The 123,062-nt window shown below is 40.7% G+C and overlaps 1 protein-coding gene across 2 annotated transcripts; it reads right to left on the bottom strand.

Moving 5' to 3' along the window:
* Positions 1-2,378: 2,378 nt before the first annotated feature.
* ZNF236 (zinc finger protein 236) lies at positions 2,379-107,205 on the bottom strand. 2 transcript variants are annotated; one of them, XM_049901894.1, is made up of 32 exons: positions 107,085-107,205; positions 87,622-87,764; positions 86,207-86,371; positions 77,923-78,101; positions 77,210-77,334; positions 75,493-75,665; positions 74,047-74,190; positions 71,426-71,629; positions 70,201-70,429; positions 64,825-65,097; positions 63,285-63,488; positions 57,826-57,967; positions 56,903-57,163; positions 53,126-53,379; positions 51,676-51,777; positions 51,076-51,227; positions 49,629-49,732; positions 47,028-47,179; positions 45,511-45,723; positions 41,643-41,925; positions 39,361-39,464; positions 36,844-37,209; positions 36,072-36,217; positions 35,739-35,979; positions 35,155-35,334; positions 32,163-32,318; positions 24,922-25,109; positions 23,731-23,862; positions 12,460-12,657; positions 10,398-10,527; positions 8,021-8,197; positions 2,379-6,767 (listed from the first exon to the last, which is right to left on the bottom strand). In XM_049901894.1, the coding sequence occupies exons 1-32, from the start codon at positions 107,140-107,142 to the stop codon at positions 6,643-6,645; spliced, it is 5,703 nt and encodes a 1,900-aa protein (XP_049757851.1). In that variant the 5' UTR covers positions 107,143-107,205; the 3' UTR covers positions 2,379-6,642. The 2 variants fall into 2 exon arrangements, with proteins under 2 accessions (XP_049757851.1, XP_049757852.1); XM_049901895.1 differs by lacking the exons at positions 2,379-6,767; positions 8,021-8,197; positions 10,398-10,527; positions 12,460-12,657; positions 23,731-23,862 and having other exon boundaries at positions 25,016-30,572.
* Positions 107,206-123,062: the final 15,857 nt, after the last annotated feature.

The following is a 123,062-nucleotide window of genomic DNA, read 5'->3' as shown; positions in this document are numbered from 1 at the left end:
ACACCCTCCCTGGTCCCACGCTGTGAACTACGGGGCCAGCATCTCCCCACCCAAAACGGCAGCTGCTGTAGAGCTGACTCTACGGCCGTGGCGGTCTGTGTGTGTCGGAGTAAAGCTGTGCTCCACAGGGCTTTCGGGGCCTGATTTCTTGGAAGTAGATCTCCAGGCCTCTCTTCTGAGGCACCTCTGGGTGGACTAGAACCTCTAACCTTTCCATTAGCAGCTGAGTGGGTTCACCGTTTGTGCCCCCCAGGTTTCATGAGAATCTATTGAACGGAAAAAAGGGTTTGTTTTTCTCCATCAGAACAGAAAAACACGACGACAATGCCTTGTACTATGTCATTTCAATCCGGATGGCCATTCCCATGCCACTCAACTTAGATGGGCTGGAACTTTTCTACAGATTGGCAACAGCTTCAAAGATAAAAGGGTACACTGAAAAGGCTAAAGACTTTGGATTACTAAGCTTGAGAGAGGTGACTGAAGGAGAACTTGGAAGACTGCAGGGTATTTCGGGCAGAGGCCAGCTGCTCTGTATCACCCAGAGCTCCTGAGACAGTGGCTGAGATAACCTCCAGGCCGGCTGTCTGTGCTAACTCAAGAATGTCTTCCCAGACAGCTCAGTTACCAGGGTTACCAACGACTGCTTTGTTCTGATTACTAAAATAGTAGCATAAAACCATCGCTCTTGGTTGGTCCAGAGTAATAAAATCAGGGAGAAGCATCTGTTTATTAGTGGAACAGAAAGGGGGATGTGGGGTAGTATGGTGGGTGTACCCACTATCATTTTTCAGCCTTTCTCAGGGATAAAGGGGATTTACTACTTTAAATGTACAAAACCAAACCCATTGCCATCGAGTCAATTCTGACTCATAGCGGACCCATAGGACAGAGTAGAACTGTCCCATAGGGTTTCCAAGGCTGTAATCTTTACGGAAGCAGGCCACCACACCTTTCTCCAGCTGGTGGGTTTGAACCACCGACTTTTTGGTTAGCGGCCAAATGCTTAACCACTGCGCCACAAAGGCTCCTTTTAAAGGTCCTAGGTAACAAAAAAAGTCCTCAATAACGGGACTTGAATAGTACCATGGATGATGTGAAATCAATCATTAGTGTTTGTAAAAACAATTCCATTCCCACTGCAAACTCAGTCACAGATACTTCAAGGCCTCCAGAGGAAACTGACAACATATCGTCAAGAACTAGGAAGGGGCTGAGATTTCACCCCAGTGCCAGCTCACATGTGGGCCTATTCCAGTCTTATGCATGCTGGCAGAAGACATGAGTCTCCTGGCTCAAAAACAAAGGGCTATTTATTACTCACCACAGTAGCAGTCACCAGAGTGTCAGCGTTTGCATGGGTTCATTGAGCCCCAGTTCCCAGAGGATGATGCCAAGAGGTCCAAGTGATGCCCGCACACACGGTGGGCTACAGGGGAACCCGATCTTTCATGTTTAAATAAGAACACTCTATATGTAACAAGAAAGAGCCAAGCATTCTGGAAGACACTAATTTGGTGAGGCATTTTAAATAGCTAAGGCAATCCACTGTAGTGGGAACAAATTTTCCATAATCTTATAGTTTTAAACAAGCAATCCTCTTCCCCCACCTACCATAATTTTAAAACTATTAAACAACATGCCTCTTACAAACAAGCAACAAGAATGACAAAACAGTTTCTTATTCCCTCTGAACCATGCCCTGGGGGAAAAATTATTTTGATCATTTAAGCCCCAAAAGGTACAGAGTCCCTACTCTGTGCTAGGAATAAGATTATCTGAGAAAAAAGAAATACTTTATTTGTTATTTCAACAGGATAATGACTCTACAAACTAAAAACTTCTACAAGTTTAGAAGTAAACTTTATCTTAAATAAAGATCAGATGAAATAAGCTAACTTCATGAAAGTTTAGACTTTCTTGGAAAGTCCAAAGCCCAACAAATTCCATAAATGGGTAAATTGATACTATAATTGAGTTTGTCTCCAAGTCACTGATTCTCTCAAATACCTTACAAAGAAGAGAGATAACGGAAAATATCCTCAAGGATAGTAAATAAGGCCTCCTCACAGTATTCAAAAGACCCATGGGTCTGAACTGCTTACAATTTCAGCATTGTTATATTGCATTAACCCATGCTGAAAACGTTACCTAAGGAAAACATCCATCGTTACACTGTAAAAACTCACCCAGAGCCCAAATAAGTAAATATACAGGAGTTTTAAAATAGTACAAAAACTATTTTTTATTATATTTAAAGCCAGCACAGTTGGCTTTTAGCATAACTGTCCATTTCTAATACAAAATTGGACTAAATAAATATCCAAAGTATAAATAGATCATGAAACAATTTTGAAGATAAAAAAGGATCTCTCCTGTAAACAAACAAAAAAAATTAACTTTAAAGGTTTTCTTTAGTGGCAAATCAATCATGAATCACTAGGTCATTTTAGAATTTGTCAAACAGAATACAAACCTTGATTTAATACAACAGTCTTCATGCTGAAGAGCATTACACATGAAAAAAAAAGATTAAACAGCAAATCCTTTCATTACTCCTGCCTATTGCTCCTGCCATTTATATGGACTAATCTTTAGTAAGTGCTTAGATATTTTATTAGTCATCCATATAAAAACTACCACCGTGCCTGCTCGTAGAGAGTAGATGAGTGTGGAAGAGAGAGCGAGCGGGCCCACTGTGTGTGTGTGCCTGGGGAGCAGACAAGAGAGGGCTGATTTCCACTGGATCCGCAATGACCAAAAAGGGCACATGGTTTATTAATCTTACTAAGCCAGAGAAAATGTCTTTTCTAGGGATGTGTAGGGCTTCTAATCTTGTAAAAGATTCTATTTACCTCTACTTTCTAAACAATGAAGAAGATACAACTGGATTTCAAAATAATTTTCATGAGTGTAAGGTAAAGATATAGAGGCCCCAAATAGGCATATAATATTCCATTGAATTGGGGTATGTATGCAGGCAGTTTAGAAATTCTACTCTAAAAATGCAAAGTACCTACATTACATGAATGTAGATCAAGTGGCAAAAGGAGGAGAACTCCAGACTAAAGCATCAGTCATATAATTTCACCTCGGCCTCATTTACTCTACAAGAGATTTTTGGAAAAGGTTAAATTAGCAACATTCAGTCCTTGGATTAACTTCTCTGGGGTGTTCGGGTGCACACTACTGACTTTGAAACAAGCTTCTGGAAAAAATTCTGCAAAAGGCAGGATGAGATACTGTTAAAGATAATAACCAGAAAAGCAGTTCTATGTCTCTTACTTTCTTTAAAAAGATGCCAGCGACACAAATCAGTGTGAGGATCACTTCATGTAATAACTGTGCATCTTAATGAGCTATAAATATTCTTTGAAAAAGAGGCAAAGTCAGAGGAAGAACAGAAACCCACTTCTACTGTTTGAAATATTATATCTGCACTAAGCCATGCATCTCTTGAACACAAATGTCACAGAAGAGTTTAGACAAAGACACAGAACACTAGCTCTAATTTTAAAAACTCAAATTCACATTTCCTTAAAAATGGCAATGGGGGAAGTACAAAACACCGTCCTTAAAGCCACATTCCCGAGTCAGATGCTGACACACTCTTCCTCATGATTGTCCTGTTTCACCCATAAGATGTGGCGAGGAGGAGAAGGCAGGCCCCTCGAGAGCCTCCCACTGTGATGGCAACGTCAGCTGGCCATGTGTGATGGGGTTTCTTTAACGACATCCTTGTCTAAAACACGCCAGATACTAAAAAGGGGCAGAAGTAGAACTTGTCTGGGAGAATGGGGAGGAGGCCCTTGAGTTTACATTTTTGAAAAAATGTTTTTATTTTAATCTACTGTCATTCTCTGAAAAAACCACCACTTTTGCATTATCTCAGTGATTGGATTCTATACCTACTAGATTCCTCCTGCTATCTCATCATATAAACTACATCCCAACTTTGGAAAAAGCATTCATTCTTCCAGTTTACTTAAATGCTTCACAGTTACTTTACCATGAACATGGGTTAAAGGTCCCTCCATGACCAGGGTGCTGCTCCACAGGGCCAACATAGAAAGAATTGGGGTCAGTTATGACACTCGTGCAGGATTACGCTGATGCTTACAGGCTGCCCCTCACTGACCCATGTGCCACATCCTGATTTTTAAAATCTGAAGCTTTTTCATGGGCCTCGCAAGGTTAAGTGTTCATTGTCTGGATTTTGCAGGGGTAACAGAAAATATCATTAGAGTTCTCTTCTTTTAAAAAGTATCCAAACTTGAAATTAATTCATGTGCCAAACTATATTATATTAAATTTTAAAAAGGAAAAGAAATTAATCATCTTTCCTAATTTTGTTTTCTATTTATAGCTATTCCAAAGCAGATATGCCATGATATTTCTAAAAATACAGTTATCTATCCTCAAAACCCTGGTTATGTGTGAGGCTAGAAACCTCTCTCTAAGAAGACCTTTTATTTATCAGTAAAATATAAAGATCAAACATCAAAGATTCAAGTGAAATTATGTCTTTACAAAACCTTGTATTTCAAGGGGTGCTTTGCAAAGAAGCAGCGTTTATAATTAGGAATACATCAAAATAATACATGAATGTCTTCTGTTTGCTTGCTAAATAAATTGAGAAAAGTCACAAAATGGATTATGACTTTTTTTTTCTTTTTCTTTAACCCAAAATAAAAATAGACTTTAAACTCATCTATTAGGACCTTACCTAAACAGGTAATTAACCAACCCAGTTCACTAAATAAGGCTTTCTATACAATTAGGAATTAAACAAGCCCCTTTTAGACACTGTCCTGAGCTGGCATTGAATGCTAAAAGCAAAATAAATAACCCAGCAAGAACAAAAATTAAAAATTCCATAAATTTCAACCTTGGGGATATTTGGTCATCAAAATAAATCAACATTACTAAAATATTTTAATACAAAATTATGAAAGAAAAAGTGCATTAAAAGTAGAACCTTTAAAACACCAGCATAATTACAATTATTCTGAATATACTGATGACAGCCAGGTGTACACATCGACATTTAAGAGACACCTCAGGATTTATAAGAAGTTCAGGATCACAAGAGTAAGTGAAATAAGGCTTTTTTTTCCCCCTTAAAAAAATATACAATACACAAAGCAGTTTGGAAAAGAAGTAATATTATTTAACAGTTTTCTGGCTTAAATATTTTCACATAACAAAATTTTTCATATCGCCATCAATATCACTTATATACAGATGCCAAAAGTGAACAACAATGAGGACAAAAAATCAAAAGATACTCTTTCAAGATAACAGTGAAATGTCCCTCTGTAAGAATTTGAAATGGTCTCCTCTCTCAGTATACAAAATCCATACAATATTTATAATAAAACTACTCTCTTCTGAAACCAAGGAGGCAATGACAGAAAATAAAGGCAATTATTTTTCAGGAAAAAAATAAAACCCGGCTTTATGTTACAATGAAAAGATACTTATTAATGAGTCCAATACTGACCTGGAAGCGCTCACAGGCAGGCGGACGCTGGAGCTCTGTCAGGGTGGGTGGAGACCTAGTGCTCCTATTTACAAAATATACTGCTCAGCCACACAGAGGCCCGTATATCTATGTACATCTGTATTTATATATAGAACATATAAATAATTGGAAAGGAAACACTAAAGTCAGGTAGGGGTCTTCCATCTTTGGAATGTTACAAGGATGACTTGCACTCACCCCGGGGGGTGGGGGTGGGGTTCAGTTTGGACGTGTTTGATGTGGCACCGTCAATGATACTAAAGAATTCCCTGAAATAAGATTATGCGTGTTTACGCGTGGAGAGAACAACCTGGGGCATCTGTGGATCCTTATGCTTGGACTGCATATACCTTCTACTTGCTGAGGAGGGCAGGCCCGGTCCTTCTGCTCTGAGGACGACCCTGTCTGTCTTTTCCCGCGGACGGCTTGTGCCTTCCGCAGCAGCCACCTGACTGCACACGGGCCACAGCACCTGCACCACCACCGCATGCCAGGGCAGTCGGCCTCTCTCTGCCCCAGGTACTGCTTCCTAGTGACCAATGGAGAGAGAGTTGGACCAGCCATCTCTCAAGGTATTAATTCTATTAACTTACTGTAGCCTAAAAAGGGTCCGTTTCTACCAATTTTCAAAATACACAGAGAAAAAAGCAGACAAAACTTCCTCGTGCATTATGACATTTTTTTCTGAACTTCACGCACTTCTTGTGTTTGCTTTTTAGGCTCTCCTTCTTATAACAGAAAGCCTGAGGTAAAGCCACACATACTTATTCCACGTTAACTCTTGTCTTTGCTAATACAAAGAAATCACACTACAATGATGGTCAGATCCAGTTAATTCCTTTGTGACCAGATGCACTGGCCGCGGCAGAAAGACAAGACTGCCTACTAGGGTACCTGAGTTCAGTGATTGGAGACAGACGAGGGCGACGCACTCACACGTTCCCAGTCTTTTCCTGTAAGTCTCTGAAAGACAATGATTCTTTAGATAAATTTATAGCTAAAAAACTATTGTGTTAACATTTTTAACACTTGAGGCTTCAAGACAGAAATTCCAAGTGCTTTGTTCTTCACAGAATTTGACCTCAGAAATGTTCGTTAAAGTGTACTTCCGGCTTCTGTCAGAACACGTTGGCTAGGGCCTGCCACTCGCCAGCCGACTCCTGTACCACCTCCTCCAGGTGCAGTGTCCGGCCCAGCTCTGTCCCATCCTGTTCTGGGTGGCTGGTGGCATCCTGCAGGGAGCCTGTGGGTGGGGGGAGGACAGGACAGGCCCCTCAGAGCTCAGCGAAGAAGTACACACACTCGAACATAGGCTTTCAGGGGAAGCAGAAGCCAGAGGTTCCTATGGTGATGTGCTTCCCATCCCAACGGAAGCAAGACTAACTCGGGTGACAGATGAAAGTATTCTGTCAGTAACGATTGCTACTGTTGGATACTGGTGATGAGTGGTTGACAATAATATTGATGACATGCACGGTTTTTCTACTAACACAGGAAAGACTATAGTGTGGACGTTAAACAAACCCCCCACAACACTAAGTGTGCAGTCCTGTGAGTCCCCAGACAGCCCCGGCTGACACAGTCTGGACACTAACGCCCATCAGGAGGGGCCCATGCCACCTCATGCAGCCAAATGGACCTGAAACATACCTCTCCAGGATGCAGTGGTCTCTGCTACAGACACACTGGGCTCGGTTCTGATTTCAGGATTACTTTCCGACCTGCTCTAGCTAACTAACGGTCGCCCCTTTGTGACGTAGATGCTGGTGGTTTACTGGAGTCAGTGTGGGAGACAGGCAAGTAAGAGGAGGTGAACAGCAGTACCACCATCATGGGCTGGTCCTAAGGGACAGTGGTCCATGCAGGCTGGGGGGGCGGGCAGTGACACCACAGGCCTGAGGTGGCACCTGGATGTGGACGCCTCCTGCACTGCTGTCCCTTGTCAGTGAGGAAGGTGATTCTCAGAAATACCTGTGCTCAGGCCCAGGGAACCCTTTTGTTCCCAATAAATGCCTGTGTCCTTGGAGAAATAGTCCAGAAATTCAATCTAATCTCTCTGTGCGTGTGTGTGTGTGCATGCGTGTGTGTGTACGTGTGTGCGTGTGCGTGTGTGGTGGGGGAGGGCTGCTTCTGGCCAGTCCATGGTCAACCTGAGAGGCTGCATATTCTAAGCATTAAAGTATACGGAAGTATGAAAAAGTATAAGGAAGCCTGGGCTTTAATCGTGACTTTAGCCCTTTCTAACTTGACCTAGTAAGCATCCAAACCATGGCTCCTCACCCATGGAGCTGAGCCCATCCCTCCAACATGCACATGCACACACACACATGCCCTGCCCCCTACCCACCTAGCTGTGCATATGCGTGCACACACACACACGCCCCACCCCCGCTCACCTAGCAGTGTACACAAACGCCCCCATGTGCCCTGCCTACCCACGAAGTTGTGTGCACCCACACACTCTCACACACATATGCACACAGCGCCCTGCCCTACCCGCATAGCTGTGTGCACGCCTCATATGCAGCTTCATGTTGCTCTTCTGCGTGAAGCCCATGGCGCAGCACGCACACTTGTAGGGCCGCTCGCCCGTGTGCTTCTTCATGTGCACCTGCAGCGCGCTCTTCTGGTTGAAGGCCTTCTCACAGAGTGTGCACCGGAATGGACGCTCCCCTGGGGAGATAGCGTCAGTGTCGGGATGGGCCCATCACACCCTGAAACAGCGCTGACGAGGGCGGTCACACAGTAGCTGCACACAGTCACCCCAGTCACTAGTTAACAGAATTCTAGCCAAAACCCCCAGAGTAAGATATGAAATGATGCCTTATCAAACCTACAAGAAATCACACATGTGTCCAGAAACAAGAGTGAAACAAACAGGGTATAAACAAAATGAGTCCAGTACCTTTTGGGCAGTAAAGCCAAAGGATACTAAGGACATGAGAATATTAACCCAACGTAATAAAAACGTCTGCCGAGCACAGCACTGTGTGGCCAGTTTATGATGCAAAGCATCAATTTGCAAGGTTCACGTTAAGTCCCGTTTTCAAAAAGAGTAAACTCACATTAACCTGAGCTAACCGGTGAATCCATCTGAATAAAAGAAGAGTGTGATTTACTCAATATTTTTTTGTATGTTCTCTAATTGCTTTCAAATAAACACAGAAACTGAAAAACACCCTTGCTGGGAGGATGTGGAGATGAACAGGCCAGAATGATTTAGAATTTCCACTCTGCACAGCATACATCAGAGCTCATATCCTTCCCTCGTGTGTCCCTGTGCCCTGCACTTGCGGCTGCCTCCTACCAGGCTCTCTGAGCTACAGGCCTCTGTTCTCACCCCTGTGCAGCACGTGCTCGCCTGTCTGCCCCTCCTCCTCTCCAGCAAACTAGACAAATGAGATCTCAAGACTGCACCACCCCCAAAAGTGCCTGTCTAGAACCCAGGATGGGATGTACATAGGATGAGGGCCCACCAGGGAGTGTGCTGGCTCATATGAGCTGTCAACAGGGCAATGACAGAGAAATGGGGCCTGCTCCCTGCACTCAAGGGCACAGAGGCTGCTGACGACATAGTGGGGTGCTACAGCAGGGTGTGCAGATGGAGGGGTTGGCAGAGAGAGAGAGACATGAAACTGCATCTCTTTGTTTTGTTTTGCTGCTCTAAGGTAAGAGCCTTGAGCAGACTGAGGTGTGATGATGGGGACAGCCAGTAGAGACGTCTGAGGACAGAGGAGGAGGTACAAGGGGAGCGGCCTGGATGTCTGGGGTGGGCTTCAGCTCTCCCTGGCAGGAGGGGTGAAGGAGGGCCTAGCTGTGAATGCCACAGGTCTGGCAGAGGCCTGATGCCTTCTATTTCTATAATGTATATGTATAATGTATGTATAATGTATTTCTATAATGTATATGTGTAATGCATAACATTAATGTATAATGTTACAATGTAATTAGTTGTTGTTGGGTGCTGTTGAGTGGATTCTGACTCATAGCGACCCCATGTGACAGAGTAGAACTGCCCCATGGGATTACCTAGGCAGCAATCTTCATGGGAGCAGATCACCAAGTTTTTCCTCCCACAGAACGGCTTGTAGGTTCAAACCTCTGATCTTTTGGTTAGCAGCCAAGTGCTTAACTGTTGCACCACCGGGGCTCCCAAATGTAATTAGCAAGATCTTTTGACCAAAACAAACAAACAAACCAAACCAAGCCCACTGCCATAGAGTCGATTTTGACTCATAGGAACCCTAACGGACAGAGAAGAACTGCCCCATAGGGTTTCCAAGGAACGCCTGGTGGATTTGAACTGCCGACCTTTTGGTTAGCAGCCATAGCTCTTAACCACTATGCCGCCAGATCTTTTTTTTTTCCATTTTTATTGAACTTTAGTTGAAGGTTTATAGAGCAACTAGTTCCTCATCGAACAGTTAGTATATACATTGTTCTATGACATTGGTTTAACAACCCCACTACCATATCAACACCATCCCTTCTCAGCCCTGGGTTCCCTATTACCAACTTTCCTGTTCCTTCCTCCCTTCCAGTCCCTGCCCCAGGGCTGGTGCACCCCTTTAGTTTTGTTTTGTTCCGTGGGCCTGTTCAATCTTTGGCTGAAGGGTGAACCTCACGGGTGACCTCGTTACTGAGCTGAAAGGGTGTCCAGTGACCATACACTCAGGGTCTACCAGATCTTCTGACAGTGAGTTAAAATAAGAAATTGATCAAAAATTAGGGAAAAAAGTGGAATATATGGGCCTTACTTTACAAAGAGAGCACTGTACCTTAAATAAATACTCATATACTGAGTCATATTGTCTCAACCACACATGGCCTGCTTCAAAGACCATGAAGATAAAAGCATCCCACTCGTGACTACCTGTGTGGATACGGCTGTGTCTTTCCAGTTGGCTTGGTTTGGCAAATGCCTTCTCACAAGTGTCGCACTTAAACACTCTCGGCTTCTGGGAACTGAGAGAAGGGCCGGCCTGGTGTGTTTGCATGTGCTCCTGTTGAAGACAACGCAACATGGGAATACACGCTGTGAGACATCACAGGATACTGATACAAGTGAAACAGCAGAGGAAAGAAACCACCCTAAAAAGTCAAGGTGGTGGGACAGACAAGCTCAGAAGGCCACTCTCTGGTTTGTGTTCTTGTCAGGTTGTCAGTATGATTAAAAGAAACCATGTATTATGCATGGGAATATACCCTTCACTTATTAACATGGTTAGGTTCCAAAGACCAGGTCATAACATAAAAATTGGCAGTATGCAAAAATGGAGGATGACCACATCAGATCACAAAATAGAAGATGACATTATGTAACTGCCAAATTACATCACTATATAACTACCAAATTACATCATTACAAAACTGCCAAACTACATCATTACATAACTGCCAAACCACTGAGCATCATGGCCCAGCCAAGTGGACATATAACCTTAACCATCACAGCCAGTGTTGCTCTCGCCCTGCACCTCGGCATTCATTACTGCCAGACACAGTTGTTAATGTAAAAAGTAGTCAGATAGTAGATCTTTTACTATTGTCATAAATGCAAAATGTCAGATAACGAGATAGTTGATAAGTGAGGAATAGGTGTAGCACGAGAAGAGCCCTATGTAAGCCTCCTTGTAGGCTCCTGAAAAGGGTAGTTCCCTTGTTTTACAGATGAAATAAACATCACTGCCCCGATCTGCGGAAGCTGAGGTTTGGCCAAGGTCATCCAGTAAAGACGAAGCCAGGATTCAAACCTAGATCTCTCTGATGAGGCCTCCCAACGTCACTCCCACCACTGCGCACCATGGCTACCTCTGATGTACTCTAATCCTTGAAAATACATTTATAAGATTCTTGAAAAGACAAACTTACAGAAATGAAGAACAGGTTAGTGGTTGCTGAGTGGTAGGAAACTGGGGTGGGGAGGTGTGTCTATATAAAAAGAGGCAACAAGAGGGCCCACTGCTGTGGTGATGGGCTGTTCCATACCTTGACCGCAGCAATGTCAACATCACTGTGATGCTGTTTTGCAAGATGTGAACTTGGAGAAAACTAGGCAAAGGGCACATGGGATCTCTCTGTACAATCTCCTTCAACAACATGTGAATCTACAATTAACTCAAAATAAAAAATTCTACTGGTCTGTATACTGGTCTATATTTTTCATTCTTTGTGCTATCTCGGTGGGTCTGGAATTAAGGTAATATTAGCTTTATAAACTGAATTAGGAAGTGTTCCCTCTTCTATCTTCAGAAAAAGAAGGTACAGAATTGGTGTTAATTCTTCTTTAAATGTTTGGTAGAATTCTCCAATGAAACCATGTGGCCTGGAGCTTTTTCCTTTGGGAGTTCACAAATTTCAAATTTGATGGCCTCAACAGTAATAGGACTATTCAAGTTTCCCCATTACTAACACACACTCTACGGTGTGGACATGCTATAGTTTACTCAACCACTCTCCCACATGTGGCACCGGGCTGTTTCCAGTGTTTTGTAATTACACGCAGCATCCAATGAATAATCTTGTGCACACCTGTTGTTTGTTACATGCGGGTCTTCAGGGTAGACCCCCAGATAAGTGCCTGTCTAGTTGTGTTGAGTGTTGCCCATTCCCCTATGAAAAGCTGTACCGTCAACTTTCTCACCAGCAATTTTGAGAATGCGTGTGTCCCAGCCTCGCCAATATCTAATGGCAGGTTTTTGCATTTTTTGCCAGTCAGATAGGCAACATATGGTCCCTCAGTGTGACTTCAATCTCCATTAACAATGCATTCTGACTTGCACATGAAAACGCAATCTCTTAATCAGTGCGTCACAATACACCTGCTAAAACCCGTACAGCTTGGTAAGGTCATTTCTATTCCCTGACCTTTCCTCAGGCAGTGGTGGAACTTATCATTCGGTCGGAGAAGGCCGCGCGGCCGGGAAGGCGGTTACCTTGAGGTGCGTGGCGCGTTTGAAGGCCTTGCTGCAGAGCCCGCAGGTGTGGATGCGCTCACGGCCGTGCACCTCCTTGCTGTGGTGCAGCAGCATGGCAGCTGACGAGAAGGCGCGGCTGCACTCCAGGCACTGGTGTGCCCGGCCCTCCTTCTCAGGCGGGCTCCCTTTGGTCAGGTTTGCAGAGACGTCAGTCACCTGGAGCAAAGAGGGAATCCCATGACTTCACACTCACCAGCGCAGCTGGGTGCCTTGGATGGTCACACCCCCTTTGCTAGACCAGCTGAGCTTGTGAACCAGGGGACAATCAAAGCCGGGAAGCATGCACATTCACCGGGTCCACGGTGCAGACGTTTTATAATCTTGTTCAAATTTCAGCCAGCGACACCTCCCGTGTTACACTAGATCCTGATGAGTGGGTCTGGGGCACAGACTCCAGCCCTCACACTGACAGCCTTGGCCACTGTGGCTAAGCGCATAACCACACGCACATCCTCACGTAAGCCAGTGACAGCACCCCACTGGGGCCAGAGCAGAGCGCGTGGAGATGTCCCGGGGCTGAGAGCAGGACCGGGCACACAGCGAGCATTCGACAGACACTAACTGCTATTATCACTAGTTTTAGCTCAGTCAAGGATAAACGATATCGTGAAAAATGCTACTGCTTTGGCCATAGATCTTTCTTAGCAAACTGCACTATAAATGATACAAATGGCTTTTCCCTGAACTGTAGGTTATAACCAACTAGTAGGTCTTCAAATCATTTTAATGGGATACCACCATCACTTTAAAAAGAATAAACAAACTCCCGTTGCCGTCGAGTCGATTCCAACTCACAGCGATCCTGTAAGACAGAGCAGAACTGCCCCACAGGGTTTCCAAGGAGCACCTGGTGGTCGAACTACTGACCTTTTGGTTAGCAGCTGTAGTTCTTAACCACTATGCCACCAGCGTTTCCATAAACAAACTAGGAGAGGTTTATTACACGGCTTTTATAAATAATACAGCTCAGTTTTGCAGATGAAAATTTATATGCAGATGACTTAATGAAAGAAATCAAATGATAATGAACAAAACTGATGGGATTTATCAACATTTAACTTTAAAAAGTATTTTGTCCACAAAGGATAAATAAGGACACTACATAATGATAAAAGGGACAATTGATCAGGAAGATATAACCATATTAAATATTTACGCACCCAATGACAGGGCTGCAAGATACATAAAACAAATTTTAACAGAACTGAAAAGTGAGATAGACACCTCCACAATTATAGTAGGAGACTTCAACACACCACTTTCAGAGAAGGACAGGACATCCAGCAAGAAGCTCAATAGAGACATGGAAGACCTAATTACAACAATCAACCAACTTGACCTCATTGACTTATACAGAACTCTCCACCCAACTGCTGCAAAGTATACTTTTTTTTTTCTAGCGCACATGGAACATTTTCTAGAATAGACCACATATTAGGTCATAAAACAAACCTCTGCAGAATCTAAAACATCGAAATATTACAAACCATCTTCTCAGACCACAAGGCCATAAAAGTAGAAATCAATAACAGAAAAATTAGGGAAAAAAATCAAATACTTGGAAAATGAACAATACCCTCCTGAAAAAAGACTGGGTTACAGAAGACATTAAGGAGGGAATAAGGAAACTCATAGAATGCAACGAGAATGAAAATACTTCCTATCAAAACCTCTGGGACACAGCAAAAGCGGTGCTCAGAGGCCAATTTATATCAATAAATGCAGACATACAAAAAGAAGAAAGAGCCAAAATCAGAGAACTGTCCCTACAACTTGAACAAATAGAAAGTGAGCAACAAAAGAATCCATCGGGCACCAGGAGAAAACAAATAATAAAAATTAGAGCTGAACTAAATGAATTAGAGAACAGAAAAACAATTGAAAGAATTAACAAAAAAAGCTGGTTCTTCGAAAAAATTAACAAAATTGATAAACCATTGGCCAGACTGACTAAAGAAATACAGGAAACAAATAACCCGAATAAGAAACGAGATGGGCCACATCACAACAGACCCAATTGAAATTAAAAGAATCGTAACAGATCATTACGAAAAATTGTACTCTAACAAATTTGCAAACCTAGAAGAAATGGATGAATTCTTGGAAAAACACTACCTACCCAAACTAACACAATCAGAAGTAGAACAACTAAATAGACCCATAACAAAAAAAGAGATTGAAACAGTAATCAAAAAACTTCCAACAAAAAAAAGCCCTGGCCCGGATGGCTTTACTGCAGAGTTCTACCAAACTTTCAGAGAAGAGTTAACACCACTACTACTAAAGGTATTTCAAAGCATAGAAAATGACGGAATACTACCTAACTCATTCTATGAAGCCACCATTTCCCTGATACCAAAACCAGGTAAAGACATCCCAAAAAAGGAAAATTACAGACCTATAGCCCTCGTGAACACAGATGCAAAAATCCTCAACAAAATTCTAGCCAATAGAATTCAACAACATATCAAAAAAATAATCCACCATGACCAAGTGGGATTTATACCAGGTACGCAAGGCTGATTTAATATTAGAAAAACCATTAATGTAATCCATCATATAAATAAAACAAAAGACAAAAACCACATGATCTTATCAATTGATGCAGAAAAGGCATCTGACAAAGTCCAACACCGATTTATGATAAAAACTCTCACCAAAATAGGAATTGAAGGAAAATTCCTCAACATAAAAAAGGGCATCTATACAAAGCCAAAAGCCAACATCACTCTAAATGGAGAGAGCCTGAAAGCAGACAAGGATGTCCTTTATCACCGCTCTTATTCAACATTGTGCTAGAGGTCCTAGCCAGAGCAATTAGGCTAGACAAAGAAATAAAGGGCATCTGGATTGGCAAGGAAGAAGTAAAATTATCTCTATTTGCAGATGACATGATCTTATACACAGAAAACCCTAAGGAATCCTCCAGAAAACTACTGAAACTAATAGAAGAGTTTGGCAGAGTCTCAGGTTATAAGATAAACATACAAAAATCACTTGGATTCCTCTACATCAATAAAAAGAACATCGAAGAGGAAATTACCAAATCAATACCATTCACAGTAGCCCCCAAGAAGATAAAATACTTAGGAATAAATCTTACCAAATATGTAAAAGAAAACTACAAAGTACTACTACAAGAAACTAAAAAGGACCTACTTAAGTGGAAAAACATACCTTGCTCATGGATAGGAAGACTTAACATAGTAAAAATGTCTATTCTACCAAAAGCCATCTATACATACAATGCACTTCTGATCCAAATTCCAATGTCATTTTTTAATGTGATGGAGAAACAAATCACCAACTTCATATGGAAGGGAAAGAAGCCTCGGATAAGTAAAGCATTACTGAAAAAGAAGAAGAAAGTGGGAGGCCTCACTCTACCTGATTTCAGAACCTATTATACAGCCACAGTAGTCAAAACAGCCTGGTACTAGTACAACAACAGGCACATAGACCAATGGAACAGAATTGAGAATCCAGATATAAATCCATCCACATATGAGCAGCTGATATTTGGCAAAGGCCCAGTGTCAGTTAATTGGGGAAAAGATAGTCTTTTTAACAAATGGTGCTGGCATAACTGGATATCCATTTGCAAAAAAATGAAACAGGACCCATACCTCACACCATGCACAAAAACTAACTCCAAGTGGATCAAAGACCTAAACATAAACACTAAAACGATAAAGATCATGGAAGAAAAAATAGGGACAACCTTAGGAGCCATAATACAAGGCATAAACAGAATACAAAACATTACCAAAAGTGACGAAGAGAAACCAGATAACTGGGAGCTCCTAAAAATCAAACACCTATGCTCATCTAAAGACTTCACCAAAAGAGTAAAAAGACCACCTACAGACTGGGAAAGAATTTTCAGCTATGACATCTCCGACCAGCACCTGATCTCTAAAATCTATATGATTCTGTCAAAACTCAACCACAAAAAGACAAACAACCCAATCAAGAAGTGGGCAAAGGATATGAACACACACTTCACTAAAGAAGATATTCAGGCAGCTAACAGATACATGAGAAAATGCTCTCGATCATTAGCCATTAGACAAATGCAAATTAAAACTACGATGAGATTCCATCTCACTCCAACAAGACTGGCATTAATCCAAAAAACACAAAATAATAAATGTTGGGGAGGCTGCAGAGAGATTGGAACTCTTATACACTGCTGGTGGGAATGTAAAATGGTACAACCACTTTGGAAATCTATCTGGCGTTATCTTAAAAAGTTAGAAATAGAACTACCATACAACCCTGAAATCCCACTCCTCGGAATATACCCTAGAGAAATAAAAGCCTTCACACAAACAGATATATGCACACCCATGTTTATCGCAGCTCTGTTTACAATAGCAAAAAGCTGGAAGCAACCAAGGTGTCCATCAACGGATGAATGGATAAATAAATTGTGGTATATTCACACAATGGAATACTACGCATCGGTAAAGAACAGTGACGAATCTGTGAAACATTTCATAACATGGAGGAACCTGGAAGGCATTATGCTGAGTGAAATCAGTCAGAGGCAAAAGGACAAATATTGTATAAGACCACTATTATAAGATCTTGAGAAATAGTATAAACTGAGAAGAACACATACTTTTGTGGTTACGAGGTGGGCGGGGGAGAGGGTTTTTTACTGATTAGTTAGTAGGTAAGAACTGCTTTAGGTGAGGGGAAGGACAATATGCAATACATGGAAGGTCAGCTCAACTGGACTGGACCAAAAGCAAAGAAGTTTCCGGGATAAACTGAATGCTTCAAAGGTCAGTGGAGCAAGGGCGGGGGTTTGGGGACCATGGTTTAAGGGGACTTCTAAGTCAATTGGCAAAATATTCTATTATGAAAACATTCTGCATCCCACTTTGAAATGTGGCGTCTGGGGTCTTAAATGCTAACAAGCGGCCATCTAAAATGCATCAGTTGGTCTCATCCCACCTGGATCCAAGGAGAATGAAGAACACCAAGGTCACACGATAACTATGAGCCCAAGAGACAGAAAGGGCCACATGAACCACTGACATCATCCTGAGACCAGAAGAACTAGTTGGTGCCCGGCCACAACCGATGACTGCCCTGACAGGGAGCACAACAGAGAACCCCTGAGGGAGCAGGAGATCAGTGGGATGCAGACCCCAAATTCTCACAAAAAGACCATACTTAATGGTCTGACTGAGACTAGAGGAATCCTGGCAGTCATGGTCCCCAAACCTTCTGTTGGCCCAGGACAGGAATCATTCCCGAAGACAACTCATCCGACATGAAAGGGACTGGACAGTGGGTAGGAGAGAGATGCTGATGAAGAGTGAGCTATCTGTATCAGGTGGACCCTTGAGACAGTGTTGGCATCTCCTGTCTGGAGGGGAGATGGGAGGATAGAGAGAGTTGGAAGCTGGCAAAATTGTCACGAAAGGAGAGACTGGAAGGGCTGACTCATTAGGGGGAGAGCAAGTGCGAGTATGGAATAAGGTGTATATAAACTTATATGTGACAATCTGACTTGATTTGTAAACGTTCACTTGAAGCTCAATTAAAGTTAAAAAAAAAAAGTATTTTGTACAGAAATAGATGAGCATTAAAGAAAAATACTTCTGAAAACTTCTACAAGCTGCTCTTATGTTATTCTGTGATGTTATCCGTGCTGTAATAAAAAAGGAACTATATGATTAAAAAAAAAAAAAAAAATTGGAAAAGGCCAGCATAGAGAAAGCAAATACATCACCTGCAATACAGGTATTATTTTGTGACACTGATTCAGGGGTGTGTCTACATGTGGGTATCTGTGTATGTAAAGAAAAGAAACAACACACACACGTTCAAGGTCACTGCATAAAACAGTATTTCTTTCGAGTCAAAAAAGCTTGAAAAACACTGGAAAAAATGATACTTGTCTATTTTGTAACTACAAATAAAGCAACCACATGATTAAACAAATGATCTACTTGATGGAGATCACTAATTAAAACCAGAATCTGTAGATAATGATGCCATCTGGTATTCTTCAGTAACACACTCAAATAGTTATCAGTAGTCACAGTAACTAAATATGCACACAAAATTGTTTCTAAATCAAACATTTCATTAATTAGAAGTGAGAATTCAATACCTGGTCCGCACCACTCAAAGAAAGATAAACCAAGCAAGCACAGTTTGCTTAAGCACTACTTTTTTTTTTTTTTTAGTAATTTTTATTGAGCTTTAAGTGAACATTTACAAATCAAGTCAGTCTGTCACATATAAGCTTATATACATCTTACTCCATACTCCCACTTACTCTCCCCCTAATGAGTCAGCCCTTCCAGTCTCTCCTTTCGTGACAATTTTGCCAGCTTCCAACTCTCTCTACCCTCCCATCCCCGCTCCGGACAGGAGATGCCAACACAGTCTCAAATGTCCACCTGATACAAGTAGCTCACTCTTCATCAGCATCTCTCTCCAACCCATTGTCCAGTCCCTTCCATGTCTGATGAGTTGTCTTCGGGAATGGTTCCTGTCCTGGGCCAACAGAAGGTTTGGGGACCATGACCGCCGGGATTCCTCTAGTCTCAGTCAGACCATTAAGTATGGTCTTTTTATGAGAATTTGGGGTCTGCATCCCACTGTTTTCCTGCTCCCTCAGGGGTTCTCTGTTGTGTTCCCTGTCAGGGCAGTCGTCGATTGTGGCCGGGCACCATCTAGTTCTTCTGGTCTCAGAATGATCTAAGTCTCTGGTTCATGCGGCCCTTAAGCACTACTTTTACACAAAGTTTTCCAGCATAATGGAGGCTCAGTAGACCACAGCTTCAGAAACAGGGCTGCTGATTTCATAACTGTTAACAACTTTTCTGGAGCAAAATCTCAGATGTTCTGCTCCATTTCCTAGCTATGTGCATACGAAAATCAGAAAATGGAGCAAAATAGATCTTTGTGGCCATTTGCCCAAATCATGCATGTCAAAAGGGGGATGGGAAACAGGATACAGGATGTGTATGTGAAGGTTTCAGTCTGGGATGTGCGCTCTGCCAGAGCGAGAGGTCTGGCTGCCCACCTCAGTTGCCTCAGTTATTTGTGTCTGAGTGTCCCTGCTCGCTGACCTCCGCAGCAGACGTGGCCCTCTAGTGTGGCAGGGGTAGGGCGTGGGGACCCTAAAGCTGTTGTGAATCGGCAGAGGGCAGGTGGGAAGGGGCCACCATTCCACCGTGCAGCCTTGAGTCACCCTCCAAGAGGCCTAAGGAGACACGGGATCATCTCATGCTCCACACCAGGGCTGGCAGTGGCAGAACTCCATATGCGGTTATTAACCTATCATGAGAAGACACTACAGAGAGATGCTACCCATATGTGCCTGTGGGTACATAAACACCATCTGACCCCAGACCACTTGGAGCCTAACTGTTTAGGAAAAGTGCTAGTCTCAACTAACAGGAAAACCAGGTGTAAAAACTGCAAAACTACATTCTCACATTCAGGCAGAAATGGGTTAACCAGACCTAGTTCTGTCTCTACTAGTGGTGCATCTGTGAGAAGGTTCTGCACTGTGACCTTCGAAACTCATTTGCTTTGTGAATAAAGTGCCAAAAGTCATGACCACTCCTCACCGGCTTGTGAGGCAGGTTACTCTAAGTAATACATGCATGTGCCCAGGAAAGAGTCTGGCCTCAGGTATGTGGCCACCGGCTGTCTGTTCTTGATCCACATAAAAAAATGTTAAGCATTCAGCGAAAGAAGAAAGGACTGGAATTGCTGAGATGGCTGCAGGGCAGAGGAAGCAAGTAAGATGCCTGCTGGGAGAAGCCTGGTCACCGCACATCTTGGAGCTGTGGGTGGGCTCTGGGTTCCCAGTCCTGCATCGTGAAGGCAGGGGAGTGAGGGGTATCAGCAGCCCTGTCCCAGGACATTTCTACATTGTGAGCGTGAACCCTGCCGGGCCCCCATGGACTGAGGTGTCAGCAGCCCCATCACAAGACATTTCTACACTGTGATTATGAATCCTGCTGTGCCTACATGGACTTTTCAGATGAACCATGAATAGAAATGTGAAAACAAAAAGAAAACCACTTTGCTCCGGTGAGAAGACTAGAGGACCAGTTAGCTCCCCACTGCAGGAACTGCCTGGCACCTGGTCACTGCTCTAGCCGGAGCTGACCACACAGCAGCAGCATGCCAAGTGTGCGGGCACTGCACACCACTGCCCTGACCTGCCGATAACCCTACCACCACCTGGGTGCAGGTGTCCAGATCTGCTCGAGGTAGCATGTTAATGCGCACTAGAGGGCCCCATCCCCCCCTCCCCCCGCCAGTGGGTGTAGATAAACCCACAGGAGACAAGACAGCGGCTCTGCTCCACACCATGTGCATAGGGACACAGGCAGCCCAGAGACTGTCTCAATACCTGGAAGCTTCAACATGTACTCTAACCAGGGTAAGAGAACATCAGGACTAAATCAGACAGTAACCACCAATGTTGGCAAGCCATGCTCTTTCTTGAGAGAACTGAAAACACCCCAGAGAGCTACCTGCTTAACAATCACGTGTGCAATCAGCATGTACTTCACTTTAGTATTTCATTAACATTTCAAATTTTGAAAATATCCGAGGTAGACCAAGTTTCAATATTTAGCTCATCTCGTGAATGAATACTACTCAAATGGAAGTTAAAACGGAACGTACAACTTTAATGGCAACAGTATGAACTAATTTTAATATAAAACTAGTCTAAAAACATTATTCCAGCTATATTAAAAAATGCTGGGGAAAAAATCAAAAGATCAAAAAATAGCGCAGTGGCAGTGGTTATGTATAGTCGTCACTTAAAGTATAGGAATTAGAGAAAGGATACCTTGGTAATGAGAGCTCCACCTCAAATGCAGAGGACTAATTAGGTTTCACTACAAAGGTGTCAAAACAAAGGAGATTAAAAGGAATAATGATCAGGAGTCCCAGCTTTTTAGATTTTGGCAAGCAATGTGCTGAAAGTCTATTAAGGGAAATCTGGCTGATGAGCTCTGGCTGCTCAGGCCAAATTGAGTGGGGTGGGGAACAGGTAGCAGCTCCCTGGTGCTGGGTAAACCTGTCATATCTAATTATTTTATGGAAGAAAGTCCTGAACACCCTGAAAACCAATAAATAATAATTTTGAACACTCATTTGCTCAAAATGGTTAAACAAAGTTTAATGCTTCTTATTTATTGTCTGTGCTTTACATCTGATTCTATAGTATTTGGAGCCCTGGGGCAGAGTTGTTAAGAGTTATGGCTGCTAACCAAAAGGTCGGCAGTTCAAATCCACCAGCCACTCCTCGGAAACCCTATGGGGCAGTTCTACCCTACCCTATAAGGGTCACTATGAGTCAGCATCAACTCACAACAATGGGCTTGGTTTTTGTTTTTTTTTTAATAGCATTTGGAACCCTGGTGGCACAGCTCTTGAGAGCTCAGCTGGTAACCAAAAGGTCGGCAGTTCAAATCCACCAGCTGCTCCTTGGAAACCCTATGGGGAATTTCTACTCTGTCCTATAGGGTAGCTATGATTCAGAGTTGACTTGATAACAATGGGTGTTAGCATACGGTATTTAGAACTGTCAGTTACTAAACATTCTGGGCCCCGGAAACATGAATTTTAAGAAAAAAGAAAAAGACTAGTCAAATGACAAATAGGTCACACACACACAAAGGTGCATACAACAAAGTAGGGTTATAGCTTCAAGGTCATCTGGCTTAATTGGCCTAATAATAACCTCCCAGTTCACTGAGTAGTGCCTAGGGTCTTAAAAACTTGCAAGTAGCCTTTCAAGGCATGGTAATTTGTCTCTATTTGCCTTCAGCAACAGAGGAAGAAGGAGAGTCAGGAATAGGAGGAAGATATGGAATGTGTGGCTAATCACCTCCATGAACAACTGCCTCCTTTGCTATGAGACCAGAAGAAGTAGATAGTACCCAGCTACCATTACTGAAAATTTTGATCAAAGATTTTGTAGAAGAAACCTGATCAAAAGGGAGAAAATGCAAAACATAATTTCAAATTCTCATAGACTCCAGACTTTCTGGAGCCATAGGGCTGCATGAACCCACGAAACTATTGCCTTGAGATAACTTTTAAACCTTAAAACCAAAAATATCCCTGAAGTCATCTTAAAAACCAAACAATAGTTTAGCGTAACTAGTAAAGAATGCCTGCCTTGAGCATTGTGTTCTTTTAAGAACTATCTACGTGGGATCAGATTGACAACAGCAACTCAAAAGATTAGGCAGGAAACTTAGGGGGCAGTGAGTTTATGTTAATGGGGGAGGAAAAATTCAGAAAAGAAGGGTGAGAATGGTTGCACAACTAGAAGAATGTAATCAATGTCCCTGAATTGTACATGCAGAAACGGTTGAAATGGTACGTGTTTTGCTGTGTATATTCTCAACAACAACAAAATACATTAACAACAACAAAAACCCTATAGGTTAAAAATAAAAGAATCAGCAATGTTGACAGAAGAAACCTAAGAAAAAACTACAAGTTAAAAATTATGCATGGAAATGGCCAAGTGACATCTGACCAGTAGGCAAATATAAAATGTTAATAAATATCAAATAGATTTCTACATTATTGAATGCTCCCTCGAATTCTGTGGTACTAAGATCCCACTTAACAAAAAGCAAAAAGTACAAGCACAGAATGAAGGAGGCCTGGGACCTGTCACTCAGCTCTCCTTCTCCAGACCTCACCAAGCTCAACCCTCCATCTCACGCAGGACTCTGCCCCGTGATGCTTCTGGGAGCATGCCCCCCAACACAGACCACAGTCCCCACCCTCCCTCCCTCCACACTTTCTTCACAAGCATGTGGTTCCCCAACAGGTATTACATATCTGTCCACCATCACAACCCACCCCAGCATCTGGACCAGTACTGGAATATGGCCATCACTTAAATATACACTGATGAATGATAAAGAGGCCAAAACAGATCAACATAATGAAAATGCTAGAGGTTTTAGGATGAAGGAAAAAATTCCTAGCTAAGAAATCAATAATGCATGATTTTCTCTGTTGGGATAAAAAGAGGTTATTAAGCAGTTAATAATCACGTAAATAAGAACAATATTTCAGGTTGTACAACTACAGAAAAATTACACATCATGAGAAAATGTTATCCCTCTTGTCACTTTAATACACAGGTCACCTCCTCTGGATCTCTATGTCCACGTGAAACGTGACAGCGTGAACACAGAGTGCACTCACCTGGTAAGCCAGTTCTTCACACCCAGCCGAGGGAGCGTGTGGCGTGTGGCTCACCAGGATTACCTGCGGGGAGCCTGCGCCGCCTGGGCCTGAGAGGGATGGGTCTGTAAGCAGCGCCGGGAACTGCTGGCCCTGGAAAGAGAAAAGTGGTGTCTTCGGAAGCTTTAACATTATCAGATTAGCTGAAAATTTAAAAGATCTATGCTACAGCCACTGTGGAAATAGCTTGGCAGTTCCTCAAAAAGTTAAACATAGAACTATCATCCAAAAAAAGCCAAACCCATTGCCACTGAGTCAATTCTGACTCATAGTGACCCTACAGGACAAAGGAGAACTGCCCCATAGAGTTTCCAAGGCTGTAATCTTTACAGAAGCAGATTACCACATCTTTCTCCCACAGAGTGGCTGGTGGGTTCCAACCGCCGACCTCTTGGTTAACAGCACAGCACTTAACCACTGTGCCAGTAGGGCTCCCTAGAACTACCATATGACACAGTAATTCCACCCTTCGACACCATTTATACATGACAACCTATGTCTACATAAAAACTGTACTCAAGTGTTCATAGCAGCTTTATTTCAAAAAGTGGAAACAACCCCAATGTTTCCCCACTGGTGAATGGATAAACAACATGCGGTATATCTACACAGTGGAATATTGTTCGTGCTACAACATGAACAAGCCGAAAACACTTTATCCTAATGCATAAATCACATCAGGTACGCATATTATTAAAAAAGAGTCCACCATTTCTTTATGAAATGCATGAGTGCAATCAGTTTGTTAAGTAACATGCCATGGCTGTGTTAGCCTAAAAAAGGCTCTCACAGTTACAACGGTAGGTCTTATAATGCAGCCAGGTTGCATTTTGGAGTTCTTAGTTAGGTAACAGTTACAATCACGCTCCTATCTTTAAGGAATGTTAATTAACTTCTTCCTCTTACCTGTGATTCTAACTCAAATAATAATACCATTCTGGCCATCAGTATCTCCAATGATTTCTTGTATTGTGTAACAGAATACCAGCTGAAATGGAAACCGGTCTTTGAAAAACAAAATGATACTGAGGGGCACCAGAAGGGGCTCTTTACCAACTGTGCAGCAGACTTCCATGGTGGCAGTTTATAGCTGACCACAGGCCCTGGAGGGAGATGAGTAAATGTGAAGGGACAGGTGGGACCTGCCCTTACCTGCGAGGTGATGTTCAGCGTCACCGTGTCAAGACCCCCAGAAAGCATGCCCTGAGTGTCAGCCAGCGTGAGTGTGACGCTGGCGTCGCCTCCCACCCCTGACGACGCCATGACCAGGTTCTGTGTGGATATGGTGGATGGAGACATGGGCGTGGTAGAAGGAAGACTCCCAGGAGTGGCGTTAAGTTCTACAAGAGAGGCAAGAAGAGCAGGTCAATGGGGATGCTAGATAAGTTGACTTGTCACGGCTTGGGAAGAATAGTTTTCATAAAGAAACTAATCTGTTAGTCATGATGAGCACAAACTCTGCCTAAGCTTTTGAAACCACGTCACAGAAGTTATCTAATTTCACTCTAATTTTGCCTCAAAGCTTTTTTTATTTTCCAGGCGTGGTTACAGATGAGCACTTAACTGTCTCTTAAGCGAGTACAGAGAAAGCCAGTGATGGCACAGCTCAGTCACAGTGGTAACACAGACAGGAACAAAAAGGTGAACTTCCAGGATTCATTGTCCTCACTGAGGGCAAAAGAGAAGAGCCTACAGAAGGATCCAACAGGATCCACGGAGCAAGGACTGGTTCTGAAGCTCACATTCCCTCTGCTTATGCTCTCAGTCACATCCCCCAAGATGTTCACTTGTCCTTAAGCATAGACACTTGGAACAAACCTCACTCAAAACCCTTTAACTATTTATTTGCCCTGCTCGACATCTTAGGTGTCTTTGCCAAGACAATGTAACTGTAACTCGCCACAAAGAACTGTGCCAGACATTTCCCCCGGTAACCAATAGTAAGAGAAAGGAAGATATCTGGGGCAAGAAAGCCCTCTTCTACAAATCAGACACTCAAGCACCCTACTGGCAAATGAGACAGACTTCGAATGGAATTATCAAAGCCCTTTGGCGGGCACCCCCACAAAAGATGTTTAAAGCTGTTTCTGGTGAACATATAAACGTACACACTTGCTCTCTCACTCTATCCTCATAGTCCATTTCTACATCCATCTACTCACGCAACCAATATTTCTTTATCATCCACTGTGCCAGTCACAGTGCCAGGTGCTAAGACACAACAACCACGTGTAAGCTCAGAAAGAGTCCTTGAGGGATTTGGGAACAAAATGAGGCAGCCCTTCAATGCTATGTGGGCCGGCAAAGCTGGGCAGCCTGGCCTGGTCTCAGAGCCAGCAGGGAGCCCAGGTTACTTGCTTGTAAATGGAGTTCTCCAGACAAATGCTTCGCATATGCACACGCTTGGAGTCTCGCTATGCACTGCACTGACCTGGAACTTTCCACAGCAGCAACCACTAGGACTCAGGAGTCTTGCACTGAAGCAGCCACCACGGCTGCAGGTAAGAAAGAAGAGACCTCGGATCTCGCCCACCATACCAGCACAGCGATGAATGCACTCCAGAGAGAAGCCAGGACTGTCCTCAATGACGATGTCTGTGGATTTGTGGAGGCCCGCTACTGTGAGGACTCCAGTTATCAGTACGTCAACAACCTCACATCCGTTATAAAGTGGCCTCCACACATCCTAACTTACGCCAACTAGGACCCATGTAGTATCTTACAGCGCATGGACGAAGACTCAACGACAAGGCCCTGCAGAGCTGGTGCTAAGAAGCCACGTGGGCTGCAATTTCACCACAAGCACGAAGGAGCAGGCGGGGACCCCAGGGCTGACTGCCGTCCGCACTGCTGTGGTCTGCTGCCAAAGCCCCAGAGGCTGGCTAGAACCACACCACAAATCACATACCCACGATTCTCATCCAAATGGCATTAAAAAAAAAAGCCAAAAATGAATGAGATTCATTACTCCTTAGACAGGAAAGAACACAAAGCCTACCCTAATTTCTGAAATAAAGAAGGCAGAGAGCTTCGCCCCCTCCCCAGATAAACGTCTCTGACTCTCTTGGTTCCTAGTGAATCAAAAGGTTCCAGAGCCACGCAGCACGAGGGGGCTAAGCAGAGCACAGGGGCCTGTGACCTCCTTCAATCCACGCGATGCCTGACAGCTCCAGGCAAGTTCAGGGTTCACGTTCCAAACCAGCGTGGGGGATGAACCTTTAATAGCGCCCTTAGTCCAGCGGGTTTTCCGGAAAGAGAATGATACCAGTTCAAGTGGAACTACCCTCAATATGATTAAAAAGAAAAAAATTGAACATTTCCTAAGTACTCAAATAAGTTTTTAAAAGCTATAATTACATTTGTTTAATATTTATAGCTCTTAATTACATAAAAGATGTGCTTAAAGCTCTGAAGGCCACAGTTTTCAATTCAAAATAAATAGCCTTAACTTGAAAATTAGAATCCAATATTTAAGTGAAGATTGTACCTGTCCAGTTTTATTTCCTATTTTTTTCTGAAACCACAGTTCCCCCAGGACACATTTGATTGAGTCTAAAGGTCTTCTTTAAAGGATTAATAAATGCTACATGTTCCTCAAACTCAACACTACCTTACATCATCATTGGGATGAGGTTTTGTAGCTTCTAAGAAAATCCAGTTATAATTCTGGAAGGTTTCATAAATAGAAAGAAGCAAGAGCCTTGCCACTGATTCCCAAGCATCAAGTCCCGGAAGAGCCTCGTTTAATCTCCAAACAATGTCACCTCAGTTTTAATTCTTACTGGGGTGACTTTGACTCCAAAATAGATACCGCCCGCGAAGATACAATACCCCAGCCACTACAATGGAGACGGGATCGGCTACTTAACAACTAGCACCTATGGACTGTGCAAAGCACTCAGAAAGATCAAGTGGAACAGTAGATAAGAATCTCTTCCTATATCGAGGAGCACCCAAAGGTACCAAAGGAACCTGGGAACGTGATACAACTCACTGCTCATATAAAATCACTCGTGTACTTAAGAATAGCTGCTGTAACAGTAATAATACACAAACGTTCTTTAATTAAGAATTCACCTTTTACTTTACAACAGCACTGGATCCCTTGAAAAATATTTTCTAAAAAAATAAGGTACCAAAATTTAATGTGTGAGATAAGCTAAATCATATTAAAAAATAATAATACTAAAAGCAATATCTCAGCTAGCTCTTTAAAAAAAAAAGTGTCTAAAAGAAAGAAAAAAATTAAGTCAGCAAAAAAGGTCTGTTTTTCGGGACTCCTCACTGGCGTGTCACGTAGCACCTTGAGCACACTGATGGGTAGGGACAATGCTGCCCTGAGAGAACCTCCCCCCACCCTCTCTATGAGACTCATCAATGTGTATCTGAGGAGGCAAGTTTACAAGGAAGACTACTCCGTGCCTAACCCACTATACTCTGGCCAGAGTACAGCAGTTTAAAGAAATACTCGCAGCCAAAACAGACCCTTGGAGCTCACATATTCTCATCTTGTCCATTTCTCCATTCTGACCAGAACACCCCTGATTTTGAATTAAGGAAGCCACTGTACCAGCAAACATCCAGGTCCAACAAGCAGCACAGGAAACTACTCCATAGAAGTCAGAACAGCTAGACCGCCATTGTCTTTCCATCAATTTGCCAAGGAGTAACTACAAGTTTCAAGCAGAGCTTCCATAAAGATACAGGATTCCATGGCAGCCAGTTTAGTCTTCAGCAAAGCAAGCAGGGGCCAGCTTTAATTCCTACAGTCTCCTGAAACGAGCAACTCAAGGCTTGAACTTTTTCTTCAGTTCTTTCAGCTTGAGAAACGCCGAGCATATTCTTCCCTTTTGGTTTTCCATCTCCAGCTCTTTGCACATGTCATTATAATACTTTACTTTGTCTTCTCAAGAGGCCCTTTGAAATCTTCTGTTCAGTTCTTTTACTTCATCAATTCTTCCTTTTGCTTTAGCTGCTCGAAGTTTGAGAGCAAGTTTCAGAGTCTCCTCCGACATCCATCTTGATCTTTTCTTTCTTTCCTGTCTTTTCAATGACCTCTTGCTTTCTTCATGTATGACGTCCTTGATGTCATTCCACAACTCGTCTGGTCTTCGGTCACTAGCATCCAATGCATCAAATCTATTCTTGAGGATTCTATGGGGAAAATATTAAACGACGCAGGAAGCATCAAAAGAAGATGGAAGGAATACACAGAGTCATTATACCAAAAAGAATTAGTCAATGTTCAACCATTTCAAGAGGTGGCATATGATCAGGAATCGATGATACTGAAGGAAGAAGTCCAAGCTGCTCTGAAGGCACTGGGGAAAAACAAGGCTCCAGGAATTGACGGAATATCAATTGAGGTGTTTCAACAAACAGATGCAGCACTGGAGGTGCTCACTCATCTATGCCAAGAAATATGGAAGACAGCTTCCTGGCCAACTGATTGGAAGAGATCCATATTTATGCCTATTCATGAAAGGTGATCCAACCGAATGTGGTAATTATAGAACAATATCATTAATATCACATGCAAGCAAAATTCTGCTGAAGATCATTCAAAAACAGCTGCAGCAGTATATCGACAGGGAACTGCCAGAAATTCAGGCTGGTTTCAGAAGAGGATGTGGAACCAGGGATATCATTGCTGATGTCAGATGGATCCTCGCTGAAAGCAGAGAATACCAGAGGGATGTTTAGCTGTGTCTGACTGACTATGCAAAGGCATTCGACTGTGTGGATCATAGCAAATTATGGATAATGTTGCGAAGAATGGGAATTCCAGAACAATTCATCGTGCTCATGAGGAACCTTTACATAGATCAAGAGGCAGCTGTTTGGACAGAACAAGGGGATACTCATTGGTTTAAAGTCAGGAACGGTGTGTATCAGGGTTGAATTCTTTCACCATACCTATTCAATCTGTATGCTGAGCAAACAATACGAGAAGCTGGACTATATGAAGAAGAATGGGGCATCAGGATTGGAGGAAGACTCATTAACAACCTGCGTTATGCAGATGACACAACCTTGCTTGCTGAAAGTGAAGAGGACTTGAAGCACTTACTAATGAAGATCAAAGAACACAGCCTTCAGTACTGATTGCGCCTCAACATAAAGAAAACAAAAATCCTCACAACTGGACCAATGAGCAACATCATGATAAACGGAGAAATGATTGAAGTTGTCAAGGATTTCATTTTACTTGGATCCACAATCAACAGCCATGGAAGCAGCAGTCAAGAAATCAAAAGACGCATTGCATTGGGTAAATCTGCTGCAAAGGACCTCTTTAAAGTGTTGAAGAGAAAAGATGTCACCCTGAAGGCTAAGGTGTGCCTGACCCAAGCCATGGTATTTTCAATCACATCATGTGCATGTGAAAGCTAGACAATGAATAAGGAAGACCAAAGAAGAGTTGACGCCTTTGGATTGTGGTCTTGGCGAAGAATATTGAATATACCATGGACTGTCAAAAGGAATGAACAAATCTGTCTTGGAAGAAGTGTGGCCAGAATGCTCCTTAGAGCCATGGATGGTGAGACTGCATCTTACATACTTTGGACATGTTGTCAGGAGGGATCAGTCCCTGGAGAAGGACGTCATGCTTGGCAGAGTACAAGGTCAGCAGAAAAGAAGAAGACCCTCAACAAGGTGGATTGACACAGTGGCTGCAACAATGAACTCAAGCGTAACAACGACTGTGAGGATGGCTCAGGACCAGGCAGCATTTCATTCTGTTGTACATAGGGTCGCTATGAGTCGGAACTGACTAGACGGCACCTAACAATGACAACGACCTGAAACGAGACCCACAACAGTATGACAGTCATTCCCTCTGCCCACACACAAGAAATATCCTCAGATCTCAACATGCACCAGGCAGAAGTGGGAATGATAATAAACACAAAGTTTAGGATTAGGAATCTAGAGATGGTGAGTAACAATGCAGTCTATGCTTTGTATAAACAGTGTGCTAAGTAACTTCAGTAGTACATGATCTGACTTGGATACTTACCCATTGTAGACTAAATAATAACCTGAAATTCTCAGCTTTTATCAGCTAAAATATAAAGCAAAATTCTGCTTCATTGAAAAACAAAACAAAAAAGTCTTCTCTTATTTCAAATTAGTAAGTAAAAGAACTAACTTCTATGACAGAGTATGTCATAGCCCCAAAGTTAAGCAAACAAACTGAGAGATGAGCAGGGTTAGAGTGAAGTGGCCATGGTGGGACAATGGAGGACAGAAGTGCTTCAGCAGACCTCATAGTTGGCACCAGGAGTTGAGAGGTGAGATCTGCCTGGCCCTACAGCTATGTGACCTGGACAAAGCTCTTGGCCTACTGGGCCTGATGCCATGCTGTTAGTCAATGAGAGGGAGACACAACGCTGTCCCTCCGCTTCCAAGTGGCCCACTATTCTCAGATCCTGGCCTTGTCTCACACGTGCTGCTTTGTGTGAAACATCAGAAGCATCCCTGGCCAGGCCGAGCTCCCTGGTATGGACACGCTGGGCACTGTGATCCCTCCTTTACGGGTAATCCCAGCTGCAGTTTCATGCCCATTTGTGGGAGTCTTGAATCAATGCCTGCACCCTGCTAGCTTCTAAGATCCAAAACATAGGGGACCACATCTACTTTGCTCAGTACTGTATTTCCAAGCTTACTACAATCCTACCACGTGGCAGATGCTACCGTGTTTTATTGAATGAAGAAATGACTGGATAAGAAAGCACTTCAATAAGCATTAAAAAAAAAGCCTTGCTTTTGAGAATACACTTGAACATTAAAAATTTTTTTCTCAAAAAATTATCTAAAAAGTTGGAAAATAAGGCTAAAAAGTGAATGAAATCTCTAGGAGACTGAGAAAGCCAGAAAGATATGTTATCTTAAACTTTTAACTGTTATGAATCTGTGACTTATTTTACTTGAGCTTGTTTGCTAATGAGCAGTTTACTTCTGATAAAAGCCTGTACTTCAAAGCCTGAGAAAGCTGCCTTCTTTCAATTTTGTTATCCTGCTGCCAGCTGGTGGCAGCAAATTCACCCTGCAGGACAAACAGGAAGGATCCTAGCACTGGGCCAGAGAGCAGCCGCTCTGTAAACAGGGGCACTGCATGCTAACTGCACACTGATGTGCATATTTCAGTAAAATTACTTATTTCTATCCCTGAAAAGGTAGAATTGTTAATCGGTTGATAACTCTGGAGAGAATTCTGTAGCCTAGAATTATACCTAAGCCACTAAGTGTTGTTAACATATACATAACTTATACCTGTATTTTACACATTTGTCACCGGAAGGGTTTACTCTTCCTTGTTTACGGTCTGCATCACCTTGTAACTGTGACATCTTATAACACCTTTCTTGGCTAGATCATTAGCTGCATACCTGAGGAGTTTAATGTTGCACTCTGTGAGAGAAGTTGATCATTGCTTATTGTTAAGGTGGCACCTGTGGACTGATTGTTGATTGCAGGTGCTGACAATCGTATGCTTCCATTTAGTTCACTACTCCCGTTAGAATTGTGTTGAATAAGATCTTGACCTGAATGGAAATTAATATTGTGTTATCTGAAGTAACATGCACATTTACATACTATAAAGTGTGTTAAAAACAGAACGTTCTCAAAACTTTCATTTTTAATAATATACATAAAAAATGAAAATAAGAGCATGAAAGACATTTTCCTAAGTGACAGTATCTCTTCATGCTTTTTTGTAAGCTGTTGGAGGGTGTCTCATATGCTCCTTAGAATACTACTTTAACTTAAGACTTACACATTCTTGTTGAGTCAAACTTTCACTGCAGTGAAAACATCCCCAAAGGTAGTGGACTGCCAGATGTGGCAAAACTGTGGCTCAGTGAGTTGAAGTGACATCATGACCAGTACCAGCACCTCCCTGACTGGTCCCACTTAGCAGCTTGCTGAAGTCACCCCACCATGAGTCTCTGCTGCACAACCCAGTGACGGCTGCTCGGACCCTACAGAGTGCTCCTGCCCCACAGAGCACTCACAGACATGCACTAACGTGCCCATGACATTCTCTCACCAGCTGCCCAGGTCAGTTTTACCAGCTTTCATATAATTCCAACAATAAACAAACAAATGGCTTCTGAAAATAAAAACACTGTTGATATTTCAATGAAAGCCAAAGTGAATGCTTTGGAAAGGCTTGATAAAGACAAGTTACTTTAAAAAAAAAAAAAAAACTGTGGTCAAATGCCAAATCTGGTGTAAGACAACTACAGAAAACTGGGGGAAAAGGATCAGAAAGGAAAAGAATTCTGCACTCTGCTTTGTAACTACCGAAATTCTCATGCTACATTAAAGAAATAGAAATCAGAAATGAAGTTATGCCTTCTGGGCATGATTTATGGGGGAAGAAAATGGCAGAACTCTATCAGCAGAGCAGACCCACGTTTGAGGGATGGGTGGATGACGTTCGGAGCGCAGGTATCCCTTTCTGATTCCTGCTTTACGTAGCTCAATATTATTTCATAACTGCACTGAAACATCAAGGGGGAGGATTTTTATTGTATATGCACAAGGTAATTTGGAGAGGCTGAGAACTATCTTTGCCTTCTGTACAACGTTTAATTTTTCTTCCTGCAAACCCTAAGATCCATTAATTGCTAAAAGTCTACAAAGCTGAAAAATACTTGCATTCTCTAGTATCTACCAGCACTTATAATTCTGTACATTAATGGACAAAAAGAACATCCTACAAAATAACTGGAAGTTTCTCTAGGATTGCCAGGTGCATAAATGAAGTGTTTCTCTACAGCTTTTTCTGAATGGGTAAGAAAATGCTAACTGATGAGTCACTACAGCTAATTCTCAGTATCCAGAGAAGCAAGAAAACAAGAAATGTAAAGCCCCAAATTTGGGCAAACCTTATTTCATGAACTAATTCAATGTTTCCTCCTTGAATAAGCCAAATTAAAAAAAAAAAAAAACACAGTGTGATATTCATCCACACTTCTGAATATTCTAATAAGCAATAAAGTAACCGACTGGCCAGTAATAGGAAAACAGGAGAATCGGAAACACCACCCACCAACTGAATAGCACATTTTCTGAACCAGCTGTCTCTGCAGGGGACCTAGCACAATGCCTCGTATATCGAGGGCACTAAAAAATAATTTCATCTGATCAACAAAATGACTGTATTAAAATAACTCTCTTATGTTTCCCATGTTAAATATCAGATACGTATAATTTAAGAAGGGAGGTTACTGAACTATATGAAAAATCCAGTTGTTGTCAAGTCAATTCCAAATCATAGTGACCCTATAGGACAGAGTAGAACTGCTCCATAGCACTTCCAAGGAGCAGCTGGTAGATTCGAACTGCCAATCTTTTAATTAGAAGCCAAGCTCTTAACCACTGCACCACCAGGGCTCCAACTAATGAAGTTCGATGTTAATTTCTGCTGAATTGCAGCATCTAAAATCATTGTGTGTCATTCAAAAGCAAAGCTCTATCTAAAAATATCTAAAAATATTTCCTCAAATTATATATTAAAAGGAAGAAAAGTTTTGGTTTATTCCTGAATAATTTTTCTTTCAATTCCAACAATAATTTTTGCAGAACACTCTTCTGGATTAGCCTTTTGGTTGAGTTTATCTCTCATTCAGCTGGTCAACACCCTGCCACGTGTTTTAAGGGGAACATGGCTGTGTCCCTCACACCAGAACTCCAGGGGGTGACTGTGATTCCAGCAAAATGTTTCCTTGTTTTTAACAACCTCAGGGGTTGCTATGAGGATTAATCGAACTCATGTTAAAAGAGTCAGCGTTTGTAAATGTTAATAGAATAATTCCTGGCACATGTAAGTGCTGCAATTTTTGTTGATAACTTAAAACATGATCCTTGGTTAACCTGGGGGGGGGTCTCAGCTCAGAGCTATGCAGGCAAAGCCTGGCTTTAAAATGTGCTCTGTGCAAACTCAGAACAGAGTGCCCTCTCTCAGGTCACTGGCCCAGAAGTTTGGGTCGACAACATCAAGTGAGCCATTCATCGACTTTCCCGTGCACTACCAGATCTCGGAAGTTTCTACAAAATCCAAGTTACATTCTGAGGGGATCAGGAGGGCACAGTGGGGTTCATGATGTCCTGGTGCCCACAGTTCAAGCCAGTCGTGTTCCTTTCGTTCAACAGAATACAAGCGGTATTGTGAAGCTATAGTTTTCTGCTCTTTGCTGAACAAAATATTGCCATAAAGGAAAAAGGACCTTGCTCAAACTGGAAATGACAACAATCATCCTGGAATTCTCACATGTGATCACAAATACTTCCTGTACACTGAGTGTTGTGGAAAAGGAGCGCAAATGAGATAAACTGCAGACAAAAGGCAGTTTGAGACGTGATGTGACTGACCTGATATCGTGAGGGTGATCTCCTGCGGGGACCCCGAGGACGATGTAGAGGAGGAACCGGCTGCCTGAGCCAGCACCTGGCTCAGGCTGGAGTTGTTAATGGTCAAGGTGATCTCGTGAGGACCATTGGATGTGGACACGAGCCCCTGAGAAGTCATCACCTGAGAGAGATCCTGGGCCCCTGGTCGTCAGCAGAAGCAAAACAAAGGCAGGCTTTAAAAAAGAATTATCTCCTTTTCATGTCAAAAATATTTGAGTTAAATGATTAGTCCAGAAAGTGGAAAGATAAATGCAGGTACATGGTGTAAAGAGAGAGAAGAGAAGAAAGAATAAACATCATCATCCTGACTCCTTAGTCAGGAAGCCAATATGAAGGGTGATTATGTGGAGGTGGGGATCTACGGGCAGTCAATGTGTAAACATCACTGATGATAAGAGCTTGTTTTACTCTTAGGGCACTGCATTGATCTGCTGAGCTTTCTAAAGAGCAGGAAATGACTTCATCATGTCCTGCAGTCAAACATGGGGCTGTAAGCACAAAACTGAAACACATGCTGTCAAGGCAAACAAGGGTGTGGACCTCACCACTGCTGCTGGTGGTCAGCACAGAGTCCTGCTCAGACAGGGGGCTGATGGTCAGATTTGCCGATGTCACCGAGGGCTGCAGGGACAGGCCCGAGATGGGCTGGATGACCACACTAGCTGGGACAGCACTCTCTGGGGTCTGGAGCGAGCCGCTCTGCGGGGTCAGGCCAGGCTCCCCTGTCAGCTGCTGGGTAAGCACATTACCCTGCTGCAGAGTCTGCTGCAGAAGACTCGGGTCGATCTGCAAAGCAGAATGGAGGTTCACAGTGAAACGTCATCTTTATCTGTAATGTGAACTCTATCGAGACATGGAACACCCAGCAGGTATCATACCTGTAAGGTAATGTTGTTAATGCTGGAGGCATCGATCCCAGAGATCTGGACATTTGGTCCAACCAAGTTAGCAGCCAGCTGTAACTGTATGCCCTCGAGGGTGGCCAGACCGCTGTCCGTCAAAGACACTGTCAAGTCCCCACCGGCTGGCCGGAGAAAGGGAAAAGGAATGATGGAAGTTCTCAAATCTAAAATAGCTCATTTTTACAAAGGGATGTTTAAATACGTTCTTGTCTACATTTTATCAATACGATCTAATGAATGAATACAAATACTCATTTTACACCATACACATGCATTACTTAATTTAACTGTGAAACAAACCCTGTGAAATAGACAATAATACTATTCATTTTAAACACATCAGGAAAGCAGGCTTGAAGAGATTAAGCTAAATAGTGGAACAAGTGGCAGAGTCATCCGTGCACCACGCCTCAGGTTGCTTCAATGAAATGAAAACTCTATGGATCACTATGGTCCAATCCACAACCAATCATGGGGACAACACAGGACCGGGCAGCGTTTCGCACCATTGTGGATGGGGTCAACGTGAGTTGGGGCCACCTCAACAGCAACTTAGCAGGTGTGATGGAAGAAGGATGGGAAATGGGAAACTACTTCTTAAAGAAGAAATTTCCATTTTTCCAACTGTCTTCTATGAGGGAAAACTTGTGTTGCTGACAGTCATTGCTGGAACGTTACTGGAATCAGACAAAAGGAAAACGCCACGTACAACGACTGACTATTCTTCAGGCACCAGCTCAGCACTCACCAGACATGGAAGCAGGAAGAATTGCCTGGCCTACCAGCCCTTGCTGAAGCAAATTCTGATCAAACTGCCCAGTGAGGACAGAGTTGTTCATGATGAACACATTGGGGTCCGAGGAGGAGGTGCTGAGCAGGCTCACGGGCTGCAGTCCCTCAGAGGAGCTCCTGGTTGCGGGCCGCCTGGCCTTCCTGGGGTCGGGCTTGTAATGGAACTGCATGTGTGTCTTCCTGCGCCCAGAGGTGCGGAAACGCAGCTCGCAGTGTGGACACTTGAAGGGCTTCGCACCTGTGTGCAGACGCATGTGAACCTTCAGGCTTCCCTTTGTGGAGAAGGCGTTGCTGCAGACGTGGCAGCTGAAGAGCTTCTGACCTGCGAAAAGGAGACAGTGGAGATCAGGGGAGCTGGACCTGCTGCTGTACTCCAACGCTCATGGCCACAGGGACCGCTGTCCAGGTGGACGTGCCGAGGCCACCAAGAACCCCTTCCACCTGTGAGAGCTGTGTGATCGACGACTGTGCTAGAAACGAGAAAGTAAGAAGAAGTGCCTGGTTTACAATTTGAGTTGCCACAAACCTCAGTGTTTACACACCTTTTTTTTTTATATATACAACACTCTATTGAACCCTGGCTGGAGTTCTGGATTTACACTGACCCTGAGCTAACAGGGAATTCAGCAGCAGCTCAGCTTCGCATTCCTTCACTGCTCTTTCTAAAGTTTTACAAAGGTCATGTTAACGTCTCAGCATTTTTATATTCCCTTCTACCAAAGGAAGGCACAAAAGTACAAGCCCAGCAGAAAGGACATTTAACGTGTAAAGCAAAACAGTGTCAGGGACCTGGGAGTATGGGTCTACTTCAGCACCAGCTCCACAGACACTTGGTTCTTGGGAGGATCACAGGTCTAGGAATGGCCACAGAGCTCTGACTTCTGTGTGCCTGATGTTGCCAACCCACATTCAGCCTTGAGGAATCTCCAGAAGTAGAAAAACGTCCTGGTTTCCTTTTCCCTCTATGGAACTTGGGTAACAACAGCTGATGTCTGTCAACACGTCCTCCCACTGCCAGGCAGGACTGGTGAAGCCACCATCCAGGCACTGCCTGGTGTCTTCAGGGGTCACTAGACCACCTCAGAGTGGAGAAAGGTGCTGAGAGGTCTTTCCACTGAGACTCTCTTTTCTACTACTTATCTGTGTGAGCCTACACCGGGCTCCAAACATAGCAGATGGCAAAGCCACCGTCCAGGTACGGCCTGGCATCTTTGGGGGTCCCTGATCACCTCAGAATGGCGAAAGGTGCTTTCTACTGGGACTTTCCTTCTACTCCTTATCTGTGTGAGCCTACACTGAGCTCCAAACTCAGCGGACAGGTCTTTCCACTAAGACCATCCTTTGTACTCCCCACCCATGTTAGTCTACACTGGGCTCCAACTCCAGCAGACAGTAAACTATCGTGTACAGAGTGTAGCATGTGCACACCTTCCTTGGGCACCCCTGAGACACAGACTAGACTTTGGGCCACAAAAGCAATTGAGGCCTGGCTCTTCCTGACCCTCCACTGTTCACGACTACACAAGGGAGACAACCACATGAGCCTCATGAGACAACCAAAAGTGTACATAAAAGAGAGCCACAGTAAACACATTAATGTGCCTGCTTACTTAGTTTAAAATATTAACCCATCAGAAAAGAGTAAGAGGGCTTGACACAAATGAGTGACATGCAATTTGTACTTTTTTTCAATTCTGTTCATAACCAAAAATTAAGAATATAAATTGATTTGATGGTCATAACAACAACATTGTCTGAGAGTTCACTATGTGCTAAACACTTTCTAAGTGATTTAAAGGTCGTAACGCATTTAAACTCCCAATGGGGGAGGTACTATTATTAGCCCAATTTTATACCTGAGGAAATGGAGGCTCAGAGAACTAACTTGTCCAAGGACGTACAGGTTAGAAGTGGAGTCACCAGAATTCAAACTCGGGCAGAGATTCTGGGCCTGCCCTCTTTGCCACTAGGGTACACTGTACAGGATTCGAGAAGCAAGGGCTTGGCATGTTCTACTTAGTGCAATTGACCTTGGGTTCCTCAAATTAGATGAAGGGTAGAAGGGCATGAAAGGTGTCTATTCACTCCTCCCTTTATGAGATAAAAATGAATCAGAAGAATTACTAATAACTATCAGCAGATTTGCTAAGCCCTCACACAAACCTCAGCAAACTGATTTTCTTTGGCCTAAATGAGGCTAAGAGGCTTTCTTAAGAAAAATATTTAAGCTTCAGTATGAAAATAAGACAATCTATAACTCAACCTTGAGACCTAATCACTTTTTCTTAGCATTATTTAGACCATTTTCTCTGTCAGGAGTCAAAAACCATTCCTTAATGTATCTCAATTTTGAAGTTTTCTATAATTTTGGAAGTGTTTTTGTCTGCAAAACATTCAGGAACAGAGAAATGTAAAATGCTGTAAGGTTTCTGAGCACTGACATCATTACTGAACAAAGGTGTTTGTGACTCACCTGTATGAGTCTTCACGTGGCAATCAAGCGTGGATTTCACAGTGAAGCTCTTCCCGCACTCATCACACTTGTATGGCTTTTCTCCAGTATGGATTCGGACATGCCTAACCAAAGAGTGTTGCAATTTAAGTATTCTTCTTTTTAAATATATGCACATTCATAAACAACCTCATGACTTTAAATTCCTAACTACCCATAAAAATAAAAAACGACGTGTTACTATGTACGGATTAAATTTGTCCAAAGCTTTTTAAGCTTCACTGCATGCAAAAACAACAACAAAAAAAACCACCATAAGCAAATCTAAAAGACAACAAAAGTATTCAAATGAACACACGACCAATTTCCTTTAAAAACCAAAGAGCTCTTGTAAATCATGGTAGAAAAATGGACAACACACAGAAGAAGAAATACAAAGAGCCAGAAGACATGAAGAGGTGTTCAACCATGCTTAGAATGAGGGAAAGCAGACAGGATAACAACGCATCGTTTTCCCCTGTTGGTTTGATGGCGACAGCCTGGTATTAGCTGGATTGTCTGGAAGAGGCATGTCGGAGACTTTGATTGGCATAGGTGGTATGACCCTGCTAGAGGCATCTGGCAGTCCCTACCAGTACGTGATCCAGATACATGACACGGCGTTCTCTTCCAGCAACGAAAACCTGAAAACTAGATGCCCATCGGCAGGGGCCTGGTACACTGATGTTGGTACGCGCAAGCAGAATACTGTGTTGTCGTGAAAAAGAATGAGATGGACTTACATACAGGTCCTGACAAGGAAATTTGCCTGAGACTCAACAATATGTAAAGTAAAACAAAAACACAAAACAAGACTGCAGAACTATGTTTAAAGAGTATGGTGCTGTTTACGTTACATTTAGGCTAATGCATGTGCAGACATTTCTGAAAACAATATGTAAGCAACTGTCCATAGTGGTTCTGTCTGGGGAACAGGGCTATCTCCACACCACACCCTCCTGTACTGTGTTTTGTTTTGATTTACCATGATATCTTCTGAGTAGATAGTAAGGGGGGCAGAACCTTGAACTTTTTTTAAAATGTAGGCTCAGACAAGAAAAAAACAAATTCGCTTTTCAGCTACCTGACTCATTTTTTAAGTACTGCTAGCGCCTCCCTCTTGTCATCCTCAAGGAGAGCCTCTCAGTACCCAGTGATGACAGCACAGTTTCCTGCCTCCTCTTTGCTTCCCTCACTGGCGCCAGCCACCACCACCCACAGGCCTCACAGACCCACAGTGGTAGCCCCCAACACCTCCACGCAGCACCCTGGCCCTGTGAGCTCCCACCAATGAACAAAACTCCCCTACCCACCAGGCCCTCTGCTTGCCCAGTGGGACTTCTCTCCATGAAACATCTCATGCTTCCTCACGCTGCCCTGGATCCTCTGCTGGCTCACCCTTCTTTATCTTAATCCCCAGCTTGGTTCACACCACCCACTTCCTGTATCCAAGCTCCTGAATGCAGCATATGGCTGGGCGAGTAGGACAGGCTGCTCGCCACTGTCACCCAGCCAGCTGCCAGGCTTCCTCTTGTCTACTCTCCCTGCCTGCCTCTAGCTCAGACTGGACGTTTTCCCCAGGCGCTGTTATCGGGCTGATTTACAACTGACCACACGCTGCCTTGTTCAGTCCAGTGCCCTGGCTCCTTACAAAGATTGGTGGACCTCTGAGGACTGTACCTGCTGCCATCAGCATACCTACATAGCCCAGCACCACGTCATGCTTGATAAACAAATAATTCCCAGATTTTCAGTTGTATTTTTTTTCTTTGTTTTTTAACTGCTACCACAATCATACAGAAATAAGCACAATCTACCGAGAAAACAAATTTTCCAACTAATATTCTGAATGAGCTTAACCAAAAGCATCTGCAGTTATACATGCTTAAAACCACTGTGGTTAGTTGCCTTCAGGTTGATTCAACTCGTGACACCCCACATGTGCCGAACAGAACTGCTCCATAGGTCTTCAAGGCTGTGACCTTTTGGAAGCAGATCGCCAGGCTTGTCTTGCACAGGGCCTCTAGATGGGCGCGAAACACAACCTTTTGGCTAGTAGTCTAGTGCTTCATCATTGGCCCCACCCAGGGACTCCTGCTTAAACCCTTGCTCCAAGAAAATGATTAGCCACTTAAGTGGCCTCCGCTTCAGAACAGTGCTGAGTGCACTTAGGTCCTCAGTGCAGTGAAAACCGTCAAAGAGCACACAGAACAGTTTCAAATGTCCCAAACCGACACCTGAGGGAGATCTCGCACGTGTCTCACCTGACCAGGTCACTGGGCTTCTTAAAGCTTTTGGGGCAGTAGGTGCAGCAGTTGGCGTATTTTGGCTCTGCTTCGAGCTCAGCCTGCTTGTCTTTCATCTCGCTAATGCGGTCCTTCTCCGCAGCAGACTGGACGAGAACCTTCTCAGAGACAGTGGCGCTTTCCCTCGGCCGAATTTTGGCTAATTGAGCCGTTTCTTCCTCTGTGAAAGTGATGACCTCAGGACGAGATTTTCTAGATGTGTTCCTCTCGGGACTTTCTTCCTCTTCCTCCATGTATACCTCTAGATAAAGCACATGACATCTGAATGAAAATCCTGATTCTAAATAAAACACAGGACATCTGAATGAGTACCCTGATTTCTGGCATACCTCCAAGTAAAACACACGACAGCTGAATGAAAAACCCTAATTTCTAGCATACCTCCAAAAAAACATATGACAGTATAATAAAAATTCTAATTTCTAACAAAACCAATAAAGCTAAACAAGTTGGTAAGGCTAAAATTAGTAACTGAACTGAGTTATGCTGAAGATGGTAGTGCTTTAGAGGAGAGCATGGAAAGTGAAGAAATGCCTTAGGGAGTGACTGCTGCCATCGAGACATGCTGGTGCCCAAGATCCACTGCTGGCCACGATGTAAGCCCAACAGTGAGGCTGGTCACGGTTAGTGTCTGCACAAGCTAGCTATGTTCCTAACTATGGGTTTCCATTTCTTCATGTGGGCAAAGGAAGAGTCATTATCAGGTAAAGAAAATCAGCAGCCCACAAGAGGGAGGCCAAATTGGCACACTAGTAAACAGCTCCTAATGTAAAAGGCTTACTCTAAAGAAGAAAAAAGAGCTTAAGAAATTAGATAAAAAAAATATATATATATATTTTTTTTTTTTTAAGATAGATGTTTATTTCCTCAGGGAAAAATAAGGATATGTTTACATTGATTAAAAACATGAATAAGCTGCCATTAAAATGAAACGGAGGGAAAAATTGGCTGGAAAGGGGAAGTCTCATTATTGAAGAGATAACAAAAAAAACAGAAACACTAAATAGCAGAATGGACAGAGGTTAAAATCAAGTTAGTGAATTAAAAAAATCAACCGGGTAATTTTTCTTAGAACATAAATAATAAAACAGTAGACAAGAGGGAAGGAAGGCAGAGAAAGACAGAAAGAGGGAGTGAGAGAGAAGGGGAAAGAGAAAGAAAAGGTACGACATGGAAGACAGAGCCAGGAGATTCAACATCCACTTACTAGAACTAAAGAAAAGGACAACATAACCAACTAAAATACCACGTTGTACCAATAAAATTTGGAAAGATTTGAGTGGGGGTAGATTATAGGTAGTGGCTACCACCAACACTGATGAAGAAATAACAAAATAATTGTACTAAAAGTTTTAAAGTAACCAAGAACACAATATAGCAAAATCACGAAAGGAAAAAAGGGCAGCAGAATTGACCACAAAAATAGAACATATATAAAGTAAGATGACATGCGTTAGACCAAATACGTTCACGGCCATAATGAATGTGAAGGAATTAAATCCCTATTAAAAGACTCTTGGTTTAGGCAAAACAAAACAATTTAACAATCAACTTTTCTTTTATGGACAAGAGAGCTCACATAAACTACCTCCCTCAATGATCCAAAAGCAGAAAACATAAAGACATATACAAATATTTGTGTAGTGGTGTGGCGAAGCCATAAGAGATCCAAATCACTCCTAAAGGTACTGATTTCATGGCATTAGATGCTTTTATTCTTTGATGAGAAGGAACGCGCGATTATCCTTTAAGATTATTTGTATTGGTGGATTAGTTAACACACTCTGAAATACAGTGCTCTAGAAATAACACTTTGATGACCTCTGTTCTTTAATTCCTTTGAAAGAAAAGCATTATAAAAGGAAAGTATATAATAGATCAGAAACTAATATCCAGAAGTCCCTACTGAGAAAATCAGACAAATGGCTGCTTGGCAGTGGTTAAATTGGAGTTTTTGTTATTTCAAGGTAGGTTAGGTACATTTTAAGGAATTATTCCTAAAATGTAAGAGACAGTTGCATTCAAGATAGGATAATATCAGGTAAAACAAGTCAGAGACACTGAATGGTCTCGCTGTGACCTTGAAGACAGACGAATACAAAGTAAATGGAGAAAGAAGTAACCGGGCAGAGAAGGCGGATAAACAGGTCACAGGTCTGCTCTATGAAACTAAGGTTCTGTGCATCAGCAACATGTGCCAAAATATAAACAATGACCTCCCGGCTACAGCAAAGGGTCTTTGAAGAAGACTAAAGGCAAAAGGGGAAGATTAGTCCAAAGGACTAATGGACCACAACTACCACCATTTCCACCAGACTGAGCCACAAACAACTAGATGGTGCCCGGTTACCACCACCAACTGCTCTGACAGGGATCACAGTAGAGGGTCCCAGACAGAGCAGGAGAAAAATGAATTTGTTAATAAATAAAAATGTGCATAAGAATATGCACATTCTTAACACTATAGTTTCACTTCTGGAATTTACTAAAAAGAAATCCTCCGATAAGTACAAAAAGCATTAAACAGAAAAATAATCTTAAAATTACTACTATACTTAGTCAGTATGCGACATGGGCAAATTAATTCTTAAAATTACTGCTATACTTAGTCGGTATGCGACATGGGCAAATTAATCCACCTGTCCAAATTTCGGTTGGTTCATGTACAAGATAAGGTCAATTCCTCAACCTTAAAGTGTTTTGTGATTAAATGAGCTAATATCAGCGATTATCATACATTTTGGCAAGCTATTAAGGACTCCATAAATGCTAGCTTTTACTGTCCCAGTGGAAGACTGGCTGTTATATAAATGTCTAGCATTAGGAAATTATGTAAGAAAATGATGGTATATCCAAACAGAAGCCCTGGTGGCACAGTGGTTGAGAGCTTGGCTGCTACCCAAAAGGTCACAGTTCGAATCCACCAGCCATTCCTTGGAAACTCTAGGGAGCAGTTCTACTCTGTCATACAGGGTGGCAATGAATCGGAATCAACTTGATGGCAATGGATTTGGTTTTTTTTGGTTTTCTAGCCATACAAGGAATGCCAGGCAGCCATGTGAACTGTTGTAGGTCTGTGTTTAATAACATTAAGTGTTTCTACAATAAATTCGAGTGGATGGAAAAATCAGGCAGACTACAAGAGTATATATAGGTAGTTCCCAACGGTAGTCTCTGACTTACAACGTATTTGAGTTACAACTACCCACACTTAAGACCTTTTTTTTTTTTTTTTGGTACATCTTATCATTAGCAATATGTACTACATACAATCTTTACCAGATAATTTGCTGATGTTATCATTCTCAGATGTTCACTTGCAAATGTTCAATGTTACAATTTACAAAGATACTGATAACAGAAAGCAATAATAATGAAAACTAAAAAAAAAAAAAAAAAAATGAGGTATTATTCCACTTACGTCAGAACCAACTTACAATGGAGTCATTGGAACAGAACCCTGTCATAAGTCAGGGATTGCCTGTATAACATCATTTCATGTTTTGTTAAAAAAATTTAACTCTCTACCTAAATATACACATATTTCCATGGAAAGAAAAGTACAGCATTATACTGGATGCTAACATTTTGGTGTATAATAATTAGTAAGACTAGAAGTTTTCCTCTTTGGTCTTCCCTGAATTTTTTTTCCAAGAGTGTGTATTGCTTTCATTAAACAAAAGATAAACTAGTTTTTAAAAATTCAGGGTGTTATGAGCTTACACTGCACAAAACCAGCTTAAAATTTTCCAAGTGACTTGTACATAAACTTAGGACTCAGTTAGCATCTGGTTAATATAACCGTGAAGCAACAAATGGAAAATACCTCCTCCTTCTGACTCTCCAGTGGTTGACACAGCAGAGGGGACCGTCTGGTGTTTCTTCATGTGTTTTTTACAGTGGACTGTGGTTCGGAAGCTCTCCTCACAAAACGGACATTTGTAAGGTTTCATGCTCATATGCGTGGCCATGTGCCTGGTGAGGCTGCCGTTGGTGGTAAAAGAGGCATTGCATATACTACAGCTGAATGCTTTCACCCCTAGGACACAGACACAAGGTCAAAGTAGCTGAGAAAAACCATGCTTCGGTGCCTTAAAATTGTAAGCACTCAAAAGCAAACAAAGATATGCTCAATAAAGCTCAAAACTAAAGACAGTTTGTTTACTATGGTTTTCTATTTTTAGGAGCTAATTGATTTTATGAATAGGGAAAATGACAGAGCATGTCTATTGAAATTTACAGCCTCCAAGAACACTTCCCAAAATAAAGGTCATATCCTCTCTGACTCTCAGTCTTTTACATGTGAACTGGCAACATTCCCTGGAATGGGAGAAATATTTACAAATCAGATATCTGATAAGGCATTCATATCTAGAATATATAACTAACTTTTACAACTCAATAATAAAAAGACAAATTACTCAATCTAAAAATGGGCAAAGGACTTGAACAAACATTCCTCCAGAGAAGATATACAAATGGCCAATAAGCACATGAAAAGATGCTCAACACCATTAGTCATTACGGAAATGCAAATAAAAGCCATATCACACACACTGGGATGACTATAATTTAAAAAACACATAGTGTCAAGTGATGACAAGGATGTAGAGAAATTGGAACACTCGTACATTGCTGGTGGGAATGTAAAATGGTGCTGTGGAAAATAGTCTGGCATTTCCTCAAAAGGGTAAATGTAGCAATCATATGACCCAGCAACGCTATTCCTACGTGTGTGTGTTTATACACATATATATATATACACACAGATGTACGTTACACACCAAGAGAATTGAATACAGGTTCATGCAAAAACTTGTATACAAGTATACACAGCATTGTTCAAAACAGCCAAACAGTGGAAACAATCCAAATGTTCATCAATGCTAAATGGGTACATAAAAAATTTGAAAGATCCATACAATGGAATATCATTTGGCAATAAAAATGAATGAGGTATGATATATGCTACAACATGGACAAACCTTGAAAACACTATCCTCACTGAAATAAGCCAGCACAAAAGACCAAATACTGTCTGATTCCCTTTACATAAAATGTGCAGAATAGGTGAGTCCACAGAGACATAAAGTCAATTAGTGGTTTCCTGGGGCCCAGGGTGTTAGGGAAAATGGGAAGTGACTGCTAATAGGTACAAGGTTTCTTTGAGGGTGGTTAAAATGTCCTAAAATTAGACTGCAGTGACAGCTGCACAACTCAGTGAATACGTGCACTTTAAATGGGTGAACTGAATGGTATGTGAACTGTATCTTAATTAAGCTGTTACATGCACATATATTTTTTAAGGCTTAATTTCAAAACGCAAGGCAGATAATTGATTACCTGTGTGTGTCTTCTCGTGGGACTTGAGCACCCCCGAGGAGACAAACCCACGCCCACACAGCTTGCATTTATAGGGCTTCTCGCCAGTGTGGGAGCGCACGTGCTGCTTCAGGTGGCTGGATTTCTTAAAACCTTTGTTGCAGTAGTCACACCTGTAACCACAACATGAAGAGCTCAGACTCGGAGAATTTACGTCATGATTACAAATACAACGTCTGAGAATGGAGAAAAGCCGGCAAGCTTCACCATCAACCACTGTTAAATAATTAAGCATGGTTGTTATGAAAACTAGGTGTGCTTTCTGACACTTAAAAAACTGTAACATAATATAAAATATACAAATCAGTAAGAATAATTTGTTAGATCAAATTATGTTCAGAGTATTTGTAGTCTTAAATGTATTTTATAATTTCAACATCAGTAAATCCTATAATAACTCCCTAGCAGGCAGAATACTTGGAAGCTCTTTCTCTAAATGTAGCAGTAAGGAAATCCATCCTGACTTATTTCTTTACCAAGTCCCGAGGCACCATAACTTCCACTGCTTCAACATCAGTATCACTACCTGAGTACAGACACTTGGAATTGTCAATTTACAAACTCTTTTGGCTTAAAAATATTTTACAAAACAGATTTTACTAGAGTTGTTCCGAATAAGGAGCCCTGAAGGTGGAGTGGTTGAGCGCTCGGCTGCTAACCAGAAGGTTGACGGTTCAAATCCATCATCAGCTCCCTGGAAACCCTATGGGGCAGTTCTACTCTGTTCTGTAGGGTCACTATGAGCTGAGATCGAGTTGGCAGCAACGGGATGTTGCATTCCTCCCTCAGTGGTTACTAAATATATTAAAATTATTTTAAAGTTGAAAATAACTGTAAATTTTCAAAATTCATATTCAAGTATTATTAAACACTAAGGAAAGAAGATGCACAAAGCTTATTCCATCAGTATCTCTCCATCTCTCTGTTTCAAGCTCTACTCTCTGGTGGACAGTGAGGGGTCACACATGGAACTGGCATTCCACGAAAGGCTGAGCTAAACCAAAGGGCTGCCTAATGCAGACACAGTCTGAAATGTCATTCTCATTATACAAGTGCAGTTTAATGAAGCTGTCTATTAAACACATAAAAGCAAGCAAGGAAAATTCATCAACTGGTTTTAGAGAGTTATTTCTGCAAATGGGGTTGATTCTGGCCTACACGTCAGTGGTAGAAAATAATCTATCTGCAGAACTGAATGCCACCAAGTCATTTGAACTTTACTGAGAAAAGGTTAACCAAAAAGTTGGCAGTTCGAATCCACCAGCAGCATCTTGGAAACCCTATGGGGCAGTTCTACTCCGTCCCATAGGGTCACTATGAGTTGAAATCGACTCGTCAGCAATAGGTTAATGGGTTAATAAGAAAGGTACACTTTCAAAATAGTCACTTCTATCACTTCTATTACTCAAACCCAGCTACCACCAACAGAACAGCCCTGGCAACTCTTCAGAGAAGAGTGTGACCAACAGGATCTCCAAGACCCGGCCCAGCCACTCTTCCTGGCCCCCACCTCCGTCACTCTCCCTGCAGGGACCAGGCTCCGCCCATGAAATGCCTGCCCTTCCCCAGTGCTCCTCACACTGATCCCTGCTCTTCCTGTGCACATCACGGGTCTTCAGTAAATGCTGAATGAATGGATGGATAGATGATGGACGGATGCATGGACAGATGGATGAATGGATGGATGGATGAATGGATGGATGAATGGTGCAAGTAATGCTGGGTCAGGGGTCACAAAGGAATCATGGAAAAACATTAGATTAGTTCCACTTAAAAATATCAGTGCAAAATTCCAAAATAAATATTTAAAAGGTGTTTGAAGTACATAATAAAACTATTAAAATAGACTGTTTATTAATTTGTTAAATTACTAATTTTAACATTTAATCCACTTAATTAAGTGTTAAATTCTTAATTATTATTCTATTAGTTTATATTGTTACTATTAAAATAGACTGTCTCTATAAAAGATAACACCCATCTTACTTTATTACATAAAAAAAAAAAATTTTTTTTTTTTTATTAATTTTATTGAAATGCACTCATTTTATGCATCATAGCTGTTGTTCTAAGGGGTCTCTGTCTTGCTCATGAGTGCACCCCAAGTGTCTGGAACAGTACGTGGTCCACTGATGGTGCTCAGTACACACTGCTGGATGGATGGATGGAGATGAGCAGGTTGGGGGATGGATAGATAGATAGAGGGGCAGATAAATAAATAAAATTTACTCAGCAATCATGTTGTACCTGGCACACAGTTTGTTATTACATAAAAGATTATAGGCACAATCTAAGTTATTTCTGAAAACATGACTAAAATGATACGTAGGGGTGGCAGGAAGCCATAGCACAGTAGTTGAGCTGTATAGGCTGAAAGAAGATGGCTGCCTCCAAATCTTGGCCCTGTTACTTCTTAGCTATCATTCTGAGTATGTTTATCTCAGGTCCTTTCTGTACAGAATGAGGATAATAACAGCCTATTTCATGGAGCTTGGTGAGAACTGCACTGTGCAGCGTGTGGACCAGCGAAGGGCCCTGCCACGCCCCCCACCACGCCCCCACCTGTAGGAGCGTCGGGTGTGGTCCTCGCCGTCCTCTAGGAACTGGGGCCGCTGCGTCTGCACATCCAGCTCCTCTTGGGATGACTCCTGGATCAAACGAGTTGTCTAAAATTGTGACAGAAGTATAAAGCAGAATATCTGAATATCTATGAGTAAATAAAAATCAAAGGCAAGGACAGCTAAAACCTAATGGTAAAAACGTCCACGGGCACAAATCTAGATGGGGAGCCTAACCAGTTCACTGTAGGCACGGGTGCCAGAGAGTAAGAAGAAGCATCATCTCCGCAGATTTCATGAAACACCTATTTTCATTAAGCTACTTTGCTAGGAAGAATAATCACTCAATAATGATCTTCAGAGGCTACTCTTTCGTCTGCTCTATGTTCACTGACAGTGAAGAGCAGTCCTGCTCTCTGAAAGCATGACGTCTCCTCTCTCGCCACAGAAGCCACCAGGCAGATGCAACATGTTCTCCGTCCCAAAGAAGAGTATCATGCTTCAAGAGAGCACTCACACTGACCCCAACGACCACAGCAAGCACTGAATACATATCTGGCCGGTGCACCCTCTGAACAGGGGCTGCTGGCCATTGGGGTGCATGGGGCAGCCACAGCACAAGACAATACACTGAGCTCCCCTGTGGGGCGGCTGCTTCCAGCGGTCTGCTGACCCCCACGATCACACTCAGTAACCCCGACACACGACAGGTAAGATCTGCAGAGCTATGACAGCATCACTAGGTTTACCTGGCTTTACTCAGGGGATTCTGGGGTTGGGGACAAGCTACTAAGCAGCACGTTCCCCACTACTCACAGTCAGTATCTGCTGCCGATTATGCGGTTTTCTGAGCTATGAAAAAATGCTCTGAACTTCTCAATGTGGGCTTTTGACAGAGTTACCAGCAATGGCTTCTAAAAATAGATAGCAATTGACTGGGCAGTCATTTTTACCACTACTGAAAAAATTAAAAAAAATAAAAATGTTGAAAACTGAAAAACCAAAACAAAACAAAAACTTAAATGTCTCCAACTTGACTACAGAATAAATCTTTATGATGCATTTAAACATTTATTTTTAACATGCTAAATCATTATATTTTCATGCTAACATACATCTCTGAAGATTCCACACTTAAAAATGTTTAGGCTTTTGTACCTAAAGGAATATAATAATATCCTTCAGATTGTGTTACACAAGACTATACTATCCTTGGTTTTTAACAAAGAGGGGGAGGCCACATTAAGATAATGAAATCTTTAAGTTAAACAATGGCAAGGAAAGGATTTAAGGAAAAAGAAAGCTGCACGTGCTGAACACTGAAGTTCTCATAGCTGATACATTGACCTTAAAACTACAAGATGCTGGCCGGCCCTTCTCAGTAAACACATTTTAAATGACTTCATTAAACACAAAATACTGTGAGCAGCACCCTTTGTATAAATACTCACCACACTGATTGTATCTGAGCTGGGGACCTGGAGCAGGTTCTGCTGATGGAAACTGGTGGAAAGGGCTTGAGATTCTAGCGTGCTGGAGTCTTGTAATTGCTGGACAGGGGGAAACTGAGTCTGCTGATTGTACGTGTCAGTCACTGTAAAGCCTGAAATAAGTGAAAACGTATGAGTTTCACAAAAAATGTGAAAGAGATAAACAAAAAAGTTGGTTTTGTAGGTAAAAATGTCTTAAGAGACCCGATGCGTCTACTCTCTGATTTAGCACCAGAAGCCACCTTCAGCCACAAGCATTCAGGTCATTCGATACCAGGCAGGAGCGTGTGCTGAACACAACCTCGCCCCACAGGTTACAGAGCAGCCATAAGCTCCCAGATACCACCAAGTCCCAATGTGTACCCAATCATCTTTTCTTGGCTAAAAATGGTTGGTGAAGACCCTTTCCAGAAAATCTGAGCAGATAACAAAAAAGTATGTGTCATTAAAAGAAAAGTACACAATACACACAAAAAGTTACTTGGTTTGAAACTGTACACTTTGGTAAGGCTTTACAAGAAACATTTGAGACTCAACTCCATCCACGACCTCCTCACTGACCTTGTGACAAGGCTGCTGGCTCAAAGGCCTGCGGTGCTGGAGTTTGCTGATCAAACTGGTCGATGTGCCCCTGTAGAGGATGTTGAGGGGTCACAAACCTATCTGAAGACAAGGACGCAAAAAAAAGGAAGACTCGTTAACTCAGCAACTATCTCAGGTTTGGTGAGTTTTCTAAAACAAACTTGTTTTTCGTGAAAGGACAGTGTGAGGGCACAGTTTAAACACAGTGCGTTCTCTTAGTTTGTGCGTGTTATGTTCTGTGAACCCCTGTGAACAGTGAGTGAGCCAACACTGCCCTAGCCTTGGTGGACCCCAGCACGGCACCTCTTGGCCCATGCACACATCTGCAAATGACCGTGAAAGCACCGCGAGTAGAGGTTTTGGGGTAACAATTCAACTTTAGCGAGCAGACAAATCCACAAATAGGGAATCCACGAATACTGAGGATTACCTGTATATGTATATGTCATGCGGTTAAAGCTTTATCGTTTATTTCCAGAGCATCAATGTAAAAAGTCTTTACAGTTCATCTTTAAGATTAGACACTCCTCCGTATGTATCATTTTAAATGCAATTGTCCTCACTGACTATTCAAACTGTTTTTTGTGTGCACTGCTCTAGGCAACAGAGGGGATAAGAAGTATAAAGCTCTCCCATAGGCTAGTTGGATAAATGCTGGAACATCCATAAGGCTGAGAAAGAAGTCGGTCAGCAAAGTGCCTGTCAGCAGGCCTGCACAAGCTCACACCTGTGTGAATGCAAAGCGTCACCAAGCACGCTGCCAAGGGAGCTCAGCTGGCACTTTGTTCATAGCAAGACTTTATTGATGAAAGAAGCAATGCACTGTTTTACACTCAAAACCAGGAGCCTGATCCCACTGCAGAGTGGTGACCGACCCCTGGCAGGCCTGCACCAGTTGTAACAGAACGACCATACAGACATGTGCTTGCTGAAAAGGAAGCCTATTCTCTATACACAAAAGGGCAAAAGAAGATTACAAAAGAGTATGGATAGAAAGATTCTGTCTCTATGATTCTATACACATAACATACACACACACATAGACCCATGCCTGCACACTTGCAAAGGAAAAATTAGAAGACCCTACATCAAAGTTTGGACAATAGTATTTGCTGTAGTCCTGAGATTTCGAATACGTTCTAATTTTCCTACTAAGAAACTGGATTACTTTGTTTAAAAAAAAAAAAAAATTGCCTCAAAAAACAAATAACGTTGAAGAGTAAAAACGCTACCAAAGAGTAACACAGGACAATATACAGCATGCAGTATTACACATACATGCACACACCCCACACATATCCATGCACAGAACAAATAGTGACTTAAGAAGTCTGAGTTGAGAGACACCAACATGGGTTGGAGGGAGCGTGAAGGGCTGCGTAACTTTGCGTGCAACGCCTCTCAGAGTGAAAGATCCTGGCATGTTTACCTTCATCTGCTTCCAAGGGCTGGTCCGCCAGCGGCTGGCTGAGCGTGGCCTCTTCCGTGCCCACGACATGCTGCGGCTCCAGTTCCAGGATGGCTCCGGGATTCGCAGCGACTGCCTCGGCTGTCTGGGGCAGCGCATCGCTCTCGATCTCCACCTGCATCTGGGTGGACACGTGGATGCCCTGCTGGTCCACAGTGCTGTCGTCGATGGAGGCGGCCTGCTGGTGCTGCTGGAGCTGTTGAGCAAGTTCATACCTTCAAAACCAAGGAGGATTCATGAGATCAGATGCTGCCCACAGCTGCCTGCAAGGCATCCCACCGTGAATGTACCATTTTATTAAGTAACTTGTTTTGTTTCAGAGCCACAGTGAAAATACCATTAAAAACTAAATGCTCTCAGGTCTCCTCGCCTTCTGGTGCTCTCCCAGCTATAGGGGCACGAGGGCAGAGGGCATGAAGGACAATATACACCAGGATCTTCAAAAGTTTAAAAAGTAAGAAAGGTGTCACACATTTAAAAATAAAACTCCCAACTCAAATTCTGCAATGAGCTAAAGTGTTAAGAGAAAGAACTATATGTCGTGAGGCAGCACATTTGCAGGTGGGTTTACGTGGGATAAGTTAAAGTGGATGGGCCGCAGGAGAGGCAGGGTCTCACAGCCTAATACCCTAGGTCAATGGCCGCAGGCGTTGTATGTGGCCAGTGGTCAATCGTGTTACAAACATACAGTACAAGGCATAGGGCCATTCTGATTTCCTGCAAAATCATTATGTGATATAAAATAAATCTAGTATGCATTCAATCGTATCTCTTTCGGGAAGAAAAATGAACAATAAATTCAGTGAATGAAACCAAGAACTTTAAAAAACACCTCCAGCAATTATCTGACTAACCAGCTAGGTAACACTGGGTGCACCACCTAAAACAATCAATGACCTGAGATACAGGTCTCCACGGTCAGATCCACACAAGCTCCATCCTATGTTCTATTCTACTCAGAATTTCTTTCTTAGTTCCACATAAAATCTTTCCTCTTCATTTTCTTATATCAAAAAACAGTCCACTCTCAACTACTTCTGTTGAGGAAGAGGGAATAAAAATGTCATACAAAATAGCAAAGAATTAGAAAATACATCCACTCCTTACTTATCGGCACCGTTAGGTTCCAAAGACCAGGTCATTATGTGAAAACCTGCATTATGTGAAAATGGAGAATGAACACCTCAGATCACAAAATGGAGGATGACTACATCATTACATAACTGCCAAACCACTGCAAATCATAGGCCGGCCAAGTTGACACATAACCTTAACCATCACAGCCAGCATTACTTTCACCTCACACCTCAGCATTCATTACCGCCAGGTGTATTCGTTAATGTGCAAAACAGTCAGATAGTAGATTTTTTTACTATTGTAAATGTAAAATGTTGGATAACAAGATAGTCAGTAAGTGGGGAATAGGTATACAGCAAAACCTGCAAAAGCCAGAACCTGTATAAGGCAGAAACCTGTCAGAGAAGGAAAACTCAAATATTTTCCACTAAAAAGAGTGAGAGAGAAGTGGTAAGACCGCAACATGTCAAAGGCAGAAAACTTTCAAGACATGGAAAAACAATGCAGTCCTATTGAGTTTTGGCTCTCACAGATTTCACTGTACATTATTACACCTTTATTTTAACTGTTACTATACACTAACTCTGGGATCCCTGGTGGCATGGTGGTTAAGATCTTGGCTGCTAACCTGAAAGTTGACAGTTTAAATCCACCAGCCACTCCTTGGAAACACTATGGGGCAGTTCTACTCTGTCCTATAGGGTCACTATGAGTCGGAGTCGACTCAATGGCACCTAACGACAACATACAGTAACTCAATCATGTTTACATATCTGTCTTCTCGCTATTCCATCAAACTAGGAGGAAATGTGTCCTGCACAGTAATCAGTGGTGGCTTGTGCTCTGTTGTTTATTGTTGTTCCTTTTTTGTTTTAATGAGCAGACTTTACTGTAGTAATCTTCTACACCTATTTTTGAGATAACCGTATATAGTATTTTGGGAATTCCCAACACTTCAAACAAAGGCATGGACTATTGGGTCTGCTCCTCTCTTTGCATGCAAATTCTAAAAAGAGAAACGTGCTAGCTCTGCAATATCACAGACCTACCAGTCTTCAGATCAACATCTCAAAGTCATACAGTAAACTCCTAAAATAATGGCAGGCGCACGTTCCTGAGTGTTATCTGTGATAAGCAAGAGGTGATGTGATACTTCCACTTACCACAGTCAGCCCCATAGAAACAGTGAACCCACTTTCCCAGTAATTACATCATTGGCCAACAGATGCATAAATAAGGTCTTAAAGCCTTTACTCCCAACACTACCATAAAAAGCACACTAAAAAGGACTGACTTCCTGTCAGAGAAAATATGACTTAAAGCGCCACTGCACAAAGTTTAGGACCCATGTTCCATAACTGTAGTATGTGCAGCTCTCAGCTGGATGGGGACATGTCATCCCGCCACCGTGGACAGGGACACTAGCTGGCATCCTTAACATTTATGCACTCATGACTCCCCAGTTCCCAGTCGCGTGCACAGCACGTAACTCCCTCCATAAAAGGCAGTAAAGTGCAGCTGCATCTGTAACTGGCAAGAGTACACTATATTGCTCCACAGACACCATATTCCCTGGATGGTATCAAGCAGCAGTTAAACTTGCCAGCTAAGTAGCCAACTGCACCGACATCAAAGCTGTGAAGTTTGTCAGGCAGGCCTAGGCATCCAGATAAATAATACTAAAAAAAAAAAAAAAAAAATTATTTATCAGAGTTTGCTTATCCCAATACGTGGAGTTTTGTTTTATAGGCAACACCCTGGCAGACACAGCTAGATAAAATACTGCTCAATAAATGCTCCAGGGCGGAAGATTAAATGTCCTTCTTGGTATGCCTGGTCACCCTGACTTTCAGAGTCCCCTCATCGATGCTTTTTGACAGTGCAAGTAAAGAACTCCAGGGATTCGTGGATTCCCAATGTAGTAGGAAACACATTCCTGCTCAGCTCTGTGCTCACCTCCATTTGGAGATGAGATTGCCACCAATAAGTAAAAACAGAAGTTAGATTTTAGTGATGGATTTATGCAATACCTAAAACATGTTCTCTGTAAACAACAACACAGAATAATTACTATTCAGATACCGAAATGACACGCCTCGAAATCACAGAGTTGACTAAGATCTCCTCTTTTGAAATCTTCACTACCTAATTATACTAAACATGCTAGATTTAGCATCTCATCTAATTACTATCAGCTTTAAAAGAGAGTGTGAGAAGCATTTGGCCCAAGATAGATTATTCAATACTATATTTTTTTTTATATTAAGAATAAAAATGCTAATGTTTTGGTCTGAGGCTCTCAATAGATCCTTAGACTCATAAACCACTGCCGTTGAGTCGAATCTGAATCCTAGCAATCGTGTATGACAGAGTATAACTACCCCACAGTGTTTCCCAGGCTGTAACCTTTACATGGATCTTTCTCCCACAGAGCAGTTGCTGGTTCGAACTGCCGACCTTTTGGCTAGCAGCCACGTGCTTAACCACTAAGCCACCAGGGCTCTCGATCATTGGACACTGATACATAAATTGATTTAGCCCATGCACAAGCTAGACATGATATATCAGGTGCAAAGATAATTATTTCTTAAAAACTCTCCCAGCCTCATTTGGGAACGATATAGATGATCATACAAAAGCAACAACCAGCACCATGCCTACCTGTGGGTTTTCATGTGCTTTTTGCAGTTGAGGGAGGTCTTGAACGTCTTCTGGCAGTAGGGGCACATGTAGGGCCGGAGGTTGTTGTGGATGCCCATGTGGCGCCGCAGGCTGCCACCCGTGGTGAACGCACCATTGCATATTAGACACTTGAAGGACTTTAGTCCCGTGTGCGTGCGGATGTGTGCCTTCAGCACGCCCGCGGACACAAAACCTCTTCCACACTGAGAGCATTTAAAAGGCTTTTCACCTGTATGCGATCTAAAAGGAATACAAAGTTTACCGAATGAACAATGGTCCCTTACACTTTTATAGTGCTCATAATGTAGAATGCACTCTCACATATTATTTCACTTGATCATCACATTCTTTTAAGCTAAGCAGCAAAGACACAGCTTTCCACGTCTTACAAATGAGAAGACCAGAAGGGTTGATTAAGACTTGCTTAAAGTCACACATTTGGCATATAATGGAGATAAAACCAGAATCCAAGTCTTCTAAGTTCTATGCTTGGTTCAACATATCGCATTGTCTTGCCCAAGATCAAATTTCTGATTTCTTCTCGCTGTTGCTACACCACCAGGAATTAACCTAAACCATAATGAAAACACTTCAAAAACTGTTAAAGAACCTAATTCTAATGAAATAAACCAAACTTTTCTTTGCTACTTCCTGGAAATTGCAAATGCTGAGATACAGGATGAGTTAAAAAAAAAAAAAACAGTGGCAATTTCCAGGTAAAATATTTTAGACAAGGCACTAAGGAATGAAAATACCAGTGACCCGAATAAATATTTTGGGGTCCAATGAGACACTTTACACACTAAAACCTAACACTACAATCCTGTATACTTCTCAAAGTTGCTCGATCTCTAAATCACTGAAAATGACATGGAATCCCACTTCTGAGACTGTCACCTTACCTGATGTGCTGTTTAAGGTGGCAAGATTTTTTATATGCTCGATGACAGTAAAAACACTTGTATGGTCTATCGGCTTCATTTACAAAATTATTATTAAAATAATTTTGAAAAAACTGGTTTCTCGGAATGGGCTGGATAAGACCTAAAAATCAAAACAAAAGCAGGAATAATTCACTGCCAGTGCTACTTAAGTGAAATTTCAAAAAGTGTCTACTCAGAAGATGAAAAATTCAAAACAGCTAAAGTACAGATGCCAATGTTGCAACGAAACGCTATTCTAATTGTGTTAGGAATAGACTGTTTAAAGAGAACCTACCAGAAAATATTTATGAAGTTAAAGTAACTTCAATATTTTTTCAACATAAGGAATATCTATATTGGTACAATTGCTCCTCTTGATTCTAACAGCCAAGTTTTAAATGGATTTCACCACTTACTTTCTATATGGGCATTTGGTAACATGGAACTGACACAACTATGTCCAAAATGTAGGCCGATCAGGATTTATTGTAGGATTTATCACAGTACACTAGGTACCATAATGCACTCAAAGAAGAAATAATTATAACATGACCTCTGTTCTAAAAAGGTCAGTGCTTTCATGGATATTTTATTAAAGGAATAGCTGGAAATAGCAAGATTACTGTTATTTTTGTTGTGAGGTACCGTCAAGTCAGTTCCAACTCGTAGCGACCCTGCGCACTACAGAATGAAACACTGCCCGATCCTGTGCCATCATCATAATTGTTGTTATGCTTGAGCCTATTGTTGCAGTCACTGTATCAATCCATTTCATTGAGGGTCTTCCTCTTTTCTGCTGACACTGTCCTTCTCCAGTGACTGATCCCTCCTGACAACATGCCTAAAGTATATAAGACACAGTCTCACCATCCTAGCTTCTAAGGAGCATTCTGGTTGTACTTCTTCCAAGACAGATTTATTTGTTCTTTTGGCAGTCCATGCTATAGTCAATACTCTTCACCAACACCATAATTCAAAAGCGTCAATTCTTCTTCAGTCTTACTTATTCATTGCCCAGCTTTCACACACGTATGATGCGATTGAAAACACCATGGCTTGGGTCAGGTACACCTTAGTCTTCAAGGTGGCATCTTTGCTTTCCAACACTTTAAAGAGGTCCTTTGCAGCAGATTTGCCCAATGCAATGCATCTTCTGATTTCTTGACTGCTGCTTCCGTGGCTGTCGATTGTGGAGCCAAGTAAAATGAAATTCTTGACACCTTCAATTTTTTCTCCATTTATCATGATGTTGCTTACTGGTTCAGTTGTGAGGATTTTTGTTTTCTTTATGTTGAGGTGGTATCCATACTGAAAGCTGTGGTCTTTGATCTTCACCAGTATGTGCTTCAAGTCCTCTTCACATTCGGCAAGCAAGGCTGTGTCATCTGCATAATGCAGGTTGTTAATGAGTCTTCCTCCAATCCTGATGCCCCGTTCTTCTTCATATAGTCCAGCTTAAGGGGTTATTTGCTCAGCATACAGACTGAATGGGTATGATGAAAGGAGACAACCCTGACACACACCTTTCCTGATTTTAAACCATGCAGTATCCCCTTATTTTGTTCAAATGACTCCCTCTTGATCTACGTACAGGTTCCTCATGAACACAATTAAGTGTTCTGGAGTTCCCATTCTTCGCAATGTTATCTATAAATTGTTATGATCCACACAGTTGAGTGCCTTTGCATAATCAATAAAACAGAGGTAAACATCTTTCTGGTAGTCTCTGCTTTCAGCCAAGATCCATCTGACATCAGCAATGATATCCTTCATTCCATGTCCTCTTCTGAATCTGGCCTGAATTTCTTACTGCTGCAAACACTTTTGAATTATCTTCAGCAAAATTTTACTTGCTTATGATATTAATGATATTGTTCGGTAATTTTCACATTCGGTTGGATAACCTTTCTTTGGAATAGGCATAAATATGGATCTTTTCCAGTTGGTTGGCTAGGCAGCTGTCTTCCAAATTTCCTGGCAGGGATGAATGAGCACTTTCAGCACTGCATCTGTTTACTCAAACATCTCAACTGCTATTCCGTCAATTCCTGGCACCCTGTCAATGCCTTCAGTGCAGCTTGGACTTCCTCCTTCAGTACCATCGGTTCCTGGTCATGTTACCGCCCTGAAATGGTTGAATGTCAATCAATTATTTTTGGCGCAGAGACTCTGTGCATTCCTTCCGTCTCCTTTTGATGCTTTCTGCGTTGTTTAATATTTTCCCCGTAAAATCACTCAAGATCGCAACTCAAGGCTTGAATTTTTTCTTCAGTTCTTTCAGCTTGTGAAATGCTGAGTGTAGATACATAGTTTTTGAAAAATGGTGATACAGATATACATATGATTTGAATCTCAGAAGCAACTCCAATACTTCCCCAATCTGCACATAATTTTATTTAAATTTTAGTTTCTGAATTAGAAGAAAAAACATTCAGAGCACAACAAACAAAACAATGTCTACAATTATATTCAAAATGTTGGGCTGAATGCCTCCAGAGAACATATCTCGTGAAGTACAAATTGTACTTACTAAAATGTGACTGTACTCACTAAAATGTAATAATACATACAACATTGGAGTTCAGTAGAGACAACTACTGCTATATGCCAGTACTTGTTAACAGCTGAGAGCCATGGCTGCCCTTCTTCCACACCACATGCTGTGAGCGCAGTGATGAGCCACGGCCACCCTTCTACACCACGTGCTGTGAGCACGGTAATGACAGTGGGAGAAGGTGAGTTCCACTGAAACACAGTCCTGGTCTAGAGTCAGGAGTTGGGGTCTTGGTTCCACCACGGCATAGGACAGCTGATGGCCTTAAAGCAAAGTGACTCTCTCAAGACCCCAGTTTTCGAATTGTGCTGCCTTAATGGTCAGAGATCAAATCGCTTCGTATTGCTGAGCCATAAGTGTTTTAATGCACTCTGGTATTTTTTAAATGACACTCTTGTTGTAAAACATATTGTGTTTTAAGTAACGAAACTGGAACATAGCGAACAACGGAGACTGTTCTAGACTAGAATCTTCACTATGACACTTTATCTAAATCTGTCCCCAAAAGCTTTTGATAGCCCTGAAGGAGCTCAGAGTGAGATGATACAAATAAAATGACAACAGAATTAAGCATAATAAGGACTATTTACACTGTTTTGCATTTCACAAGTGAAACTACCTCTAGAATCATGTCCCTCTTTGTGGCTCAGCTCAGCCCAGAGGAGGATTCTATTGCCACTATATTTATCTAACTTGCAGACATCTGTGAAGCCAAGGAGCACAATATATCCCATGTTAGCCCTGGAAAAATTCTGAAGAATCAGATATAGAAGCTTTTTTACATAAACTTAACAAAACCCATATGCGTTTAACTTGATTTATGACGACCTGACAAAAATTAGTAATCTGAGGATAACTGTTAAGCATGAAGAATACTTCTAGTGCCCACTAAATAAGTTTTTAATCTGACCCTGCCTTTTAGAAGCTTTTCTGCATTTCTGGAATAATGCAAATCCACTGAGAAACTATGGGCTACGGTGCAGATTAAACTTGAATGAGTGAGACTACTCTGCTGTTTTGTTTTGTGGGCTACTAAAACTGAACAAGGGTATCAAACTATTCTCACCTATCCTGGGAGTTCTTGACCATTTTCTATGCTCTAAAACTGTTAAATACCAGAAGAATTACAGTCTCTAGGAAGTTTAATAGAACTCATTCGTAAAATCATCTGAGACTGGTATTTGGAGCAGATATGGATCTTTCACTATCTTTTTGATTTCTTGTGTTTTGGGGTTTTCTATTTCTTCTACAGCCAATTCTGGTAATTATATAATTGTAGAAAAGATTCATTCAATCTAAATTTTCAAATGTATTAACATAAGGTTATAGAGTATTCTCAAATAATTTCTACCTCATTTGTTTCTGTGCTTAAGCTTCTTCCTTGTTCTTAATATACAAGTGTTTTCTTGTTCTTTAGTTTTATTAATGACATGCCAAGCTGTATATTTTATTAGTCATTCAAAAAGTTTTTCAAAAATTACTTATCAAGTCCACTAGAATGTTATCTTCTACCTTAAATTATTTCATACTTATTAATTTCTGTCTGCTACTTTATTTTCACTTTTCTAGCTTTTGAGTTATATTTATTATCACTCTCTCTTTTTAGTAGGAAATATTATAGGAGCTAAGGACAGCTTTTGTTCACCCAATCTGTTTATGTAATACTCTCACTTATATAATTTCAGTTTTGAGTCTTTCTTTTCCATATAACAAATTTTGGATAAATACTTTCTATTATTTTCATTAAATTATAATCAAAGATTATGTCCTGGATGCTATCTAAAAAAAAAAAAAATTTTATCTACTTTTGCAAATTTATTGAAACTTTTTATACCCTAAAAAAAAAATACCCTAGCATGTGTTAATTTCTGTTTCATATATATTTGAAAGAATGTGTATTTTAGGGTAAAAGAGTCCACATAAAGCTATTAAATCACCCTTTTATATATGTATTTATACCCGTATACTTCAAATCCTTGGCAGGTTTACTGTGTTTGGTTAACTTGAATTGAGAATCACCGTACTTGAGAAAGTGAATATTTCTCCTTTCTTATACTGTTTTTGGCTTACATATTTTGACGCTCTGCTCTTAGGTACAGAAAGGTTCATGACTGTTAATTTTTATTAGTGGATTATAACATTTCAATCTAAAATATCCTCCTTTATACAATTTAACCATTTTTTTTTTACATTAGTTGGTATTTTTTTTGGTATTCATTCTCCTCTATTCATAGATTGGATTATCTGGCTTAGGAAAATGAAATAAAGAAATTGCATAAAAAACGTAAATTCACTTACAGAATTTAACGAAATTTCTTAAATTGTGTTCTTCCTGTTGTTTGTAGTTCCAAAAACTTTTCTAAAGTTTCTAGTAGGCATTAATTTTTTCCTAGTTAACAAAATCATAATTTGGCTTGATTATAATAACATAAGCCTAAAAAGAACTTTTTTAGCAGGGAGGTTTTTCTTCTTCTTTTTTTAATCCAAAGATTAAAGCAGGCCAAATAACAGTCTATCACACTGCTTGGGGCTTTTAAGGTGAAAATTACAAAGCGAGCTGTGCACTTCACATGTCATCTTTGAGATCACCACTGAGGCTGAAATTTTTTCCAGTGAAGATTTACAGACTAACATCATCACTTACACACCATTACTCTCTTAACCAAGGACACAACTTGAGCACTCGTTTAGACACAGCTATGGTTTGAGTTTCGACTGTGCGACATGCTGGCCCATAAAGCAAAATAATACTTAACAATGACTTCATTAATATCGCGCTTAAACCTGTCTAAATATGTATATCATCATGTTTATACATCCTTCATAAGACACCAAGTGAAGGCATACTCAATAAACTGTAAGTGAAGCCTTCTGACTCCCCTACCTAAGTCGGTGATGAGAATTGGTTCCTGCAGAGGAATATCGGGCACCAGAGCATTGGTCTTGCCCACTCGAACCTTTGTGGGTTTGCGTTGGTGCCTCATCTTCCTGAGCTCGGTGTGCTTGAAATGAGAGGCAATGTGTGTCTTCCTGTGGCCTGAGGTTCGGAACTTTTTGTCACAGTGAGGACAAGCGAAAGGTCTAACGCCTAATAAAAAATGAAAAGTACATTTTAGAATTATTTCAAGGGCTCCATTTCAAGGAAATACCACTCAAAAATTAATGCCAACATAAAATTCAAATATTTTAATATGGATTTGAGTATTTAATTTATCATTACCATGCTTATGATCTCACGGATGTTATAAATTAGAGTTATTTTCCCTCGTTTGCTTATGGTGCATCTTACAGATGTTAAGGTCAGCAATAAAAGCATTTTCAGTGAAAAAGAACATTTACTATCTCCAGGACAAAGGTTGAAACTGTAAAATATGGATATTCCAACAACCAGTTATCTTTAGAATTTTAAGACATGGAAGACTGCTCTCTGTCTCAAGTATTCTGTAAACTGAGAATAATAATGTGTGCCTCCTCAGCTCTTGCTAGAATTACAGGAGCAAATGTTTAAATAAGGAAACCTGGCAGGGCAACGATTAAGCACTCAGCTGCTAACCAAAAGGTCAGCAGTTTGAACCCACCCAGTGACTCCACAGAAGAAAGACCAGGCAATCTGCTCCCATAAAGATTCTGGCCTTGGAAACCGTATGGGGCAGTTGTACTCCGCCTTATGGGGTTGCTGTGAGTTGCACTCTACTCGCTGGCACATAAAAACAATAATATTTAAACAGCGCTTAGCACAGTGTCTAGTGCCTAGCAAACAATGCATAAATGGTGGTTGTTATTGTAAACAATGATGACGATATTCTCTTAACAATCCTCCACTACTGGGCCTCTTTTCTGAAAGAAATTTCATTCTTTTATAATTCTATTGGTAAATGAAAAGGCGGATTCCGAAGGACATGTAACCAAGTTGACTAATTCTAGCTTTTTCAAATACTGACTGTACATGGTTCAGAGAAAACCCCATCCAATATCCACAAAGACTTTTCTTTAAAGGAATACACTAAGGTCGCTGTGCCTGAGCACAAATTGGGCCTTCTCTGAAGGGCCCGTCCCCTTTCCTCTCCAGGAAAAGCCATGGGTCACTCCAGATGGTAGACTCCATTGTCCTGCCCTCAGAACGGCTCACCCAATCAGAATCTATATCTGGTCTGACCACAGTATTCTCTCCTAAACCCTGACTCTTTCTGTTCTCACCTCACAAGGTGCGATTGTATATGCTCATTTGTAGGTGCTACGTGTTCAGTGCTCCTCTCTACACCATCGGCCATGTGAGGCTTGAGATGGGGTCTGTCTTCTCTAGCAGTACACACTCAGCGCCCCGGCTATAGAAGGGAGTCAGTTAAGTGCATATGTGCTAAGGAAGAACGTGTCTGTGTCAGCCAGCAGGCAGCACTGCAGATCGCCAGGGCAGGTGCCCTTACCTGTGTGCAGGCGGATGTGCACTTTGAGGCTTCCTGAGGTGGAGAAGCTCTTCATGCAGTACTGGCACTGGAAGGCCTTGATGCCCGTGTGTGTCTTGATGTGGGCAGTCAGCGTGCTCTTCACGGCAAAGGCCCGGAAGCACTGCGGGCACTTGAAGGGCTTCTCGTGGGTGTGGATGCGAATGTGGCGCACCAGGTCGCTGGGCTTCTTAAACTCCTTTGTGCAATAGGGGCACACATGCCACCTTACTCCGTTCTCCTCGCGAATCGAACCTGGAGTAAAAGGTCAGAACAAAGACAGAATAAATAAAATCTACATAAAAGAATAAGGTAAAAACTATAACACACACAGTCCACTCTGGCCCAGAAACTGTGTCATGCCAACTACTAAGGCACTTCCACACTCCCCACGGGAGGACTGAGACAGTGTGCCATACCTATACAGGCTGCCCCACAGAAGATGACCAATTATGGAAAAGCTAGAAAAGCTGGAATTATTGAAGATTACGATGCAGTCTTGCAGAAACTCCTAACCGGCCTTGAGAACACAAATCACAGCCTCAGGAGAGCTAACTGAACAGGCAGTATTATACGAATCAGGAGTGCAGCATTGCAGAGCCAGTTCATCCCAACGTGAGTAAAAGCAGATGTAGCAAACAGCTCCACGGTTAACTCCAGGAACTTGAAGAGAAGGATGTTTGAGTAAGTATCATTTGGGTCTATCTCATGACACAAATTAAAAATGAAGCAAAGAAATAATTAGGAAATGGTAAGTTCTTATGCCATAAAAAGGAATTTTCATTTGTTAAGACACAGAAGTCTTGTGTAAGATTCGAATGAGTTCATGATCGAATATAAAAGAGTCTTTTCTAACTCTAAATATTATTTTTATCCAACTTTGAATCAGGTTTAAAACTATTCCTTATCAGAAGAAAAAGCGCAACTACATTTGTGGGAATATTGAGTAAAATGGTTTCTAAAATATAAAATTCAAAATAACAAAACATCAGCAGAATCACTTTTATCTTTGATGTTTTTTGTTAGACTTACTCATTGAACATAAAATAGATCCAGATAATTCAGGTCAAGAATCCAGATGAGATCAAAAAGATTTTGGCCATGGTGATGAATTTCACCTGAAAATCTTAACTCTTTAAGTGCGTCTGCACAGACATAGTTTTGTTCTGGAAAAAGAAAATTTCTGGTTTCCTTCTCTTTGTCATCAGTAAATACAGTGACTTCTCCATACGTGCAAGTGACCTTACAGGGGGAGAAAATGCATTTTCCCTAATGTGATGCTCTTTCCGAGACTAATCACATAGGAAAAGAGGTTAGGTAAGAGAATGAAGAATAACGTTTTTTACAATGGTCACAGACTGGAAACAGGAGAAGACACACACTAACCAGAAAAATGGGGGGAGCGGGGAGGACGGGAAACAAGGGAAAATGCTTTAAAAACGTGAGAAAAGCCTTTATTCGGTGACGCTACTTGTATTAAAGAAGTCTCTAAAATTTAAGACTGCTTAAAACTAATAGACAAAAATTATTCAGAAATGTATAGTATCTGAACATCTTCTCAGACAAATCAACAAAGTATAAAAAGGTCAGAGAGAACTAGAATATCTACTTAGCAAAAAACAGGAAACTATGGCCTGAAATCAGATTTTTTCCAAACAAAAATGAAAACATGTCTTTAATTACACAGGATGACATAATATAAATGGTCAGCCAGTTCTAGTCATGCCAAACGGCAGCCCTGGCACTGCTGTCCCTGGAGCTAGCCCCCATATGTCTTGTTTGGCCCACGCAGTGCTACAAATAGAAAACTGGACCCAGATTCCAGCTTCCCTGACAAGTTGAAAGATCCCTGTCCATCTATGCATACACATGCACATACACGCACACGTGCACACATGTGCATACATGCACACGTGTAGATCTGGAAAACCTGGACTACACGCCCATATGGCAGCCTGCCCAAAAAGTGGGCAACAGCTTTCCTCTTCAAATGCATTAATAAATTAAAAGAGAAAAATACATATAATCATCCACAAGATGAAAAGGCATTTGCGAAAATTTAACACCTGCTCTTAACTTTAAAAGAAAAGTCTAAAAACAGGAAGAGGTGGATAAACACATCTCAACACAAAACTCAACTTCATAGGAAAACACTAAAAGCAATCCCAGTAAAGCAGGAGAAAAAATCCCCTGAAATAGCCAATGAAACTCGACAAGATAAAGAAATACAGCATAAGCTAGGAAGGAAAAGGTAACATTATCATTATTCATGAATGATATGATTATATACCTCAAGAACCTAAGAGAACTTAGAAAGATGCTGAGTTTTATATTTAAAAATCAATACCCTTCCTATGTACAAACAACACCCAGAAGTAAATTTTGAAGTGCTACTAAAATGAGCCCTCCCACCACACCCCCCCGGTCAAAAAAAAAAGAAGGAAAAAAGGATTGGAATAAATAGAAATGCATATCCTATTCTTTGGTACAAAGACAAAAAGTTATAAAGACATCATTTCTCCCTTGTTTAGCTTATCACGTACACACAAATACCGATTAGTAGATTCTAAAGTTCAGAGGAAAAAACAGGTATGTAAAATAATCAAGACTACACTTTTTAAAAAATGAGATCTTTAAGAAGTGGTGCTGGGACAGCTGTGTTCTCCACATGCAAGAAAAGGAACCTGGACCCATACCTTATACCATATACTGAAATTAACTCAATTGGTTCAACAAACTAAATATAAGGGCTAAAACCATAAAACTCTTAGAAGAAAACATGGAAATAAAACTTTAGGATCTTGTTTTTGATAATGGATTCTTAGATAGGACACCAAAAGCATGGGCAATAAAAGAAAAAAATAGATAAATAAGACTTTCTCAAAATTAAAAAGTTTTCTGTATCAAAGGGCTTTATCAAGAAAACAAGGTAAAAAGACAACCTACAGAATGGGAAACAATAATTGGTAACCATATATCTCATAAGGGTCCAATATCCAGAATATATTTAAAAAAAAAAAAAAAACTCCTACAATTTAATAACAAAAAGACAAACAACCCAATTTCACAATGGGCAAAGGACTAGAATAGACGTCTCGCCAAAAAAAGAAGATACAAAAGTAAGTACAGGACAAGATGCTTGACATCATTTGTCATTAAGGAAATACAAATCGAAATCCCAGTAAGATATCACTTCACATCTACTAAGATGGCTATGATGGGGGAAAAACAAACAAACAACAGGTGTTAGTGAGGATGTAGAGATATCGAAGCTCTCATCCATTGCTGGTGGAACTGTAAAATGGTACAGCCACTGTGGAAAACTATCTGGTGGTTCCTCAAAAAGTTACACACAGAACTGCCATATAATCCGGTAATTCCACTCCCAGAAATAAACAAAATGCAGTAGATACAGGCAATGAAATATTAAAACCAGTTGCTACTGAGTCAATTCCAACTCAAAGCAACCCTATGTTTTCTTTATTAGTACAAATGTTCCAAAATAAAATACTGTATAATAAAGTTAACCATAATTTCACATTGAATTCTCTATATGAAGGTCATTGTAGAATAAAACACTGTTTCTACCAACTTCAGATCTTGAAGAGGGTATACAGGATGAATTTCACCTGCTGCAGTCTAAGGGATGAGAAATCAGAGTCTTTATGGAATCCCACAGCTCCTCACTCAAGAGATTACCACCATGTGAGAGTTTCTTTAAAGGTTTCAGCAAAAAACCTGAAGACGGCAGCCCTAGTAACTGGCATCAATGATTCCACACAGACTGCGGATTTGCTTTGTCTACTAGTGCACATAAGGTCGACATTCAAAATCCTGAGGCAACTGTGTAACCTATAAGGCTATCAAAAAGCTAATAAAAACACGAGGAAATGCCCTTTTTTCCTTCTTGCCTCTCTAGATACCAAGAAAAAACAGAGAATATATTGTTTTTATTTTATAATCCTAGTTTTGACTTGTGGGGGAGACCAAGACGACCACAGTTTGGGGTGAGACACAGGACTTCACACCACACATTACACATAAGAAAGCACGTCTTAGGAGAAAACCACAAATGGATATGACAATGGTACCCCACGCTTTTCAGGAAGAAAGCACGTGTCCCCCAAGACTCCTGGGAGAGGCACCATGTCCGTAAAGGAACAGTCATACCCACCAAGAAAACATTCTCAGGAAGATACTTCTGCCAAAAGACAGAATCTATGCGATTTGAGGAAGGTTAGTAAGTGCCTGCACAGGGCCACCCTGGCACTCTGGGGTGCCAGAAGTAAACAGAAGGTGCTCTAGGCAGAAGAAGTATGCAGCCCAGAAGGGACATCAGGCCATGCACATACCATAGCTAACATGAGAGAATGCCAGAGCCATCAAGTGCTCTAAGTGCTAAGGGTGCTGAGAGCAGGAAGAGAACCTTCGGAGAGCTTCTGAGGAAGTGACGTTAAGCTGGTCTCAGTTCTGAGAGTGAACAGGAAGAAGGGTTTCTAGAAAGAAGACCTTCCTGATACAGAAGAGCCTGTGGAAAGCATGAAGCTCAGAGAATATGGCAAATGTTTAGAAAGAGCAAGGAATTCCGTTTTCCTAGGATATTAGTTTCTGTCCAGAAGAAGAGTGGGAGGGAAGATGAAATGCAGGATTGGGACAGGTTATGGAGGGTTTGTTTGCACTCTTGGTGGAGACAACCATTAAGTGCTCGGCTGCTAACCAAAAGTTTGGCTGTCTGAACGCACTCGGCAACACCGTGGAAGGAAGTCCTGGCAATCTGCTTCTATAAAGGTTACAGCCAAGGAAACTCTACAGAGCAGTTCTACTCTATCACCTGGGGTCGCTATGAGTCGGAATCAACACAACAGCAACGGGTTTGTCTTTGTTTTGGTTTATGAAGGGTTCAAAAGCCGAGGAACGGCGTTGGTAAGCAGTAGAGAATCCACGCAGGAAAGCTGTGTTTTGGAGGTGATCACGTGGCACATTCAGGGTAGGCCCAGAGGAGGAGAGCGGTTAGGAGCCTGTAACTACACCCTGTCGCCAAGAGACGAGGAGGGCCCAAGGTGCGAAAGGGCTGAAGGGCAGTAATGGACCAACTGCACATGCGTTGCGGGAAAGAGGAGAAACTGTGAGAGAGACTGGGGTTCCAGCCCCGCTCACTAACCAGGAGCAGAAACCAATCCTGGGGAAGAGAGAGAGGGGTATGCAACAAATTATATACTGCCATACTTTTCACTTTAAATACCAAACAATAGAGAACTACTCTCAAAATATTACCAAACAAACATATCATATCATCTTCTTAAAGATAAGCCATATGTGTATTCCAAAGGTCTAAACATTAAAGCATATCAAAATTACCAGGTAGAAAAGGTGATTTCTTCTTTATAATCTTCTTTTCCTTTTTATCCAGCTTTTCTGGGCTCTCCTGTTCTTTCTCTTGCTCTGCATCAGTAGGCTCAGCCTGCTCGCCGGCAACATTGGCAATGTCTGGACTTTGGATCTGGGTTGTGGATGTCTTAGTATGGCTGGGGTCGGTAGGATGAGCTGCAACTGGAATTGAAGACAGCCCACTGTTTTCTAAGGCTTGCTGAGACAGAACAAAACTAAAAGGTTAGAAGGTACGATGGCCCACATCTGCCTACCAAAATCACTCACAAAGATGTAATAAAGCTTTAGTTACAGAAGTCTAATAATACTCTACTAGGAATAAAATTATACATTTCCAAGTAATCGTTTATAAGCGGGACTTCTGACTTTTTGAGACTGTAACATCTCTTTTGATAGGTGACATCTCACCCCACCCAAAACACTATATGATAAGCATTTACATTTCTATTTTAAGGGGAATTAAAATAAACTAATTTGACTTTTAGAAATCTTACCTCAAACAACATGGGTTGCCACTAAACAATTTGGGGATCACTATCTGAGGGCATGAATTAAACTTGGTTTTTACCATTAAGACACTGGTAGTGTCATGACATCCTGACATTCCTTAGACCTCTGACCAACTTCTCACCCCAAAGTTATAGAAGTTAGATTCTTAAAAAACACCACCAATGACAACAAAAGGAGAGCAAGGAGGGAGGCTATATCTCTGTTTGGAGATGAAGAATGTGTGTGAATATAAAGCCAGCCCACCCATAAACCTTCCTTTCCTCCACATTTTGCACGCAACCTTCACTTACTGACTCTCTCTCATAATTGTAAAAACATCTGATTGTTTCAAATAGTTACACCAGAACTTCAAGAAAGACTAAAATATTTCTCATGCCTCTGTCAACAAGGATAGATACAAGAAAGCTCTAAAAAAGCTATTCTTTTCAATTCATTTGCATGGAAAAAAACTGGAGTTATAGAATTTTTTTTTAATTTATAGATGAATAAATTGTTCAGAATTCTGCCCTGTCCATAAGTAATTAAATAAGCGTATTTTGTTTCCCTGTAATTTTTTTTTTTCAAACTCAGACATGTTTCTGTTTAAACTCCCTATGTATATATTTGTCAGTATAGACAGTGTTTCAGAAAGCACAGACAAAGCCTAAGAGTAGAAGTCGCATGCCAGCAGGGAAACGAGCTTCACCTGCAAGATGTCCTGGTTGATGCCCACGGTGATGCTCAGCTGCTGGCCAGGCTGGGGCGACGGGTTGGCGTCCCCGGGGCCTGGCTCTGACAACTCCAGAAGTTGCTGGATGACGTCAGTGACAGCCTGCGAGCCCTGCTGGCCGGTCGAGGACGTGACCTGGGCTTCTGTCTGCTGGAGAGGTAAAGTCTGAAAGAGTGTGGCCTGAAACATAGCAATATTTTCATTTAAAAAAAAAAACACTAAAAATCAGATTATTTCCACTTCCATTTTTCTTGAAGAAAAAGAAAAAAGGTAGTACTCTCCTTATGAACATTAAAATCTAACAGCACCCCAAATATAAATTTTAAATGGAATGCCTCGATTATTTTTGTGTTGGGCACAATATTGGCTATAAAAAAAAAACATATTCAAGGAACTGTTCTATTACAATTATTTACTTTTTTAAGTTTTTTAACAGGTAGAAGAGCCTACCAATTCAAGATGGTAGGTTGAGCGCACAGGTCCACACCTTCCTAAGAGCACATTAATTTGAAGTAATGGAATAAAAGTGTTGCAAGGTTTAAAATTAAGAAACTAAGAAAGAGGCCACCGTGGTCAAAATAGTTCAACCGATTCTGGAAAACAAGGAGACAGGAGGAATAAATGCTCTGTAGAGCAAAAGCCAAGAATATCCAAAACTAAACTAGCTGCCGTCAAGTCAATTCCAATTCATAGCAACCCTACAGGACAGAGTAGAACTGGCCAATAGGGTTTCCAAGGATCAGCTGGTAGATTCGAACTGCCGACCTCTTGGTTAGCAGCCAAGCTCTTAACCACTGTACTACCAGGATTCCAAATATATCCCAGGATACATGATATCGAATTTGAAATATTTGATTCCTGCAGAAGCTCAAGGACCACAAAAGCCAATGCCAGAAGACAGTGCGAACATCCAAGGATTAAAAATAAACCTGTTTTCCTCCACACAGAACATGTGCATTTAAGCACTTCAGTCTCAGGCAAAAAAATGAAGGGTTGCCTCTATAAAAGGATGAAAGGAACAAAGAGCCTAGAGAGAGCCAGGGCACCAGATGAAATACAACATCTGTGTTCTGCCACGCGGGGGTCCCGAGGCTTTGGGGTTCCCTGCCCCTCACACTTACGGTGACCCCTGCAGGTCAACAAGCCCACCACACTTACAAGGTTCACACACAGGTTTACTGTGGCTTCAAAAATACAAACAGGCAACCCAAGTTACAAGACACTGAAAATATGGCGGCGAGGATGGCCCAAAGAGCAGAAGTGGACTTTTAGAAAGAAAATTCTAAGTAGTTCCCTCAGAGATTTCAGAACAAATATGCATCAAACCAGAAAAGAATGTCCTGGGGTGAAAAAACAGATCAGAAAGGAAAGCTCTCAGAAATGAAAATCTTACTGCAAAAAAAAAATTCAATAGAAGAGTCATAAAATAAAGCTAGAGAAACCTCTCAAAAGTTGAGCAAAGGAGCCAAGAGTAAGAAAATATGAGAGGCAAAATAACAGACACAGAGGTTCAACCCAGGAGGCCAAACATATGTTCCTAGACAACCTTGACAAACACCGACCTAACTTGGGACATTCCTTAGAATAGGAATTAAAACATTGACCTGAATTATTATTCACTATTTCTACATGTTTGACTTGCATGTTGGCAAAAGAAATAGTGAAAACTCTAATATTTGGCTATAACTTACAAATGGAAAGTTATATTTAAAAAAACAATACTCAGTCCAAAATAGAATTTTCAAGGCTTAATTAACAGATTCCAATTATTTCCGGGTTTGGGAATTTATATACAACATTCTCCTTCATTAAGAGTAAACTGAGGACTCATTCCAAGCTGCAAATACTGTGAGAAAAGAAAAAAAAAAACCTAAATGTGAACTTAAGTATTAACTAGGCCTAGTTTCCCTATTGGTAGGAGGCAATTGTTGACTTAAACTCAAGCTGCCAACTAACTGTATTCATGAGCATGCATTAAAACATCTGAGATTTTTGTATTCTATCTTGCTACTTTCAAGATACAATATTCTATACTTAGATTTTTCCATTTATTATCAGTTGAGAGTGTGGAAGAAACGACAGATTGAGGCTGAGCTATAGAATCCTACATAAAAGGAATAAAAATATATGTGTTTTTACAGTTACATAATTTAAAATACATGTACAATTTAGCTTCCTTAAAGTCCAAAGACTCAGGAAAAATTATCACTGTCACATTAGACAAGGATAAATATTATCTAAAAATTATAATTAATTCAAATTATAACTTAAGAATAAAAATATTCATCAGTAAAACTGACTTATGAACGACAATCTCATAAATTAATGATGACATTTTGTCTTATTTTTACTGATTCAGATGGTAGTCCATAAATCAGGATCACCTAATACTGCTTTTAAAATTTAAAAAGTTGATTTTTCTTTTACTCATTGCAAAAAAAAAAAAAGCACAAAAGTAGCACCTTACCTTCATACAGAAAACTTTTGTAGCGCCTTTATGATGCCAAACGATATTCAAAATTTTTAAAGGTGATATTGAAGCTGACAGATTTTAGTTAAAAAAAAAATCCTCCTACAAACCAAATTACTAGACTCACCGTTAAAACATGCGCCGTCTCTGTAGCACTTGCTGAATTTTGGGGCCCACCCATATGCATCTTGCTGATGTGAGTATTTAAGCTGCCTAGACTTTTAAATACACAACTACATTCTGTACAATTATAGGTAGGGCCATTCTTGACCTTAAAGAATAAAAAGAAAAAAATGGTTTCTCACAGTTCATTCTTAGATCAGAGTATCTAAGTATTAGACAATGGCAGATCATGACATGCCATTCCACTGAAACTGACAGAACCATCCAACCCTCCGATGTTACAGTACTTTTCCAGTTAAATCACACAGCTCCAGAATGAATGGCCCAGCTCTTTAATCAATATTGCCAGTATAACCAAACCCAGTGCCATTCGAGTCGATTGCGACTCACAGCGACCCTATAGGACAGAGTAAAACTGCCCCACACAGTTTCCAAGGAGCGCCTGGTGGACTCGAACTGCCGACCTCTTGGTTAGCAGCCACAGCACTTAACCACTACGCCACCAGGGTTTCCATTGCCAGTATAAGATTGGTGAAATTCCACAGCCTTTTCTACAAATCAGAACAGGTTCGGCAATGAACAGGGTATTTTTCACTTATCGCCATTTAATTCAAAAAAAAAAAAATTGAGGTATGATGTACTCAATTTCTTAAACAGTAAAATACAAGTGCTACTTAAGGTGTTACTGCATGGAAAAAATTAAAAGGTATATATTTGCTTTTAATTATATGATACTTATAAAATAAACTGACCTATAAAAATAGTACTTGTGTTGCTTATGTATTTTCTACAATTAGACTGTAAATAAATCAAATACACCAAATCATAATTAGTAAGAGTAAAAATTAACCTGCTTAACAGAAATATTACCAGAGACTCTACAAATCAGTATAATCTATAGACGATAGAAAATTACAGTACAAAATTGTGAACATCAGTTTAAATAGTTAGCATTCAGCATGGTGGAAAACAAACAAACCAGGACTACACCTGAACATACAACATGAATAGTGCCATACGGAGCCATATGTCAGCTTAGCAACGTTAGCAGTAGGAAAAACATTTTACTTAATTATATTTCTCATCTGTCAATTCTCACACTTTCAAGAGTGTCTGTGTTTCAATTTTATTAAAGGGATGAAATATCTGAATGTTTAGACTAACGAATCGTAACTGACAAAGGTATTAGTATTTTCAAACATCTATTCATCAGAGCTATAATATTATCAGTAAGAGGACAAAAAGGTGGTATTTTATTATTTCTTCTATGCCTAATAACCCAAAAAGGTTCCTGAGTGTGTTTGTTTGTTTTAAACAGGGTTTGCTCAACACAAACTCTTAATCTGCATTTTTAACAATGGAAATGCCTTTCTCCAGCTCATTCATTAACTCAAAAGATATCTACTGCACACCTGTGGAATACTGCATGAGCCACAAAGACTATGTTTACCTCTGAGTGAACTCTCTGTACATGTGACTGAAGGTTTCCTTTTTGAGAAAAGGCAGCAGGACAAAAGGCACAGGCATGGGGCTTTTCACCTGTATGCTTAACCATGTGCGTCTGCAGCGCCCCCTTCTGGTTGAAAGCTTTTCCACATTCACTGCATTTAAATGGCCTTTCACCTGTAGAGAGAAAAAAGGGGTCAAAATACAACTACACACTGTGAGGAGCACCTTCTGAATTCAAAAGAGAAATGCTTACATTACCCAATATATCATAATTTTTCTCCCAAGAACATTAAGTAACATCACTTTAAGACTGGCCAGACAGCAAGAGCTACAAAGAGAACGTACGTTCTGTTGACATTTGTCAAACCAAGTTTCTAATCTATTTGTGATGATGAGGTTTAAAATATACATGTGGGGAGAAAACCAAAAGCCTTGTGTTTTCTCTTGATTCATCCATGTTTGTTCTGACAACAGCTTTTTTATGAAAATAAAAACAAATATGTGTTTGTATGTGTGTGTCTTTGAGTAAAAATGATTCTCAGGGACAGGCCTTCCAGAATGGCCACCTGAGGGGCTTGATAGACCCTCTCCCCTAAAAATAACCATTTAACTTGTTCCAGTCCCCACCCACCCACCTGCTCATAAGGCAGAGGCTCAATGCCAGGAGGGGCCAGCTGAGAATACCACCCTCCCGCCACCCAGCTCCCTCTCAAAGATTGGGGGTAACTCTCCAGAAGAAGCAGGGCCCCCAGCTCCATGCAGTAAGGCAGACACTCCAATCAACTTTACACTGACACAGAAACAAACTGCAAAATAGTCTGGATGACTCTGCAATACTGTACATAGAAATGTTCCACGAAAACACTGAAAAAGGCACAAGGCAGTGTAGCCTAATGAGAACTGGCTGGAAAAAAAAGGCAGCCAGCCCCCAATGCTGTCAATTTCTTACCCTGTCACTACATAAAGGGAAACCAAGTCAGAAGGAGTACCTAAGAAAGCCAAAGAACAAAGCACGGATCACTCTAATTTCCAATACTATAAATATTTGTATAGTTTTCCTTTGGCCTCACCTAAAAAGAATCACTTGTGTTACTAATACAATATTATACACTGATTTTTTAAGAGCTGACAAAGTGTATTCAGCCATGACTGCTTACTCACGTCAAATATTCAAGCAAAACCAACAAGTATGCCAGATAAGGCACAGAGAAATAAAGTTTTTCTTACTTTTAATATTTTATATAGCCCAGTTAAAATAAAAAAAAAAAAAAAAAGTTAGGGAAGGCAAAATTAGAACAGAACATAGGGATCCTGTTCTTCCTTTGTAAATTTATACTTAGGTAGTCCAGTCTAACACCTGACATTAGCCTGATTCATTTCTGAATTAAACAAGTGAATAAATGCTGCATCAATATTAATAACTGCAATAATAATACCAGCCCTCAATTATAGATAGCCTACCACGTTACCAGGCACTTTTCTACGAACACTACATACGTTCTTTCAGTTACCATTTATGACAACTACATGACAGACATTAACATTCCCATTTTCAAGCGAGGAAACGAAACCACAGCAAGATTAAGCAATTCATGAGGATTATACAAAAAACAAAGGAAAATCCAAGATTAGAACCCAGGCCTAGCTGGCTCTAAGACACATTTTCTTTTCCTTCAAGCCACATAATCAATCACCCAAAAGTACCTGTTTCTTCATACCTGTGTGTATCCTGATATGCCGCGTTAACTGGCTCGGCTTTTGAAAGGTCTTTCCACAATGAGGACATGAGTATGTGAATCCGCTTCTGTCAATATTCCGGTTATAAGACCTTGTACCTGAGACCCTAGTATAACATAGGGAGAAATGCTCATTAAATGGTCTCCCTCAGATTACAATTCCAAATTAAAATCTACCAGAATGTTTAGCTTACTGGCCATCAGAACATGCTTTAACGAGATATCAATATACATACAGAGATGCATAAACATACACATATTTAACACACGCACACACATATACACATATATAAAACCAAATCTGCGGCTGTCCAGTCAATTACAGTTCATAGAGACCCTATAGGATAGAGTAGAACTGCCCCACAGGGTTCGCAAGGCTGTAAACTTTATAGAAGCAAACTGCGACATCTTTTTCCTGAGGAGCAACCGGTGGGTTCGAACCACCAAGCTTCCAGTTAGCAGCTGAGCAGTTAACTGTGCCACCAGGGTTCCACATGTGTATCTACACATATTTACACTTACTAGTTTTGTGTTTTCAATATCATAAAATTCATTCTATTTCTGATGAAAAAAGAAACAAATAGCTCTGTGGCCCCACATTGTGTTGTTTCTAAAGCAGCAGATATTTTTAATTGATCATAGCAAAGCATGCCCACTTCTAATTTGCTGCACGGATTTTTTCACCAAGCCCATACCTAATTTTGTAATGTGTCTTCATGTGCTCCTTGAGCTGAGCAGACGTCTCAAACTCCTTCTTGCAGGCCTTGCAGGTGTGCACCCGGCGTCCGGCCAGCTCCTGCCGGTGCTCCTCCATGTGGATAGCCAGCTGGCTCTGCAGAGTGAACTCATCCCCGCACTCGGAACAGATGAGGTTCTGGGAGAGAAAGCATGGCCGATGAGCAAGCCAACACTCCAGACCACCACTTCTCAGAAGAACTGGTATTACCTAGGAAATGGTCAAGGCGCCAACTATGCACTCCTCTGGAGCAAACCTCACTGCACCTCACAAAAATTTCATTATGTCCTAACCTGGACATATAAACATCACATTGCTTTGACTGAAAGAAAGAGGGACACTGGGAAGATGACAGGAGGACAATACAATTTCTGAGCAAAGTGAAGCTGGCTTCAATTAGCTGTTGGGTAATTTGCATTTTGTCCATCTGCTCAGTGAAAACAGTAGAGAAGCAGAATAACTGCAACGCTGCAAAAGGACCAGAAATGAATTTAAACTCAAATCCAGTTTTATAAGCCATCTTAAAGCGAAGTGACAGCTGGTTAAGTTTTTAGGTGGAAACACTTTACCATTATGTCAATTTGGTTTAAAGGCAGAGAAGAGTACAGCAAAGTATGTGGACTTAGGACCAGGTTCCAGAGTTCCTCTGCCCACACGTGGCTACTGCCTGTGAAACATGGCTGGTCTAAGCCGAGATGTGGTATACCAAAAAAAAAAAAAAACAAACCTGTTGCCATCGAGTCAATTTCGACTCACAGTGACCCTACAGGACAGAGCAGAACTGCCCCATAGGGTTTCCAAAGAGTGCCTCATGGATTCGAACTGCCAACCTTTTGGTTTGCAGCATTTGCTCTTAACCACTACGCCACCAGGGTTTCCGAGATGTGGTGTAAGTGCCAAACATACACAGAATGTCAAAGACTCAGTACCAAAAAAAAGAATATAAAAAAAATTGGGACATTTTATAAAGCATAAAATGTCCCAATGTTTTTTATATTTGAATTGATAATATCTTGGATATATTAAATATATTAATAAAATTTATTTCACCTGCTACAAAAAAAGGAATATAAAATATCCCAATATTTTTTATATTTGAACTGATAATATCTTAGATACAGTATATCTAAGATATTATCTAAGTAAAATTTATTTCACCTGCTGGTTTGGACTTTTTAAAATGTGACTTTCAGGAAATTTTAATTACATTGCATCTCAATTAGACAGTGCTGCTCTAGACCTTCTAGGGTTGGGCCCAGGTTCTAGCTACATGAAGTTGGGCATGGTAACCACTCTAAAATGAGGGTAAGGATAACACTACCCTCACAGGGCTGTTACAATGTTAAGACAATGCACATGGGATACCTTATAGTGCATGGCACAGAGTGAGTACTCCACACTCATTGCAATCAGTACCACTTGTTGACTCAGTCCTAAGTTTGATTAGTTCACGCATTCAGAGTTCTATAATATAATTATTTATTTAAATGAACCTCAAAACAAACTTTCTAAACATGAAAAAAAATTTTCGTAAAATCTGCCAATGAGCATAAACTGTTATTTCCAAATAAAACACACAGCTATTTCTTAAAACCAGCTTTCTTCTAATGACTAGTCTTTTAAATGTATGTGAACATAACATTCTACAATACGAGGCTATGGACTATGAAACGAGACGAACACTCACTGCCCGAGGTTACTCTCCCTAAGAACACTTTCTCTTTCCCTCACCACCCCACTTCAGGCCACTAGAATGGTCTCTCCTACAGATCGCCCTGGGTCACAATGACACTTTTTCACTGATCTAGCGCTTCCCTATTTCTCAATATTGTCCTGTGCACCAATGCCAAACACTGCCTTTTCTCCAGTCCCCAGGCCTTTTCAAGAGCCATTCCTTCTTTTCTAAAGTAGCCTGCCTCTGCTGGCCTCAAATCGGTGCTTCATGCACAAGATAACCTAGAATTCACCCCACAACGTGCCGCTTGGCCTCAGCCCTGAGGGGGCCTGGTCTGCAGCGCTGTGCATCTGCAGGCCTACAAGATGGTGACTTCAGCGAGTAAGTATGTGGGCATGTGTATGTGCAAGTATACATGTGTATGCATGTGTTTTTGTGTGCATACTTGTGTGTGAGCATATGTGTACAAGCGTGTACACATGTGCACATGTGCGTGTACACGTGCGTGTATACACGAGTGCGCACGTGTGTGTATGTGTGTTGCTTCTTCAAACATTCTGCAACACTCCTTAAAGGAGGTGATTTACTCAACAAATAACGTGAACTTCAATAATTACCTCAATTTTAAGGAAATACTCCTAAGTGATTTTAAAACTACAGTAATTTTTCTGATCTATTCCTCTAGTTTCATATTTGTCTTTACAGTCATGATCATTATAGATTTTTTTATGGCTATTTTGATGGCAGAAACAACACTCAGGAGACAGAAGAGCAAGGAGAGTGGGTCCCTGGACAAGCTCTGTGCTGTAGAACTCTAGGCTGCTAGATGGGAGAGTACAAGCTCTGAACCTACATACTAATTAAAACAACCATGCAAAAACTGCAACAGAGCACCTGTGTGCACATACTGACAACGCATGGTTCACATTTGTTCTGGAATAAGCTGAACAAAGCCTTTTCCTTCTGCTCATGTAGGTCAGGTAACTGAATCAAGCCCCAGTGTCCAAAATTGTGCTCTCTGGTAGCACTTGGTCCCAAGGCAGGAAGACAAAGCATTCCCACATCTTCCACTGTTGTTGTTGTTGGATGCAGTTGAGCCAATTCTGACTCAACGACCCCATGTGTTAGAGCAGAACCGCCCATAGGGTTTCCATGGCTGTAATCTTTACGGAAGAAGATCACCAGGTCTTTTCTCCCCCAGAGTGGCTGGTGGGTTCAAACTGCAGACCTCTTGGTTACCAGCTGAGTGCTTAACCACTGCACTACCAGGGCTCCTACACCTTCCATTGGCCCCTCCAAACCAGCACTTCAAGGTAAGGCAAACACTACTTTTCTGGCTATGCCACCCCTTTCTTTACTATTATCATTTATTGATCAGAGAGTACACCAATTATGTGGGAAGAGGGGAAATCAGAAGAGAGATTAGTTAGCAGTGAGGGAAATTTGAAGGCAACAGATTTCATGAAACCCACATTTCCAAAAGGCCTTTTGGGGAAAAAAAAAAAAAGAGTCAGAAACTATAGAATATTTATGTTCTTGCAAGCACAACAGCAAGAGAGAAGACAGTTGGAGCTTTATTAATGGAAGCACAGGCTGAAACGAGAAGGCCACACAAGCTCCAACCTCACTGCCTCCACCTTGATGGGCCCTGCCTTAAGAGATCGCATCAGAACAGGACGAAGAACAATAAAAGTGACATCAGAAAATGATGGAGACAATAATCAGAGGTGGAAAGATCTGTTAGCTCCACTCTGGGGAACCATGAACAAAGTTTATGGAAGAAAAAAGACAACAAAGAATGGAAAATAATGCATAAAAGCTCTAGAGCTTCTGGAAGTGATAAATGACTGCTGTTTTTCTTTTGGGTTATGGAGGAAGTCAAAATGAGTTTTAAAAAGTCATATAGTTCAACCTGACTATATTATTGTGGGAAGAAACATCAGAATGGAAAACAGTAAAAGCTCACTGCTCTGGAGTCCTATGTGGACGGATTTGGGGTTAGACAGCCCCAGCTGACCTCTACTGTCATGCTGAGCAATGGGCCCCCAGACTGCCCAGAGGAAGCAGTGCCCGAGTCAGCACCCTGTCCCATCTATCTTCTCCTACTAGAGGATTAACACCCACCTCCCCAGTGTCTCTTCTTTCCCCATCCAGCCCAGGTCATACGATCATTTTGACAACTCCCCTCTGTGAATCCCTGGCCGCAACCTCTAAGCTAGCCGCCATCTCTGCTCCCAACAAGGCCATGAGTGGGCTGTAAAGAAAACCACACGCTCCCACCCCTACCCAACAATGCATACTCCACCTCAGCCCACCCCCCACTGCCACCAGACAATCCACGCGTTAGCCACTGGTCAGGCCTGCATCTGTGGTCCAGTCTCAAGCCACCCATTTTCCAGGGAAGAATACTAGGCTTGGTGGCCACAGTCCCAAGCTGTGAGTCTGGGGCAGGTAGGTAGGTGTTAGGGCGAGAAACGCAAACAAATCCTGAATGCCTTTTAGTAGGTCTGTGGGAACGCCGTAGGCCAACCAGGTCTGAAGCCATTGTACAGAGAGTTCTAGCCTGAGCAAACGCATGAATGTGCAGACACGGCTAGGAACTGGGGCTCTCCCACGGAAGAAGGAACACACAAATGGGTACCTGGGACGGCAAGGAAGAGCCTGAGAGGATGCACTGGAACTGCAGGTACTGGCATGAACTTATGAGTTCTCACGTACGTGGATTTACTGTGTTGTAAATGTATCTGCACTAGAAGACATCGTGGGTTGTTTTTTTTTAAATAATAATTAAAATATTGGAGAGCATTTCTAAGTGAGTCACGAAAAACAGATTTGTAAATAAATATACTGAAAATTTGAGCACCTAACAATTTAAAATTTTCTGCCAGGAAAAAAAAAAATCAGAAACTGAGAAACAATTCTGTCACACAAAATAGAAGAAACCAACTTCCTCTTTACAACTTCCTAAATATGTAAAGAGATGAAACAAATCTATAATAATAAGACCAATAAATCCAACCCTCCCACCCACCCTCTAAAAAAGAAGAAAAAATCAACAGGGAGAAAAAAAAATTAATGTCCAATAGACATGGAAAGATGCTAATAATTAAAGAAATCCAAATTAAAATAACAATAACATACCATTTTAGAATTACCACATTGGAAAAAAACAAGTCTTTTAACATACGGTATTTAAAATGGTATGAAGAAAAGGTCATTTTCACACACCACTGTCTAGGGTATAAATTGTCGAAATCTCTTTGGAGAACAATTTGACAGTATCTATCAAAATTCTAAATCCACATATCCTTTGGCCCAGCAGTTTCATTTCCAGGAATTTATATTAACCCAGGGTTTCTCAGTCTCAACCCTGCTGACATTTTGGGCTGAATCATTTTTTCTTGTGGGGGCTGTTCTGTCATTTAGGATATTAACAGCACCTCTGCCACTAGGTGCCAGTAGCATCCTCCTCCTCCAATGAAAGCCAAATGTCTGCAGACATTGCCAAAGGTCCCTCGCCAGTGAAATTGCCCCTCTTGAGAACCGTTGTATCAGCCAGTGTACCCAAACACAAACCAGGATATTTGCTCATTGTTAACTTTGTATATACAACAGGCTGGAAACAACCTGTGTGCCCAATAAAAGCATCCTTTTAATTACAACATCTCCATACCACAGAATCCTATGTAGCTGTTGCACAGAATGAGACAAGTGTGTAGTAATATCTCAGATATACATACAGTTAAAGAAAAAAATGCACAATATAATGGGGGCTGGGAAAAAAAGGTGCAAAGGAGATTTGCATAAGCATGGAATGCTTCTGGAAGGATACACAAAGTACTGATGCAAGTTGCTTCTGGGGCGGGGAATGGAACTCAGAGGCTCCAGGGAGACGTGCCTCTTCCCTCTATGTATCCTTCCGTGTGGTCTGATTGCTTTCTGTGTACACGTATTAACCTACTGCTGTCAAGTCGATTCCAACTCAGAGTACATGCATTACTTATTCCAAAACAGTTTAAGACATCATGATTTAATACAAACACTTTCTGCTTTTTTAAATAAAACTGGCCACTTCTGACCACTGCTGTAGTTGAGTGAGACAGGCATTCCTGCGCTCCACAGAAGGTATAAAGCAGCACACACTTTCTACAAAGCAGCGTGACATTCCATCAAGAGCTTGAAAAAAGTCATTCTGGTGTAGGAATCGATCCTAAAGAAATAATCAAAGATGCATACAAAGATGTACTATTTATAACACAGAAAAAGTATAAAACAACTTAAATGTCAAACAATGAAGGAGATGATCAAATATCATTATGCTATGGAAACCCTGGTGGCGTAGTGGTTAAGTGCTATGGCTGCTAACCATAGGTCAGCAGTTTGAATCCGCCAGGCACTCCTTGGAAACTCTATGGGGCAGTTCTACTCTGTCCTATAGGGTCGCTATGAGTCGGAATCGACTCCACGGCACCGGGTTTGGTTTTTTGGTTTTATACCCAGATGCTGAAAGCTTTAATAATTTCAAACACTGATATGAGAAAAAATTACAATATAGTAAGAAAAAAGGGAAAGAAAATATTTACAATATCTTAATGGGAAAAGGCAGATTACAAATCAGTCCGTACAGTGGTACCGTCTTATTTTTGTCTTTAAAATAACGGGTTTTTTTCTTCTTTTTTTTAAAAAGATAACATTGTATTGTGTTTCTGGTGAGGGTTTACACACCAGTTTAGGTTTAACATTTAACAGTTTCTATACAAGTTGTTCAATGACATAGTTACATTCTTCCCAATGTGTGAACATTCTCATTATTTCCCTTCTGGTTGTTTTGTTTCCATTAATCTAATCTCCCTGGCCCATTATATTCTCATTTTTGTTTTAAAGTAATTGTTGATGTTTGGTCTCAAACAGGTGATCTTTTGAAAGAAGTACAGTACTTACGGGATATATTCATTATTTTGTGCGCCAACCTGTTATTTAGCTACAAGGTGACCTCAACGGTTAGTTTGAGTTCAAGGTTTAAGGGCTATCTCAGGGCAATAGCCTTGGAAGTCCTCCAGTTTCAACCAGTCCAGTATATCCTGGGTTTCCTTTTTTTTATAATAGCTTTTTAAATATACGCGCTATTATGGAAAGAATCTACAGCAAAGAAGAAAGGCTACACACATCTCCTTTCAAATAGCACGCTCTTAATGTTCCTTCTGCTGGTGTTTGTTTCTAAGGTTTTCCAAAACAAGCATGTATCATTTATGTCAAAACCAAAAAAACAAACCCAGTGCCGTCAAGTCGATTCCAACACCTAGCGACCCTGTAGGACAGTGCAGAACTGCCCCATAGAGTTTCCAAGGAGCGCCTGGTGGATTCGAACAGCCAACCCTTTGGTTAGCAGCCATAGCACTTAACCACTATGCTGCCAGGATTTTCATCATTTATGTAGTAAGATGAAAAAGATAAAAATAAATTATCATAAAAATTAAAGGCATATCTAAAAAAGAGAATTGAAAGCTATTTATAAAGCAAGTATGAACTCGATTTTTAAGATACAAACTTTAGATATGCAGTTTAAATACTGTATTTTTTTTTTTTTTTGCCTTAGGAAGAAAATATACCTAACAGCTATCGGTAATTATCTCCGGATGATAGAATTAAAGCTGATTTTTGTTTTCTCCTTTTTACCTTTTGTATTTTCCTACAACAATAATTGAGGATAGGGGAACAGAAGTATATTTTTTAAACAATCAAAACCAAAAACTAGTTGCCATCAAGTTGACTCTCACTCGTGGTGACCCCACGTGTGGCAGAGTAGAATTGCACTCCACAAGGTTTTCGATGGCTGATATTTTAGAAGTAGATCACTAGGCCTTTCTTCTGAGGAGCCTCTGGGTGGGTAGCTAAGCTATTTGGTTAGTAGCCACTTAGTTAGTAGCTGAGCATATACTTAACTATTTACACCACCCAGGGACTCCTTTTTAATAATAGCCATTTATAATCTAAATTAGGACCCCAACAACAGGAGGCCTCTTCTTTTACTTACCACCAATGTCACCCTTCTTCCTAAAAGCTGCCCCAAGGCTCTACATGACTGTAAACCTTATAAGACTATTAACATTAGTATACAGACTATTTTGGACCATCTATGAATTTCTTCCCTTTTTTTTTTCCAGGTACCCACGGGTCAGGGGATCCAGGAGCCATGTGAAGAGATTCTACGATCTTCAGAGGCTGAAGAATCACTTTTGGCTACTGCAGAGTCCCATGGAAGTTAATTTCTGTTTTAAAAAAAAAAAACACGTGGGGGAGAGGGTGGGCTCTGCTAGCCAGCATGGGTACACTATGATCCTTCAAATACACTACACATTAAGATCTCTCTGCCCTAAGGTATTGTTATAGCCAGAAAACATAATTTTTCATCAATAAACTAGAGATTGGCCAAGGCAAACTGAATGATAATTAATTCCTTGAACCTACACGAAAGGCTTTTTAAACTAGTTCATAGCCAAAATCCCCCTGATTTAGGGTCAAATGCATATGAAAAATCAGTTAACAAAGTATATGGCAAAATTATTACCTCTTCCTTCTCATGCAGCATAATATGTGCTTTGAGACTAGCCACTCTGGAGAATTTCTTGTTACACACAGGACAGGTAGGGTCTTCCCCGTTGTGGGTGCATTTATGAAGCGTCAGGTTGAATTCAACATTAAATGTTTGGGGGCACTGGTCACATCGATGTGGCTATTTGGAGAGAAAAGTAAAGAAGCCACTGAAATACAATCTTTCCATAGATGCTTTCTTTAATACTGTTATTAAAACATTAACAAGTATGATAACATATGAACAATCTTTCTGAGAAACCTCTGAAGTCTCTTCTAAATCTGAATTGAATAAACCCTTCTGAAAGGACAACACCTACATGTAGAAAATACCTCTAATGAAAAATGCTGTGCACAGGTGTATCAGGTTGTAGTCTTTATGGAAATATATTTGAAGAACTTCAACTTATTAGCTTCTATTTCTAACCAAAATCATGTAATCGTACATCAAATTTTACCAGATTTTTACCAAAGTTGCATATCTCAGTCTAAAATTTTCCAAAATGGACAGTATCCTGCCACCTACTTGTAGAAAGATAAAGTAATCCCTGGTATTTCTCTCTGAGGCAGCATCAATATATTGGTATTTACAGATTTTCAACATGAGAGGATAATACCAGTGAGCAGTGAAATCAGTATTATATTGTTATAGTTATAACAACTCTACTAGTGATTTTTTTACTAGTGAGGCTGAAAATGAAGCCTGAACTGGTCACACCCTATTCTACAGGAAGGAAAGCCCTGGATTTTCTGGCCTCAAATAGTTCCCTGGCTTATATTCTCCTATCTAAAAAAGACTCAGCAGTCACTATTTTGAGTGTAGTTTTAACTGCCACTTTCCATCTATCAGATAAATCATTCCATTAAGACATTAAAATTCTTGGCATACCCCACAAGGGATTCTATTTAAGATAGTGTTGTTCCTCTACTGAAGTACAATCTAAAACATCCAGAATGTCCTTTTAAAATGCAAGACCATTAAGGGTAAAACTTCCTGGGGGAGAAAAACACTTCAAGATAACATCAATTCTGTGTTTAGTCAAGCAAGAAATGGAAGCTCCTAAAAAATCACCTTTTTAAAATATTCCTTTGTCCATTCATAAATAACTTCAATCAATAGACAGACACACTATGACAAGCCCTCCTGTTCTCTCATTATCTGATGCTAGCTGGGATCATAAACATAACTTAAAAAGTCAAAATATTTATTGGTTTATAGGCTATATGCTACAAGTAAGGAATCCAAATCGTAAGAAAAAACTCAAGCTCGTAGTGGTTAAAAGCTTGGCTGCAAAACAAATTAGAAAAAAAAATTCAATTTGACATGCGAGTTTTCACAATACGTCCAGTTTCAACGCTCACATTTCCGACGTCCCTCTTGAAAATACATACCTTGTCATTCCGCTCGTGATCCCTCATGTGGCGTTGAAACTGAGACTCTTTTGGGAAAGACAGCAGACAGATTTCACATTTATGGAAGTTTGGAACTTGGTAGGCATAATTAGTGTTCTCCGCATTCAATGTTAAAACTCCATCTATAAAATCGCATAAGTATAGACAATAAGCACCTGTTGTTATTCTTGTCACATAAAAATAACTAAATTGTTTGGTTATTGTTTAAAAACCAAGTTATATCAGAAATGTATGAGAGATTTTAGGTGATGGTAAAAATGGACTTGTTTCTAAATTAGAAATGAGAGCTGTTGAGATAGATGACTGAGACTCTAGCAAAAAGAATTCTGTTAGGAGGATTGTTAGAAACCTGAAACTAAGCTCCCGAGATTTGGTCCACACACATAAACACACACAAAAGCCTAAGGATGGTTCTTAAGCCTTGCATAGCTACTTAAAACTATTTCGAAATCACTACAAATCACTGAGACATTTTGCCTCTAAGTCATCTGGAGAGTTCACCAATAATACAGTTTCTTAAATAACTCAGTAAACAAACCTCTAGTAGAAAAATAAAAGCATTTAAATGCAAAGTCACTAATTAAATCTGTCTCTAAAAACTGCTGATTAGAAAAAAACTTGTTCTCTTGCGTAGTTAGGGTTTAGAAAGACAAGGGATTGCAATGTGTTTCTTTCTATAAGCCCATCCAGGTAAGCTGCTAGAAACTTAAAATACTTTCAAGTAGGAATAAATATGACAAATAATGTATCACAGGAATCTCAAAAATCATCAAGAATATCATAAAAGATGCCATAAATCTCCACGACTCCTTAATTATACACGAAGTCTTATCATTTTAGCATAAATGTATTATACGCATTAGCCATAAAGACTAGAAATACATCACATACAACTCTTTGTATCAAATTTGATCCAAAAACATTGAACTTTTGAAATTTGGGAGCAGGGTGGGGTTAATATAAAGTCCCAAGTAGCTCTACTTTCCAAGCTTGCAAGTGGTAGACAAAGGCACTCACCATGTTCTACAGACCTTTAAGCCCCTGTTTTGAGAAAACATGGAGCTCTCCTGGTGAACTGGTTAAGCACTCAGCTGCTAACTGAAAGGTCGGCAGTTCGAACCTACTAGCAAGTCCGCAGAAGGAAGACCTGACAATCTGCTCCTATAAAGACTGCAGCCTTGAAAACTCTATGAGGCAGCTCTACTCTGTCCTATAGGGTCGCAATGAGTCAGAATCGACTGTCAGCAACGGGTTTTTGGGTTGAGAAAACAGCCTGCAGTTGCGATTTCCCAACAGTCCTCCTCACCTACAATGGTGTCAACATTAAATCAGGGATGAAGTCCCAAAAGCTAGGAAGCAGGGTGGGGACTTTGTAGGAGACAGGGCAGAGACAAGGAAGGAGAATACAGGCAACAGCTACACAAACATTTCTGGCAGATCCCTGAGAAAGGTAAATTCCAGTTTCAAGAAATATTAACGTAGTTCAGAAAATGTGACTTCATTCACAAAATGACTCTGCTTAAGAAAATGCATTTTTTTTTTTTTACTTATTTTTAGCTATAGCCCCATTTTGCTCAAAGACTACACTTTCAAAGTCTGTGCACTAAACTAATAGTGAAAATGTTTTATGATTCCCTGGGCCCAAATAAAATGATTGTTGTGACCACATCAGTTAATATTATTATTCCTTTTGGAAAAGTCTGTATGGTAAGAAATATTTTGGAAGGTACAAATAAAATATCTATTGGAAAACTGTGTGTGAAGAACTCGGTAACAAGTGTTTTAACCAAAAGATTGGATATAGTAATGAAAGCCGTAATGCAAATATAGTGGTGAATATAGTGATGTGAAACAAAAATACAAAAAAAAAAAACTTTTTTTAAGTACACAACCATCAGAATGGCTAAAATTAAAAAGACAGATAATACTAACTTTGATGGGGACACAGAGCAACTGGAAATCTTGTACACTGCTAGAAAGTGAAAATAGCGACAACTGCTCCATAGAGCTGTTTGGCAGTATCAATCAAACCTCAGCACTTGCATACCTTATAGCCTGCAACTCCACTCCTAAGTATGTGCCCAACAGAAATGCATACAACGTACACTATTTATTACAGCCAGCAACTAAAAGCAATCCAAATGCCCTTCATAGTAGAATGGATAAAAAATTTGAGTCATTCATACAATGGAATACTGTTCTAAAAATGAGAAGGAGTTATATACAATACATATTAATCTCACAAACATATTGACCAAAAATGCCAACGAATAGCCAAAACTAATCTATGTTGTTAGAAATCAGGACATTGGTTAGTCTTATGAGGGTACCGATTGGGATGTAGCACAATGGGAATTTCTAGGGGACTGTTAATGTCCTATTTCTTGACCTTGGTACTAGTTACAAGAGTGAATCTCTGAAAATTCATTGAGCTGAACACTTAAGACTGTGTTCTTCTCTGTATGTTATATATCAATGTAAAGTTCAATTAAAAGTAAAGTGTTATAAATAGATAACTTTCTTCACTATTCCTGTCTTATCCCTAGATCCGGAGTTGACTATGGCCCAGCCTGTTTTTGAAAACAAAGTTGCATTGAAACAGCCAAGGCCAGTGGTTTATGTATTACCTATGGCTATTTTCAAATAACAACAGGAGATTTGAGTAGTTGCCACAGACACCTTATGATCCACAAAGCCTAAAACATTTACTATCTGGACCTTTACAAAGAAAGTTTACCAACTCCTGCCCTAGATAAAAACCGCACCTGTAGCTGTTGAGTCAATTCTGATCCATAGAGACCCTACAGGACAGAGTAGAGCTGCCCCACAGGGTTTCCAAGGCTGTAATCTTTACAGAAGCAAACTGTCACATCTTTCTCCCTCAGAGCAGCTAGTGGGTTCAAACAGCCGATCTTTTGGTTAGTATCTGAGTGCTTAATCACTGCACTACCAGGGCACCTTCAATAATGAAATAATTGGAAAACGGAGACCAAAAACAATAATAGGAAATAACACAGTGAACGATAAAAAAAAAAGTCTAAAACACATGTAACTTGAACCACAGAGGCAGGGAATGAACAAATATGTGATAAGGGCACTGTTTGAAGACAAAATGGCTGAGATGTTTCTAAAACAAACTAATTAAAGATATGTACCCAGGGATTCAAGAAGTTCTATGAACTCCCTCAAGATAAATGCAAAGAAACCCTTATCTAGACTCATTGTGGAAACCCTGGTAGTGTAGTGGTTAAAAGGTCTGCAGTGACGCATTATAGTAAAACTGCTGAAAAATAAATTCCTAAAAGCAGATAGGAGGGGAACAGGGGAAAATGGGGCACACTACTCTCAAAAGAGCAAACACAAGACTGACAGCTGGCTTCTCAACAAATCAATGGGAGCCAGAATACATTGGAATATCCTTTTTTAAAAAAGGCTAAAAGAAAACAACACCCAACCTAGAGTTCTATAGCCAGCTAAAATAGCTGCTTAATGGGTACAGGTTTTCCTTTTGGGGTGATGAAAAGTTGTGACAGTAGATAGTGGTGACGGTTGTACAACATGTTGATGTATGTAATGCCACTGAACTGTACAAAGTGGTTACGATGGTAAATTGTGTTGTGTGTAGTTTACCACATAACATAATGTGTAAACATACGTTATATGCAGTTTCCAACAATAAATAATAAATGTTCTGAGGACTAAGATTTATGTAGAATTAAAATGCATGACAGTGATACTACAAAAGGCACAGGGAGAGGGCAGCAAATAGAATTAAAGTAATCTAGGGTCCTACTATTTTCTGGCAAGTGGTAAAAGCACTGACTTATATTAAATTGTAATATGTCAAGAATCACATTGTATTCTCTAAGTCAATCACTAAAGAACAGTAAAAGAATGTGTAAGTAACAGGCTAATGGAGAGAGATAAATAGAATTTAAAAAGTACTTTATTGATTTTAAAGAGGCTTCAGGGAATATTTTTGGTTTAAGGTTTAAAGGTTATCACAGGGCAATAGTTTCAGGTGTTCATTCAGCCTTCATGGCTTCAGAAAGTCTGGAGTCCATAAGAATTTGAAATCCTGTTCTGCATTTCCTCCCTTTTGATCAGGATTCTTTTATAGAATCTTTGATCAAAGCATCCCATAATGGTAGCCAGGCACCATCCAGTTCTTCTGGTCTCATGGCAAAAGAGGCAGCTGTTCATGGAGGCAATTAGCCACACATTCCATATCTTCTTTTTAACAACTATCTATACGGGTTCAAATTGACAACAGCCACTAAAAAGGTTAAATAGGAAACTTAGGGGGCAGTGAGTTTATGTTAATGGAGGAGGAACAATTTGGAAAAGGAGAGTGAGAATTGTTGCACAACTTGAAGAATGTAATCAATGTCACAAAAGTGTACATGTAGGAAAGGAATTGTTGAATTGGTGTATGTTCTGCTGTGTATATTCTCAACAACAAAAAAAGTTAAAAAGGAAAAAAATATTGAACCAAAAGAAAAAGGAAGATAAAATGAGCAACTCAAGTAGAAAACTAATAATGAGATGTTAGATATAAACCCAAATACACTCTCTCCTCATTTATGGACATGGTTAGGCTCCAAAACAGGTCATTATGTGAAATCAGTGTTATGTGAAAATGGAGGCTGACCACATCAGATCACAAAATGGAAGATGATGACATCATTACATAACTGCCAAATTACATCATTACATACTGCCAAACCACTGAGAATCATAATCCAACCAAGCTGATACATAATCTTAAGCATCAAAGCCAGTGTTACTCTAACCTTGAAGTTCGGCGTTCGTTACTGTCAGATGTTCATCATTAATGTGCAAAATAGTTGGATAGCAGATTTTTTTACTATTGTCATAAATGCTAAATGCCAGCTAATGAGACAGCTGATAAGTGAGGAGAAGGTGTATATCAAAAATTGCCTTAAGTGTAACAGGCTCAACATGTAAATTAAAACACAAAGATTATTAAACCGTACTAAGAAAAAAAAAAAGGAAAAGCCAACTATATGCTGCTTGCAAAACACAACTTACATATAAAAGTAGAAGGACCAACAGTAAAGAATGGAAAAAGAAATACCATTCTAACACTAGCCAAGGCCGCAGTGGTGCTGCAGCTATGTTAATATCAGACAAAGTGGACTTTGATGCAAAAAGCATAACTACAGATAAAGAGAGATCCTTCATAATGGAAAAACCATTAATACACTGGGAAGCTATAACATCTCTAAATTAATATGCTTAATAACATACGTTCAAAATATATAAAGCAATAATTAACAGAAATACAAGGAGAAATAGACAAATTTACAATCATAGTGGGAGACTTTAATACACTTTTATGAGTAATTGACAGAAAACAGAGACCAACAACAAAAAATAGTAGTAAGGATTCACTACATATACATATAGGACACTGCACCCAACAACACAATATGGCTTCACTATATACACATATAGAACACTGCACCCAACAACACAACATGGGTTCACTGTATATACATATAGAATACCGCACCCAACAATACAATATGTATCCTTTTCAAGTACACATGTAACATTACCATCTATAGCCACAGAACACAAAACAGGCCTCAGGAAGTTTCAAATGATTAAAATAATTCAAGGTATGTTCTCTGATAACAAAGCAGTTAGACTAGAAATAAAACAAACAAACAAAAAAGGCAATTTAAAAATCCCCAAATGTCTGGAAATTAAGCCACACCCTTTTGGGTAACTTATGAGTCAAAGAAGATAGAAATCAGGAAATATATTGAAATGGATGAAGATAAAAATATACCATATCAATAGCATATGAAGTGCTTAAGAGAAAAGATGCCTGTACTAAAGAACTGAACATACATAAGATCTCAACAACTTCAACAAAGACCGAAAAAGTCTAGGATTACAAACAGATGGGTATAGGCATACAGCTATATGGGTAGGTACAGGGTGTATACATATGTGAGAACAGAAAGAAGTATCTGTATGTACGTGTAAATACAAATATATGCATGCAGGCACATATATTCAATGAAGACACAACTACAGATACCCCTCAGACGAAACCAAACAAATACCTCTCAAAATTGGTTTTCTAGGTCTGGAGGCTTAGGGCCATAGTCTCATGGGGTAAGTCAGTCAACTGGTATATAGTTCATAAAGTTCATGGTCTACATCCTAGTGAAGTGAGTAGCATCTAGGTCTTAAAAGCTTGTGAGCTGCTACCTACAATAGAATTATTGGTCCCTACTTTTTTTTTTTTACTGGTCACTGGTCAGGAGCAAAAGAATAAGAAGGCAACCAAAATCTCAGAGAAGAAGCAAATCTTCAAGACTGACAGCCTACAAGAGCCACGACCTCATCTACCCTGAGACCAGACCAATGCTCTACTAAAAAAATCATACGTACGAGACCAAAATGTTAACATTTACTCTAAAGCAAAGAGAAGATAAGGAGGCAGGGAATTTAGAGCACCGGAAATGGATCGACCAGAACACAAAGAGAATGTTGACACACGACGGAAAATGTAACTAATGTCACTGAACAATTTTTGTATGGAAATTGTCAAACAGGAACCTATCTTGCTGTGTAAACTTTTACCAAAAGCATAATAAAATATTATCTTAAAGAATTATATATATATATCCTATTTCAAAACTTGAGATGCAGTTCAAACTGTATAAATTTGTAGACTTAAATGCATATATTAGAAAACAAGAAAGGCTGAAAAATTATTTAAGTATGCATGCTGCTAACCAAACGGTCAGTAGTTCAAATTTACCAACCACTCCTTGGAAATCCTATGGGGCAGTTCTACTCTGTCCTATATAGGGTCACTGGGAGTCAGAATTGGCTCGACAGCAATAGGTTTTGTTCTAACCAAAAAGCAATTAAAAAAAAAAAAACCTAAAGAAAGTAGAAGGAAAGACACGAAGAGAAGGAATTAGTGGAATATACAACAAATATGTACAAGTTAAACTGCAAGCCAAATAATAAAATTGATATAATTGAAATAATAAAAAAATAATAAAATTGATAAACTCCAGCAAGACAAAGAAAGAAAAAGCACAATTTACAATGTCAGGAAAAAGTGGGGCCATCACTACAAAAGCTACAGACATAAAAAGATGCATGAATTATATGAACAATTTTTTGCTAATAAATTTTAAAAATTTAGAGGAATTCTTAGGAAAAAAAACTTGCCAAAACTGACACAAGAGATAAAGAAAATTAGAGTTGTCCCATATCTATTAAAACAACTGAATCTACATTTAAAATTTTTCCCCAAAGAAATTTTTAAAGCTCAGATGACTTCAACAGAGAATTCTACCAAATATATAAGAACACAATGCCAACTTATACAAACACATACAGAGAAAAGAAAAAGAGATAAGATTTCACAACATATTTTGAAGACAGCAATAAATGAATACCAAAAGTTGAGAAAGGCAATGTGAGGAAAAACGATGCAGGTCAAAGTGTCTCATAAACATAGAGGCAAACATCAAAGAATTTGCAAATCAAGTACAGATATATAGCATTTTATTCCAGGAATGCAAGGATGGCTTAACATTGGAAAAATCAATGTAATTCACCTCACTAACAAAAATAGGAAGAGAAATCGCATTATCACCTAAATAAATGCAAAATAAACATTTGATAAAATTCAACACCCATCGTGACAAAAAAAATAGAAAATTAGGAATAAAAGGAAACTTCTTTAATCTGATAAAAGATTATCCACCAAAAAAAGAAGGAAAAGAAACCTACAGCAAACATCCTACTTAATGAATAAAATAGAATAACTGAATAATTTTCCTCCTATAATTAGAAGCAAGTCAAAGATGTCCATTATTCACCACACTTATTCAACATTATAGTAGAAGTCCTCCCCAGTACAATGAGCAAGAAATAAAATGTAATAAAACAGTTAATTATTGTAAAAGAAATAAATCTATTAACAAACGTGATCATGTGGTAATTCCAAAAAAATCTACAAATAAACTACTAAAATAACAAATGAATATGTAAAAGATACGGGATAGAAGATCAATTTTTAAAAATCAATTACATCCCTATAATTTAGCAATGGAAATGAAATTTTTTAAATACCATAAACAATGGTATCAAAAAACATGAAATACAATATTTGTGTAAATCCTCTGCCCTGAAACCCCAAAAAACATTAGAAAGAAAATAGTGAGTTACAAAAATGACAAGGAGCCCTGGTGACGCAATGGTTAGGAGCTCGGCTGCTAATGAAAAGGTGGAATCCACCTGAGGCTTGGTGGGAAAAAAGACCTGGCAATCTGCTTTCATAAAGATTATAGCCTTGGAAACACTATGGGACAGTTCTATTCTGTCCTATGTGGTCACTATAAGCCAGAATCGACTAGACGGCATACAACAACAAAATAAATGACATGATATGCCATGTTCACGGATTGGAGCACTCAAGATTATAAAGATTTTATTCCTCCCCAAACTGAAGGTAGATTCAATCCAATTCAATCAAGATTCCAGCTAGTTTCTTGGTGAAAATTGACAAGCTGATTCTAAAATTTATATGAAAATGCAAAGCACCAAGAATAATCATGATAATCACACAAAGAAAACAGAGCTGGTGGACTAAAACTACCAGATATCAAGGCTCAGAGTAAGCACAGAGTAATTACGATAGTGTGATACTGAGTAGAAAAAATATAAAGAACATAATCATGTACAGAAACAGTGCTTCACATATACAGATAGTAACCATCTTACAATATATCCGAGTTATGACGAGTCACACAACCTACAGTATATCTGAACATTGTGTCTTCCTAGAAGGAAGTTATAGAAAAATGTGTGCAGGGAGGGGATATGGAAAAAATTGCTGAGTTATGTGAACACGCTCCAAGCTCTTGATCAGGATAATATGATGAAAGAGACAGGTGGAAAAATCGTCCATATGGCAGGAACACTGAAATTAGAACTTGATTGATTTCACTGATATAGAACAGCTCATGGTTCACAAAGAAGGGGTACTGACAGACCAGAACCTAATGAATTCTGAAGAGGAAAGAAATGCTGAAGAAGAAAGAAATAATGAGGAAGAGGAAGGAGAGAAGCCGTCAAAATTTTTTTACAGTGAAAGGATTAGCTGGAGCTTTTTTAAAACTAAATTGGGCTTCAGTTGCTTGAAAACATGGGCTCAAACACTGATCACTGTTAAAGTTGACAGGCAGATTTGGGAAGCAGATGTTATCATGAAATTTATGAAAAAAAAAAAAAAAAAGAAAAGGACCATACAAGCAACTCCCATTAATTTTGTGACTAGAAAATTTTCTGACTAGAAAATTCCCAGGGATACTCCAGATGATCCAGAACCTTCCACAAGTGGAGTTATTACCCCAACTGACAAATCGCCAATGTCATCTAACTCTTCATCGTCAGAGAAAATTTTCATAATCTGTGTATTTTTTAGGTATGTATATATTAAAATATTTCTGTAAGTTTACATACAATGTTTCCAACCCCCAAAGACAAGTAAAAATGGGATTTATAAAAATACTGGTAAGTAAAGGCAATAACAATGAAAACTAAAAAAAAAAAAGTATCCAATGTATGTCAGAACCGACTTACAACAGAGTCGTTGGAATGGAACCCCAACGTAAGTCAGGGACTACCTGTACACTCACCTGATTTCTCAATACATACTGCAGACTAACTGGCTATCCACATGGATAGAGTTATCCGAAGTTCCTTAAATACATCACAAAAGTGCTAAGAATAAAGGAAAAGACTGATAAATGGGACAACATTAAGATTAGGAACTTATTTCATCCAAAGAGTAAATAGGAAAGACAAAAAGTTCATATTCAGCATCTATCAGAACGTCTATAATTCCATAATAAAAAGATACACAATCCCTCACCAAAGAAGTTAGACATAGAGCAAATAAGTAAATGAAAAGATGCTCAATATCACGTAACTAGGAAAGCTCAAATTAAAGCAACAATGAGATGTCATTACACAACTATTAGAACGGACAAAATCCAAAAACACTGATAATGCCAAACGATGACGAGGATGTGGAGCAGCAGAGACTTTCCTTCATTGCTAGTGGGAATGAAAAATGTTACAGCCACTTTAAAAGACGTTTGGCAGTTTCTTACAGTGCTACCCACTGCTGTCAATTCCAACTCACAGCAATCCTATAGGACAGAGTAGAATTGCCCCATAGTGTTTCCAAGGCTGTAATCTTCACAAAAGCCCACATCCTTCTTCCACAGAGTGGCAGGTAGGTCGGAACTGCTGACCTTTCAGTTAGTAGTTGAGCGCTTAACCACTGCGCCACCAAGGCTCCTTTCTTACAAAGCTAAACATAAACTTCTTATATGATCCAGCAATCTCACTTCTAAGCATTCACCCAAATGAGTTGAGTTGAAAACTTATGTTCTCACAAAAACCTGTACTTCAATGTTTATTGCAGCTTTATTCAAAATTGTCACAGCAACCAAAATGTTCTTCAGTAGGTGAATGGATAAACAAACTGGGGTCCATCCATGCAATGGTATATTATTCAGCAATAAATGACCTATCAAGACACAGGAAGATATGGAAGAACCTTAAATGCGTATTGCTAAGTGAAAGAAGCCAGTCTGAAAGGGGTATTTGCCATATGATTACGATATGTGACATTTTGGATAACACAAAACTACAGATGGTAAAAAGATGAGTGGTTCCCAGGGGTTTGAAGGGAGGGGGAAGAATTGAATGGGCCAAGCACAGGGGAGTTTTAGGACATCGAAACTATTCTACATAATGGTGGATATATGGTATTATGCATTTATCAAAACTGATAGAACGGTACAACACAAATGGTGAACTCTTAACGTAATCTATTACGTGTCTGTCAGTTTGTCGTACTGTGGGGGCTTGTGTGGTGCTGTAATGCTGGAAGCTATGCCACTAGTATTCAGATACCAGCAGGGTCACCCATGGAGGACAGGTTTCAGCTGAGCTCCCAGGCTAAGACAGACTAGGAAGAAGGACCCCGCAGTCTACTTCTGAAAAGCATTAGCCAGTGAAAACCTTATGAATAACAGCAGAACATTCTCTGATATAGTGCTGGAAGATGAGCCCCCCAGGTTGGAAGACACCCAAAAGATGACGGGGGAAGAGCTGTCTCCTCAAAGTAGAGTCGACTTTAATGATGTGGATGGAGTAAAGCTTTTGGGACCTTCATTTGCTGATGTGGCACAACTCAAAATGAGAAGAAACAGCTGCAAACATCCATTAATAATCAGAACCTGGAATGTATGAAGTATGAATCTAGGAAAATTGGAAATCATCAAAAATGAAATGGAATGCATAAACATCGATATCTTAGGCATCAGTGAGCTGAAATGGACTTGTATTGGCCATTTTGAATGGGACAATCATATAGTCTACTATGCTGGGAATGACAACTCGAAGAGGAATGGTGTTGCATTCATCATCAAAAAGAACGTTTCAAGATCTATTCTGAAGTACAACGTTGTCAGTGATAGTATACTATCCGTATGCCTACAAGGAATACCAGTAAATACGACTATTATTCAAATTTAAGCACCAACCACTAGGGCCAAAGATGAAGAAATAGAAGATTTTTATCAACTGCTGCATCTGAAGTTGATCAAACATGCAGTCAAGATGCATTGATAGTTATTGGCGATTGGAATGCTAAAGATGGAAACAAAGAAGAAGGATCAGTAGTTGGAAAATATGGCCTTGGTGACAGAAACAATGCCGGAGATCGAATGATAGAATTTTGCAAGACCAACAACTTCTTCATTGCAAATATATTACAAAAGATTGAAGTTGTCAAGGATTTCATTTTACTTGGATCCACAATCAACAGCCATGGAAGCAGCAGTCAAGAAATCAAAAGACGCATTGCATTGGGCAAATCTGCTGTGAAGGACCTCTTCAAAGTGCTGAAGAGCAATGATGTCACCCTGAAGACTAAGGTGCGCCTGACCCAAGCCATGGTATTTTCAATCACATCATATGCACGTGAAAGCTGGACAATGAATAAGGAAGACTGAAGAAGAGTTGACGCCTTTGAATTGTGGTGTTGGCGAAGAATATTGAATATACCATGGACTGCCAAAAGAATGAACAATCTGTCTTGGAAGAAGTCCAGCCAGAATGCTCCTTAGAGATGGTGAGACTGCATCTTACATACTTTGGACATGTTGTCAGGAGGGACCAGTCCCTGGAGAAGGACATCATGCTTGGCAGAGTACAGGATCAGCGGAAAAGAGGAAGACCCTCAACAAGGTCAATTGACACGGTAGCTGCAACAATGAGCTGAAGCATAACAAGGATTGTAAGGATGGCGCAGGACCAGGCAGCGTTTCGTTCTGTTGTGTACAGGGTCGCTATGAGTCGGAACCGACTCGACGGCACCTAACAACAACGACATAATCTACGAGCTTTAGTTAATAATGGTGTACCAATACTGGTTCAACAATTGTAACAGATACACCATACTACTGCAAGATGTTAATAATAGGGAAAGGGGGAGAGACCACATATGTAAGAACTGTCTATATTATCTGCTCAATTTTCTGTAAAACTAGCTTTGTGTAAAAGACAAAGATTCTGTACCCATGTTAGCTCGCTACTTGCCTCCAGGATCATAAAATCTTTAGAAGTTAACTAATCATAAAACCAAAAAGCAAACCTGCCTGTTGCCTTCAAGTCAGTTCTGACTCACAGTGACCCTAGAGGACAGAGTAGAACTGCCTCACAGGGTTTCCAAGGCTGTAAATCTTTATAGAAGCAGACAGTCACATCTTTCTCCCTCAGACCAGATGGGGGTTCAAGCCACTGACCTTTTGGTTAGCAGCCCAAGGCTTAATCATTGCGCTATAAAAAAAAAAAAAATTTTTTTTTTTTTTTTTTTTTTTTTTGCGCCATACTTCCCTCAAAATAGTAAATATACCAAGCTTCTGCCTACCTAATGAGTTCAGTTACGGAGAGTCGAGGGTGCTTCTTTACGAAGAAATCTTGTCATCCTTATGTACCTGATGTCAGAAAGTTACTATTTTAAGCAGAACTGTCTCTCCCTAATCACCACCCACCAACAGTACCTAGTTTTGCCTGCCGAAGCAAAGGAGCACTCCATCTAAAAAAAAAAAAAAAAAACATCTAGTCACCTTAAAACCTGAGGACACTACACCTCCTGCTGACCTGTAAAAAGTTAAAGGTCTATTACTTCTGGTTTATCCTAGTAGTCCTCTCCTTGGAGGGAAGCACATAGCATGCCTGAATTCATCCAAGAAAATCTAAAATGGCCTGAACTGATAATCCAAGCAAGAAAGAACTTGTTGATTTATTTGGCTCAAGGTTTGCCTGTCTCAGCTCTCTGGAAATGAAGTAAATATTAAAAATATCCCTCCAACAGCAAAAAGAAACCTAGCAGGAGGCCAAGCAAAGGTACAAGCTACGGAAAAAAATTTTGCCAGTCTGTTGGAAAAAAAAAAAAGGTGGACATCATAGAAGATTTCAAGATGTGGCGTCCATCAAGGTCACGTTACTGCTTACTAAGAGTAAACTAAAATAATGATGATGAAAAAATTCTACTGCACTCATCTTTCTATCCTCAGGATAGTGTCAGGCAAGAGCAGGTACTCCAATGCCTCTCATCACTTAGAGATGACACTTCCTTCATGCCCTAAACTATTACTTCAAGAAATGTGTTTTGAGTGGACCTACTCCTATTCATTTCTTCAGGTTTCAGTTTTGACATCATTTTCTCTAGGAAGCTGAGACTCCATCAAGTGCCTGTCATTTGCTGCTAACAACCACACTTCTACTATTTGGAATCGACTCGATGGCACACAACCACCACCACCACCATCAGAGGAAGCAGACTTGGAAACTATTACTTCAAGAAATGTTGTTTTGAGTGGACCTACTCCTATTCATTTCTTCAGGTTTCAGTTTTGACATCATTTTCTTTAGGAAGCTGAGACTCCATCAAGTGCCTGTCATTTGCTGCTAAGAACCACACTTCTACTATTTGGAATCCACTCGATGGCACACAACCACCACCACCATCATAGGAAGCAGACTTGGAAGAGCTTGAAGAGCAAAGGCAAAGCTCATGCCTCTGTTATTCAACTTTGTATGGCCAGCACCTAGCATGGTCACAACAAGTGCTTTAAAAATATCTGTTGAATAAATGAATTAACCCATACGAAGAGCTTTGTATTTATCACGGCAGAACAACAAAATGTAGGCTTTGGACTCAAATGTAGAATCAAATCCCAACTCTGCCACTTACTAGCTGGGTAGACCTTCTAAGTCACTTAACCTTTTAGAGCCTCAATTCTCCTCTCTGTAGTTTTCTTAGGCATAATATTCAGAATGGGGTAGTACAGAAAATATACAAATAAAGAATTTCAGATGATGAGAAACATTATTAAAAGAGTTATTGACAAAGCAATGGTCCTGAAATATTTTGGTTTCGGGACTCCTTTCTATTCTTAAACATTATTGATTATAAAGACCATGAGTTTATATCTTTCGATATTTACCTTATTAGACAATAAAACTGATCTATTTCTAAAATATTTATTCATTTAAAAATAAACCTACTGCATGTTAACAAAAGCATATTTTTATGGAACAGTTATAATTTTAAAAAATCATTGCAAATCATTTTAATGTCTGGTTTAATAGAATACAGTTGGATTCCCAGAGCTGTGCCTGCATTCACTCTGTTGCTAAACTTGTTTCTGAGTGCAGCATATGAAGATAAGCCAGCCTCACACTTGGGTGCCTCTACCACCTCGATCCGTGCTAAAGCGTCAGCAGTTTTACCCACCACTGCTTTTGTACGATAAGTGCAAATGTCAACAAAGTGAAGAAGCCAAACAGTATCGTTATGAAAGTATTTATCTTATAGACCCCTGAAAGGATCTCAGGGAAGCCCCAGCGGTCCATGAACCACACTTTGTGGACCACTGTGGTAGAGAATGACTGGTGTGAAACAGGGACAAGTTACTTTTAGACAGGGTTGAGGAAGGCCTCTGAAGAAGCTGAAGCACTGAGACATACACAACAAAGGAGGTGAATTCTCAGAAAAGAGAATGGCAAAGGCTGAGACAGAAACAAATATGGCATCATCAAGAAAAAAGGTCTGAGTTGCTGGAGCAAAGAGATAAATGAGCCAGAAGCACAAAGACCAGATCAATAAGGATCCTGTGGGAGTCCATGCGTTGTGCAAATGGTTAAAAGCTCAAATACTAACTGAAAGGTTGGTGGTTCAAACCCACCCATAGGCACCTGTGAAGAAAGGCCTGACAATCCACTTCCAAAAGGTCACAGCCTCGTAAACCCTACGGAGTATAGTTCTCCTCTGCAACACACAGATGGAATTGACTCAATGGCTTTTTTTTTTTTTTTGGAGTTTAGACTTTATGCTAAAGACATCAGAAATCCATTGAAGAGTTTTAATCAGTGTGGGGCTGTTCAATTTATTTTTGAAAAAGATCTTTAAGGCTGACAGATGGTGCATTCATGGAAGGACAAGACTAGCAGAGACACACAGAAGGCTCCTGCAGAAGAGAGATGACTGGACCAGGTGGTACCACTGGAAATGGAAAGAGCAGGGCAGGCTGGAAATACATTTTTGAGGTAGAAGGTACAAGGCTTAATTATGAAGTGTCTTAGGGAATGAAGGAAAGAGAATTACAGTATCTTAGGTTTGGGGCTTGAACAACCAGTGGATAGTGATACCATCTGGTAAGACAGGGCTGACTGAGGAAGGAGGAGGCTCCTACCTTATGTCAACACAAACTTTACATTCTGTCTCTATCCTCTTTCCAATTGAGAAGCACTGCATCTTACATTATATTTAGTAAAAGATATATTAAAAAATTAGACACTGAACAACATAAGGCCAAGGCCAAAGTAGCGATGGAGGCTATGAAGACTTTCTTCCAATTCCATTCCTAGGAATATATCCTAAAGAAATAAGAGCTCACATGAATAGATACATGCACACCCATGTTCACCGCAGCATTATTCACAATAGCAAAAAGATAGAAACAACCTAAGTGCCATCAACAGATGAATAAACAAACAATGACACACAGTGGAATATTACACAACGATAAACAACGATGACTCTGCGAAACATCTCACAACACGGATGGATCTGGAGAGCATTATCCTGAGTGAAATACGTCAATCACAAAAAGACAAACACTGTATGAGACCTCTACTATAAAAACTCATGAAAAGGTTTATTTAGAGGAAGAAACAACCTTTCATGGCTACTAGGGAGGGGAGGATTCGGGAGGGAAAACACTAGACAATAGATAAGCGGTAACTTTGATGAAGGGGAAGACAGTACACAATACTGGGGAAGTCTGCACAACTTGACCAAGGCAAGGTCACTGAAGCTTCTTCATAGATACATCCAAACTCCCTAACGGACCCAATTATTGGGCTAAGGGCTAGGGACCATGGTCTCAGAGGACATCTAGCTTATTTGGCATAACACAACTTATATAGATGAGTAGCATCTGGGGTCTTAAAAGCTTGTGAGTGGCCATCTAAGATACTCCACTGGTCCTAGCCCATCTGGAGCAAGGGAGAATGAAGAAAAACCAAAGGCACCAGGCAAAGGCAAAGATTAGTCCAAAGGATTAATGGACCACAACTACCACAGCCTCCACCAGACTGAGTCCAGAACAACTAGGTGGTGCCCAGCTACCACCACTGACTGCTCTGACAGGGATCACAATAGAGGGTCCCAGACAGAGCTGGAGATAAATATAAAACAAAATTCTAACTCACAAATAAGGACCAGGCTTCCTGGTCTGACAGAGACTGGAGAAACCCCGAGAGTATGGCCTCTGACACCCCTTTAACTCAGTACTTAAGTCACTCTTGAGGTTCACCCTTCAGCCAAAGATTAGACAGGCCCATAAAACAAAATGAGACTAAATGACCACACCAGCCCAGGGGCAAGGATGAAAAGGCAGGAGGGGACAGGAAAGCTGGCACTGGGGAACCCAAGGTCAAGAAGGGGAGAGTGTTGACATGTTGTGGGGTTGGCAACCAATGTCACAAAACAATGTTTAATGAGAAACTAGTCTGCTCTGTAAACCTTCATCTAAGGTACAATTTAAAAAAAAAAAAAAACTTCCTTCCAGACATTAGCTATTCATCAACATTCCGAGCAATTATCTAACTGCAAATCTACATACCTCTATTATCCCACCAACATCTTTCCAAGCTGTCCACAGTTATATGAAATGCACATATTCTTGCTGAAGTTCATATACACTACGTCTACACAATTTCTCTAATTTACAAATCTGTTAACTTTATTGGAGCCCTGGTGGTTCAGTGGTTAAGAGCTCTGCTGCTGACCTAGAGATTGGCAGTTCCAATCAACCGGTTGCTCCTATGAATCAACCAGTTGCTCCTACAAAACCCTACGGACCCTACTCTCTCCTATAGGATCGCTATGAGTCAGAATTCATTCAACAGCAAGAGTTTGGTCAACTTTATCAATTACAGTAATAGTACCTCCTAGTTTGGTATGACAGTTGCTAACTTTACACTAATGTCTAGACATTAACTCTTCCTTCCTGAACATTCTGCAGAGGATAAAATTAAATACTAGTCTGCAGTTTTCAAAACCAACCATTTTATTATTTTCTGAGAAATCAGTGCATTTGCCTACTGCCAGTTCACATCTTTGTTTCTTTTGGTCACAAGCTCTTTAATGAGCCTCAGTTTACTCATTCTCAAGAAAAGTGTAACAAGCAGTCACTAACCTAAGTAACCAGCTAAGCAAAATTAAATGTAAGCCAAAGCATAAACTACTAAATCCTAGAGTAGCCATCCAAAATCCTTTCCAAATACTTAGTGCCACCCTAATCATTCAAATTTTCGGAGGGTGTTTCAGGTACCATAAATTTTGGGTCTAAGTCCTATCGAAGTATTTTTTACAGGCTGAATATAAACTACAGCACTCAGCAAAGCCCTGTGCCCTCTGATCTGATTAAGCTGTTCTACTTCAAAAAGAACTGTATAACAGTCATACAAGCTAAACAACCGAGCAGTAATATAGGATTGTTTTAATCATGCTTAGGGCGGGGGTGGCGATTGAAAGCAAATAAACACCTATGATTGTGAGAAAATTAAACGATTCGGCATCAAAATTTTTACAACTTTGTTTTAAAATTTCTCGAATTTCTGTGGCACTGCCCATTTCCTTGTTAAAAAAAAAAAAGCAAATTAATTTAGCAAAATATCACCAATAATCAAATTAATTTCGGAAAATATTTTCTCCCTACTGTGTGCCACGCATTGTGTCAAACCACTTCTTAACGCAAGTAGGTCTCTCTGCATTTAAAGTCAAAACCTCCTCAAATAAACACAAATGCTAAGCCTTCCTTTGGTGACTCAACAGCCCAGAGCAAACAGCCCAGGGGCCTCTGAACCTATCTTTTTCTAGACCTTAAGCCTTCAACGTACTCTTCAACTACAGGAGCTGAAAGGAAAAGAAAAAAAAAAAAATCACACATTGGAGAACCAGGAAATTAGAGACAGCGCTGGAAGCTTTAATAAAGGCGGTTGACAAGGACCTCTTAAAGGCTACCTAAAAATATAGAGAGAAAGCACCCCACATCTTGGGGAAGCGTGCGGTGGACCGGTGCGTCGAGGTGTGACGCCCGGTCCCCGCGGACGGGCGCGTCAGTGTCTGACGCCCAGACCCCTCGGACCCGGACGTCGGGGTCTGACGCCCCAGAACCGCGGACGGCGGCGTCGGGGTCTGACGCCCGGAACCGCGGACCACGGTGTCGGGGTCTGACGCCGGGTCCGAGGGGCGCCGTCACCACGAGAGACCGTCGCGAGCCTGCGTCGGCGCCTCAACCGTCCGTCATTAGTTGGGGTGCACGGGGAGGGGGAGATGAGTTTCTGCTCGAAAGAGCTTTCCACAACTTTAAAGGAAAAAAAATAAAGCCCAAGCCTGCGGCTGAGCGGCGGCAGGTAAACGGGGACGGGGGAGGGGAGAACAATAATGCCGGCGGCGGCGGTGCGCTGAGGCAGGGCAAGCGCGGAGTACGGCGGGGGAGACTGGCTGAGGAGGAGGAGGCCGAAGGCGTGAAGAGGCCGAGAGGAGGAGGAGGAGGACTGGGTAGGAGGGAGGACGCCGCCCGCCGGCGCGAAAGTAGGCCCGCGGCGGAGGGGCCGGCGCAGGCCGCGCCGCGGCCCGTATCATTCCGCCCGGCTCCCTCCGCCCTGATCAGTCGCGGAGCAGGCGCCGGCGGAGTGGCCGCCTTAGCCCGCCCGCCCTGTCAGCCCGCCCGCCGGGGACTACATGCGCGGCGGACGGCGCCGGCCGGCCGCAGCGCGGCGCTTACCGGAGTCGCCGCCGCGCGCCTTGCTCTCCTTGGGCTTCGGGGGCCGGCCCCGCGGCATGGCTCCGGCGGCGTGCGCGGCCGCCACCACCGCCCGCTCACACCGCGGGGGCGCGCACGCGCGGGGACCGGCGCGGGGGCGCGCGGACCGGCCGGGCCAGGCCCGGCCGCTGCGCTTGGCTCACGGGGGTGAGGCCCCGGCGCGCGGGGACGGCAGGGCGGGGGCTGCGCACACCGGCGCGGGAGCCATGGCCCGCGGGCCGCGGCGGGCGTCGAGCGGGCCAGTGGTGGGGGCGGGGCGGCGCCGTCTGCGCATGCGCGGCGCTCGGGCCTGGTCGCGGTCTGGTCAGGCCGGGCCTCTTGGCCGCCTCCGGGTAAGGCCGGGTCGCGGCTGGGAACTGCGGCCGCAACAACTCAAGGAAATGACCTTACCATTGAATTTTGGGAAATGACTGCGTTTTGACAGGTAGGACGGCGAGGAACGGCTTTCCAGATGGAGACAACAGGATAAAGAAGGAAAAGAAGCTAAAATTAAGTAAACGTCTTTCACGGGCTGGTAAGGAGCCCGGGTGGGGCAACGGTTAAGCGTTCGACTGAGAAGGTTGGCGATTGGAACCCACCCAGCGGAGAAAAGATCAGGCAGTCAGCTGCTGTGAAGATTACAGCCTAGGAAACTCTATGGAGCAGTTCTACTCTGTCACATAGGGTTGCTCTGAGTGGGAATCGACTGGCGGACACCTAACAAGGTGCTTTTTATGTGTTCACGTATGTTTGCATCATTTAATTCCATGGAAAACTCTGTTAGGCACATCATCTTCCCATATTTTGGCAAGGCCTTCGGAAACATCCCTGCACAGGCTATCTTGATAGTGTCGAAAAGTCTGGGAAGCTAAATTTATCCAAAAGTCTTGCTCTTGGACTGAGGAAGACCTAGCCAGAAGTGATTAATGCGCTTTTCCTCAGATGTAATACATTAAAATTTACAGTCAAATCTAAAATGCGTCGATCTTGTGTTTTTCTTATTGCTCGCACTAATGACTTCCACAGACTTTCTGACACCATAACGTGACAGCAAAGCAGTAAAGGGTTAGGTGAGGTTGAGTAGCTAAATTGCCAGAGAAGGAATAGGCATTTGTTTAAATAAGTAGCCTTAACACGTTGATACCCTCAGTAAAATTAATTGAAAGCATTAGATGATGGTCAGCGACTACATGCAAAGCATTTTTAGAGAATATGAAGGTAGACAAGACTGGCTAGTCACCAAATACTTGGAACCTGAAGACAGGCAAGAGAACTAGTCAAAATATTAATTACAGAGGTTTCAAAAATCTAGAGAGCATTGAAATTGTCAAGATTAATTATGGTTGGAAAAATAAATAGGAAAGATACCCATTTAACTGAATCTTAAAAAATGGTTGCATTTTAACAAGCAGAGATGTTGAGTAAGATCTTCACAACTGGAGGCAAGCCTTTAGGGGCAACTAAAGGGTTTTTTTTTATGTGCCAGGTGCTTTATACAGGTTCATATATGTTTACATGTATTTTTCTAATTCCTGGAAAAACTCTTAGGCAGTCTTCTCATATTATTTAACAGGGAACAAGCTCACAGGTTATTTAACCCCAAAGATCAGCTGTTCAGTGAATGGCAAAGCTGAGATTTAATATCTTACTAGCATCAGCTTTTTTGAGTGCCTGTTATGTTTTAGTGCTTTACATAAAATACTGCTAATCCATACAACAATCCTACAAGGCAGGAATGATTACTACCATTTTACAGATGAGGATACTGAGGTCCAAAGGGATTAAGTAATTTGCTCAAGGCCACATAAACGGGATCCAAGATTCAAAACCAAGTCTGTTTACCTCAATCCCATCATACTTTTTCTGGTTGAATCAAAGGAGGAATCTACATAATAAATTTAGATAAAATGTGACTATTGCCATATTGCTATTAGGGTAGGAGTGGAATATAAGACTAACAGATGGGAAGCAGACTTAAATATCTTTAACCATTTAAATCCATTTGAATGTTACGTAAATATGAATTTATATCCTGTTTTGTTCAGAAAGGGTTTGTAACAACTCACAAATATACATGTATGTCGAGGTAAAATAAATAGATGAGAAAATCTGGATGATAGAAAAATAAAAGGAGAAAAGCAAAGCCCGGGAGGAAGTGCCTAAGTTAATTCTGAAAAATCTTCTATAGTTATAAAAGGTGAATTGAAAATTGGACTGCAGCCTTCTTAGCCAAAGAAGGAAGAAGACATGATTAGTTATAGGGTTCACATTTAATTCATAAGACAGATCTGTGATTTGGGTGATACATGTTTTTCCTAATGGGTTCTGAGAGAAATGTCAAATGTTTTCTTAAAGTTACGAAACTTTCGTATAGTTTCATAAAGTTTTATATAGTTACTATTGTAAAGTTACTGTACTAGAGTGAGCAGTATCTTCAGCTGAATCCCTACCATAAGTTTTATAGGCTTGCTTCTTAATAAAATCCCTTAATGGAAGATAGAGGTCAGATAAAGCAAAAGCAAAGAGTCACAGCAATACAAAGTAGGCAGTTTTCTGATGACCTGGCTGACAACAAAGACAGACTCCTAAAGCAGTTGTTGCAAGGCTCTGAACTCAGATATGTTTTATTCAGCTGGACTAGTGTTAAAAAAAAAAAAAAAAAATTGACAGGCAAATTGCCACCTCATCATCCATTTTTCACCTACACCCTCTGCCAGCAGCTCCTGGGTTTTCCTTTATTTAGTTCCCATCCTCCTCCACTTGGCAGCCACTGAAGTTTGGTCCCATGTCGGCATTTCCTATCCCAGAGCCACGGTGATAACAGTACAGTGAACATAACCCCCTCAAGAACCAAAGAGAAGCTGTGTGTAGGGCTTCTGGAACAGAGACGTTTTCATTTTGTTATGCAGAGTTTGGCAGTGGCAGAATGTAATTCTGGAGCTACAGCTATGTGTAGCCTGAGAACAGAGGCAACTAGAGAAAGTTCAGCTCAGATATGGGTCTGACAGCACTGGAGCTGTAAATCAAGTGCAGCCCAGGCCCAGCATATCCATGTACTTCTCAATTACGTGAGCCAGTAAGTACACTTGAAAGAAGAAAAAATCCAGTTTAGGGATTCTGCCTTTAGCAAATAGCCCTAACATAACAAAAAGGAGAAAGACTTACCTACGTTACTAATCAAAGACCTCTGCCCTGAGTTTGACGTTTTTCTAACTTCTTTTTCAGTATTCCCAATTGTATATGTTTTAGTTATGTCAAACTTAACAAGACTAAAGCAGGCCTGTTAATGCCCCATTTCCACAGTGGTTCTTCAGGTCCATGTAAAAGGGGTATAAGTGCTGGTCCCCAAACCTAGGAGGAATTTTTTTTTAACAGCTTTAAAAAAAAAAAAAGCTTTACTGAGATATAATTGACATACAATAAACTGCACGTGTCTAAAATTTACAGTTTGACAAGTCTTGACATACATATACGCCCATGAAATCGTCACCACAACCAAAATAGTGAACATATCCACCCATCCCCTCCTATTAATCTTGTGTCCAGCTACACTGGTCCTCTCTCTCTTTCTTCAATCCAAAAAAAAAAAAAAAAAGCCCATTGCCATCGCATCAATTACGACTCATAGTGACCCTATGGGACAGAGTAGAATTGCCCCATATGGTTTCCAAGGGGCAGCTGGTGGATTTGAACTGCCAGCCCTTTTGGTTAGCAGCCGTAGCACTTAACCACTTCATCACCAGGGCTCCCTCCTAACGCTTTTCTAGGAAGGAGCCCTTGTGCAGTAGTCAAAGCACGTAGCTGCTAACTGAAAGGTCAGTGGTTCAAACCTACCAGCTATTCTGTGGGAGAAAGATGTGGCAGTGTGCTCCCATAAAGATTTACATCCTTGGAAACCCTATGGGGCAGTTCTACTCTGTCCTATAGGGTTGCTATAAGTCAGAATTAATGTGATCCCCATAGGTTTTTGGAAAGCTTTTGTACACATTTTATGCTTGGAACATTTCTCAGATCTTTTCATGGCCCTCAATCATCTCCCAAGTCTCAAATGTCAGTTCTTAAAACATACAAAAACCTTACTTCATTTTTTTTGTGGCATTTACCAGTTTTTGAAATTATTTGCTTGTCAATTTGGCTGTCCGCTCCCATACCCCGCCAGTAAGCTATAAGCTCTATTAGGGAAGAGTTGATTTTGTTTACAGCTGTATTCCCATCATGTAGAAGAGCGCTTGGCACGGAACAGCAGCTCAGTTAGGTATTTTTGACTAAAGGTGAATTTACTAAGAGACTAATGAATCTTTAGTGTTAGAATCTTTAGTAAGTTATTCTAAGCCTTGCATTCAGTTCGGAATAACACTATTCAGCTTTGTTTAGTTTACTGAAACTAATTGTTTTCCAAATTGAGTAGTCAAGAAAAAAAAAAACCAGTGCCATCAAGAAATGAATACTATATATTTCATGTAATTGTGTTAGTATTTATTATTCACTTTCACAGGTTTTATACCAATAGCTGAATTCTCACAGTGATTTTATATATGTTTATTTAATGTATGTATCAAATTAATTATAACTATGTATTGCTTTCTAGCAGTTCTTTCAGTCGAATAGATTTGGATACCACAACTCATTTATTTTATCCCTCAGATACATCAAGTTTTAAAATATTACAGTAGGGAACTTCTCAAGCTGGTAAAGGGCTTCTCTAAAAAATCTTCTAACATAATACTTGATATAGTGAATGTTTCTGTCTTAGATCAGGAGCAAGGCAGGAATGCCCACTCTTACCACTTCTGTTCAACATCATACCAGAGGCACTAGCCACTGTAATAAGGCAAGGAAAAGAAATAAGTATCAGAAAGGAAGAAATAAAACTTCCTTCGTTCACAGATGACATGACTGTTAATATAGAAAATCCTAAGGAATCTATAAAACATCTACTAGAACTAATAAGTAAATTTAGCACAGTCACAGGATACAAGGTTAATATAAAAATATCAGTTGTGTTTTTATATACTAGAAGCAAATAATTGGCAATTTAAGTTAAAATTTAAAAGCAATTCCATTTACAATAGTTAAAAAAAAACATAAAATACCAAGGAATAAATTTAAAATGGTTTTAAAAGTGTTTTCTTGGAAATAACTTGAGAATCCTATGAAATTATCAGGGTAAAATGAGTAAGACTGCATTGTTTGTATTGGAATGTTTTTAAGGTGTACTTTGACCTACTGAATTAAAAAGTAGTGGGTTAAGTGGAGATTAGATGGATAAAAGATTTTATCAAGGTTACAAAGCAAGTGACTAGTGAAGCAGGTAGTAGAATCCAGGTCTTTGACTCAAATCTTCCAATATAAAGAAAGGAAGAAGGTTTGTTAACTGAAAAAAAGGAAGAAGATGAGCATCCGGGGGAAGGGAAAACTGTAGTGGGCTGCCACACTGCAGCAGAAAGTAAGCCTTTGTGGAATCACAACTTATAAAATTGGGCGAGTTCCAAAAAATGATCTATTTTGATTTCTTCCATTCTGTTCTTTTAAAAGTATATCTTTTAATTATGAAGCGAAAGAGAAAAAAGATACAAAGCAAATAGATTAATAAATTATTTAAAAGGAAACTCCATGTAACTACCGCCCACGTCAAGTAATAGAACATTGCGAACACTCTAGAAACTGCCCATGTACCCCTTCCCAATCATAACCTTCTCCCTTACCATGGAAAGTAATAATATCTTGACTTTTATGGTAATCATTTTATTAATTTTCTTTAAATATACAGTTACCGTATGACCCAGCATTTCCGTTCTTAGTATACACCCAAAAGAATTGGAAACAAGACCTCAAATAGATACTTGTACACCAGTGTTCATTGCAGTATTATTCATGATAGCCAAAAGATGAACAGAACCCAAGTGTCTATTAACAGATGAACACATAAAATTTGTTATACACATACAATGGAGTGTTATTCAGCCATAAAGAGAAATGAAGTGCTGAAAATGCTACCACATGGATGAGGCTTGAAAAATTATGCTGAGTGAAATAAATCACACACAAAAGGACAAATACTGAATAATTCTACTTATATGAAGTATCTACAATAGGTAAACACATGTAGACAAAAGTTTGTCAGTGGTTGCCTGGGTGGGCAGGAGGGGATAATGGGAAGTATTGTTTAAGGGGTACTGAGTGTCTATTAAGAGTAATAAAATTTGGAAACGGATGATGGTGATGGTTGCACATGCTGAACAAAATGTTGAAATTGCAATGTTCCATAATATATATTTCACCACAGTGATAATTCAAAAAAGTATACTAAACTATGGTTTTTCAGAGTTAAAGATATGACTCTCAGGTGAGGCCAAGAAGGTGGAGTACTCAGATGCTTCCTGTGGTTCCTCTTACAACAAAGACCGAGAAAACAAATGAATCGATTGTATATGACAATCTAGGAGCCCTGAAAATCAAAGACAAAGTTGAGGAGTCGAACTGAGCGACAGGGAGGGAGAGACAGTTCAGAAGCCGTGGGGATTTGCCAGGGCTGACCTGGCCGGCACCCAGAAGGCTGGATAAGCCATCGTGCGTGGGCTGAGGCAAGCAGTAGCACTCGGATGCATTTTCCGCACCAGGAGAAACCAAGCAGCAGAGCCTGTTCAAGCCTTTGGAATCAGGGAGAAGCGGCACTGAATCTGCAAAAGCCAAGTGTGGACATCTAACCTACCGTGCACAATCAAAAAAAACCTTGCCCTGGTTTGGCTTCAGCAATCATCCCACCCCCTGGGCCAGAAATGGTAATCCATCATGCACCCGAGCCGCTCTCTCGGCTTTAGGGAGGGAACAAATAAGCAAATAGGGAAGAATAGTCTGCCAGCTTCCCTAAGGCAAGAATTTAGGGCAGGCACAGCCCCTTTGCCTAGGCACAGACATAAGGGGTCCACAGACTTTGAATGCTTTTTACGTCTTCCCAGATCTGTGTGGGCCCATTTCAGTAGCATAGACCCTCATCAGCAGAGTACAACAGGGCATATACCTAAAGCCTATTTCCAACTGCAACAGCTAAGGGGGAGTGTCAGATTCATGGCATTTGACACCACCCTGCCTATTAAGGGGATCTTCACCTACCCACATCAGGAGCTTTAGGACCAGTGGCTCCACCCACTCCACCTAGCCACTTGAGACGGGTCGAAGAATAAGTGGTGCCTCCCAGTCCTTAAGCCAACAGCACTGGGTGCCCAAAGTCCAGCTGCAAAACCCACCCACCTACACTCTCCAGGGAACAAGGACATGCCTTCCACCCAGGCACTCAGGGGCAACTGTCAGCCCCCTACCCTGCTCAGCACATAACCTCCTACTGCAGACAGATACCTATGCCTGCTCCAGCCTCCCCTAAATAGCCCTGCCGTCTAGGACTGTAGGTGATATCCTGCATCACACACTTAGTGACTGACGACCTGGACATCTGAGCTGAATCCATACAAGAAAAGTAAACAGACTCTTGGCTTCCCTAGTTACAGTTCTGACCACCTGGTGACAGGGTGTGAGAGCGTCAAAGATGGCAAATAATCAAAGTAGCTCACACAACCAGCCTATTTGGGCATATCAAAACGAAACAAGAAGCTAAGACACAGTAAGCAAACATAAAATAAATATAATAACCTATTGATGGTCCAAGAGACAACGGTCAATATAAAACATAAAAAGGAAGACCATGATGGCTTCAGCAAGTGACCAAAGAACAAAGAAACCTCCCAGAGGAAGAAAAGGTCTTCTAGTTACCAGACGTAGAATTCAAAAGATTAATATACAGGAGGCAGGGCCAAGATGGCTGACTAGGTAGAAGCTACCACGGATCCCTCTTGCAACAACGACTCAGAAAAACAAGCAAATCGATCACATACATGACAATCTATGAACCCTGACCATCAAACACAGAACTAAGGAGTTGACCTGAGTGACAGGAGCGAAAAGCTGCATGGTGAAGCAGCAACCGCTTCTGGAACCAGCACCCCCTGCCACAGCCTTGAGCCCTCACGGTTCCCTGGTGCCAGACTGGTTGGGCTGATCACGGCTTACTGAGACGGGGCAAGCACGGGACGCAGCCCTATCCCATAACCCCCTGGAGTAACCTCAGCAGAGACTCAGCCAGTGCAAGCAGGCTGCACACTGACGAGGCTGACAGAATGAGAACCCACGGGGAAGCAGCGACTGTTTTCAAAGCCTGGAGCCAGCATCCCAGTCAGGAAACCTTGGCACTGGGCTTTGGACTAAGCGCAGAGGAGCAGATCACGGCTTCCTGAGACAGCACAAGCACGGGACACAGCCCTAACCCCCTGGAGTAACCTTGGCCAGAAACCCAGCCAGCACTCGCAGGCTGCACACTGACACGGCTGACAGGAAAAGGAGAAATCTCGGGAAAGCAGCAACTGGTTTTGGAGCCTGGAGTGCAGCGTCCCAGCCAGAAAACCTTGGTGCTGGGCTTTGGACTAGGAGCGGAGGAGCTGACCATGGCTTCCTGAGATGGGGCAAGCGCTGGACGTAGGCCTGACCCTCAGGGGCAATCTCGACCCAGCCAGCGCACACAGGCTACACACCCCTCTGGAATCAGATAAAACAGTCTTCACCAAACAAGATAAGTAGCTTTGTCTATATTGCCATACTACTCTCTTTATCTCATCCCTCCTCTCCCTGCCCCAGGCGGCTTCGTTAACATTGGAATTTCCTGGGCCAGGGAGTGAAGTGCTCTGGGGGGGTTGTTTTTTTTTCTAACCCATTCTCCTGGCCTAAGAGAAGCTGCAATTAACAATCTGGGAGAGAAAAATCCTTCCCTGACTTCCCTAAACTGGAATAATAATACACAACCAGCTCCAGCCAAGCAAAAGAGATCCAGGGTCTCTGGCTTTCATCCCTACAGGGAACCAGGTGGCTATTATAATGCAAAGGCAATTCTGATAGAGATCTGACTGTAAATGTTTTAGTGAAGCAGTGGAAAGACAAGTTTTGGAGGTCTGATACCTATTAAACAGAGCCCTCACTGATCCACAGCAGGGAACTGAGGGCTAAAGCTCCACCCACACCACCTAGCCACCTGCTAAAGGAGTCTGAGGATAGTGACGCCTAGCAATTTTTAGAGGTAAAAGTATTGGGTGCTTAAGGTACAGCAGCAGAGCCCACCCACCAAAATGCTCTGGGAATAGAGACATTCCTACCTCATTGGCACATGGGGGAAGGCTGTCAGCATCCTGCCCTCCTCGGAGTGTGAACCCCTGCCGCTACTAGAATCTGGTGCATACAACCATCACCACTACTCCTCCAAGTTAATAGGTGACAGCCTACACCACACACTAGTTGGCCCATAATCAGCACACCTAAGCCGATTCTATTCAAGAATAGTGAATGGACTCACAGGCTCATATATCTGGTAACAAGTCAAACCAGCTGGTAATAGGACATAAGTGATTCAAAGGCTACAACAATCAAGACAGCAGAATCTAGTAGCCCATCTGGGTATACTGAAACAAAACAAAACAAGAAGATAAGACTCAGTAAGCAAATAGAAAATAAATCATGACAGTATCTTATAGATGGCTCAGACATAGCAGTAGATATCAAATCACATAAAGGAGCAGACCATGATTGCTTCTACAAATCCCCAAATTAAAGAATCAAAATCTTTCCCAAATGAAGATACGATCCTGGAATTGCCAGATGTAGAATATGAAAAACTAATATACAGAATGTTTCATCAGGGATAACCTCAGAAATGAAATAAGACAATCTACAGAAAAATCCAAGGAACACACTGATAAAGCAGTTGAAGAAATCAAAAAGATTATTCAAGAACATAGTGAAAAAGTTAATAAGCTGCAAGAATCCGTAGAGAGACAGCATTCGGAAATCCAAAAGATTAACAATAAAATTACAGAATTAGACAACTCCATAGGAAGTCAGAGGATCAGAATTGATGAATTGGAATACAGAGTGGGGGAGTTAGAGGACGAGGCAGTTGACACCAATATAGTTGAAGAAAAATCAGATAAAAGAATTTTAAAAAATGAAGAAACCCTAAGAATCATGTGGGACTCTATCAAGAAGAATAACTTGCATGTGATTGGAGTTCCAGAACAGGTAGGGATAACAAAATACAGAGAGAAGAGTTGAACATCTGTTGGCAGAAAACTTCCCTTGCGTCATGAAAGATGAAGGGATATCTATCCAAGATGCTCATCGAACACCATGCAAGATAGATCCCAAAAGAAAATTACCAAGGCATATTATTATCAAACTTGCCAAAACCAAAGATAAAGAGAAAATTTTAAAAGCAGCCCGGGATTAGCGAAAAGTCACCTACAAAGGAGAATCAATAAGTTCAGACTACTTGGCAGAAACCACACAGGCAAGAAGGCAATGGGATGACATATGTAGAGCACTGAAGGAGAAAAACTGCCAGCCAAGAATCATATAAACAGCAAAACTCTCTCTCAAATATGAAGGTGAAATTAAGACATTTACAGATACACACAATCTTAGAGAATTGGCAAAAACCAAACCAAAGGTACAAGAATTACTAAAGGAAATTCTTTGGTCAGAAAATCAATAATATCAGATACAACACAACACAAGGTCACAGAACAGAACATCCTGATACCAAATCAAATAGGGAAATCACAAAAACAAAATAAGATTAATTTAAAAAAGAAAAAAATGATCAAAACAGAGAATCATTGAAGTCATTCTGTAAAAGATTACAATAATCAAAAAAAGAAGAACTAAATACAGGAAGCATAGATCTTCCATAGGGAGAAGAAGACAAGGCGATATATGATGATACAGGCTAGGTTTTTACTTAGAAAAATAGGGGTTAATATTAAGGTAACCACGAACAGGTCTAACAATTCCATACTTCAAAATAAAAACCAAGATAGACATAACAACTCAGCAAAAATAAATTCAACTACTATGAAAATGAGGAACACACAATTTACAAAGAAAACCAGCACAAAAAAGTAAGTGGAAAAATGAAATTGTCAACAACACACAAAAAAAGGCATCAAAATGACAGCACTAAACTCATCTATAATTACACCGAATATAAATGGACTAAATGCACCAATAAAGAGAGAGTCTCAGACTGGATTAAAAAAAAACAATCCGTCTATATGCTGCCTATAAGAGACACACCTCAGACTTAGAGACACAAATAAACTAAAACTCAAAGGATGGAAAAAAATATATCAAGTAAACAACAATCAAAAAAGAGCAGGAGTGGCAATATTAATTTCTGACAAAATAGACTTTAAAGTTAAATCCACCACAAAGGATAAAGAAGGACACTATATAATGATTAAAGAGACAATTTCCCAGGAAGATATAACCATATTAAATATTTATGCACCCAGTGACAGGGCTGCAAGATACATAAAACAAACTTTAACACAATTGAAAAGTGAGATAGACACCTCTACAATTATATTAGGAGACTTCAACACACCACTTTTGGTGAAGGATAGGACTTCCAGTAAGAAGCTCAATAGAGAAACAGAAGATCTAATTGCTACAATCAAACACCTTAACCTCATAGACTTATACAGAACACTCCACCCAACAGCTGCAAAGTATACTTTTTCTTCTAGTGCACATGGAACATTCTCTAGAATAGATCACGTATTAAGTCATAAAACAAACCTTTCCAGAATCCAAAACATCGAAATATTACAAAGCATCTTCTCAGACCATAAGGCCATAAAAGTAGAAATCAATAACAGAAAAATCAGGGAAAAGAAATCAAATACTTGGAAACTGCTCAAAAAAGACTGGATTATAGAAGACATTAAGGAGGTAATAAAGAAATTCATAGAATGTACCAAGACTGAAAACACTTCCTATCAAAACTTCTGGGACACAGCGAAAGTAGTGCTCAGAGGTCAATTTATATCAATAAATGCACACATACATAAAGAAGAAAGAGCCAAAATCAGAGAACTGTCCCTACAACTTAACCAAATAGAAAGCGAGCAACAAAATAATCCGTCAGACACCAGGAGAAAACAAATAATAAAAATTAGAGCAGAATTGAATTAGAGAACAGAAAAACAATTCAAAGAATTAACAAAGCCAAAAGCTGGTTCTTCAAAAAAATTGACAAAATTGATAAACCATTGGCCAGACTGACTAAAGAAATACAGGAAAGGAAACAAATAACCTGAATAAGAAATGAGATGGGCCATATCACAACAAACCCAACTGAAATTGAAAGAATCATATCAGATTACTATGAAAAATTGTACCCTAACAAATTTGAATTCCTAGAAACACACTACCTACCTAAACTAACACAATCAAAAGTAGAACAACTAAATAGACCCATAACAAAAAAAGAGATTGAAAAGGTAATCAAAAAACTCCCCCCAAAAGAAAAAAAAAAAAAAGCCCTGGCCCAGACAGCTTCACTGCAGAGCTCTACCAAACTTTCAGAGAAGAGTTAACACCACTACTACTAAAGGTATTTCAAAGCATAGAAAAGGATGGAATACTACCTAACTCATTCTATGAAGGCAGCATATCCCTGTTACCAAAACCAGCTAAAGAAAAAAAAAAAAAAAAAAAAGACACCACAAAAAAAGAAAATTACAGACCTATATCCCTCATGAACACAGGTGCAAAAATCCTCAACAAAATTCGATCCAATAGAATTCAACAACACATCAGAAAAAAATCCACCATGACCAAGTGGGATTTATACCACGTATGCAAGGTTGGTTCAATATTAGAAAAACAATTAATGTAATCCACCATATAAATAAAACAAAAGACAAAAACCACATAATCTTATCAATTGATTCAGAAAAGGCATTTGACAAAGTCCAACACCCATTCATGATAAAAACTCTCACCAAAATAGGAATAGAAGGAAAATTCCTCAACATAATAAAGGGCATCTATACAAAAAAAAAAAAAAAAAAAAAATTTTTTTTTTTTTTTATACAACAAAGCCAACAGCCAACATCATCCTAAATGGAGAGAGCCTGAAAGCATTTCCCTTGAGAACGGGAACCAGACAAGGATGCCCTTTATCACCACTCTTATTCAGCATTGTGCTGAAAGTCCTAGCCAGAGCAATTAGGCTAGACAAAGAAATCAAGAGCATCCGGATTGGCAAGGAAGAAGTAAAATTATCTCTATTTGCAGACGACATGATCTTAATAGACAGAAAACCCTAAGGAATCCTCAAGAAAACTACTGAAACTAATAGAAGAGTTCGGCAGAGTTTCAGGTTACAACATAAACACACAAAAATCAGTTGGATTCCTCTACATCAACAAAAAGAATATTGAAGAGGAGGAAATCACCAAATCAATACCATTCACAGTAGCCCCCAAGAAGATGAAACACTTAGGAATAAATCTTACCAAAGATGTAAAAGACCTATACAAAGAAAACTACAAGGTACCTACATAAAACTAAAAGGGACCTACATAAGTGGAAAAACATACCTTGCTCATGGATAGGAAGACTTAACATAGTAAAAATGTCTATTCTACCAAAAGCCATCTATATGTACAATGCACTTCCGACCCAAATTCCAACTACATTTTTTAATGTGATGGACAAACAAATCACCACTTCATATGGAAGGGAAAGAAGCCCCGGATAAGTAAAGCATTACTGAAAAAGAAGAACAAAGTGGGAGGCCTCACTCTACCTGATTTTAGAACATATTATACAGCCACAGTAGTCAAAACAGCCTGGTACTAGTACAACAACAGACACACAGATGAATGGAACAGAATTGAGAACTCAGATATAATTCCATCCACATATGGGCAGCTGATATTTGACAAAGGCCAGTGTCAGTAAACTGGGGGAAAGATAGTCTTTTTAACAAATGATGCTGGCATAACTGGATATCCATCTGCAAAAAAATGAAACAGGACCCATACCTCACACCATGCACAAAAACTAACTCCAAATGGATCAAAGTTCTAAACATAAAGTCTAAAACAATAAAGATCATGGAAGGAAAAATAGGGACAACATTGGAAGCGCTAATACAAGGCATAAACAGAATTAAAAACATTACTAAAAACGACAAAGAGAAATCAGGTAACTGGGAGCTCCTAAAAATCAAACACCTATGCTCATCTAAAGACTTCACCAAAAGAGTAAAGAGACCACCTACAGACTGGGAAAAAATTCTCAGCTATGAAATCTCCGACCAGTGCCTGATCTCTAAAATCTACATGATTCTGCTAAAAGTCAACCACAGAAAGACAAACAACCCTATTAAAAATTAAGCAAAGGATATGAACAGGCACTTCACTAAAGAAGACATTCAGGCAGCTAACAGATACATGAGGAAATGCTCTCAATCATTAGCCATTAGAGAAATGCAGATCAAAACTACAATGAGATTTCATCTTACTCCAACACAGCTGGCATTAATCCAAAAAACACAAAATAGTAAATGTTGGAGAGGATGTGGAGAGATTGGAACACTTATACACTGGTGGGAATGTAAAATGGTACAACCACTTTGGAAATCGATTTGGTGTTTCCTTAAAAAGCCAGAAATAGAACTACCATACGGCCCAGCAATCCCACTCCTCGGAACATATCCTAGACAAATAAGAGCCTTTACATGAACAGATATATGCATACCCATGTTCATTGTAGCACTGTTTACAATAGCAAAAAGATGGAAGTAACCAAGGTGTCCATCAACAGATGAATGAATAAATAAATTATGGTATATTCACACAATGGAATACTATGCATTGATAAAGACCAGTGATGATTCTGTGAAACATTTCATAACATGGAGGAACCTGGAAGGCATTATGCTGAGTGAAATTAGTTGCAAAAGGACAAATATTGTATAAGACCCCTATTATAAGAACTTGAGAAATAGTTTAAACTGAGAAGACCACATTCTTTTGTGGTTATGAGAGGGGGGAGGGAGGGAGGGTGGGAGAGGGTTATTTACTGATTAGATAGTAGATAAGACCTACTTTAGGTGAAGGGAAGGACAACACTCTATACAGGGAAGGTCAGCACAACTGGACTAAACCAAAAGCAAGGAGGTGTCCTGAATAAACTGAATGCTTCGAAGGTCAGCAAAGCAGGGGCAGAGGTTTGGGGACTATGGCTTCAGGGGACATCTAAGTCAATTGGCAAAATAAAATCTATTAAGAAAACATTCTGCATCCCACTTTGAAGTGTGGCATCTGGGGTCTTAAACACTAGCAGGCGGCCATCTAAGATGCATCAATGAGTCTCAACCCACCTGGATCAAAGGAGAATGAAGAACACCAAGCTCAGAAGGTAATTATGAGCCCAAGAGACAGAAAGGGCTACATGAACTAGAGACTACATCATCCTGAGACCAGAAGAACTAGATGGTGCCCAGCCACAACTGATGACTGCCCTGACAGCACAACAGAGAACCCCTGAGGGAGCAGGAGAACAGTGGGATGCAGACCCCGAATTCTCATAAAAAGACCAGACTTAATGATCTGACTGAGACTAGAGGAATCCCAGCGGTCATGGTCCCCAAATCTTCTGTTGGCCCAGGACAGGAACCATTCCCGACGACAACTTATCAGACATGGAAGGGACTGGACAATGGGTTGGAGAGAGATCCTGACGAAGAGTGAGCTACTTGTATCAGATGGACACTTGAGACTGTGTTGGCATCTCCTGTCCGGAGGGGAGATAGAAGGGTAGAGAGGGTTAGAAACTGGCAAAATTGTCATGAAAGGAGAGACTGGAAGGAGGGAGTGGGCTGACTCATTAGGGGGAGAGTAAGTGGGAGTATGGAGTAAGGTGTATATAAGCTTATATGTGACAGACTGACTTGATTTGTAAACTTTCACTTAAAGCTCAATAAAAATTATTAAAAAAAAAAAAAAAAAAAGACCAGGCTTAATGGTCTGACTGAGTCTAGAAGGATCCTGGTGGTCAGGGTCCCCAAAC

The sequence above is a fragment of the Elephas maximus genome, chromosome 11, assembly GCF_024166365.1.
Source record: "Elephas maximus indicus isolate mEleMax1 chromosome 11, mEleMax1 primary haplotype, whole genome shotgun sequence".
Classification (NCBI taxonomy): Eukaryota; Metazoa; Chordata; class Mammalia; order Proboscidea; family Elephantidae; genus Elephas; species Elephas maximus.
The sequence above is the reverse complement of the archived record's forward strand: the minus strand, read 5'-3'. Positions and strand labels throughout refer to the sequence as shown.

Coding starts and splice junctions, on each gene's coding strand:
- ZNF236 (XM_049901894.1), bottom strand. CDS start 107,142: ATGCCGCGGGGCCGGCCCCCGAAGCCCAAGGAGAGCAAGGCGCGCGGC. Junction 65,098..70,200: donor GAAATCACCTTTTCTACCTG/GTAATTTTGATA, acceptor CTTTTACTCCAG/GTTCGATTCGCGAGGAGAAC. Junction 45,724..47,027: donor CCACGAGAAGACACACACAG/GTAATCAATTAT, acceptor TCTGTGTCCTAG/GGGTGAAAGCATTCAGCTGT.